The sequence below is a fragment of the Pongo pygmaeus genome, chromosome 1 (assembly GCF_028885625.2).
Source record: "Pongo pygmaeus isolate AG05252 chromosome 1, NHGRI_mPonPyg2-v2.0_pri, whole genome shotgun sequence".
Classification (NCBI taxonomy): Eukaryota; Metazoa; Chordata; class Mammalia; order Primates; family Hominidae; genus Pongo; species Pongo pygmaeus.
Window position 1 is genome coordinate 195665246 of NC_072373.2, and position 125580 is coordinate 195790825.

General features: G+C 40.9%; 2 protein-coding genes, 1 long non-coding RNA gene and 1 pseudogene across 9 annotated transcripts; 2 read left to right on the top strand and 2 right to left on the bottom strand.

Moving 5' to 3' along the window:
• Positions 1 to 32687: 32687 nt before the first annotated feature.
• Positions 32688 to 33439, bottom strand: LOC129007228 (H/ACA ribonucleoprotein complex subunit 2-like; annotated as a pseudogene).
• Positions 33440 to 36090: 2651 nt separating this feature from the next.
• On the top strand, positions 36091 to 87784 carry ZMYM6 (zinc finger MYM-type containing 6). 7 transcript variants are annotated; one of them, XM_054496807.2, is made up of 18 exons: positions 36091 to 36311; positions 36612 to 36668; positions 41112 to 41350; positions 42453 to 42619; positions 52633 to 52717; positions 53502 to 53751; positions 59094 to 59268; positions 59367 to 59558; positions 61681 to 61831; positions 62257 to 62372; positions 63226 to 63504; positions 63664 to 63814; positions 65334 to 65506; positions 67158 to 67305; positions 68974 to 69114; positions 70250 to 70287; positions 81572 to 81725; positions 85525 to 87784. In XM_054496807.2, exons 4-18 carry the CDS (start codon positions 42527 to 42529, stop codon positions 85560 to 85562), a joined length of 2184 nt encoding a protein of 727 aa, XP_054352782.1. In that variant the 5' UTR covers positions 36091 to 36311; positions 36612 to 36668; positions 41112 to 41350; positions 42453 to 42526; the 3' UTR covers positions 85563 to 87784. The 7 variants fall into 7 exon arrangements, with proteins under 7 accessions (XP_054352782.1, XP_063522181.1, XP_054352760.1 ...); XM_063666111.1 differs by lacking the exons at positions 36091 to 36311; positions 36612 to 36668; positions 41112 to 41350 and adding an exon at positions 41412 to 41534 and having other exon boundaries at positions 83641 to 87784; XM_054496785.2 differs by lacking the exons at positions 36091 to 36311; positions 36612 to 36668; positions 41112 to 41350 and adding an exon at positions 41412 to 41534 and having other exon boundaries at positions 85014 to 87784.
• Positions 39151 to 41899, bottom strand: LOC134739714 (uncharacterized). Its single transcript, XR_010126693.1, has 2 exons — positions 41054 to 41899; positions 39151 to 40041 (listed from the first exon to the last, which is right to left on the bottom strand). It is a non-coding gene; the product is annotated as an uncharacterized LOC134739714 (long non-coding RNA).
• An 811-nt stretch (positions 87785 to 88595) lies between the features above and the next one.
• Positions 88596 to 97884, top strand: TMEM35B (transmembrane protein 35B). Its single transcript, XM_054496816.2, has 3 exons — positions 88596 to 88762; positions 89991 to 90171; positions 91798 to 97884. Exons 1-3 carry the CDS (start codon positions 88655 to 88657, stop codon positions 91971 to 91973), a joined length of 465 nt encoding a protein of 154 aa, XP_054352791.1. The 5' UTR covers positions 88596 to 88654; the 3' UTR covers positions 91974 to 97884.
• Positions 97885 to 125580: the final 27696 nt, after the last annotated feature.

Sequence of the window (125580 nt, forward strand, 5' to 3'; positions counted from 1 at the left end):
GGCACAAACACACACACAGAGACCAATAGAACAGAATAGAAAGCCCAGAAATAAAGTCATGCACCTACAGCTAACTGATTTTCAACAAAGGTGCCAAGAGCACACATTGGGTAAAAGACAGTTTCTTCAATAAACAATGCTGGGAAAATTGGATATGCATATGCACAAGAATGAAGCTAGACTCCTACCTCTCACCATATACAAAATTCAATTCAAAATGAATTAAAGACTTAAATGTAAAACCTGAAACCATTAAATTACTAGAAGAAAACACAGGGAAAATGCTTAATAACATTGGACTGGGCAATTTTTTAAAAAAAATAAGTCCTCAAAAGCACAGGCAACAAAAACAAAAATAGACAAATGGAACTACATCAAACTAAAAAGTTTTTGTGCAGCAAAGGAAACAATAGAGTGAAGAAAGACAATCTATAGAATGGGAGAAAATATTTGCAAACTATACATCTGACAAAAGGTTAATATCCAGAATATATAAGGAAGTTAACAACAAAAAACCAGATAATCTGATTTTAAAATGGACAAGATAACTTAAGAGACATTTCTCAAAAGAATTAATTCAAATGGCCAACAGGTACATGAAAAAATACTCAACATCACATGTCAGGGAAATGCAAATCAAAATCACAATGAGATAACACCCCACTTCAGTTAGAATGACTATAATCAAAAAGACAAAAAGACAAGTGTCAATGAGGATATGGAGAAAAGGGAATATTTACACACTGTGGTGAAATTATAAACTAGTACAGCCACTATAGAAAAATGGATAGAAGTTCCTCAAAATATTAAAAATAAAACTTCCAGGCCAGGTGCGGTGGCTCATGCCTGTAATCCCAGCACTTTGGGAGGCTGAGGCAGGCAGATCACCTGAGGTCAGGAGTTTGAGATCAGCCTGGCCTACATGGTGAAACCCCATCTCTACTAAAAAACCCTGTCTCTAAAATTAGCCGGGTGCACCTGTAGTCCAAGCTACTTGGGAGGCTGAGGCAAGAGAATCGCTGGAACCTAGGAGGCGGAGATTGCAGTGAGCCAAGATCACGCCATTGCCCTCTAGCATGGGCGACAGAGCAAGACTCCATCTCAAAAAAAAAAAAGAAAAGAAAAAAGGACTTCCATTTGATGTCATGTCTAAGAATTCTTTGCTTAATTCCATGTTATGAAGATTTTTCTCATACTCTTTATTCCAAAAATTTTATAGTTTTATATTTTACATTTAGATCTAGGATCCATTTTGAGCTAATTTTTGTGTGAGATGAGAGGTGTAGTTTTTTATATATATATATATATATATATTTTTTTTTGCATATGGATTTCCAGTTGTTCCAACACCATATGTTGAAAAGTCTGCTGTCTCTTCATGGAGTTTCCCTTTTACCTTTGTCAAAAATCAATTGGCCATATTCGTCTGCATTTCTCCTTGACTATCTACCCTCTGTTACATGAATCTATGTGTCTATCCCTTTGCAAATACCACAGTTTCTTTTCTTCTTCTTCTTCTTTTTTCTTTTCTTTTCTTTTTTTTTTTTTTTGAGGCAGAGTTTCACTCTGTTGCCCAGGCTGGAGTGCAACGGTGTGATCTTGGCTCACTGCAACCTCTGCCTCCTGGGTTCAAGCAATTCTTGTGTCTCAGCCTCCTGAGTAGCTGGGACTACAGGCGCCTGACACCACACCCGGATAATTTTTGTATTTTTAGTAGAGACGGAGTTTTGCCATGTTTGCCAGGCTGCTCTTGAACTCCTGGCCTCAAATGATCCTCCCATCTTGGCCTCTCAAAGTGCTTGGATTACAGGCATGAGCCACTGCACCTGGCCAACACAATTTCTTGATTACAGTAGTTATGCAGTAAGTCTTAAAAATTTTAGGCTAAGTGCTGTGGCTCACGCCTGTAATCCCAGCACTTTGGGAGGCCAAGCAGGGAGGATCACTTGAGACCATGAGTTCAAGACCAGCCTAGCAAAATAGTGAGACCCTGTCTCTACAATTTAAAAAATTTTTAAATTTTTCCATAGGTTATCAGGGGTACAGGTGGTGTTTGGTTACAGGAATAAGGTTTTTTGTTTTTTTGTTTTTTTTTGGACAGAACTTTGCTCTTGTTGCCTAGGCTGGGGTGCAATGGTGCAACCTCAGCTCACCGCAACCTCCGCCTTCTGGATCCAAGTTACTCTCCCGCCCTAGCCTCCCAAGCAGCCGGGACCACAGGCGCACACCACCATGCCTGGCTAATTTCTGCATCCCTAGCAGAAATGGGATTTCACCATATTGGCCAGGCTGCTCTCAAATTCCTGACTTCAGGTGATCCACCCACCTCGGCCTCCCAAAGTGCCAGGACCACAGGGGTAAGCCACTGTACCCGGCCATGAGTAAGTTCTTTAGTGGTGATTTGTGAGATTTTGGTGAACCCATCACCTGAGCAGTATACACTGCAACCCTATTTGTAGTCCTTTATCCCTCACCCCCACTGCCAACCTTCCCCTCTACAAAATTAAAAACAAAATTAGCCAGGCATGGTGGTGCATGCCTGTAGTCCCAGCTACTTGGGAGGCTGCAGTGGAAGGATTGCTTGAGCACAGGAGTTAGAGGTTGCAGTGAGCTGTGATCACACCACTGCATTCCAGCCTGGGCAACAGAAGGAGACCTTGAGTTTTATTTTTATTTATTTATTTTTTATTATTATTATACTTTAAGTTTTACGGTACATGTGCACAATGTGCAGATTAGTTACATATGTATACATGTGCCATGCTGGTGTGCTGCACCCATTAACTTGTCATTTAACATTAGGTATATCTCCTAATGCTATCCCTCCCCCCTCCCCCCACCCCACAACAGTCCCCAGAGTGTGATGTTCCCCTTCCTGTGTCCATGTGTTCTCATTGTTCAATTCCCATCTATGAGTGAGAACATGCGGTGTTTGGTTTTTTGTCCTTGCGATAGTTTACTGAGAATGATGATTTCCAATTTTATCCATGTCCCTACAAAGGACATGAACTCATCATTTTTTATGGCTGCATAGTATTCCATGGTGTATATGTGCCACATTTTCTTAATCCAGTCTATCATTGTTGGACATTTGGGTTGGTTCCAAGTCTTTGCTATTGTGAATAGTGCCACAATAAACATACGTGTGCATGTGTCTTTATAGCAGCATGATTTATAGTCCTTTGGGTATATACCCAGTAATGGGATGGCTGGGTCAAATGGTATTTCTAGTTCTAGATCCCTGAGGAATCGCCACACTGACTTCCACAATGGTTGAACTAGTTTACAGTCCCACCAACAGTGTAAAAGTGTTCCTGTTTCTCCAAATCCTCTCCAGCACCTGTTGTTTCCTGACTTTTTAATGATTGCCATTCTAACTGGTGTGAGATGGTATCTCATTGTGGTTTTGATTTGCATTTCTCTGATGGCCAGTGATGATGAGTATTTTTTCATGTATCTTTTGGCTGCATAAATGTCTTCTTTTGAGAAGTGTCTGTTCATATCCTTTGCCCACTTTTTGATGGGGTTGTTTGTTTTTTTCTTGTAAATTTGTTTGAGTTCATTGTAGATTCTGGATATTAGCCCTTTTTCAGATGAGTAGGTTGCGAAAATTTTCTCCCATTCTGTAGGTTGCCTGTTCACTCTGATGGTAGTTTCTTTTGCTGTGCAGAAGCTCTTTAGTTTAATTAGATCCCATTTGTCAATTTTGGCTTTTGTTGCCATTGCTTTTGGTGTTTTAGACATGAAGTCCTTGCCCATGCCTATGTCCTGAATGGTAATGCCTAGGTTTTCTTCTAGGGTTTTTATGGTTTTTGGTCTAACGTTTAAGTCTTTAATCCATCTTTAATTAATTTTTGTATAAGGTGTAAGGAAGGGATCCAGTTTCAGCTTTCTACATATGGCTAGCCAGTTTTCCCAGCACCATTTATTAAATGGGGAATTTAGGCTGAGCGCAGTGGCTCATGCCTGTAATCCCAGCACTTTGAGAGGCCAAGGTGGACAGATCATTTGAGGTCAGGAGTTCAAGACCAGCCTGGTCAACATGGTGAACTCTCATCTCTACTAAAAATACAAAAATTAGCCAGGCATAGTGGCGCGTGCCTGTAATCCCAGCTACTCAGGAGGCTGAGGCAAGAGAATCACCTGAACCCGGGAGGCAGAGGTTGCAGTGAGTGGAGATTGCACCACCGCACTCCAGCATGGGTGACAGAGTGAGCCCCTGTCTCAAAATAATTAAATAAGTAAATAAAAATATTTAAATACTTTGATCTTTTTCAAAATTGTTTTGACTATTTTAGTTCCCTTGATTTTACATAACATTTTAGAATCACCTTGTCTATATTTACAAAAAAATTCTGCTGAGATTTTTTTTTTGAGATGGGGTCTTGCTATGTTGCCCAGGCTGGCCTTGAACTCCTGGGCTCCAGTGATCCTCCTACCTTAGCTTCCTCAGTCGTTGGAACTACAGGTGCAACAGGTGCAATTACCACCTTTGCTGAGATTTTGATTGTGTGAAATTTATAGATCAATTTGGGAAGAATCAGTGTCTTTACTACATTAAGTCTTTCAATCACGAACACCTATAGCTCACCATTTATTTAAATCTTCTTTTAATTTCTTTCATTATTCTTTTCAGCCTACAACACAGAACATGTTTTATTAGATTTATATCTAATTATTTCATATTTTGAGCTATTGTAAATGCCATTTAAAACTTTTTATTTTTGGCCAGGCGCAGTGGCTCATGCCTGTAATCCCAGCACTTTGGGATGCCTAAGCAGGTGGATCACCTGAGATCAGGAGTTCAAGACCAGCCTGGCTAACATGGTGAAACCCCATCTCTACTAAAAATGCAAAAATTAGCTGGGCGTGGTGGCGTGTGCTTGTAATCCCAGCTACTTGGGAGGCTGAGGCAGAAGAATTGCTTGAACCCAGGAGGTGGAGGTTGCAGTGAGTCCAGATCAGGCCACTGCACTCCAGCCTGGGCAACAAGAGAGAGACTTCGTCTCAAAAAAACAAAAAATTATTTTCTAATTGTTCATTGCCAGTATATAAAAATATAATTGGTTTTTGTGTGTTAACCTTGCAACCTTACTAAACATATTTATTAGTTGTAGGTTTTTTTTATAGATTCCTTGGGATTATGTGCATATAAAATCATGTCACGTGGGAGTCTCTCTGTGCCTATTATGGCTCAGGAGGCTGCTTGATTTGAAAAAAAGAAAAGAAAAGAAAAGTGGCGGGGTGTGGTGGCTCACACCTGTAATCTCAGCGCTTTGGGAGGTTGAGGCAGGCAGATCACAAGGTCAGGAGTTCGAGACCAATCTGGCCAACATGGTGAAACCCCGTCTCTACTAAAAATACAAAAATTAGCTGGGTGCGGTGGCAGGTGCCTATAATCCCAGCTACTCAGGAGGCTGAGGCAGGAGAATTGCTTGAACGTGGGAGGCAGAGGTTGCAGTTAGCCGAGATCGCGCCACTGCACTCCAGCCTGGGCAACAGCAAGACTCCATCTCAAAAAAAAAAAAAAAAAAAAGGAAAGAAAAGTTGTATTTATTTCTTTCCAATCTGTATGCCTTTTATATTGGCTAGGACTTGCAGTACAATGTTGAATTGGAGTGGTGAGAGTAGACAATCTTGGCTTATTGACGTTAGGGGGAAAAGCATTCAGCCTTTTGCCACTAGGCATCATGTTAGCTATAGGTTTTTGCAGATCTCTATTATGAGGCTGAGGAAGTGCCTCTTTATCCTGATATTCTCAGAATTATTTTTCTTTTTTAAAATTATGGATGCTGAGTTTTGTCAGATACCTAGAAAGGTATCTGATGCAGAATATCAACTGTGGAAATGGATATGATCATGTGGTTTGCCTTTAGATTATTAATATGTGATTATGCTGATTGATTTTCAAATACTGAACCACATTAGGTGCGATGGCTCACACCTATAATCCCGAGGCTGACATAGAGGATGGCTTGAGCGCAGGAGTTCAAAGCTGCAGTGAGCTAGCTATGGTTGCACCACTTTACTCCAGTCCAGATGACAGAGTGAGATCCTCTCTCTTTAAAAAAAAATTTAAAAAAAATACACACAGACATACATTAATATATAATTATATAAATTACATAAAATTATATAAAACCAGACTTCCTGGAGTAAACCCCACTTAGTCATGGTGACTTAGTCATGGTGTGTTATTCTTTTTATATATTATATTTAATAATATTTTAAAGACTTACTACTATTAGATTATTGGTAAATCTCATATTTTTGTTGAGGATTTTTGTGTCTATATTGATGACAGATATTGGCTTGTAGTTTCTTTTTTTTTTTTTCTTTTCTTTGAGACGGAGTCTCGCTCTGTCGCTCAGGCTGGAGTGCAGTGGCATGATCTCGGCTCACTGCAACCTCCGCCTCCCGGGTTCAAGCAATTCTCTGCCTCAGCCTCCCGAGTAGCTGGGATTACAAGCGCCCACCACCGTGCCAGGCTAATTTTTTTTGGTATTTTTAGTAGAGACGGGTTTTCATTATGTTGCCCAGGCTGGTCTTGAACTCCTGAGCTCAGGCAATCCGACCACCTTGGCCTCCCAAAGTGCTAGGATTACAGGTGTGAGCTACTGCACCTGGCTGGCTTGTAGTTTCTTATCTGTCTTTGTCTTGCTTCAGAATCAGGATAATTCTGCTATATAAAATGAGATGAGAACTGTATCCTTTTCTTCCGTCTTCTGGAGGCTACTCTGAAGATTTAATGTCATTTTTTTCATTAAATATTTGGTAAGATTTACCAGTGAAATCATCTGGGCCTGGAAATTTCTATTTTAGCAAATTTTAAACTACAAATTCAATTTATTTAATTTATGTAGAACAGCTTATCTGGTTTATCTTGGATGGGTTTTGCTAGTTTTTGTTTTCTGAACTCTTGGTCCATTTCACCTAAATTGTTGAATTTTTATGGGTAGAGTTGTTCGTGGTATTTTTGTCCTTTTAATGTTTGTGTGCCCTGTAGCAATATCCCCTCTTTCATTCCTGATATTAATAAGTTGTGGTTACTCTAATTTTTCTTTATCAGTCTTGCTAGAGGTTTATCCATCTTACTGATCTTTCCAAAGAGCCAAGTTTTGGTTTTATCAGTTTTCCCTATTTTAATTTCATTGATTTCTGCTCTTTATTTCCTTCCTTCTGCTTGCTTTGGAATTATTTTCCTTTTCTTTTTCTAACTTCTTAAGATGGAAGCTTAGATTATTTATTTGAGATCATTCTTCTTTTCTAACGAATTAATGCCATAAATTTCCCTTTAAATACAGTTGACTCTTGGCCAACCACCTTGCACAGTCGAAAATCCACGTGTAACTTTTGAATCCCCCAAAACCTAATTACTAATAGCCTACTGTTGACCAGAAGCCTTACCAATAACATAAACGTAAATTAACTATATTTTCTATATGTATTATATACTATATTCTTACAATAAAGTAAGCTAGAGAAAAGAAGATGGTATTAAAAAAATCAAAAGGGAATATATATTTATTATTCATTATGTGTAAATGGGTCATAAAAGTCTTTTTTTTTTTTTTTTTTGGTGCCGAAAGCTGAGAATGAACCAGTCATAAATGTCTTCATCCTCCTCATCTTCAGGCAGAGTAGGTTGTGGAGGAAGAGGAAGGTAAGACAATGGTCTAGCTATCTCAGGGGTGGCAGTGGGGAGAAAACCTACGTATAAAAGTGGACCCATGCAGTTTGCAGTTCAAACTCATATTGTTGAAGGGTCAACTGTACTGCTTTAGTTGTATCCCACAAATTTCGATAAATTGTATTTTTTTGTTCAATTAAAATATTCTAATTTTATTTGAGTCTTCTTTAATCCATGGTCAGTGTGTTTAGAAGTTTTAGAAATATGTTGTTTAGGCCGGGCGCGGTGGCTCACGCTTGTAATCCCAGCACTTTGGGAGGCCGAGGCGGGCGGATCACGAGGTCAGGAGATCGAGACCACGGTGAAACCCTGTCTCTACTAAAAATACAAAAAATTAGCCAGGCGTGGTGGTGGGCGCCTGTAGTCCCAGCTACTCGGAGAGGCTGAGGCAGGAGAATGGCCTGAACCCGGGAGGCGGAGCTTGCAGTGAGCCGAGATCACGCCACTGTACTCTAGCCTGGGCGACAGAGACTCTGTCTCAAAAAAAAAAAAGAAATATAGTGTTTAATTTCCATGTGTTTGGAGATTTCCTGTTATCTTTCTGTTATTGATTTCTAATTTAATTTCTTTATGACCAGGGAAAATGTTTATTATCTTAATTATTTTAAATTTGTTATGGTTTGTTTTATAACCCAGGATATTGTCTATTTTGGTAAATGTTCCTCATGTACTTGAAAGAATGTATGTTCTACTGTTGTTGGGTGGAGTGTCCTATAAATGTAAATTAGATCCAATTGTTTGATGTTATTCAATTTTTCTATTTCCTTGCTCATTTTCTACTGTTTCTATCAACTACTTTGAGAGGAGTGTTGAAGTTTCCAACTATAATTGTGGATTTGTCTATTTCTCCTTTCAGTTCTTTTTTTTTTTTTTTTTTTTCTGAGACAGGATCTCACCATGTTTCCCAGGCTGGCCTTGAACTCCTTGGGTCAAGCAATTCTCCCGCCTCAGCCTCCTGAGTAGCCGGGATTACAGATGTGCACAACCACACCTGGCTGATTTTTATATTTTTAGGAGAGACGGGGTTTCACCATGTTGGTCAGGCTGGTCTCGAACTCCTGACCTCGTGATCCACCTGCCTTGGCCTCCCAAAGTGCTGGGATTACAGGCGTGAGCCACCGCGCCCGGCTGAAACTTTCTTTTTTTAAATCCATGCAGATTACAGATGTACTGGATATCTGTCATTTCGGGCTATCTAGCATCCATCTCTCCACCTATCTGTAAACACCTTGATCTCCCTTTTAGGGAAATTCTCCATTATGAGTGAGGGCAATTCTGCCTTCCCTCTTAGTGCCACCTCTCACAGTGGAAGTAAAGAGGGACAGATCCTTCCTATATTTCTTTCCTGATACAACTAGTAGGTTAGCATGTGACCTAAACTTGTCCAATCAGGTGATCCTTCTCTTGTTCACGTAATACTGTACTTTGAACCTTGTTCACGTAATATTGTGACAGAGACCGTCAAATGTTCAGCAAACCCTATTTCCTTATCTTCTTGGGCATACCAATGGACTACATTTTTTTTGTTGTTGTTGTTAGCTGTGGCCTTCTGTCTTGAGTTCCGGACAATAGAGTTTAGATAGAAGCTAGGTTCAGTGGCTTGTGCCTGTAATCCCAGTTACTCAGGAGGCTGTGATGGAAGGATTGCTTGAGGCCAGGAGTTCTAGAACCAGCCTGGGCAACATGGTGAGACCCCATCTCTAAAAAAATATTTAAAAATTAGCCATTGGTTTGTGCTCATGGTTCCAGATACTCAGGAGGCTAAAGTGGGAGGATTGCTTGAACTCAGGAGTCTGAGGCTGTGGTGAGCCAGGATCACGCCACCGCACTCTAGCCTGGGTGACAGAGCAAGACCCTGTCTCTTAAAACAAAACAAAAGAAAACACAACAAAACTTAGCTGAATGTGGTGGCACATTCCTGTAGTCCCAGCTACTCTAGAGGCTGAGGCTGAAGAACCACTGGAGCCCAGGAATCTGAGGCTGCAGTGAGCTATGATGGCACCACTGCACTCCAACCTGGGTGATAAAGTGAGGCCCTGTCTCTTAAAAAAAAAAAAAAAAGGCCTGACCTATTAAAACCTCCCACATTTGATCTTTGCCCTCTCTTTTCCTCTCCAAGAGAAGATGGAAGGAGTCTGGGTCCCTGAGTCACTGCCTGGAGGAGAGCTGCCAAGAAAGCCGCTAGACCAGAAGCACCCATGCTGGACTATTGTGTGAGGCAGAAATAAACTTCCATTGTGTAAAACCTCTGTGATTTGGAAGGTTATTTTAGCATTTGTTCTTACCCAGATTAAAAGACAGGATGTTTGGCATAAGGTTTATTTTAGCATTAGCAGTGATGTGGATCAAGCTGTTCTTACTGACAGATCTTGGGAGGTCCCTGGTTCTGTCTATTGTCTAAACCTTTTATCTTAGCTTCTCATCGTTTTGCAAGCCATTAGTATCCTTATTATACATTTCCCCTTTTTGGCTTAAAGTAACCAGACCCAGTTTCTGTTGCTATAACCAATAATTTAGATGTATTTATTAGATAAGAATTTAAGGCCTTAAATGGCAAGTGATTTGCTCAAGGGCACAACTGGTTAAGTGGCAGATTTAGGATTACAAACCTGTGCCTGGTAGCTCCTGCTTCAGTGTACTTTCTACTGTACTACTGGGAGTTCAAAGGGAGCCCAATAATTAACACTCCTCTTCCCTACTCACTTCTAAACCAATTGAGAAATAAGAGTCAATAGAAATGGCAAATAAAAGATAGTATCACCTTCATTACTGGAAAAAGCTAGGTTGGAGGGTAGAACCTCCTTACATGACAGGTCTGCTCCTGTGAGATTTAAGGCAGAAAAGAGCAAAGAATAACTAATGTCCTCTGTTGACAACTTGCTTCTAAGTAGAAAGAAAAGAGGAAGAGGCTGGACTGCACACAATGAGTTTCTCCTTCCAAAGTTTCCATTTAGAGAAGTCACTACCTCAACTGGGTAAAAATGAGAGGGTGGACAGGAGTCAAGACTAGAATGCGAATAATTGACGCTTTACATAAAAAAAAATGAGAAATAAGTCTGGGCGCAGTGGCTCATTCCTGTAATCCCAGCACTTTGGGAGGCCGAGACGGGCAGATCACGAGGTCAAGACTTCGAGGCCAGCCTGGCCAACATGGTGAAACCCTATCTCTATTAAAAATACAAAAAAATTAGCCAGGCATGGTGACGCGTGCTTGTAGTCCCAGCTACTCGGGAGGCTAAGGCAGGAGGATCACTTGAACCTGGGAGGTGGAGGTTGCAGTGAGCTGAGATCGTGCCACTGCACTCCAGCCTGGGTGACAGAGTGAGACTCCATCTCAAAATAAATAAATAAATAAATAAATAAATATAAAAAGGAAATAAGATGTCTATATTTCTTTTCTTTTCTTTTTTTGGTTTTTTTTTATTTTGACATGGAGTCTTGCTCTGTCACCCAGGCTGGAGTGCAGTGGTGCAATCTCGGCTCACTGCAAGCTCTGCCTCCTGGGTTCACGCCATTCTCCTGCCTCAGCCTCCCAAGTAGCTGGGACTACAGGCACCCGCCACCACGCCCGGCTAATATTTTGTATTTTTACTGGAGACGGGGTTTCACCGTGTTAGCCAGGATGGTCTCGATCTCCTGACCTCGTGATCCGCCCGCCTCGGCCTTCCAAAGTTCTGGGATTACAGATGTGAGCCACTGCGCCCGGCTAAGATATCTATATTTCTATCTCTCTATGTATCTATCTATCTATATCTATCTATCTTGATTGACAGATATTTGGCTGCTAGAAATACTTTATTTTATTTCTGATGATACATGATTGGGTGAAACATTAAAACAAAATCCCCTAATATTCTCCCCATCACATTTAAATGTTATTAACAGTTTAGTAGTATGTGTCCTTCTTTATGAACATGCTGAAGTTGAGTTATGGTGAGGATTAAAAGATTAATCTGTGTGAAGCACCCAGCGTGGTGCCTGGTACAGGAGGAACTCACTTGCTTCCTTTCTTCCTTTCTAGTGTCCCAGAGCCTTCTGTAGTCTAAGAATCCATGACTGGTGTTAGACTAGGCTGATGTGACCATAGAATCCAAGGTGTGCCCTGGCTTTTGGGGGTGCTGACAGACTTAGGCCTGGCAGGACTGCCAGAGAACAGTAGTTAGGGGCTCAAGGCCGTGGCAGGTGTCCATTGGGCAGGAGCTGTTAAGCCTAGCCAGGCCCATGGCCTTTCCTACCCTCTGTTCCAGGTGGGCCCAGAGCTTGGGACTGCCTCCTGGGTTAGCACACTGTCCCGTAAGCTCTCTGTGTGAGCTAGGACAGGAGTTTCAAGCACCAGGGCCAGTCTTCTTCTGGGCCTCTCTCATAGGACGGTCAGGCATAGGGCTGGGCCCTATGAGGTCCCACAAAGGCTGGCTGGTTGGCTGACTGCTGGGTTCACGTGGTGCCACCTCAGCTCTGCCTGAAACTCTGCCTGATCTTGCTCCAGCCTCAGGGATGTCCAAGCCCCTGCCCTCCTTTGTAGATTTCTGGACTTAGCAGGAGAAAAGAGATGTGGGAGCTGAGGACACAGCAGGAGAGGAGGGGCGAAGGAGGCAGCACAGACTGAGAGCTACCTCTGCCTGCCTTTGCCCTCTGACTTAGTTCAGAGGTCTTCCTTCCTCCAGGAATTTCTCCTGAAAGCCACCTCTCTTTCCCCTAGGCCAAGTTAATCAATCCCTCCTCTATTCTTGTTAATAGTATTTTTTCCAGCTGGGCACGGTGGCTCATGCCTGTAATCCCAGCACTTTGGGAGGCTGAGGTGGGTGGATCACTGGAGGTCAGGAGTTCAAGACCAGCCTGACCAACATGGAGAAACCCCATCTCTACTAAAAATAGAAAATTAGCCGGGCATGGTGGTGCATGCATGTAATCCCAGCTGCTCGGGAGACTGAGGCAGGAGAACTGGGGAGACAGAGGTTGCAGTGAGCCGAGATTGCGCTATTGCATTCCAGCCTGGGCAACAAGAGCAAAACTCCGTCTCAAAAAAGAAAAATAATAATAATAATAACAAATAGTATTTCCCCCATGTTTGTCTCTCTACTAGGGTGTAACCTTTAAAGGCTAACATTTATTTCATCCATCTATATGTATCTAGTGCTCAGCACTGGCTCTGGCTCAATGATACTCAATGACTTGAGACTCAGTGATCTAGAAAAGGAAAGGTGGCACCCTACAACTGAATTATATAAGTAAGGGTGAGGGCAAGAGAGAGAAAGGAAATACCTTTTTGTGGCTGGACCAGGTTTTGTAATCAGAACCTCTCTGACAGCCAAGTTGTTCACTGTGGAAGGAGCTGCAAGGAAGAAGTCAACTTCCTGTCTTGAAAACTGCAAAGAGAGGCTGGAGACTCCTATAAGAATGCTGCCGTGGGGATTCAAGTACGACACAAACCTGAGATCATGTAACCACCAAGGTGCATTGCAACTCTGAAATCTAAGAGTTTGGAAGAATACAAGACTAGTCCCAGAGATGCAAAGACTCAGAAGATTACATATCTGTCTTGTCAAGGTTAAGGTTGTCGGGAGGACACTCAGGATAATGTCACAGGCTAATCAGCCTCTACTCCTTCTATCCCTTGCATGCAAATACATATTCACAACAATTTAAATAACAAAAAACTGGCTGGGTATAGTGGCTCATGCTTGTAATTCCAGTACTTTGGGAGGCCAAGGTGTGAGGATTGCTTGAGGCCAGGAGTTCAAGACCAGCCTGGGCAACATAGTAGGACTCTAAAGTCTCTAAAGTCTTTAAGTCTCTAAAAAAAAAAAAAAAAAGTCATGTAAAACTTACATAATCACCTGCCTGTACATACATGTTGCAGTAAATTTTTTGGGCTGTCAAATTATCTTATATTGAACATCTTTTTTGTACATTTTAACTAGTGGAACATTCTGCTGCACCATTGTTGATGTCATCTATGATGTCGTGAGGGCGGGTGACAATCAACATTGCAGCCCACAGACTGGGCAATCCCCAAGATCTCTTTAATGGTTCTGGCCAAAGACTGGTGCCACACCTGTTGGGCAATGTTGATTATCTCATCAAAAGTGACATTTCCACTGTGTTTAGTATTTTTGTTTCTATCTCTTGGAGGTTCCTTGAGAGCTTAGAGGATCAGTGTTACTGGTGGCAGGTATCCGAGTTATGCCGGCAGCAAATCCATACAGGTCTGCAGCAATTTCAGTCCTTGCCTCCTCAGAAGAAAGAATTCAACTGAGGGGCATAAGGCAGAAGGAGAGACTGAGACAAGGTTTCAGAGCAGGAGTGAAACTTTCTTAGAAAGCTTTGGAACAGCAATGAAAGGAAGAAAAGTGTTATAAAGTTTTGGTGCTGCAAAAGAAATAGCACTCGAATATAAAAATTTCTTTTTAATTCTCAGCAAGTCAAGTTACTTCTATATAGAAGGGTGCGCCCTTACAGATGGAACAATGGTGAGTGCACACCTGGACAACGGAGCGGAAGGGGTTCTCATCCCTGACACATGTGGCCCCTGCTGCTGTATCATTCCCCTATTGGCTAGGGTTAGACTGCACAGGCTAACCTAATTCCGATTGGCTAATTTAAAGAGAATGACGCTGTGAGTGCTTTGGCAGGAGTCAGGGCAGAGCAGGTAGCAGGTAATGAGTGCGGGTGGAGCAGGTGATTGGAATGCACGGAGGAGCAGGTGATCGGAATGAGTCAGGGTGGAGTAGGTAATCAAAAAAGGTTGCTTTACAAGGAAGTTAAGTTTAAAAGTAGAAGGCAGGGGGGTGGCGCCAAGATGGCCGAATAGGAACAGCTCCAGTCTGTGGCTCCCAGCGTGAACGACGCAGAAGACGGGTGATTTCTGCATTTCTAACTGAGGTACCGGGTTCATCTCAGTGCGGCTTGCCAGACAAGTGGGTGCAGCCCACGGAGCAGGGCAGGGCATCGACTCACCCGGGAAGCGCAAGGGGTTGGGGAATTCCCTTTCCTAGCAAAGGGAAGCCGTGACAGACGTCACCTGGAAAATCGGGACACTGCCACCCTAATACTGCGCTTTTCCAATGGCCTTAGCAAATGGCACACCAGGAGATTATATCCTGCGCCTGGCTCAGAGGGTCACGTTTAAAGCAGTGTGTAGAGGGAAATTTATAGCACTAAATGCCCACAAGAGAAAGCAGGAGAGATCTAAAATTGACACCCTAACATCACAGTTAAAAGAACTAGAGACGCAAGAGCAAACACATTCAAAAGCTAGCAGAAGGCAAGAAATAACTAAGATCAGAGCAGAAATGAAGGAGATAGAGACATAAAAAACCCTTCAAAAAATCAATGAATCCGGGAGCTGGTTTTTTGAAAAGATCAACAAATTGATAGACCGCTAGCAAGACTAATAAAGAAGAAAAGAGAGAAGAATCAAATAGATGCAATAAAAAATGATAAAGGGGATGTCACCACCAATCCCACAGAAATACAAACTACCATCAGAGAATACTATAAACACCTCTATGCAAATAAACTAGAAAATCTAGAAGAAATGGATAAATTCCCGGACACATACACCCTCCCAAGACTAAACAAGGAAGAAGTTGAATCCCTGAATAGACCAATAACAGGTTCTGAAATTGAGGCAATAATTAATAGCCTACCAACCAAAAAAAGTCTAGGACCAGACGGATTCATAGCCGAATTCTACCAGAGGTACAAAGAGGAGCTGGTTCCATTCCTTCTGAAACTATTCCAATCAATAGAAAAAGAGGGAATCCTCCCTAATTCATTTTATGAGGCCAACATCATCCTGATACCAAAGCCTGGCAGAGACACAACCAAAAAAAGATAATTTTAGACCAATATCCCTGATGAACATTGATGCAAAAATCCTCAATAATATACTGGCAAACCGAATCCAGCAGCACATCAAAAAGCTTATCCACCACAATCAAGTTGGCTTCATCCCTGGGATGCAAGGCTGGTTCAACATACACAAATCAATAAACATAATCCATCATATAAACAGAACCAAAGACAAAAACCACATGATTATCTCAATAGGTGCAGAAAAGACCTTTGACAAAATTCAACAGCCCTTCATGCTAAAAACTCTCAATACACTAGGTATTGATGGGACGTATCTCAAAATAATAAGAGCTATTTATGACAAACCCACAGCCAATATCATACTGAATGGGCAAAAACTGGAAGCATTCCCTTTGAAAACTGGCACAAGACAGGGATGCCCTCTCTCACCACTCCTATTCAACATAGTGTTGGAAGTTCTGGCCAGGGCAATCAGGCAGGAGAAAGAAATAAAGGGTATTCAATTAGGAAAAGAGGAAGTCAAATTGTCCCTGTTTGCAGATGACATGATTGTATATTTAGAAAACCCCATCGTCTCAGCCCAAAAATCTCCTTAAGCTGATAAGCAACTTCAGCAAAGTCTCAGGATACAAAATCAATATGCAAAAATCAGAAGCATTCCTATACACCAATAACAGACAAACAGAGAGCCAAATCATGAGTGAACTCCCATTCACAATTGCTTCAAAGAGGATAAAATACCTAGGAATCCAACTTACAAGGGACGTGAAGGACCTCTTTAAGGAGAACTACAAACCACTGTTCAGCAAAATAAAAGAGGACACAAACAAATGGAAGAACATTCCATGCTCATGGATAGGAAGAATCAATATTGTGAAAATGGCCATACTGCTCAAGGTAATTTATAGATTCAATGCCATCCCCATCAAGCTACCAATGACTTTCTTCACAGAATAGGAAAAAACTACTTTAAAGTTCATATGGAACCAAAAAAGAGCCCGCATGGCCAAGTCAATCCTAAGCCAAAAGAACAAAGCTGGAGGCATCGTGCTACCTGACTTCAAACTATACTACAAGGCTACAGTAACCAAAACAGCATGGTACTGGTACCAAAACAGAGATATAGACCAATGGAACAGAATAGAGCCCTTGGAAATAATACCACATATCTACAACCACCTGATCTTTGACAAACCTGACAAAAACAAAAAATGGGGAAAGGATTCCCTATTTAATAAATGGTGCTGGGAAAACTGGCCAGCCAAATGTAGAAAGCTGAAACTGGATCCCTTCCTTATACCTTATACAAAAATTAATTCAAGATGGATTAAAGACTTAAACGTTAGACCTAAAACCATAAAAACCCTAGAAGAAAACCTAGGCAATATCACTCAGGCCACAGGCATGGGCAAGGACTTCATGACTAAAACACCAAAAGCAATAGCAACAAAAACCAAAATTGACAAATGGGATCTAATTAAACTAAAGAGCTTCTGCACAGCAAAAGAAACTACCATCAGAGTGAACAGGCAACCTACAGAATGGGAGAAAATTTTTACAATCTACCCATCTGACAAAGGGCTAATCTCCAGAATCTACAAAGAACAAACAAATTTACAAGAAAAAATCAACCCCATCAAAAAGTGGGTGAAGGATATGAACAGACACTTCTCAAAAGAAGACATTTATGCAGCCAACAGACACATGAAAAAATGCTCATCATCACTGGCCATCAGAGAAATGCAAATCAAAACCACAACGAGATACCATCTCACACCAGTTAGAATGGCGATCATTAAAAAGCCAGGAAACAACAGGTGCTGGAGAGGATGTGGAGAAATAGGAATGCTTTTACACTGTTGGTGGGACTGTAAACTAGTTCAACCATTGTGGAAGACAGTGTGGCGATTCCTCAAGGATCTAGAACTAGAAATACCGTTTGACCCAGCCATCCCATTACTGGGCATATACCCAAAGGACTATAAATCATGCTGCTATAAAGACACATGCACACATATATTTATTGTGGCACTATTCACAATAGCAGACTTGGAACCAACCTAAATGTCCATCAATAATAGACTGGATTAAGAAAATGTGTCACATATACACCATGGAATACTATGCAGCCATAAAAAAATGATGAGTTCATGTCCTTTATAGGGACATGGATGAAGCTGGAAACCATCATTCTGAGCAAACTATCTCAAGGACAGAAAACCAAACACCGCATGTTCTCACTCATAGGTGGGAATTGAACAATGAGAACACATGGACACAGGGTGGGGAACATCACACACTGGAGCCTGCTGGGGGGTGGGGGGAGGGGAGAGGGATAGCATTAGGAGATATACCTAATGTAAATGACGAGTTAACGGGTGCAGCACACCAACATGGCACATGTATACATATGTAACAAACCTGCACGTTGTGCACATGTACCCTAGAACTTAAAGTAAAATAAGTAAATAAATAAATAAAAAGAAAAAAATAAAAGTAGAAGGCAAAGAATTGAACATACTGACATATTAATTCTTTGAAAAGAAATTTAGAACTCATATCTAACAAAAGGAAAGGAAAGAAGGAAAGTACAACTTGGAATAGGGCAAACAGGTGACTTGAGAAATCAAGTGTGCAGATTGACTTCTTGACTTGGGGTTTTATACATTGGCATGCTTCTGGGATCGTGCCTTACTTCTCCCCACCCCTGAGATCTTATTGGGAAGCTGATGATCAATTTTCAGGCGTTTTCTATCTATTAGGAGACTGCCTTTCCCTGGCGCTGGCTGTGACCAATTATTTAGAGAAACAGTTAACAACTGCCTGACCATCACCTGATAGTTGCCCAGCACTCCTGGTGTGTGTGTGAGCCCTTTCTTGCTCTGCTCATACCAGACTAGCTACCTACTGTAACATCAGGACAGAGGCAAAAGGTCCCAGTTCAACCTGAGTCTGTCTATTCCGAAGGGTCAATGTCACTGTAATCCTGAAACCCTTCTAGTCACCCATTAACTTGGTGATGTCATTGCCAACCACTTTTGGAGATGGACCCAGGGGCTTGATCTTAGGAGCCGGGGCAGAAATGGCACTGACTTCCCCATCGGTGCACCTCAGGTTTGCGACATTAATCTTGTTGGGGTTGAACTTAGGCAGTACGGTGGAGGTGGCTGGTGTCAGATGTACCCAGATGTGAGATGACGGAAGAAAGTTGCAACTTAGGCCAGGCATGGTGGCTCATGCCTGTAATCTCAGCACTTTGGGAGGCTGAGGCGGGTGGATCAGAAGGTCAGGAGTTCAAGACCAGCCTGACTAACATGGTGAAACCCTGTCTCTACTAAAACAAAAAATTAGCCAGGCGTGGTGGCACATGCCTGTAAGCCCAGCTACTCAGGAGGTAGAGGGAGGAGAATCGCTTGAACTCAGGAAGCGGAGGTTGCAGTGAGCCAAGATTGTGCCACTGCACTCCAGCCCGGGCAATAGAGTGAGACTCCGTCTCAAAAAAAAAAAAAAAAAAAAAAAAAAAAGCAAGTTGCACCTTGGCCTCCTCTGAGCAGAAAACCAAAAGGCTTGAATGTCTTCACAGGCAAACATGTTAAAACCTATACTCAACACTAAATAAATACTCACTTGTCTACATTGATACACACCCCCTCACCCTAACTAAAACTTCATCCGTTGTTTCTAGACCTAGAGAGCCATGGAGTTTCTTCCTCTTGGAATTGGCTAGGTAGCCCTGAGAGAGGAACAAGAGGAGAAGGCATGGCCTGCCTGTGATGGATAGGATTAATCTTCTAAGATGAAGAAACAAAATAATTAAATTCTTAATCACCCCTAAGCCAGTACGGCTGATATAGCTGAGGGAGGGAGGGGGTTCTGAGGCCCAGACCAATATCCTAGAAATGGAGAGGGACTTAGGAAGAGAGGCACAGACAGAACCTTTCAGGCCAGAAGGAAAACCAGTAGGCAGGTAGGCAGGAAGGCAGATACACCTCGCTAGTGCCACAGAATCTTTCTTTCCAAGAGGAAATGGAGAAGCCTTGGAAAGAAAGCCTCCCATCATCCACTAAAACAGGGTGTTAGGAGGGTCTGGGCCCTCTTCAGCCCTCCCCAGAGCCCTTCCTGCCCCTCCATGGGAGGCATCCTGGGAGTAGAAATAGTATACAGGACTCACAAATTGCCTGGAACCTTGAGTTTCATCAGGCATAGGGTCAACATTCCTCCTGGGATCCCCAGCTCTCAGTAGTGACAGGCCTATTTTCTGGTTTGGCAGAATGGCAGGAGATGATGTCTTCTACATAGATTCCTTGGCTCCCTTCAGAAAGTAAAATAGTCTGGGTGTGATAGTTCACACCTGTAATCCCAGCACTTTAGGCGACTGAAGCAGGAGGACTGTTTGAGCCCAGGAGTTCAAGACCAGCCTGGGTAGCACAGTGAGACCCCACAAAAAATAAAAGTTAGCTGGATATGGTGGCACACGCCTGTGGTCCCAGATATTTGGGAGACTGAGGTGGGAGGATCATTTGAGCCAGGAATGTTGAGGATGCAGTGAGCTGTGATAGCACCACTGCACTCCAGCTTGAGTGACAGAGTGGGACTTTGTCTCAAAACAAACAAAAAAACAAAAGAAAAACAAAAAGTAAAATAAAAATAGTGATAAGTATTTGATAGTAGAATTGACAAGAACTAAATTCTGATTTAAAATGTCTTCCTGGCTGGGTGAGGTGGCTCAAGCCTGTAATCCCAGCACTTTGGGAGGCCAAGGTGGGTGGATCACCTGAGGTCAGGAGTTCCAGACCAGCCTGGCCAACATGATGAAACCCCGTCTCTACTAAAAATACAAAAAGTAGCCAGGCGTGGTGGCATGCTGTAGTCCCAGCTACTAGGGAGGCTGAGGCAAAAGAATCACTTGAACTCAGGAAATGAGGCTGCAGTGAGCCGAGATTGCGCTACTCCAGCCTGGACGACAGAGCGAGACTCCATTTAAGAAAAAGCAAAACAAAAACAAAATGTCTTCCTCCTGAAACCTGAGTAAAATGACATTAAAGGAATTTTCTTTAAAGATACAGAAGGGCAAGAAGAATGGGAAAGAAGATACCAAAGAATGAAAGAGTTCAACACATTTTTGAAGACTGAAAACTTACAGAAGGTGAAAACTACTATGTACCTGCAGAGGTAGGGTATCCTTAGAAGGAAGTCAATCCATTCCACAGAACTCCAGAAAGGCTCAAGGTGCAGAGGCATTTGGCATCTCAGAAGGTGAGTGGTGACATCAGGATGAAAACATAGGAATTGGTAGAAACTCTTAATGTGGATCAGCTAGATCCCCCAGTAATCTCTCCAGCATCCATTACAGCCAGACAACAATCCAGACCAGACTCCTTCATTTTGGAGAAACAACCAGAGAGACTTCATGTTTGGGGATATCTGGCATGATGGAGAGTAGAGACAGTGAGTAGGGATGGAAATGGGGGGAATAGGGAATGAAAAGAGTGGAAGTCTACAGAGTGATAGGGCTTGCAGCCCTCTGCCTCCATGTTGTTCCCAGATCCGTGGTCATAAGGCAAGAACTTGAAAGATTTTTCTCTGGAGAAACCAAATGACTCTAGAGTAAAGATCTTTAGATGGGCCATTTGATGATCCCTCAATGAAAAAGCCAGTGGAGCCCACTTCTCCATGTGCTTTCCTAACAAATGAATAAAGCAGCAGGGATCATAGACATTTGAGGAAACTTTAAAGGTGAAAGAGAGACTATAATTATTAATAAGAAGTAGGAAAAAGAAACCTGGAGTAAGTAAGGACAATACAAGAAACAGAAAATTATTTAAGAAAATTACTTAAGCCGGGCGCAGTGGCTCACGCCTGTAATCCCAGCACTTTGGGAGGCTGAGGCAGGCGGATCACAAGGTCAGGAGGTCGAGACCATCCTGGCTAACACAGTGAAACCCTGTCTCTACTAAAAATACAAAAAAAATCAGCCGGGCGTGGTGGCAGGCGCCTGTAGTCCCAGCTACTTGGGAGGCTGAGACAGGAGAATGGTGTGAACCCGGGAGCAGAGGTTGCAGTGAGCCAAGATCGTGCCACTGCACTCCAGCCTGGGAGACAGAGTGAGACTCCGTCTCAAAAAAAAAAAAAAAAAAAAAAAAAAAGAAAATTACTTAAAAAAGCTCACCAACATTAGTTAATATACCTGAAGAGTTGCTATACTTTTCATATGGATAAAACAAGAAGCAATGCTATGAAAAAAAAAAAAAAACAGAATAAGGGAGTAAGAAAGAGCTCTTGGAAATTAAAAATACAGTAGTTAACATTAGAAATTTAATAGAATAGGCTGGTTGCAGTGGCTCACACTTGTAATCCTAGCACTTTGGGAGGCGGAGGTTAGGGGATTGCCCAGCCAACTTTTGTGCTTTAATAAAGGACACCATTAAGAAAGCAAAAAGGCACCCCAAAGAATGGGATAAAAGTTTTGCAAATTCTATATCTGATACGGGACTTGTATACAGAATATACAAAGAACTCTTACATCTCCACTGGGGCGGTGGTTCACACCTGTAATCTCAGCACTTTGGGAGGCCAAGGTGGGAGGATCACTTGAGGTCATGAGTTTGTGACCAGCCTGGTCAACATGATGAAACCTGTCTCCACGAAATATACAAAAATTAGCCAGGCATGGTGGCACGTCCCTGTAATCCCAGCTACTTGGGAGGCTGAGGCAAGAGAATGGTTTGAACCCAGGAGGCGGAGGTTGCAGTGAGCCGAGATGGCATTATTGCACTCCAGCCTGGGTGACAGAGTGAGACTCCATCTCAAAAAAAAAAAAAAAAAAGAAGAAGTCTTACATCTCAATAATAAAAGGACAAATAAACCAATAAAAATGGACAAAGAATCTAAATAGACATTTCCTCAAAGAACATACACAGTTGGCCAATGAGCACATGAAAAGATGCTCAACATCGGCCAGGCGCAGTGGCTCATGCCTGTAATCCCAGCACTTTGGGAGGCTGAGGCGGGCTGATCAAGAGGTCAGGAGATCGAGACCATCCTGGGTAACATGGTGAAACCCTGTCTCTACTAAAAATACAAAAAAATTAGCCGGGCGTGGTGGTGGGCGCCTGTAGTCCCAGCTACTCGGGAGGCTGAGGCAGGAGAATGGCGTGAACCCGGGAGGCGGAGCTTGCAGTGAGCCGAGGTCGCGCCACTGCACTCCAGCCTGGGTGACAGAGCAAGACTCCACCTCAAAAAAAAGAAAAGAAAAGATGCTCAACGTCATTAGTTACAAAGAAATGCAAATCAAAACCGCAGAGAGAGAGATACCTCTTTGTGCCAAAATAGCTATAATAAAAAACAGAGATAACAACAAATGTTTTTGAGGGCAAGGAGAAAATGGAACTCTCATACACTGCTAGAGGGAATATCAAATGGGTGCATCCACTTTGGAAAACAGTATGGCAGTTTCTCAAATGGTTAAACATAGAGTTACCATATAACCCAGCAATGCCACTCATGGGTATATAGCTAAGAGAAATGAAAACATGTCCACAAAAAAGCCTGTACATGACTGTTCATAGCAGCATTTTTCATAATAGCCAGAAGGTAGACACAACCCAAATGTCCATCAATTGGTGAATGGATAAATAAAATGTGGCATATCCATACAAGGGATAAATAAAATATGGTAATCCATCCATATTATTTGGCAATAAAAAGAGGCTTGGCATGGTGGCTCATGCCTGTAATCCCAGCACTTTGGGAGGCTGAGGCGGGTGAATCACTGGAGGTCAGGAGTTCTGGACCAGCCTGGCCACCATGGCGAAACTGCATCTCTACTAAAAATACAAAAATTAATCGGGCATGGTGGCATGCTCCTGTAATCTCAGCTACTCTGGAGGCTGAGGCAGGAGAATTGCTTGAACCTGGGAGGCAGAGGTTGCAGTGAGCCAAGATTGCACCATTGCACTCCAGCCTGGGTGACAGAGCAAGACTCTGTCTCAAAAAAAAACAAAAAAGGAAAAAAAAGGAATAGTAATATTTGCTACAACATGGATGCACCTTGAAAGCATTATACTAAGTGAAAAAAGCTAGTCGCAAAGAACCACATATTGTATGAATCCACTCATACAAAATGTTCAGAACAAACAATTCCATTGAGACAGAAAGTGGATTGATAGTTGCCTAGGGGTCAGTGGGAAATGGGGAGTGACAGCTAATGGGCAGGTTTTTTTTGTTTTTTTGTTTTTTTCTGAGATGGAGTCTTGCTCTGTTGCCAGGCTGGAGTGCAGTGGTGCGATCTCGGCTCACTGCAACCTCCACCTCCTGGGTTCAAGTGATTCTCCTGCCTCAGCCTCCCAAGTAGCTGGGACTACAGGTGCATGCCACCATGCCCAGCTAATTTTTGTATTTTTAGTAGAGACAGGGTTTCACCATGTTGGCCAGGATGGTCTCGATCTCTTGACCTCGTGATCTGCCCGCCTCGGCCTCCCAAAGTGCTGGGATTACAGGCATGAGGCACCATGCCTGGCCTTTTTTTTTTTTTTTTTAGCAATGAAAATGTTGTAATATCAATTGTGGTAATGGTTGCACAATTCTGTGAATAAACAAAAATCCATTGAATTGTACCCTTTAAATGGGTGAATTGTATGGTATGTGAAATGTATCTCAAAAAAGCTGTTATAAACTTATTTTTCAAAGAAGAAAACCATTCCATGAGAGCCGTTTACAGGACATGCTCAATTTAGAGGCAGGTAAAGCACCAGAGTACCAGAAGGGGAAGTCCCAGAGAGAGCCTCCTGAGACCCTTTCTGGCCAGCAGAGTTACAAAAAACAAGTTCCATTCCTAGAGGTCAGATAACAGAGGCAATCTGGTGGTTTCTGAGTCACATAAGGACAATTTAATCCCACAAAGGAATTCTGGGACCCATGGGAGAAACCGTCTTCCTCCTCCTATAACCAGAGAAAAAGGAAATGCCAAGTGCAGAGAAGCCCAGCAGACAGAGTGCGTCAAGCCTTGATGTGAAGGAAGAAAAATGAAAGAGACCTCACTTCTGAGGCCTGTGAAGCAACAGCTGGAGGTGAGGGAGAGAATCGAGGCCAGAGTGGGTCCAGTCAGAGGATGCAGGGCCAATGTGTGCAGGTGTGTGCAGAGCTAAGGAGCTGGGCCAGCTCTAGCCATGGGTGGGAGACCTATGATCAAGGCTGAGGGAGAGTGAGAGAGTGAGAATATCGCTATGGTCCCTGGGAAGCAGCAGTTTCTGGATTAGACCCTGAACCAGTTCTGGCCCCACAGAATTAGGGCATAACCAGAGTGTTTGTGGGTGGGGGCAGTGATTGGGTATTGTTCTCTCTGCTGGAGAGAGGGGGAGCCCAAGGCAGTCAGATGGTAGCTATTGAGAAGGTGTAGCAAGCAAGTTTTTCTCAGGACTGGGACCAGCATGTGGTCAAGGCCAAACCAGGGCTTTAGTCCAGGTAATTCCATGGATACATTTGTCCTCATTCTGGGTTGAGGAAGAGACTTTGCATCAAATCTCTGAAGGCTGAAATAAACCTAGAGCGGAGGCATGCTGACAATATTGGCTGAACACTATTCCTGTGTGGGCTCACGTTCCTGGGATAGTTCATATTCACTGTCTGACTCTTCTCCGGATGCCTCTGGGTACAGCCCTTGCATTGACTTGTTTTTCTGCCCTGAACCCAGAAGCTTGGTGTTGGAGTTGGTTTTGCCACGATGCAAAGCTGGGCCCTTTTACCTCTATTTGCAGGTTCTTGTTTGGTCTTGCTATGGGTCATGTGACTTCATGTTGGCACCATTGTTCCCCCAATATTCCCCTAAGTCCACCCCCTCATCTGGTTGCCAGAAGACTATTTATCCTCTCAATTTAAAATCTATCATTACCAGCCTGGAAAAGATTGTGAGTCCCTATCTCTACAAAATTTTTTAAAAAAATTAGCCGGTCATGGTAGGGTGTCCCTATAGTTCCAGCTGCTCAGGAGGCTGGGGTGGGAGGATTGCTTGAGCCCAGGAGCTCAAGGCTTCAGTGAGCTATGACTGCACCACTGCACTCCAGCCTGGGTGACAGAGCAAGACCCTGTCTCAAATAAAATAAAATAAAATAAAATAAAATAAGGCACTCACAGAAGGATTCCAAAGTTCATTTCCTCAGAAGTAGGCCTTCTGGAGGGCTAGTAATGTCCTATATCTTGGTCTGGTTAATGGTTAAAATACTATATTTGCTTTGTAATAATTCATGGAGCTGGCCAGGTATGGTGGCTCACACCTGTAATCCCAGCACTTTGGGAGACTGAGGCAGATGGATCGCTTGAGCTCAGGAGTTCAAGACCAGCCTGAGCAACATAGTGAGACCCTGTCTCTATAAAAATACAAAAATTAGCTAGGCATGGTGGTGCATGTTTGTAGTCCCAGCTACTCAGGAGGCAGAGGCAGGAGGATCACTTGAGCCCGGGAGGCAGAGGTTGCAGTGAGCTGAGATTGTGCCACTGCATTCCAGCCTGGGTGGCAGAGCCAGACCTTGTCTCAATAATAACAATAATAATGATAATAATAAAATCCATGGAGTTTTACACTTATAATTTGTACTTTTTTATGTTTATGGATCTGCCATACCAACAACCTGTGAACTTCTATGTATGTAAGAGAGAAATAAATTCCATCTTGTTTAAGCCACATATGCAGACCAAAGTAGTGCTCCCAAATCGCCAGAAAAGGGGTGATATAAAGTGCATATTAACAAAAACCTCACGCCTGTAATGCCAGCACTTTGGGAGGCCAAGGCAGGTGGATCACCTGAGGTCGGGAGTTCAAGACCAGCCTGACCAACATGGAGAAACCCCGACTCTACTAAAAATACAAAATTAGCCGGGCGTGGTAGCGCATGCCTGTAATCCCAGCTACTTGGGAGGTTGAGGCAGGATAATCACTTGAACCTGGGAAGTGGAGGTTGCAGTGAGCTGAGATCGCACCATTGCACTCCAGCCTGGGCAACAAGAGTGAAATTCTGTCTCAAAAAACAAAAACAAAAACAAAACAAAACCTTTTCCTTGATTCTTACCATCATAAACAGAAACTTCATGAGAAAGTAGGAAAAGTTTAAACTTAAATTTACAGGTCCACAGTCTCTTACTTAACAATCTTGAAATTTGAAAGGCTCAAAAAATGAAAGTTTTTCATAATTCAGTTGGTGGCATAATATGACTAGACCTGAACTCTTTTAGCAGCAAAGCCTGACCAGAACTTTGGCTACGTTTAGTTTTATTTACTCTATTTAGGAGAAATAATCACTAAGTTTTGCTGAAAAAATAATATACTGGGTTATGAAGTGCTTTTAAAAAGTTGCTGGAGGCCAAGTGCCGTGGCTCACGCCTGTAATCCCAGCACTTTGGGAAGCCAAGGCAGGTGGATCATTTAAGGTCAGGAGTTCAAGACCAGCCTGACCAATATGGTGAAACCCCGTCTCTGCTAAAAATACAAAACTTGGCTGAGCGTGGTGGCATGTACCTGTAGTCCCAGCTACTTGGGAGGCTGAGGCAGGAGAATTGCTTGAACCCGGGAGGCGGAGGTTGCAGTGAGCCAAGATAGTGCCACTGCACTTCAGCCTGGGTGACAGAGCGAGACTCCGTCTCAAAAAAAAAAAAAAAAAAGAGTTGCTGGAAAGTGATAGGCAGCTCTCCAGTTCCTGAGCATAGTGCAGGGTGGGTGAGTAGTAACTGGGGAAAATCCTAACTGAAACAAGGATAAAGAAAAAAGGCTTATATGATTCCAGGCATTAAAAAGATCATTTTACTTATAAAGGAAAGAGAATTAGACTAGCTTTGCATTTCTCTTCTACAGTACTATGATAGAAACTAAAATCCAAGAATCTTATGCATAGCTATCATTCTTGGGCAAATTGATGACAGTTTTGGAAATACTGTACAAGATGTTAGGGAGATTGCTAGACTTCCAGCAAAATTCAATCTTCTCCTTTCCTGTGGGATTATAATTGTAGCCTCAAACATGACATTCTATTTCCCAGCCCCCACTGTAGTTAGATGTGGCTACGTGGACTAAGCTGTCTCTAATAGAATGTGATCAGAAGTGTTATGTGCCATTTCTGAGCCCAGTGACTTAAGACCAGTGTGTGCCCTCTTCACACTCTCAGGAAGATGTGCCTGTGACTCAGTTTCAATGATAAAGAAACAAGATGGGGGAATACTATGTCCATAAATGATTGTGTAGTAGCATAAGTGCGAATGTCCTAAAGCAATGCTCTGAAATGCAACATGAGAGAAAAATAAACTTCGATTTTGCTCAAGCTATTGCATTTTGGGGTTTCTTTGTTATAGAAATTTAGTCGTTAACTAATAATCAGGGATTCAGGCAGTATATCATCCATAACTTTATCTGATAAAAGTAATTGAAAGAGTACTCTAACTAGTTTTCAAGGTAGGAGAAAATAAAAAGAAAGAGTAATAATAAATCTGTAATCTATACAGTGAAATCTAAATAGAACATAACATTGCAACTGGGAATTTTTCATAGAAGGACAAAGAAAACATTCTTGAAACTGAACAAGCATACTGAGAGGAAATTGTTAATAACATCAGACTAAAAGCTGCAAACTATTTTAGTGTGTCAGTTTTCTATTGTTATATAGCAAAGTACCCCAAAACTTTGTGACTTAAGATGATAATTTGTTATTTCTCATGATTCTGTGATTGGCTGGGCTCGACGTGGGAGTTCTGTTCCACTTCATGTTGACTGGGGTTATTTCTGTGGCTACATTCTTCTAGGAGCTTGGCTGGAACATCCAGAATGGCTTCACTCATGAGCCTGGGACATTGGCAGGGAGGTTCTGGGACTTTTTTTTCCCTCTCTCTCCATGCGGTCTCTCCAGCAGTTTGGCCAGACCTATTTATGTGGTGGCAGAAGTTGCCAATCTTCTTAAAACCTACACCTGTAACTGTCACAGGGTCACTTCCCTTGCAATTGATTGGTCAAGGTAAGTCACAGTCCAGCCCAGATTCAAGTGGTGGGAAACTAATTCCACTTTCTTTTTTCTTTCCTTTTTTTTTTTTGAGACAGGGTCTCACTCTGTTGCCCAGGATGGAGTGTAGCAGTGTGACCTCGGTTCACTGCAACCTCCACCTCCTGGGGCTCAAGCAATCCTCCCACCTCAGCCTCCCATCCTCCTAAGTAGCTGGGACCACAGGCATGTACTACCAGGCCGGGCTAATTTTTGAGGTATCTTGCCCAGGCTGGTCTTGAACTCCTGGGCTCAGGCAATCCACCTGCCTCAGCCTCCCAAAGTGCTAGGATTACAGGTGTGAGCCGCTAGGCCTGGCCTTCCCACCTCTTTTAAAAATTATTTTTATTTTTAATTTTTGTGGGTACATAGCAAGTATATATACTTATGAGATACATGAGATGTTTTGAGACAGGCATGCAATGTGTAGTAATCATATCATGGAAAATGGAGTATCTATTGCCTGAAGCATTTATCCTTTGCATTACAAACAATCCAATTATACTCTTTTAGTTATTGTAAAATGTACGATTATTATTGACTATAGTCACCCTGTTGTGTTACCAAATGTTAGGTCTTATTTATTCTTTCTATTTTTTTGGTACCCATTAACCATCCCTACCTTCCCACCCAACTATCCTTCCCATCCTCTGGTAACCATTACTCTCTATCTCCAAGAAGTCAATTGTTTTGATTTTTAGATCTCACAAATAAGTGAGAACATCTGATGTTTGTCTTTCAGTGCCTGGCTTATTTCATTTAACATAATAACCTCTATTCCATCCAGGTTGTTGCAAATGACAGGATCTCGTTCTTTTTTTATGACTGAATAGTACTCCATTGTGTATAAATATCACATTTTCTTTATCCATTCATCTGTTGATGGGTGCTTAGGTTGCTTCCAAATCTCGGCTGTTGTAAACAGTGCTGCAACAGACATGGGAGTGCAGATATCTCTTCGATATACTTATTTCCTTTCTTTTGGGTATAAACCCAGCAGTGGGATTGCTAGATCATATGGTGGCTCTAGTTGCAGTTTTTTGATGGACCTCCAAACTGTTCTCCACCGTGGTTGTACTAATTTACATTCCCACCAATAGTGTATGAGGGATCCCTTTTCTTCACATTTTCACCAGCATTTGTTATTGCCTGTCTTTTGGATAAAAGCCATTTTAACTGGGGTGAGATGATATCTCATTGTAGTTTTTACTTGCATTTCTCTGATGATCAATGATGTTAATCTTTTCGCCTTTTCATGTCCACCTTTTCATGTGACTGCCATTTGTATGCCTTCTTTTGAGAAATGTCTATTCAAATCTTTTGACTTTTTTGTTGTTTTTGAGATAAAGTATGGTTCTGTTGCCCAAGCTGGAGGGCAGTGGCACGACCTTAGCTCACTGCAACGTCTGACTCCTGGGCTCAAGCCATCCTCTCATCTCAGCCTCTCAAGTAGCTGGGACCACAGGTGAGCACCACCACACCCGGCTAATTTTTGTATTTTTTGTACAGATGAGGTTTTGCCATGTTGCCCATGCTGGTCTTGAACTCCTGGGCTCAAGTGGGCTCTTCCTGCCCTGGCCTCTTAAAGTGCTGGGATTATGATTTGATTTCTGTATATGGCGAGAGAAGGGGGTCAAGTTTCAAGTTTCATTCTTCGGGGTTTGGATGTCCAGTTTTCCCTGAACCATTTATTGAAGTGACTGTCTTTTCCCTAGTGTATGTTATCGGCCCCTTTGTGGAAAATGAGATCACTGTAGGTGTGTGGATTTCTTTCTGGTTTCTCTATTCTGTTGTATTGATTTATGTGTTTGTTTTTATGCCAATTTCATGTTGTTTTGGTTACTATAGCTCTGTAGTATAATTTGAAGTCAGGTAATGTGATTCCTCCAGTTTTGTTCTTTTTGCTTAAGATAGCTTTGGCTATTCTGGGTCTTTCGTAGTTCTATGTAAAAAGAAAATTTTTTTTTTTTTGAGGCTTGCAGTGCATTGTCTTACTGCAACCTCTGCCTCCTGGGTTCAAGTGGTTCTTGTGCCTCAGCCTCCAAGTAGCTGGGACTACAGGCAGGTACCACCACATCCAGCTAATTTTTGTGTGTATTTAGTAGAGACGAGGTTTCACCATGTTGGCCAGGCTGGTCTCGAATTCCTGACCTCAAGCAATCCTCCCATCTCTGCCTCCCAAAGTGCTGGGATTACAGGTGTGAGCCATTCTGCCTGGCCGGTTCTGTATAAATTTTAGGATTGTTTTTTCTTTTTTTTTTTGAGACAGAGTCTTGCTGTCGCCCAGGCTGGAGTGCAGTGGTGTGATCTCGGCTCACTGCAGGCTCCGCCCCCTGGGGTTCACGCCATTCTTTTGCCTCAGTCTCCCGAGTAGCTGGGACTACAGGCGACCGCCACCTCGCCTGGCTAATTTTTTGTATTTTTAGTAGAGACGGGGTTTCACCGTATTAGCCAGGATGGTCTCGATCTCCTGACCTCGTGATCCGCCCACCTCGGCCTCCCAAAGTGCTGGGATTACAGGCGTGAGCCACCACGCCCGGCCAGGATTGTTTTTTCTATTTCTATGAAGAATATCATTGGTATTTTGATAGAAATTGCATTGAATCTGTAGATTGCCCTGGGTAGTATGAACATTTTAACAATATTGAGTTTTCCAATCCATGAACGTGGAATAGCTTACCATTTTTTGATGTCCTCTTCAATTTCTTTCATCTGTATTTTATAGTTTTCATTACGGAGATCTTTCACTTCTTTGATTAATTCCTAGGTATTTAATTTTATTTGTTGTTACTGTAAGTGAGATTACTTTTTAAAATTTCTTTTTCAGATTATTCACTGTTGGCATATAGAAATCCTGCTGATTTTTGTATGTTGATTTTGTATTCTACAACTTTACTGAATTTATCAGTTTTTTTTTTTTTTGAGATGGGGGCTCACTCTGTCACCCAGGGTGGAGTGCAGTGGCATGATCTTGGCTCACTGCAAGCTCCACCTCCCAGGCCCAAGCAATCCTCTTACTGCAGCCTCCCAAGTAGCCGGGACCACAGGTGCACACCACCACACCTGGCTAATTTTTTGTCTTTTTGGTAGAGATGGGGTTTCACCCTGTTGCCCAGGCTGGTCTTGAACTCCTGAGCTCAAGCAATCTGCCCACCTTGGCTTCCCAAAGTGCTGGGACTACAGGTGAGTCACCACAGCTGGCAATTTATCACTTTTTTTTTTTTTGAGACAGTCTTGCTTTGTTGCCCAGGCTAGAGTGCAGTGGTGTGATCTCGGCTTACTGCAACCTCTGCCTCCTGTGTTCAAGTGATTCTCCTGCCTCAGCTTCCCGAGTAGCTGGGATTACAGGTGCGTGCCACAATGCCTAGCTAATTTTTGTATTTTTAGTAGAGATGGAGTTTTGCCATGTTGGCCAGGCTGGTGTCGAACTCCTGATCTCAGGTGATCCATCTGCCTTGGCCTCCCAAAGTGCTGGGATTACAGGTGTGAGCCACCACGCCCAGAGGAATTTATCACTTCTAAAAATTTTTTGGTGGACTCTTTAGTTTTTTTCAAATATAAGATCCTATCATCTGCAAGCAAAGATAATTGGGCTTCTTCCTTTCCAATTTGGATACCCTTTTTATTTTTATTTTTATTTTTTTGAGACGGAGTCTCACTGTGTCACCCAGGCTGGAGTGCAGTGGCATGATCTTGGTTCACTGCAACCTCCACCTCCTGGGTTCAAGCAATTCTCCTGCCTCAGCCTCCTGAATAGCTGGGACTACAGGCGTGTGCCACCATGCCCAGCTAATTTTTGTATTTTTAGTAGAGATGGGGTTTCACCATGTTGGCCAGGCTGGCCTCGAACTCCTGACTGCAGGTGATCCACCCACCTCGGCCTCCCAAAGTGCTGGGATTACAGGCATGAGACACTGTGCCCAGTGATACCCTTTATTTTTTTCTCTTGTCTGACTGCTCTAGCTAGGACTTCATTACTGTGGTGAATAACAGTGGTGAAAATGGGCATCCTTGTCATGTTCCAGATCTTGGAGGAAAGTCTTTCAGTTTTTCTCCATTCAATATGATACTAGCTGTGGGTCTGTTGGATACAGCTTTCATTATGCTCAGTTATGTTCCTTCTATACTGCTTTTTAAGGGTTTTCATCTTGAAGGCTGTTGAATTTTTTTTTTTTTTTTTTTTTAGTCTTAGCATTTACTTTCCCCACCCCACATTCTTGGAACAGCCTTTAGTTCTACAGGAAATGGCACTGATGGACAGAAGACTGGCATTACCTTCATGAAAGGGCTGTTAGAGCTGCCTGGGAAGAAGGCGTGCCTTGGGGAACTGGGAAGACGCCGTCAGTGTGGGTGGGCAGGAGGACAGCCAGTCGTCCTGCCGCCAGCCCAGTAGCTTCCAGCGGCAGGTGCCCAGGTGCTACCGGAGCCCCTCATAGGGGTAGGGGCAGGGACTGCACCTCCTCTAGGCACTCGTCGTAAGCCTCCTGGTACTCCTCGTGGGGCTTGACCATTATCACACAGGTGGGGCGCTTGGAGCCTGCGGCTGCACCCAGGTCCGTCTTAGAGGGGATATAGACATAGGGCAGACTTCGGTCCTCGCACATGACTGGGAGATGGCAGTATACCTCAATGGGCAGTGTGTCTCCTGCCAAAACCATGATCCCTTTTTCTCATTTGTTGACAAATTTCTGAACCTCTTTCACCCCGCGCCGAATCTGCTTCTGCTTCACCGCTTTCCTGATGCATTTGTAGAGCTTCCGCGTGAGGCGGCGAGAAGCCAGGGGCTGCGCGATGGGGTTCTGGTTGACCAGCAGCTCCCGGTAGGTGCGCTCCCCGGAGCACGCCTCCGCCTGAGCCTCGGGCCCGTCGGGATCTGCCTTTATTTTGGTCATCGCAGCGGCCGCTGAAACCTAGCCCCAGGATGTTGAATTTTATCAAATGCTTTTTCAGCGTCAATTGAAATGATTATATGGTTTTTGTCCTTCATTCTGTTGATATATCACAATGATTGATTTACACATGTTGAACCATCCTTGGATCCCAGAGATAAATCCCACTTGGTCATAGTAAATGTTCTTTTTAATGTATTGTTGAATTCTTTTTGCTAGTATTTTATTGAGGACTTTTGAATCAATATTCATTAGAGTATTTATGCCTGTAGTTAATTCCACCTCTTGATGGGAGAAGCATCCTGCACATCAAAGATGGGATTATTGACAGCATCTTTGGAAATAATCTTTCCTTTCTTTATTTTCTTTCTCTTTCTTTCTTTTTTTTTCTCTCTCTCTCTTTCTTCTCTCTTTCAGTGTCTCACTCTGTCACCCAGGCTGGAGTGCAATGGCACAATCATAGCTCACTGCAGCCTTGACTCACTGCAGCCTCAACCTCCTGGGCTCAAAGGATCCTCCTGCCTCCATTTGCTGAGTAGCTGGGACCACAGGCACATGCCACCATGCCCGGTTAAATTTTGTATTTTTTGTAGAGATGGGGTCTTACTATTTGCCCAAGCTGGTCTGAAACTCCTGAGCTCAAATGATCCTCCTGCCTCGGCCTCCCAAAGTGCTGGGATTATAGGTGTAAGCCACCACACCCAGCCCAGAAACAATCTTTCATAGTTCACCTTCTGGCCATAGCAATCCATATCCTTTCCCAATCAAAACACACTCATCCACTCCACCAAAATCTCAAACCATTATGGCCTTGGATCAAAGTCCAGCATTTCACTATCTAAATAAGGCCCATGAAGAAGAAGTTCCTGTGGTATAGTTTATTGGGTGTACAGGTACAACTTCTTCAACCCAGAGACCTGTGAACTAAATAGATGACTTACCTGCTCCCCTTATTCCTCACTCCCCACACCCACACACCAACACACTTGATAATATAGAGACATAATGACTCCACCGAATACTCCTATTCAAAAAGGGGAAGAATAGAAGGCACATTAATAGTTATCGATTCATAATAATTCTGAAATTTACCTGGGCAACTGTTCTCCTACTCTGAGGACAGGAATTGTTCTTTGAATGTTTTATTGAATGGCTTTTTTTTTTTTGAGACCGAGTCTCACTTTGTTGCCCAGGCTGGAGTGCAGTGGCATGATCTTGGCCACTGGGCTCAGGTGATCCTCCCACCTCAGTCTCCTGAGCAGCTGGGACTGTAGGCACGTGCCACCACGCCCAGCTAGTTTTTGTATTTTTTTTTGTAGAGACAGGGTCTCACCATGTTTCCAGGCTGGTCTCGAACTCCTGGACTCATGTGATCTGCCCACCTCGGCCTCCCAAACTGCTAGGATTACTGGTGTGAGCCACTGCCCCTAGAAGGAATGGTTTCACAATCCATTTTATTTTCAGAAGCTTTTAATTCTGCCCTTTGCACTCTGGGATCTTGGCTTCACACCCCGAGAAAGCATTTTCCATAAGAAACGGTCCATATTTGTAGCTGAGTAGCTTTTTCAGTTTCTTTCCACCCACAGAAAGTTGAGGGCCCAGGGATCCTTTTTGTTTCAAACTGTCTTTGCCCCTTATAATCTATAGTTTCACTTTTGCCAATATACTTCTCTTTAAAACTTTGTGGGTATTTTATGAATATTACTTGGATTCACACCATACCCCCCAAACCACATCCATACTTCTTTCTGAGACAGAAGTCTCTCTAATTTGGATGTGTCTGATTGCTGTAGTGCAATGCCCTTATGTTTCTCAGAAGCCCTTCTGTCTAGGTGAGATGGTCTACAAGGCACTGCCTTAATTCCTTATGAAGTCTTACAGCTGCACTCTTGATTTGATCTGAGGCCACATTTAACTTGCAATTTCCTAGATTTGATCTTTGCTCTGAAGCCATTTCTTATTTTGGTGATCTTTTGCTAAGTCCTTAGTCCTTTACTCACTAAGTCCTTTACATTTTGTCTCGTTTCTGCTTGAAAATTGAATAATTTCTTCTTTGGCTTATTTCTCTTTTGCAATACAACATCCTATGTGGTTAAAAGAAATCAGCAAACGCTTTTAACATTCTGCATGGGAATCTCCTAAGGCAGATCCAGAAGGTCATTAAGTATGTCTCCTAGCTTCTAAGTTGTCACAGATGACAGTGCTGCCAAACATTTTGCCAGTGCATCACACTGGTTGTTCTCTCTCCAGGTTTTAATAAGTTTCCTCACTGCTCTTCTAACTTCCACTCAAAGCCTCCTTGCTGTCTTTCCAGGCTCTGCCTGCTGCCTGGTCCCCACATCAATGCCACATGTTTTATGTTTTAGTTATGGCAGTATCCCATTTCTAGATATCAATTCTCTAACAGTTATCTACAAAGGGGTGTTTTGTTATGTAACAACAGATGCTGTAATCATCTAGTAATCTGGAGGATATAAGATGGCTTCCCTCATATGTATGGGGCCTTGGTGCTGGCCATGGGGTCACTCTCCATATGTGATTTCTCATCGGTCAGCAGTTATCCCATTTAACTCTGACATGGTGGTAGGAGTGTTCTATGACAGCGTAAGCAGAAGCCCCAAGGACAATAGAGGCCTATGCTTAGGAACTCATATGATGTCACTTCTATAACATTTTGTCAGTCAAAATAATTCACAAGCCCAGTCAAGAAACAACAGGTAGGAAAAAAGACTATGTATTAGTCAGCGTTTTCCAGAAAAACAGAATTAATAGGATACGAAGATTTATTATTATGAAGAATTGGCTCACATGATATGGAGGTGAAGAAGTCCCACAATCTGCTGTCTGCAAGCTGGAGACCCAGGGAAACCAGTGGTGTAATTCAATTTGAGTCTAAAGGTCTGAGAAACAGGGGAGCTGATGGTATAAATCCTAGTACGAGGGCAGGAGGAGATGAGAGGGGATGTTTCAGCTCAGACAGTGAGGCAGGAAAAAAAAAAAGAGTGAGAGAGAGGGCAAATTCCTCCTTCCACCATCTTTTGTTCTATTCTGGCCTTCAATGGATTGGATAACGCCTTTCTATATTGGGAGGACATTCTATTTTACTGAGCCTACAGATTCAAGTTGACACATGAAATTAACTATCACGGACTCTCTCTCTCTCTCTTTGTTTTTAAATCCGCCATCTGCACACTAAAGACTCCGCTTGATGGGAAAAGTTGTAACAACTTTATGGCCATATTTAACCTCCCACAGGTAACTACAAACTCTTAAAGTAAATATAATATTCAATAATTTTATGTTGAAAGCAACATAACAGGAACAAGATACAGATGCCCAATATCACCATTTCCATTCAACACATTACTACAGGTTTTAGCCACTGCAATAGGCAAGAAAAAGAAATAAGTTATATAATTAGAAAGAAATAAAATGGTCATTATTCTCTACATAGCTGGAAACAGAAAGTAAGAAAAATGGCTAGACTACTAGAATTAATTAGTTTAATTAATAATTCAGCATGGGTGCTAGCTTCAAGACCAACATACAAAAATAATTGTATTTCTATATTTACACTGAAAACAATTAGAAAATAAAAATTTACATTTAAAATGACATGAAATATTAAATGCCTAGAATAAATCTAACAAAGAGGTGTGCAATCTCTACACTTAAAAACTATAAAGCATCAAGAGAAATTACAGACACCAAAATAAATGGAGAAATATATCATTTTTATGGATTGAAAGATTCAACCCCACAGAATGCTGTTATTAGTCTCCTAAGGCTGCTTTAATAAAGTACCACAAACTAGGTTTTAAAAAAACAAACAAACAGAATTTATCTCACCATTCTTGGGGCTAGAAGGCTAAAATTAAAGATCGGTAGGGTCATGCTTTCTCTGAAACCTATATGGGAGAATCTTTCCTTGCCTCTCTTAGCTTTTGGTGTTATCAACAATCCTTAGCATTCCTTGGCTTGCAACTGCAGTACTTCAATCTCTGCTTCCATCATCACATGGGGTTCTCCTCCCACGTGTATGTCTTCATATCTTCTCCTTTCTTAAGGACACCAGTCATAATGGATGAAGCGCCCACCTTCCTTCAGTATGGCCTCATCTTAACTAATTACATCTGCAACAATCCTACATGACTAAATAAGGTCCCATTCTAAGGGTTAGGACTTCAACATATCTTTTTAGGTGACACAATTCAACATAATGAATAACTAATAACAATTCTCCAAAACAGGCATACCACTTCAGTATAATACTAAACAAAATCCCAATGGATTCTAAAATTTGTAAGGAAAGTTTTGTCACAACTGACAAGCTGATTCAAAAATTTACATGAAGATGCAAAGGACCAAAGAAAGCCAAGATAATCTTGAAGGACATAATAGGAGGGAGGACTTTTTCTATCATATACTAAGATTTACTATAAAGCTATTACAGAAATTAAGACAGTATGGTATTTCCACAAGGAGAAACAAAAGGAACAGCCTTCACAGTCCTGAAACAAACCCACATATATATAGACAACTGATACATGACAAAGGTGTCAATGCAGAACAGTGGGGAAAAGGACAGTCTTTTTAAAAAATAGTGCTTAATCCATGCAAAATTCACATGGAAAGGTTGAAATCTGACTTACTTTACACTATACACATAACCCAACCTCAGATGGATTATAAAACTAAATGTGAAAGACTAATAACACTTCTAGAAATTTTCTTCATTTGGTAGGAAAATATTTCTTAAGAGAATACAATAAGCACTAAGCACAAAGGGTTTTTGTTGTTGTTGTTTGTTTGTTTTTTGGATGGAGTCTTGCTCTGTCACCCAGGCTGGAGTGCAGTGGCATGACCTCAGCTCATTGCAACCTTCGCTTCCCGGTTCACGTGATTCTCCTGCTTCAGCCTCCCGAGCAGCTGGGACTATACGTGCACACCACCATACCCGGCTAATTTTTTTTTTTCCTGAGGCAGAGTCTTGCTCTGTCACCCAGGCTGCAGCGCAGTGGTGCGATCTTGGCTCACTGCAACCCCTGCCTCCAGGGTTCAAGTGATTCCCCTGCCTCAGCCTCCCTAGTAGCTGGGATTACAGGTGCCCACCATGCCCAGCTAATTTTTGTATTTTTAGTAGAGACAGGGTTTCACCATGTTGGCCAGGCTGGTCTCAAACCCCTGGCCTCAAGAGTTCCGCCCACCTCAGCCTCCCATAGTGCTGCTATTATAGGCATGAGCCACCATACCCAGCCACAAAGGTCTTTTAAGTTCATCAAAAGACACCAATAACAGAGTGAAAAGCTGTTACTCCAAGCTACTGAGTGGGAGAAGATATTTGCAATATATACAGTAGTTCTCCTTTATCCATGGGGATACGTTCGAAGATGTTCCACAGATGCCTGAAACCTCCAGTAGTATCAAACCCTATATATACTATGTTTTTTCCTATACATACATACCTATGATAAAGTTTAATTTATAAATCAGGCACAGAAAGAGACTAACAACGAACAATAGAACAATTATAACGATAGACTTTAATGAAAGTTGTTTAAAACTTATGAATTATTTGTTACTGGAATTTTCCATTAAATATTTTCAGACCGTGGTTGAGTGTGGGTAACTAAGACTTCAGAAAGCAAAACCGTGGATGAGGGTGGCTAGTGTATATTCAAAAAAGACTTATCTTAGTGTATTCCTGATTGCCAAAAGAAAATGCCACAGACTGTGTAATTTATAAATGGTAGAAATTTATTTCTCACAGTTCTGGAGGTTGGCAAGTCCAAGATCAAGGCACTGGCAGATTTGTTGTCTTGGAATTACTCTCTAATTCCAAGATGAAACTTTGTTGTTGTCCTCCTGCTGGGAGGAACATTGTTATCATACAGTGAGGGGTTAAAAGGGCAAAAGGAATGAACCTTTGTGAAGGGCATGAATGCCCTCTTTTGTAAGGGCATGAATCCCATTCATGAGGATGGAGTCCTCATAGCCTAACCCCTCCCAAAGGCTCCACTTTTTATACTATCGCCTTAATGTTTAAGTTCCAATATATGAATTTTGAAGGGACACATACATTCAAACCATAGCAGGATTCATATCTAAAATATATGCCCATAAGAAAATGTCAATCCAATACAAAAATGAGCAAGAGACTTGAACAGGCACTTATGGGGGATATCCAGATACCCAAGAAACAAGAAAATGGGCTCAGCCTCATTAATAATCTGGGAAATGCAAATTAAAACCACAGTGAGATACCACTATACCCCCATCAGAATGATTATAATTAAAAAGATATGCAGTAGTAATTATTGGCAAGGATGTTGGGAAACTGAAACTCTCATACATGGCTGAAGGGAGTATAAACTGAAACCACCATTTTCTAAAATTGCTTGAGATTATCTACCTAAATTTTACATATACATAACAAGCAATTTCACTTTTAGGTATGAACCCAACAGGAATGTGGGCATATGTATCACTGTTAAATAAAAATTGTAGGCCATTGTTTCAGGCTAAGCTCCTGCAGTAGGTCTCAATGAACCAGACTAAAAATCAAAACGGAGTCACTCACACTGAGGTTCCATGTCATCAGATGGAAACTACGTTGTTATTTGAAGTTCTGAAAAGTCAGGAAAAAGAGATAATAAGAGTCTAATTTCCCCTGAGTGCCAGTTTCAATTAGCATAATAACGAAATTTCTTCTGCTTTAATCCTTACCAAGAAAAGGTAAACTGAAGTTACCTGATGTTAACCAATCAGTTATTTCTCTATTGTTTTGTTTCTTGGTTCCGCTTTACAAGGAAATTAACTTATTTATTTATTTTTTGGCAAGTTACTTTGAAATGGACCAATCTGTTTTTTGTTCTTTATTTCTGCTTTCTCCAACCCTTCTCTGTCTATAAAACCTACCTCTCCTGCTCAGCTCATTGGAACACTTGTTCTATTTTATGGAATGAAGTGTTGCCAGATTCTAGAATCACAAATAAAGCTAATTGAGATATTTAAATTAAATTTGTTGTAATTTTGTCTTTTAACACCACCAATGACAAGAATGTTCACAGAAGCGTTATTCCTAATAGCCACAAATTGGAAACAACTCAAATGTCCATCAATAGTAGATGATTAAAATTGTATCATATTCATAAAATAGAATACTATACAACAGTCAAAATGAATGAACAGTCACAAATCACACATCTATCTGTGAAACAAGGTTGAATAAAAAAAACCAAATCTCAATTTTGAGCAAGTTAATTTTTTCATTTATATCTCAAGAGATTAAAAAATTATACCTCTTAGGGTTAAATGGTGAGGATTAAGTGGGATGGTGCATGTGAAGTGCTCAGCAAGCCAAGTATTATTTAATATCATGCTCTCTCAGTAGTCCACCTTTCAGGAAATGGGCACTAAAGGATGCTACAGGTTAGCTAGGTGTGGTGGCACGTGCCTGTAAGCCCAGTTACTCGCGAGGCTGAGGCAGGAGAATCGCTTCAACCCAGGAGGCGGAGGTTGCAGTTAGCCGAGATTGCGCCACTGCACCCCAGCCTGGGCAACAGAGTGATACTCTGTCTCCAAAAAAAAAAAAAAAAAAAAAAAAAAAAAAAAAAAAAAAAATTCTATAGAGCACTTACAGCGCCTTCTAATGCCATCTCCACCTTTTCACAATTGAGCCTCGGTCTCTTTAAGAAGTGAACCATAACTGAGGAAAGAGGAATGCTGGGAAGTTCTACTCAGCTCAGGTCCGGAGCCTGACGGGAAAAGAGGGCGGAGACCAAGGCTGCGCACGCGTGGTTGGCCGGCTGGTGCGTTGGGATGGATCAGGCGGAATTCCAGAAGAGAAAATAATCCCTGTCTAGACGCAGAGGACTTGGTTCCTATTCGCAAATTCCCCGTCCAGTGCTCCTCTGGTAGCAGAGAGGCGACAGAAGGTGGGTGCGGCCACAGTGGTAGTGGGCGGGACGGCGGGGCGGAGGCCACGCCACGTGACGAGGCGTTGCGGCGGGGGCGGTGCCAGGTGGGCTACGCGGCTGGGGCGGCTGCGAATTTCGCCTTAGGGATGCGTTGATACTCACTGGCTAGTCCACCGCTCTCAGTCGGAGACCACATTGCCTCGTTAGTCCTCAATGATGGGAGTGGGAATTCTTGGTGGGAAGGAGAATTTCGGAACGCGTGCGGTTCTCAGAGGAGGGATGAGCGCCCGTAGATGTTTGTGGCGAGTGCGCAAAAGTTCTCATCTCTTCTTTGGAACAGGCTTTTCAACCAGTTGTCCGTTTCCATCCCTGACTATTCGGATAAAGACAACTTTGAAGAGCTTTTTGTTTTAGGTTTAATTCGTCCCGTTTAGTTTTTTGACTTTTAGGGGAAGGGAATTTACTGAATGGCCAATTGAGTTTCTTTTCTAAAGGAAGGCGATCGTGAAGCGGGGCTCGGAGGGGCTTGATGCCCCCCACCCCTCACACGGAGACCTTGAAAGAGGCAGGTGACTCACTTTCAGTAAGGGCGTTCCTGTTGTTCGCCTGCGATGGATGGCATTTTGAGCTCACATCTAGCGTTAGGCCAAGAAATGGGGCCCTTAGGGAGGCTTCCAGTGAAGGTTGAGTTATAGGTCAGGGCAGGGAGGTTGTTGTGCTCCTCTTTGAGAAATAAAAGCCGACGTGGGCCTCTAAGTACTGATTCTTATGGGGTCAGAAACTATTTCTTGAGTCAGTTCTCAGAGTTTGGTAACTTCCTCCCACGTCTTGGTCTGCTGGTCTAATTCCCTTCAATAACCTTCAACATAGGAAAGACCGGAGTGTGTTGTGTGTCTTTAAAGATATTAGAGAAGTGGGAGCTGTTGCCCCAAAACTGTTTTCTTATGTAGCTACTGAAGGAACAGAAAGCAGGAAGAAAGAAAAAAGTTAGTTGTGGCCCCAGAAGAGTTGTTTTTCAAATGCTGAGCCGTGAAGCCTCATGCACTCAACACAAAGTTTTTCTTTCATATAGATAAGCCTGAAGAAAAAAAGAGAGAATAAGCCTGAGTATGTATTTTAGGTGTCCAGCTATCCATTACCAAGAAGAAATCCATTCGTTTGAGCCTGAGGAACTCTTTGAGGTAAAAAATTAGAATGAAAGAACCTTTGGATGGTGAATGTGGCAAAGCAGTGGTACCGCAGCAGGAGCTTCTGGACAAAATTAAGGAAGAACCAGACAATGCTCAAGTAAGCATTTCATCTTGATTTAAAAATTTAAAAAAATTCCTTCTTTTCCATCTGGTCAACTGAAAAATTTTAGTTAAACGGTTTCCGGTTTGTAAGTTTAAAATAACCCAAACTGAGACAGGCTGTCGCTGTCACTGAGGGTGTAGTGCAGTGGTGCGATCTTCTTAGCTCACTGCAGCCTCCACCTCCCAGGCTCAAGTGATCTTCCCACCTCAGCCTCCTGTGTAGCTGGAACCACAGGGCACACACCAACATGCTCAACTATTTTTTTGTATTTTTGGTAGAGACGGAGTTTGGCCACGTTTCCTAGGCTAATCTCAAACTCCTGAGCTCAAGCAGTCCACCCACCTTGGCCTCCCGAAGTTCTGGGATTACAGGCATGAGCCACCATGCCTGGCTGGTTTTTTGCTCTTTGAATGAAAGCTATAACGACGTGATTTTTTTGTGTGTGGAAGGAAAGTAAGATATTTACCATTTTTCCATACTTGTCACTTAAAAAAAATTCTCTTGTATCTGGTAGTACTTTCCTTTATTCTGTTAAGAATTTGTGGTCTGTGCTAGTCTCTGGGCATCTAGGATTGAGCAAAGTCAGCTTAGTCCCTTCCCTTGTAGAGCTTATATGTTAGTAGAGGAGGCAGAGATTACAAAAGTATTGGTCAAGTAATATATATAATTACAAACTATGACAAGTACTCTGGAAGAAAAGCCTAAAATGGGGAATCTGACCTAGTTTTGGTTGTGGTCTGAGGCCTGGGGATGGCTAGGGAAGGCCTCTCTAAGGGAAGGATGTGTAAGCTGAATTATGAAGAATGAATTCATTAGGCAAAGGGCATGGAGAAGAGTATTACAGACAGAGGGAACTGTGAATAGGAAAGCCCTGAGTTGGAAAGATGCATGGTTCTTTTTAAGACCTGCAGGAACAGCGAGCCTGGAACAGAAAAGGTGTGAAAATGGTGATGATGATAATGATTAAAACAACAACAATAAAAATAGATGGCATTAGTATATCGGTATGTAGTATATATTATATCATAATCATATGTGACATTATTAACTTAATACTTATATATGCTTAAGAGTGTATCAGGCACCATTCTTACCACCATATTATTATCCCCATTTTACAGATGAGGAGACCAAAGCTCAAAAAAGCCAAATAGTTTACCACAGATCACAGTTAGTAGTAAATGACAAAGACTGGATTCAAATCCAGGTGGTCAGACTCCAGAACCTGTGCTATTCTGCTTCTCTATGATAAGGCTGTATATATAGTTTAAGGCTGGATTATGTAGGACCTAGCGGACCTTGTTATAAATTTTGGTTTTTATCCTAAGAGCAGTCGATAGCCATTATAGGGTTTTTTGTTTTTGTTTTTTGAGATGGAGTTTTGCTGCAATGTTATAATCTTGGTGGCTCACTGCAACTTCCACATCCCGGGTTCAGGTGATTCACCTGCCTCAGCCTCCCCAGTAGCTGGGATTACAGGCGCCTGCCACCATGCCTGGCTAATTTTTTGTATTTTTAGTAGAGACGGGGTTTCACCATGTTGGCCAGGCTGGTTTCAAACTCCTGACCTCAGGTGATCCACCCACCTCAGCCTCCCAAAGTGCTAGGATTACAGGTGTGAGCCACCACACCTGGCCAATTGTAGGGTTTTAAGTGAGAAAGTAAGATGAAACAGATTTGTGTTTGGAAAGATCATTCTGGCTACCCCATAGGGACCCAGAATGGAGAGCACAGAAATCAATGTGGAGGCTGGGCACGGTGGCTCACGCCTGTAATCCTAGCACTTTGGGAGGCCGAGGCAGGCAGATCACGAGGTCAGGAGATCGAGACCATCTGGCTAACACGGTGAAACCCCATCACTACAAAAAATACAAAAAATTAGCCGGGCGTGGTGGTGGGCGCCTGTAGTCCCAGCTACTCGGGAGGCTGAGGCAGGAGAATGGCGTGAACCCAGGAGGCGGAGCTTGCAGTGAGCCAAGATAGTGCCACTGCACTCTAGCCTGGGCGACAGAGCGAGACTCTGTCTCAAAAAAATAAAATAAAATCAATGGGAGAGATGAGTTAGTTGTTTTGGCAAGGAATTTTTCTTCTGAGACAGTTCTTTTGCTTTACACTCATAGTTATTGACTTTATTGAATAAGCAAAGCAATTATATTTTAAAATAATAAAAAACAATTTTATTTTTCACACCATATCACAAGCAGTATCATTTCTTTTTTTTTTTTGAGATGGAGTCTTGCTCTGTCACTCCCAGGCTGGAGTGCAGTGGTGCGATCTTGGCTCACTGCAACCTCCACCTCCTAGGTTCAAGCGATTCTTCTGCCTCAGCCTCCTGAGTAGCTGGGATTACAGGTGTGCGCCACCATGCCTGGCTAATTTTTTATATTTTTGTTAGAGACTGGGTTTCACCATGTTGGCCAGATTGATCTCAAAACTCCTGACCTCAAGTGCTCTGCCCACCTTGGCTTCTCAAAGTGCTGGGATTATAGTTGTGAGCCACCATGCCCAGCCACAGGCAGTATCATAAGAAGACAGGGATGTCAGGTAGGTTTTGTTTCACTCATGAACTCTATGCCTTCCTAGAGTGCTGGGCTAAGAAGAGTTCTGAGGTAGTGTCTGTAAGATGTGGAGTGGGGCATGGTGGCATCCATGCTACTTGTTTTCCCTCCAGATGGTAAATTCTTACTCTTTCTCTGCCTAAAGTAACCATTTCTTTGCCAGGTTTTGTGGATTTTAGCTTTTAAATATTTTTTGCATCTGACCCATGATGTTCTTCTGTATTTCATTATTTCTCTCTCTCTTTTTTTTGTTTCCTTTTTTTGAGACAGGGTCTCACTTTGTTGCTCATACTGGAGTGCAGTGGTGTGAGTATGGCCACTGCACTCTAAACGATCCTCCCATCTCAGCCTCCCAGGTAGCTGACCACAAACATGCTCCACCACACCCAGCTAGTTTTTGTAGAGATGGGGTCTCCTTATGTTGCCCAGGCTGGTCCTGAACTCCTGACCTCAAGCAATCCTCCTGCCTTGGCCTCCCAAAGTGCTGGGATTACAGGCATGAGCCATCATGCCTGAACTATTTCATTATTTTTCATTTGGACTTTTATAATAGTTTCCTACCTATTCTCCTTCCTTCAGTCACATATCCCATCAAAACACTCTACAGTGATGCCATTGTACTGTATAGATCGAGTGATATTTCTCCCTTTAAAGGCCCTGTTTCCTCCAGTGTGATAAAGCAAAGATCTTTCAATGTGACATCCAAATCATCCATGTTTAGGCCTTTGTTTCCCTCTCCAGTGTCATCATTCATTGTTCCCACCTTTTCTAATCTATGCTGCTGCCAACTATTTGCAGTTCACTCAAAACTGTCTTCTAAAACTCGGTTGCATTTTATTTCCTTGCCTTTGCACTTGCCATTTCTTGTGCCAGTGGAAGAAGAAATAAGCTAGGTAGGCTGGCAAAATTTTGTCCTTTTTTAAGATGAAGTTTCTCACAAGTAGAATGAGCTGTTCTCTCTCTTTAATTGTATAGTATAGTCACTTTTATTATGGTATCTACAGGTCAATGAATTTTGTCTTCATGCTGATTATACTAATCTGGCCATCTCCTCATCTTTCATTGACACACTAGACTGCAGTCTCTCTGAAGTCAGAAATTGGTCTTATTGACCTGAATCTCCAATTCCTAGCACAGGATTTGGCACAAAGTACATGTTCAATAATTGGAATAAAAGAGCCTCTTTCACATATAAGGAAACTGAACCTGAAGGAATAAGTGACTTCACCAATATCTCATGGTAAAACTGGGATACAAACCAGTTTGTTGTTACTCCAGATGCAATATTTCTTTCATTATACCTTGCCTATACACTTAACAAATAATGTGCTTTAAGTTAATTAAATGTTCTTTCTGAATATAAAAATTGTGATAATGGAAATCTCCCTAGCAGCTTAGATTGTAAATTTAAGAGGGTAGGAACTGCTCAGTTGTCTTTGGTTTATATTAATGTTTTCAGGTGAATAGGCTATATTTTTTCATGATTGAGGTTGTAGACTATGATTGAAAAGCCAATTGAACAAATTGTGTATTATTTTCTATGTTGCATTGATGAATCTCCTTTGAATATTGGAAAATAAGAGATAAATAGAAATGTTTTTTATTTTCTGATTTTCTAAGAGTTTGTTCTGGATATTAAAATTATAGTTGAAGGCCAGGCGCGGTGGCTTGTGCCTATAACCCCAGCAGTTTGGGAGGCTGAGGTGGGCGGATCACTTGAGGTCAGGAGTTCAAGACCAGCCTGGCCAACCTGGTGAAACCCTGTCTCTACTAAAAATACAACAATTAGCTGGGCATGGTGGTGGGCGCCTGTCATCCCAGCTATTCAGGAGGCTGAGGCATGAGAATCACTTGAACCTGGGAGGCGGAGGTTGCAGTGAACTGAGATTGCACCACTGCACTCCAATCTGGACGACAAAGGGAGACTCCATCTAAAAAAAATAAGTTACAGTTTAGTCCTTATATTCATATATGTTGAGTATTCATATTCATTCAGTGAGTTTTTATTCTTGCCTACTGTAATCCATAATACTTGAACATCGTTTTGAGCAGTTTACATACCTTAATCCATTCGATGCTCACAACCCTGAGTTAAGTACTGTTTCTCTTCCCACTTTACCCATAAGGAAGCTGAGTCCTAGATAGTAACCTGTTAAAAGTCACATAATTAATAAATGGTTGAGTCAGGATTTGGACTCCAGCAGTCTGATTCAAGAGTCCAAACCCTTAACCAGGGTGGTAAACTGTATTAGTTACTTTGTTTTCAGAAAGGCTACAGAGATGAAAAGATAGGACTTCTGCTCTCAAGGTAATTGATAGTGTAATGGAGAGAAAAGTTATGAGAATGAGAGAAGTAATATTTGTTGAGTGACTGTGCCTTGTGAGAAGCTATGCTAAGCATATCTTATGCATTCTCATTTAAACCTAATTGTCTTCAAACTTGTATGCTTTCTGTTGCTTTGTGCCACCTTTTTTTTTTTCTTTTTTTTTTTTTTTGGGGTGGGGGGGATAGAGTCTTGCTTTGTAGCCCAGGCTGAAGTGCAGTGGCGCCATCTCGGCTCACTGCAACCTCCACCTCCTGGGTTCATGCAGTTCTCCTGCCTCAGCCTGCCGAGTACCTGGGATTACAGGCGCCCACCACCACACCTGGCTAATTTTTGTATTTTTAATAGAGACGGGGTTTCACCATGTTGGCCGGCTGGTCTCGAACTCTACCTGCCTTGGCCTCCCAAAGTGCTGGGATTACAGGCGTGAGCCACCGTGCCTGGCCTGTGCCACCTTTTGTGCAAATACAAAATCAAGGCCATGAGTGGTGGCTCATACCTGTAATCCCAGCACTTTGGGAGGCCGAGGTAGATGGCTCACTTGAGGTCAGGAGTTCAAGACCAGCCTGGCCAACATGGTGAAACCACATCTCTACTAAAAATACAAAAAAATTAGCCAGGCTTCGTGCCGCATGCCTGTGATCTCAGCTACTGGGGAGGCTGAGGCAGGAGAATCACTTGAACCCAGGAGGCAGAGGCTGCAGTGAACAGAGGTTGCTCCACTGCACTCCAGCCTGGGCAACAGAGCAATATTCCATCTGAAAAAAAAAAACAACAAAATCACAGTCTTATGTAAGTACTTTAAAATTGTGTGAGGTGCATTGGGAGCATAGGGGAAGGAGCCCTAAATCTATATGGGAAGGAGAGGAAGGTTTCACATAGCAGGTAGCAATTGAATTATAACAATTGACTAAGAGTTTCAGACAGAGAAAATATAGCAGAGAAAATAGCCACGTCATGGAGGGGTGAGAGAATGTGGTGTGTTTAATAGTTGAGTATCAATAATAAAGTGGGAAAAGATAATAGATTTAAAAATGGTTAGGTAGGATTGATCAAATTTAGAGATTGTTTATGAGGTGTGAAGGTCAAAGAGGAGTCCAAGGATACTTACAGGTTTTGGGGTTTATGGTGATACCATTTACTGAGGGATTAGAACAGGATTTTGGAGGAAGTACTAAGTGCATTTTGAGGTCTGTTGTGTTTAAAGGGCTTGTGGGACATTCAAGTGGTAAATTGTACAAGGAGGCATTTGCACATAAAAATCTGGGATTTGGAGATTGGAAAGTTATCTACTTGGAGATGTAGGGCTTCCAGATAAAATACAGGATGCCACGTTAAATTTGGCTATCAAATAAACAATGGTAATTTTTACTATAAGTATATTGCTTGCAATACTTGGAACACAATTATTCTAAAATAGCATTATTTCAGCTATAGCTAAAAAGAAGGTTTCCTTTTCCTGTAAGATAGCAGGACAGTTTGCTGAGCAATTTGTAGGTAAGGTGGAGGGGGTTGAGGGATGTTGAGGGAGTTCTTAGTTACTTGTTTTTACCTGGTGAAATTGAAACATCAATGAGCAGGAAAGATGTGGAGTTGGGACTTGTGAGCTATGAAGGTTTAGAAAAATTACTTTGTGAGATAAAAGAAACTGGTCAGGGAAATAGAACAGAAATACTAGAAACATTTTAGAAATTGAGTTGATAAGGCAAAGTAATTTGTATTGAATCTGGCTGGGCGCGGTGGCTCATGCCTGTAATCCCAGCACTTTGGGAGGCCGAGATGGGCAGATCACGAGGTCAGGAGATCGAGACCATGCCGGCTAACATGGTGAAACCCCGTCTCTACTAAAAATACATAAAAATTAGCCAGGCTTGTTGGTGGGCGCCTGTAGTCCCAGCTACTCCGGAGGCTGAGGCAGGAGAATGGCGTGAACCTGGGAGGCGGAGCTTGTAGTGAGCTGAGATCGCGCCACTGCATTCCAGCGTGGGTGACAGAGCAAGACTCCGTCTCCAAAAAAAAAAAAAATTTTATTGAATCTTAAACACTCATTTTGGTAATTTGAAGATGTATATAATACTTTTAATGTCCTCTTCATTTTGCAAGTGTCAATAAATATTGTTATTTAAGTATAGTGTTTAAGAACATGCACTTTGGATTGAATAGACTTAGATTCCTTCATTTAGCAAGTATTTATTAAATGCCAGTTATGAAACTAATAAATAAGTATGAGAACTAGCATTTTGGCCAGATGCAGTGGCTCACGCCTGTACTCCCAGCACTCTGGGAGGCCAAGGCGGGCGGATCACCTGAGGTCAGGAGTTCAAGACCAGCCTGACCAACATGGAAAAACCCCGTCTTTACTAAAAATACAAAATTAGCCAGGCGTGGTGGTGCATGCCTGTAATCCCAGCTACTCGGGAGGCCAAGGGAGGAGAATCGATTGAACCCTGGAGACGGAGGTTGTGGTGAGCTGAGATCCGCCATTGCACGCCAGCCTGGGCAACAAGAGCAAAACTCCGTCTCAAAAGAAAAAAAAAAAGAACTAGCATTTTGTGTACATATCGTGCTTGCTTTTGACTAACTGTAAGATGTCATTCTGTATACCTTATTTATATTGTCATTTACCCCCTCTCTCCCCGTTGGCCCTATGGGTTATGTAATATTATCTTTATTTTACAGATAAAGAAATTGAAACTAAGGAAGATTAAATAGCTTGTTTAGGAGTCAAGATCATATCTGTTTCTGTCTGCTGTTAGAACCTATAGTCATTACTGTTATGTTGACTGTGTTGGGTGATTGGGTATACAGGGGTGAAAAAAACAGATATTGTCCATAATGGATGTGATCTAATGTGTGTGTAAGGGGAAGGATGAATGTTAGGCGTTAATCAAATTTTCCAAATAAGTGATGAAATGATTTATTATGGTAACTGCTGTTACCATAGCAGACTACTACAACAGGGGAACTTAATTTCAATTGGACCAGAGTTTGAATTCATTGTAGTAATTACTTTATATTTTCACATCTATGACAGTGCTATCTTGGGTTTTAGAACAGAGAGACTGGCTGGGTGCGGTAGCTCATACCTGTAATCCCAGCACTTTGGAAGGTGGAGGTGGGTGGGTCACCTGAGGTCAGGAGTTCAAGACCAGCCTGACCAACATGGTGAAACTCTGTCTCTACTAAAAATACAAAAATTAGCTGGGCATGGTGGTGAGTGCCTGTAATCCCAGCTACTCAGGAGGCTGAGGATCACTTGAACCTGGGAGGCAGAGGTTGCAGTGAGCCGAGATGGCACCATTGCACTCCAGCCTGGGCAACAGAGCGAGACTCCATCTCGAAAAGAAAAAAAGAGAGACTGGATTTGATTCCCATATGTGCACGTAGTCTTTTTGTGACTTTGGGCAAGTTGCTGAACATCTCTTAGCTTCACTTTCCTCATCTATAAAGAAGGTATATCTTACAGAGAGCACCTCTTTGGGTGCTCATAATACATATCATGGGAAGTGGTGAATTAATGCAATGGTTCCTAGTTTTTGGCATTTAATAGTCTAAAGAAATTTCTAAAGTAACTTTGGAACTAACATAGCTACTCATTTATTTTGCTACGTGTGGGGAGATTAAAAATACAACTGCCATTTATTACCATCATTGATTCAGAAAAGTAAGACTTTTTAAAAAACTTCCTGTTTTGAAATATGTAAGGGTATTTTAACATTAAAAAAAAAAAGGATGGTTGTAATTTCAGAATAAGGATAGTCATTTACATTTTAAAAATGTTTCATGATTACATTTTGTTTTAAAACGTTTTAAAGAATGTGGTAAGAATAAATAGGATTTTGTCTGTGATGATTTTATGTATAATGAGCAGATTGCATTGACACTTTTGTATCTTTTCTGCCATTAACAGAAAAGGCAGCTTGTAAGTCTAAAATGATTGAAATCCAAACCCTAAATCATTCAGATTTAACTTTTCTTTTTTTCTTTTTCTTTTTTTTTTTTTTTGAGACAGAGGCTCGCTCTGTTGCCCAGGCTGGAGTGCAGTGGCACAATCTCGGCTTACTGCAGCCTCCTGCTCCCGGGTTCAAGTGATTCTCCTGCCTCAGCCTCCTGGGTAGCTGGGACTATAGGTGTAAGCCACCACGCCTAGCCAGATTTAATTACATTTATTGCTCCTTTTTGCCAGGTGCAGTGGCTCACACCTTTAATCCCAGCACTTTGGGAGGCCAAAGTGGGCGGATCACCTGAGGTCAGGAGTTCGAGACCAGCCTGGCTAACATAGCAAAACCCCGTCTCTACTGGAAAAAAACACAAAAATTCGCCTGGTGTGGTAGCGCAAGCCTGTATTCCCAGCTACTTGGGAGGCTGAGGCAGGAGAATTGCTTGAACCTGAGTGTTGGAGGTTGCAGTAAGCCAAGATCACGCCATTGCACTCCAGCCTGGGTGACAGAATGAGACTCCATGTCAAAAAAAAAAAAAATTTTTTTTTTTCATTTATTACCCCCTTTTAAACGCGCTACCTAAAAAATAGGTAGTGCTCAGCATTTGGAATAGCTATGTGTTACTCCCATATATCAAAATTCCATTTGAAAAGTAGATAAAAGTATTTTAAAAGATTCTCTAATTCTGAAAGATTGTCTTTGTAAAGATTAGTGTAATAACTTGTAAATTTTGACTTTTGAGGTGTTTGTGAAGGTACTTATGATTAGACTGTTTAAGAGATGAATAGGGCCGGCTGTGGTGGCTCACGCCTGTAATCCCAGCACTTTGGGAGGCTGAGGTGGGTGGATCACGAGGTCAGGAGTTCGAGACCAGCCTGGCCAATATGGTGAAACCCTGTCTCTACTAAAAATACAAAAAATAGTTGGGTGTGGTAGCATATACCTGTAGTCCCAGCTACTCGGGTGGCTGAGGCAGAAGAATCACTTGAACCTGGGAGGCAGAGGTTGCAATGAGCTGAGATCATGCCACTGCACTTCAGCCTGGGCGCCTGAGTGAGACTCCGTCTCAAAAAAAAAAAAGAGATGAATAGGATAGAATAATTTTTTTTTTTGCTTGAATTTCTAGTTTACTTACATACACTGTATTCATTGCTCTTTTTTCTTTTCTTTTTTTTTTTTTAAAGGAGTATGGATGTGTCCAACAGCCAAAAACTCAAGAAAGTAAATTGAAAATTGGTGGTGTGTCTTCAGTGAATGAGAGACCTATTGGTAAGAAATGGAACTGTATAGGTTAATTACAATTAGTATTTGCTTATTCTGACTTATAAAATTGAGGGAAAGCATCTTTTCATGTATGTCTTTCTCTTTCTTTAGAGCTGTGGTTTTTCAAACTGTGAGTAGCTGGTTTTCTTCAGCGTTTTAAAAAATAGAATAAGATTATATCAGAATATGATATGTGTAGTAAGGAAACATATTGTTTCATAAAACTTCTGTTTCAGTGATTAAATTGTACGTACATCCCCACATTTACAGACATATGTATGTGAGAACTGGATTATAATATTAAATGTATTTCCTGCGTTGAGTAATGGTTAAAAAAAAAATTGAAACCTCTGTTTTGGAGCGCTTATTGCCTCATTAACTGGATTTCAAGATTGGGAATTTGTCCTAAAAAAGAGAGACTGGGCCGGGTTTAGTGGCTAACACCTGTAATCTCAGCAACTTGGGAGGCTGAGGCAGGAGGATTGCTTGAGCTCAGAAGTTTGAGACCAGTCTGGGCAACATACCTTATCTTTGCTAAAAATTAAAAAAAAATTAGCTGGGTGTGGTGGCATGTGCCTGTATTCCTAGCTACTCAAGAGGCTGAGGCGGGAGGATTGGTTAATCCTGGGAGTTTGAGGCTTCAGTGAGCCTTGATTGCACCACTGCACTCCAGCCTGGGTGACAGTGAGACCCTGTCTCAGAAAAAGAAAAAGAGAGAGAGAGAGAGAGAGACTGAGACTGTATATGCATTAGTATTGATACTAAAACTTTTTTTATTTTGTTTTGATAGCCCAGCAGTTGAACCCAGGCTTTCAGCTTTCTTTTGCATCATCTGGCCCAAGTGTATTGCTTCCTTCAGTTCCAGCTGTTGCTATTAAGGTTTTTTGTTCTGGTTGTAAAAAAATGCTTTATAAGGGCCAAACTGCATATCATAAGACAGGATCTACTCAGCTCTTCTGCTCCACACGATGCATCACCAGACATTCTTCACCTGCCTGCCTGCCACCTCCTCCCAAGAAAACCTGCACAAACTGCTCGAAGTATAAAATTCTTAACATCCCTTTTTACTTTACCTTTTTTTTAGTGTGTATATTGTTTAGTTCAAACATGCTGTTGATACTTTAAATCTCTTTAGCATGTATCTGTAGAAATAACTTTTTAGTTAATGGAAGAATTCGCCAATTTTAAAGTTTTGCAACATTAAATAAGTGACTTGCTGTTAGAATATTGCCTAAACCAGTTTTCTATCACTTTAAATTTTACTATGGAAAGAAATAACAAATGACATGTGGGAATTGCAGGACTATCCTGTAATTGTAGACATCCACCATTTAAATTTATTTAACAGTTGTCTTGAAAGTTACTTGGTATAGCATAAAATAATATCACTCTTTTAATAGTATACGAAAGCTATTTAATTCTTTAAAAAGTAAAAACTCTACATGGTCACAAAAATGTGTTTATTTCTAATGTCCTTGTGGGGTCATTGTTGCTTTACAATAATGCTTAGATGCAGAGAGAGGAAAAAACAGCAACAAAGTCACATAAATCTTTCCCTGCCTTAGTACATTTGAAGGATTTGGCATATTTTGCCTATTTCTGTGGTAGTGTAATTTGAGGAATACAGTGTGTTGTTAATAGTCACTACAGGCAAAAAACAGTAAGAGATTGCTTTTAAATTGTGGCTCTGTCATTTATCTCTGTGACTTCGGGCTAGATATTTAACTTTCTAAGCCTCTGTTTCTCATCAGTAAATAATAGTTGCTTCCTAGGACTTTAATGAGACAGTGTTAGCAAATGGCCTAGCACATAGCGGGTACTTAAAAAATGGAATCCTGTTATTATTAATAATAAAAATTATATCGTGTGTTACTATTTATAATTAATATTATAAATATATTAAATATAATATATGTGTATATAATACATATTACTATGTATACTTAACATATCACTTGTAGGCCCCTATTTTGTCTTTGGCCATGTTTATCTGCTTTGTGTCTTGACTTAAACTATCTAAAAGTAGATCCTGCTATGTGGAAATTTCCAACTAAAGAGGAGAGAGGATTTTTTTTTTCTTTTGTTGCCCATGCTGGAGTGCGGTGGCGTGATCACAGCTCACTGCAGCCTTGAACTCCCCGGGCTCAGATGATCCTCCCACCTCAGCCTTTCAAGTAGCTGGGACCACAGGCGCACACCACCATGCCCGACTAATTTTTGTATTTTTTGTAGAGATGGTTTTGCTGTGTTGCCCAGGGTAGTCTCAAACTGCTGGGCTCAAGCAATTAGCCTGCCTCAGCCTCCCAAAGTGCTGGGACTATTGGTGTGAGCCATCACATGTGGCCAGGAGAGAGGAATTTTAAAATATTTATATACTCTAAATTAGTTTGTTGCAAGATACCCTTCTAATTAACGCTTTTATGTCATTCTCATGAAACTAATCTGAAAGAGTAAACTTAGTTTTCTATTTTTAGATATCGTTTCAACATACCAAATACCAAAATAAAATTAAATAATTTTAAAGAACATAACACAACTTATACATCCAAATGCCTGTTGTTTTCTTAAAAGTAGTCACCCTGTCAGTGACTTTTTAGCATAAGGTTAGGAGACAGATTCTTATCTTTCCAGCATGCGTTTGATTTTTACAAATTTTCAAAGGCTGCTTGATACCTTAATCAGGCCAATATAGTAGCTAATTAAATTAAGTCATACTGTTAAAACATGATATTTATAAAATTAAAAGTTAAAAAATAGTCTAAGGGTTTATCTTAAGTTTTATCTTAAAAAAATTAGGAAAATGTTTTGAGCTATGTTATTGTTGGAAGGTGTGGTTTTTCTACGGTAAATGTTATGGTATAACACTCATTTGCATGTGTAAGGTTCAGAGTACGTTTATAATTTATGTGCACAGATTTTCATTATAAAGTCATTCTCTTTGATTTACATATTTTTACTTGCTATTTTTGTACTTATTATGCCACTGGCAGATTCACCTTATTAAGTGAAACTCTTTATTGCTCTGTTTTCAGTAGAAAAATCACTTTTCAAAATTAATACTTCATCTGTGTATAAGCATATTCTTTTGGTTTCTAAGATTTGCTGTCACATTTTTACAGTTGAGTTTTAAAGAATTAAAATAATTTTTGTTGTTGTTATTTTCTCATGGTTTACCATTGAACACACCTGTATAATAAAGGTGCAGGATGGGAGGCAGGATAGTGGAATAATTAATTCCATAGACTAGAATCAGATTGCCTGGATTAGTATTTCAGCTTTACTGCCTACTAGCAATATGACTTAGACCTCTCATTCAGTTTCCTCATCTGTAAAGTGGCAGTTACAGTAATACTTAACCTCATAGTGGTTTGGGGATTTTTTTTTTTTTTGAGACAGGGTCTCACTCTGTCACCCAGGCTGGAGTGCAGTGGCGTGATCCCAGCTCACTGCAGCCTCTACCTCCCGGGCTCAAGCAATCCTCCCACCTCAGCATCCTGAGTAACTGAGACCATGGGCATGAGCCAGCATGCCCTGCTAATTAAAAAATTTTTTTTTGTAGAGGTTGGGTCTTGCTCTGTTGCCCAGGCTGGAGTGCAGTGGCGTGATCATGGCTCATTGGAGTCTTGAACTCCCTGGGCTCAAGCAATCCTTCTGCCTTGGCCTTCCAAAGTGCTAGGATTATGGGGGTGAGCCACTGCACTCCACCATTTTTGTGGTATTTGGGTAATTTGAGTAAAGAGAATAATGCTTGGCACATAGTAATTACTCAACACACTTATTGTAGTATATATTATTGCCATTATTATTTACTTTGTGGCCTGCACTAGTGTTTATAATTAGTGACTATTTCCTTTGGTTTTTATACTTGTCAGAAGAATGGCAATACTTAGCCTCTGTTTTACCAGGGTATTGCTATTTGTGCTTATTGCAATAATTAGCTCTTACAAATTGGCTCTAGGAATCTCACAGAACCACCCAATTATTTTTGTTCTTCCTGTCTCGTTCTTGTTTCCATCTGTCCTCTGATACAAAGCCTTAACAGCCCTTTTGTCATATATCATGCTTATTTTTTGTCTTCTGTTAGCTCATTTGTTTCTCAAAATCTTGCACTTTTAATTTTTAAACATTTCATTTATTGTCTTGGCTGGACATGGTGGCTTATGCCTGTAATCCCAACACTTTGGAAGGCCGACGCAGGCGGATCGCGAGGTCAGGAATTTGAGACCAGCCTGGCCAATATGGCGAAACCCCGTCTGTACTAAAAATACAAAAATTAGCCTGGCATGGTAGCACGTGCCTGTGTCCCAGCTACTCGGGCGGGAGGCTGAGACAGGAGGATCGCTTGAACCCGAGAGGTGGAGGTTGCAGTGAGCTGAGATTGTGACACTGCACTCCAGCCCTGGCAGCAGAACGAGACTCCGTCTCACAAAAAAAAAAAAAAAAAGAAAAGAAAAAATTCATTTATTGTCTCATTTCAGTTCTACTTTGGGCAGCCTCTGGCTAGTAACAGAACTAGTGTCTTGTGGTCTGGAGTTGTGGGGTGGACACTGACTGGTCCCATTGGCTATAGCAGATGAAACTTGGTTGGGGCTGGAAGCCTTCCTATTTTTGTTTTCAGCATCTGGCTGGCTATATATATATTTTTTATATATATATAATATATATATTTTATATATATAATATATATATTTTATATATATAATATATATATTTTATATATATAATATATATATTTTATATATATAATATATATTTTATATATATAATATATATTATATATATATTTTATATATATTATATATATATTTTATATATATATTATATATTTTATATATATTATATATATTTTATATATATATTATATATATTTTATATATATAATATATATATTTTATATATATAATATATATATTTTATATATATAATATATATATTTTATATATATAATATATATATTTTATATATATAATATATATATTTTATATATATAATATATATTTTATATATATATAATATATATTTTTTATATATATAAATATATATTTTATATATATAATATATATTATATATATAATATATATTTATATATATAATATATATTATATATATAATATATATTTATATATAATATATATTATATATATAATATATATTTATATATATAATATATATTTATATATATAATATATATATTATATATATAATATATATAATATATATATTTTATATATATAATATATATTTTATATATATTTTATATATTTATTATATATTATATATTTTATATATATATTATATATATTTTATATATATTATATATATTTTTTATATATATTATATATATTTTTTATATATATTATATATATAATATATATTATATATATTTTATATATATTTATTATATATATTTTATATATATTATATATATATTATATATATATAATATATATTATATTATATATTTTATATATTTTATGTATATATTATATATATTATATATTTTACATATATTTTATATATAGTATATATATATTTTATATATGTTATATATATGTTATATATATTTTATATATTTTATATATATGTTATATATATTATATATTTTATATATATGTTATATATATTATATATTTTATATATGTAATATATATAGTATATACTATATACTATATATATTATATATATAATATATAGTATATACTATATATTTTATATATATAAAATATATATAGTATATACTATATATTATATATATATAAAATATATATAGTATATACTATATATTATATATGTATATATATATATTTTTTTTTTTTTTGAGACGGAGTCTAGCTCTGTTGCCAAGGCTGGGGTGCAGTGGCACAATCTCGGCTCACTGCAACCTCCATCTCCCAGGTTCAAGCAATTCTCCTGCCTCAGCCTCCCGAGTAGCTGGGATTACAGGCGCCCACCACCACGCCCATCTAGTTTTTGTATTTTTAGTAGAGACGAGGTTTCACCATGTTGGCCAGGCTGGTCTCGAACTCCTGACCTCATGATCCGCCCACCTCGGCCTCCCCAAGTGCTGGGATTACAAGCGTGAGCCACTGCACCTGGCCCTGGCTGGCTATATTTTAAATATAATTCACTCTTGACAAATTCATGAATTAGGTATTATGAGCCCCATTTTATACATGAAGAAATTGAGATAGTAATTACATCATTCATTGTCACTCACCTGATAAATAGCAGAACTCATTGTCAAACCCAGGTTTGCAGATGCCTTATCCTTTTTCTACCATACAATACCTGCCCTTAGTAAGTGTTATTTCAGCTCACAAAGAGGAGGAAGTTACAGTTGTGAAGAATACATTTCATTTTTACCTTTGTTATTTATTTTTAGAGACATTTTAAATCCTAAGGATGTGATCACAACTCGCTTTGAGAATTCCTATCCTAGCAAAGATTTCTGCAGCCAATCATGCTTGTCATCTTATGAGCTAAAGAAAAAACCTGTTGTTACCATATATACCAAAAGCATTTCAACTAAGTGCAGTATGTGTCAGAAGAATGCTGATGTAAGTTACATTTTACTTTTATTGGGATTCTGCTCAAAGAGATTTTTTTTAACTGGCTCTGCTTATTTTGTGTGTGTATGTGTGTGTTTATTTCCTAGACTCGATTTGAAGTTAAATATCAAAATGTGGTACATGGTCTTTGTAGTGATGCCTGTTTTTCAAAATTTCACTCTACAAACAACCTCACCATGAACTGTTGTGAGAACTGTGGGAGCTATTGCTATAGTAGCTCTGGTCCTTGCCAATCCCAGAAGGTTTTTAGTTCAACAAGTGTCACAGCATACAAGCAGGTATGAATATCTATTTGTTGCATGTACTTAGGCCCACTCCTTCTGATTGGGCTGCACAGGGATGAACTACAAAATGAGAGTGAGCTCCTCCCATTAGTCCATCCTGATATGTGATTTCCCTTCCAGAAAATGGGATAGATTCTGATGGTGTGAGGGATGATTGTGGTGGTAAGTTGATATAGGTAAAATAGGTCCCTTTTTTAAGGCTCCCTTCATAGCTAAGAATTTACAAATGTGATTTCTTTTCTTTTTTTTAAATCGAGGTGGGGTTTTGCCATGTTGCTCAGGCCGGTCTTGAACTCCTGAGCTCAAGCCATCCACTCGCCTCAGCCTCCCAAAGTGCCGGGATTACAGGCGTGAGCAACCACGCCTCAGCCTCATAAATGTAATTTCATGATTTTCTGTGAGCATGAAATATTTTGTGATGTATTGATAGCAAGAAAACCATATTATAAATAAACCATAAAGCAAGAGAGTTAAGATGATAAAATCAGTGAATCTAAACAAAGCTTGTCTTTTTCATTTCAAAATGTGTTTGGGAATGAATTGTAATTATTTGGTCAACACTGTCTCATGAGAATACTTCAAGTAATTTTATTTATTGTAATGAATAATGGATTAAGCTGGTTACTAAATATATCACCTTGTGTCAGTTTAATTATTACTGATTTGTGGTTTTAAAAAGTTTTTCTTAAAGATGTATCTTGTAAGGCTGGCACGGTGGCTCACGCCTGTAATCCCAGCACTTTGGGAGGCCAAGGCAGGTGGATCACAAGGTCAGGGGTTCGAGACCAGCCTGACCAACATGGTGAAACCCCATCTCTACTAAAAATACAAAAATTAGCTGGGCGTGGTGGCGGACACCTATAATCCCAGCTACTCAGGAGGCTGAGGCAGGAGAATTGCTTGAACCTGGGAGGCGGAGGTTGCAGAGAGCTGAGATTGTGCCACTGCACTCCAGCCTGGGTGACAGAGCAAGACTCTGTCTCAAAAACAAACAAACAAAAAAACAAAGATGTATCTTGTAAATGATAATTAAATGTTTTTTTCAGTTAGCAAGTTTGATTTGTTGCTTCCTTTGAGCAGTTGGTAATGGACATATGGACATTCATCACTGAAAAGAATCTCTTTTTTTAAGAATTGCCATTTTTGGCAGTCTGGTTCTACTTTCACAGGAAAAGAATCCATGTTATTTTATATATGATCCCAAAATCAGTTCCATTTCTAATTTTGTTACTAGTATTGTACTCTGTCTTTTTACTAGGAAAATTATGTAGTGAAACCTCACAATTTATATTTTCCTACGATTTCTTTTCATATTGAGAGACCTTATAATGTATCACTGACAGCATAGTGTAGTGGTTAGGAGTCTGAACTTTGGAGCCTGATGAAATGAGTTTAATTTCCTACTTCTTCTGCTCATCTGTTAATTTAAGTTAATTTAAACTTTTCGTTAATGTAATTTTTGAGAGCGCCTCACTCTGTCATTGAAAGGATTCTGTGATACACTATATATAAATTGCTTAGCCTGGGGCCTGGCTCATGGTAAGCATTCAGTAAGTTATAATATTGGTTATATAAATGGTAGCTATTTTTATTATTTCTTAAAACATGAATAAACTTATAAGCAGATTTTATTATGAAACTCAGCTTGAAAAATAGGTAGTTGTGTAGGATCTCTATTAATATACATTAAGTATCATTTCTATCTCCTGCTGAAGAATCTCACAAAATTAAGTAACCTTAAAGGTGGTAGACTCTTCTAGATTGATGTACAAGACTATACCAAGAATGGCCCTTTGGTTCATGGGTTAGCTGGTCTTCTCTGGTTATTGGTGATTAAAAAGTATGTAATGACTACTTAGTTCATTACTTGTGTTTGAATTCATGTGTTTTGTTTGCTAAGATCTCTATCTGCGTAGTTACTAATTTTCTTCAGTTTCTATTTTATTATCGTCTGGAAGAACTTATTTTCCCACCTCCCAATAGTGTGGTTTCATCATCATGTTCAAATATTTCAACCAAGGGCCGTGGTTGTAGGTAGCTTTTCTTTTTACTTTTTTGAACAATATGTAAATATGTATGCTTGTACTAGGTATCTAATGTTATTTTATTTTAATAGAATTCTGCCCAAATTCCTCCATATGCCCTGGGGAAGTCATTGAGGCCCTCAGCTGAAATGATTGAGACTACAAATGATTCAGGAAAAACAGAGCTTTTCTGCTCTATTAATTGCTTATCTGCTTACAGAGTTAAGACTGTTACTTCTTCAGGTAATGTTTAAATTTGATAAATTTATAGATTTAATAACTATTGAAGAAAAATGAAACTGCTTTTCTCTGATTTTGTTACAAGCTAAATTTATCTATTTAGTTAAATAAAAACCCAAGATTGACTTTTACATAACTGACTTTTATGTGAAAATAGTTTTTCCCTGATTTTCTTGGTTGCAATATATACAGTATTTTGTAATTTCATATGTGAGAAGAAAGAAAAAACACTTAAAATTTCCAAGTTAGTTTTTGTGTAAGTGGGACTTAATAGAGGTTAGTTGTAGTTAGATTTCAGATTTTTGTAAAGTTCCTTGATTTTTTTGGTATATTGTTGATTATTTAATTTTTTCATTCTCCCAATACATTTTTGTATTGTTTGTTCATTGGTATAACTTAATCATTGTTTTTAATTTTTTGTCACCAAGGTGTCCAGGTTTCATGTCATAGTTGTAAAACCTCAGCAATCCCTCAGTATCACCTAGCCATGTCAAATGGAACTATATACAGCTTCTGCAGCTCCAGTTGCGTGGTCGCTTTCCAGGTATGATCTAAGGTAGCACATCATGCATGTGGTTCTCTTAGGCATCGATCTGTGGCACAGTGTTAACTGCTGAAGGCCTGTTCTTATGAAAGTTTAAATTTGAATTAAAAAGAAAAAAATTTGTTTCATCCAGGGTCCCAACCAGGTCATTTCTACAAAATATCTGAACCCAGATATTGGGTCTCAGCAGTTTCTTCTTTATTTAGGATCCTAGCCTAAACTGTCATTCCCTTCCACTTTCTCCCTTGGGTCTCTCCCCTTCAAAAAGATGGAAGCTAGGATTGTGGTTTGGGTAGGTGGTATGGTGAAGAACAGTAGCCTGATGGGATTCACATACCCCTTCCTGTCATCCTGTGTCAGAAACGTAGTGACTCCTGGCATAGAATTGTAAGCATCCACTTGTCCCATTTTCTCCTCCCTCTCTGCAATACACACACAAAGAGTAGAGTTTAGTAATCTCCGGGGTAGGAACATGCCTGATGCAGTATCCCTGGCATTAGGGAGAAAGAGACTGCTGGTGGCTATTGTGTCTTAATAGCCATCAGAAGCTGGTTGATGATGGGAATGCAGGTAGGGGGAGGTTTTAGGGGGAAGGAGAGGCCTGCTCTAATTTATTAGAGGCATATACTGGAGGTCTTTGTCAGGAAAGCCTGAATTCCACTTCTTGACCTTTTAATGTTGTATTTCTCAGTCCTTTTATTCTGGAAGTATGCCATTTAAACTCTTTCTGTGAGATAGAAAATTTTAAAAAATGTTTGTGGGGGACTTGATTTATTAAAATGAGGAAATGAAAAGTACCAAGTTATCTTATTTCTCAGTTGATAAAATCTTTACCTTATTTGTTTTCATTCAGAATGTATTTAGCAAGCCAAAAGGAACAAACTCTTCGGCGGTGCCCCTGTCTCAGGGCCAAGTGGTTGTAAGCCCGCCCTCCTCCAGGTCAGCAGTGTCAATAGGAGGAGGTAACACCTCTGCCGTTTCCCCCAGCTCCATCCGTGGCTCTGCTGCAGCCAGCCTCCAACCTCTTGCTGAAAAATCCCAGCAAGTTGCTTTAACCCATACAGTTGTTAAACTCAAGTGTCAGCACTGTAACCATCTGTTTGCCACAAAACCAGAACTTCTTTTCTACAAGGTAAAGAGAGATCATGAAAGGGATTGTATATAAACTCATCCAGTAGAAACACTTTCGTGTTTTCAATTTTGATCACTCAATTTGCTTTGACATGAAAAGGACTTCTTAAAGATAAAGCAACTGTTTAGTTGGCTCTTAATGACTGTTTTTTCTCTGCAGGGTAAAATGTTTCTGTTTTGTGGCAAGAATTGCTCTGATGAATACAAGAAGAAAAATAAAGTTGTGGCAATGTGTGACTACTGTAAACTGCAGAAAATTATAAAGGAGACTGTGCGATTCTCAGGGGTTGATAAGCCATTCTGTAGTGAAGGTAAAGACAAAGTTGTTTTATCCACAGAGCATGGGTTGTTATAATTCATGACGACTTGGGCAGTTAAGCCACGATTAGTTTTCACATTCTTTTTGTCTTATGAGGTGTAATTAGAAGTATTTTGGAGGCCGGGCATGGCGGCTCACGCCTGTAATCCCAGCACTTTGGGAGGCCGAGGTGGGTGGATCACTTGAGGTTGGGAGTTCAAGACCAGCCTGACCAACATGGTGAAACCCCATCTCTGTTAAAAAACACCGTCCCTATACAAAATTAGCCGGGCATGGTGGCACACGCCTGTAATCCCAGCTACTTGGGAGCCTGAGGCAGGAGAATTGCATGAACCTTGGAGGCAGAGATTGCAGTGATCTGAGATCACGCCATTGCACTCCAGCCTGGGCGATGAGCGAAACTCTGTCTCAAAAAAAAAAAAAAAGTTTTTTTGAATTGTGTTTATAGTTAATTCACTTTAAAGTCAATCTTTTTATTTATTATTTTTGTTTATTTTTTTGAGACGAGGTCTTGCCCTGTCACTCAGGCTGGAGTGTGGTGGCATGATCTTGGCTTATTGCAGTCTCTGCCTCCCCAGTTTAAGGGATCCTCCCACTTCAGCCTCCCAAGTAGCTGAAGCTACAGGAGCGTGCCACCATGCCTGGCTAATTTTTTTTATTTTTTGTAGAGACGGGGGGGTTTCACCATGTTTCCCAGGCTGGTCTTGAACTCCTGAGCTCAGGTGATACTCCTGCCTCGGCCTCCCAAAGTGCTGGGATTATAGGCATGAGCGACCGTGCCTGGCTGAAAGTCAGTCTTTTTAAATGTTGTAGTGATTGCAATAAAAAACTGTAAAAATGATTACATCAGTGGTATTAATAAAGAAAATCTCTTCATAAGTTTTGCTATGACATCAGAGATCTTTTTGTTCTTGCACTCATTTGTAAAGAGGAACTTAAACAGTTGCTGCTTCTTGGCTTAAAAAACTTTTATACCTCTAATGTTTCTGAATATAAATGGCCTAATATTTAGAGTATATTTAAAAGGTGGTGGCAGGGCGCAGTGGCTCACGCCTGTAATCCCAGCACTTTGGGAGGCCAAGGCGAGCCAGATCACCTGAGGTCAGGAGTTTGAGACCAGCCTGGCCAACATGGCAAAATGCCATCTCTACTAAAAATACAAAAATTAGCTGGGTGTGGTGGCAGGTGCCTGTAATCCCAGCTACTCTACTCGGGTGGCTGAGGCAGGAGAATCGTTTGAACTTGGGAGGCAGAGGTTGCAGTGAGCTGAGATCGTGCCACTGCACTCCAGCCTGGGCAAAACGAGCGAGACTCTGTCTCAAAAAATAAAATAAAATAAAAGGTGGTATAAGTTTGGTTTGTGAATATAGAGACTGTCCTGTAATCTAGAGGCAAATAATTGTGTATTCGAAATTAGCTTAAAGTTTTATATCTAAGACCACAGAAACTTATTATACCTCCTCAGTTAATGTAAATTTGATTTTTCTTCCTTTCATCCCTCTGATCCTCAGTTTGCAAATTCCTCTCTGCCCGTGACTTTGGAGAACGATGGGGAAACTACTGTAAGATGTGCAGCTACTGTTCACAGACATCCCCAAATTTGGTAGAAAATCGATTGGAGGGCAAGTTAGAAGAGTTTTGTTGTGAAGATTGTATGTCCAGATTTACAGTTCTGTTTTATCAGGTGAATGTGATAATATACTTTTTTTGGCTTTCTGAAATCAGTGCAAATTGTTTTTATTTAAAATGTATTCAAATTATGTGAAGAAAAATTTGGTGTTTAGCACTGGATAAAATAAGTTATGGGGTATAATAGAAAAATTCAATTGAATATAAACATGAAATCTTCGGGATAAAAAGAGTATAGGATTTCTGCAGACTTTGTTGTTGGTTGGATATGTTCCTTTTATTTTTGCCTTCTTATGAGGCATATTGCCCTTATTTGACTTCTTTCAGGTTAGAACTTCACATAATGTTGCCTGAAGTGGCTCTCTCATTCAGGTTACTCTGAGGAATTTGAAGTTAGACCTTGTCTCACTTCATAGGTCAAAGGACAATAGCTGGCAACCATTCCTACCTCATTTTTAAAAAGATTAACTTTTTGAAAGGCTGACAATGGTAGCTGCAGTTAATTGAACCACTAATACATGTCTGGTGCTCTGTAAGTGTCATTTCATTTAATCCTTACCATAGTCCCAAGAGGTAAGTATATTACTGCCATTTTATAAATAAGGAAAAGGAGAGAGGTCCAGGGAAGTTAAGTAATATGCTCTTGAGGAAGCTGGTAGGTGACAGCAAGACAGCATCTATAACACTCTGGTGAAATCACTGTTTTTCTACCTCACCCCCAAAATAGAATTTTATTGTCGGGGGAGGGTAATATATTTTTCATGATTATATAATTAGGGCCAATCACAGTGCTTAAGACAAAGGATGTCTAATTAAATATTTGCTGAATGAATCAAAATCTTTATGACTCCAAAGTCCATATTATATCAACTACTGTAAGCTGCTTCTTAATTTTTCAAAAGTTGAACCTATCTTTTTTTTTTTTTACTTATTTTTTTCATTGTGTATCTTTTCTTCCCCCATCCCACCCGCCCACCCCCCATCCCCCAGCCAGACAGAATCTTGTTCTGTTGCTCAGGCTGGTGTGCAGTGGCGTGATCAGTGGGCGATGTTGGCTCCCTGTAGCCTCCGCCTCCTGGGTTCAAGTGATTCTCCTGCCTCAGCCTCCCGAGTAACCAGGAGAGGTGCGCACCACCACCCCCAGTTATGAACCTATCTTTAGATAGATTCCCTTACTGGTAATTTTGAAAACAGAAGAGCATTTTTTTTGTTGTTGTTGAGACAGAGTCTTACTCTGTCGCGCAGGCTGGAGTGCAGTGACGTGATCTCGGCTCACTGCAACCTCTGCCTCCCGGGTTCAAGCGATTCTCTTACCTCAGCCTTCTGAGTAGCTGGGATTACAGGCGTGTGCCACCACACCTGGCTAATTTTTGTACTTTAGTAGATACAGGGTTTCACCATGTTGGTCAGGCTGGTCTTGAACTCCTGACCTCATGATCCGCCCACCTTGGCCTCCTAAAATGCTGGGATTACAGGCGTGATCCCACAATTACCGTGCCCGGCCACAATTTTTATATTATCTTGATTTAGGGCATCTATATAAAACAAATAATTAAATAAAATCAGTATTTTAAGGTAAGAACCTTACATTTTGTAGTCTCAACTGACTCATATATCTGTTTTTGTAGTGCCTCTTTTTATGATTAATGTTATCTTTTCATTATTTTATAGTTTTAAGCCCATCTTGTCTAACATTTCTTTCTCAGATGGCCAAGTGTGATGGTTGTAAACGACAGGGTAAACTAAGCGAGTCCATAAAGTGGCGAGGCAACATTAAACATTTCTGTAACCTATTTTGTGTCTTGGAGTTTTGTCATCAGCAAATTATGAATGACTCTCTTCCACAAAATAAAGGTAAAATTAAACTTAGCTAATGGGATTTTTATGTCAGTGCTAGGACACTATCAGCACATACAGTTATAAATAATATAATAAAAACAAAATTTCATTGGATTCAAATAGCCTGAATTTCCTTAAATTTTTCTTTAAGAAGTCTTTAAGATTTCCCCTTGAGGGAAAAGTAATTCTAATACTTTTTGCTCTGATAGTCAGGCACACCAAAAGGCCAATAATGTATATGCACTAATTTTTATAGGAAACTTAGATTTGATTGCTTTTGATTGAGTGTATCTGTACATAAATAACTTAAACTAGGGATATATACTATTTAGTTAATAAACCAGAAATAAAAACAGAAAATCAGGGCAAACAAAGGGAGAGTATAGTTAATATAGTTGCTGTGACTAGTGTAAAATTTGATTCAGAACTTGCTTATAGGCAAGGAGAAAAGAACAGCACATTAATTATCTCAGAAAATATAAAATAGAACAGTTCTTCATGGGTAGCAAAGTTTATCCTAGCTAAGAATAAAATAATTTTGCAAGTAGGACAGCTAATGTGGTCAGAATATCCAGGTGAGTAGATAGATTTATGATATATTCATAAAGTAGCTCTCCTAAATATTTCTTTCTCAGTATTAGATTAAAAACATTTGGTAGCTGGGCGCGGTAGCTCGTACCTGTAATCCCAGCACTTTGGAAGGCTGAGATGGGCAAATTACTTGAGGCCAGGAGTTCGAGACCAGACTGGTAAACATGGTGAAACTCCGTCTCTACTAAAAATACAAAAATTAGCCAGGTGTGGTGGTGTGTGCCTGTAAGCTCAGCTACTCAGGAGGCTGAGGCACGAGAGTTACTAGAACCCGAGAGACGGAGGTTACAGTGAGCCGAGATCATGCCATGGCACTCCAGCCTGGGCAACAGAACAATATTCTCTCTCTCAGAAAAAAAAGCCACTTGCTATTATGTTCTCTGATCAAAGCCTGGAGTGCTATCTGATTGACAGAGCTTTGGCTTTTTGCAGTCTGGCCATTGCCTACCTTTGCAGTCTTATTAATGATTACCTTAATCATAAATGCCTTGTGCTAATCTTTTGTGTTAGCCCTCCATTCCCAGAACCAGTCAGGCTGGTAGTAGAATATTCATTTTATAATATGGGTTAAGAAAACCAGTGTTATGGGGTTGGACAGCTCCCTCATTAACTTATTTATAAAAATTGTCATGTTAAGTTTTCATTTGATGCATGCTTAGGTCTAGGAGTTTTAATAGTCACTGATAGAACAGTCCAGTGAATCCTGAAGCTAATACCTGTCTTTTTTTTTTTTTTTTAGACTAGGTTTTGCTATGTTGCCCAGGTTGGTCTTGAACTCCTGGGCTCAAGTGATCCCCCGTTTCAGCCTCCCAAGTAGCTGAGATTACAGGCTGGTGCCACTGTATCCAACACCTGTATTTTTACCTGTTAAATGTCATTTGAGGTTTATAACTTTATAGAATTGGACTCTCTTTAAGTCGTAATGAACACTAATCTGACCAGAGTCACCCAACCTAACATGATACAGAATCAGATATTTATACTGCTTCTTGAAAACCTAGTTACTAAACAGGGTTTTGTGTGTGAGTTTGAGTGTGTATGAGAGAGAGACCCTTTTGCTTATTCCAGATCTTAACTTTTTATTTTAATCAGTAAATATTTCTAAAGTGAAAACTGCTGTGACGGAGCTCCCTTCTGCAAGGACAGATACAACACCAGTTATAACCAATGTGGTGTCATTGGCAAAAATACCTGCTACCTTATCTACAGGGAACGCTAACAGTGTTTTAAAAGGTATGACTTGATATAATGGCATTTGGCTAAGCCATAGAAGTGAATGTTGTCTAGCCTAAGTAGTTCTCTTTTTTTTGAGACAGAGTTTCACTCTTGTTGGCCAGGCTGGAGTGCACTGGTGTGATCTCAGCTCACTACAACCACCGCCTCCTGGGTTCAAGCAATTCTCCTGCCTCAGCCTCCCGAGTAGCTGGGATTACAGGTGCCTGCCACCACGCCCAGCTAATTTTGGTATTTTTAGTAGAGACGGGATTTCACCATGTTGGCTAGGGTGATCTCAAACTCCTGACCTCAGGTGATCCACCTGCCTCGGCCTGCCAAAGTGCTGGGATTACAGGTGTGAGCTACTGTGCCTGGCCAGTAGTTCTTACTGGTAATATCTTTCTTTACGTGATGTAGGGGAACATGCACCCCCTCCCACCGCCTCCCCACCCCCGCCTCAGGGGAGTGGGTAGCAAGCAAGGTGGTGTGGATGGGAAAGGAAGTGTTTTTATTTTTGTTTTTTCAATTTTTAATTTTTTTTTTGAGACGGAGTCTCACTGTGTCACCCAGGCTGGAGTGCAGTGGTGCAATCTGGGCTCACTGCAACCTCCGCCTCCCGAGTTCAAGCGATTCTTCTGTCTCAGCCTCTTGAATAGCTGGGTTTACAAGTGCCTGCCACCACACCCAGCTAATTTTATATTTTTGGTAGAGATGGGGTTTCACCATGTTGGCCAGGCTGGTCTAGAACTCCTGGCCTCCCGCCTTGGCCTCCCAAAGTGCTGGGATTACACGCCACCACACTGGGCTAATTTGTTTTTTTTGTTTTTTAATCAGGCAGGCTCTTGAGCCATAGAAGGCTCAGAGATACTCCCTGGGAAGTGATATTTTTTTAGGAGCCCAAATGATTTTAATATACCTACTCCTTTACTGCCAGAGATTCTAATACAGTTGGATGGGGTTGGGGCCCAGGAATCCTTACCGTTATTAAGCACCCTGGGTGATACTGATGCAGTTTCCTTGTACCATTTTCATTTTTCTGAGAAACTCTGGTTTAGACTCTAGCCCAGCTTAATGGGAGGAAAGTAACTTCTTGATTTCAGTGTTTACTTCTGTATATTCTAAGGATAATAATGTTTGTTTTAATTTACAACAGGTGCAGTTACTAAAGAGGCAGCAAAGATCATTCAAGATGTGAGTTTAATTGTTAATACTTTTCTTGATAATGCCACTTGGGCTTATTTTCACTTTGGATATGGCATTCTAATATATCTGAATACTTTTCTTTTTGCTGGAAGAGGGTCCTAGTCATTAATCTAGGTCTTGGGCACAACTAAACAGTAAAGTGACTGGCATAGGCTTTTGACCATATTTCAGCAGCAATTACTGTTTTTGAAGATGATGTAAATGTGGATTGCTGTTCATAGTGGCAAGCTTAGTCTTTAAAAAAGTGGAGTAATAGATTGTGCGCTTTTGTTTTGAATCTTACAGTTTAATCTTAGATCATTAGTAAGAATGCATTCTTGATTTATTTTATTATTTGTATTCAGGTTCTTTAATTTATTTAAATTCTTGTTAATTCCACCTGGTTGGAAATAACAAAACTACATTATTTTTCTCTTTTACTATATTCAAGTATTTTCCTTTAAGTTTTGAAAGTTCAGTGTAGTCCTGTTTTATGCAACTTTGAATTATGTGAGACTGAAAATAGTGCAAAGTAAAAATATATTTAGACTTTCACTTTATGTCTCAAATTTGAAATATCGTGAGACTTCTCAAAATTAAAAGAAATGTTCAAGAAATGCATACTTTCAAGTCTGGCAGGCTGATTGCAAATTATGGCATTGTTACCCTGTATCAGCATCACTTTAGCAGGAAAACAAAATTCCCATCATCCTTTATTAGTATCACATGATACTGTATCAGGTCCTGGGTTAATGTTTTTGATGACTGCTATGCTTTTTTTTTTTTTTTTTTTTTTTTTGAGACAGGGTCTTGCTCTGTTGCCCAGGCTGGAGTGCGGTGGCATGATCATAGCTCACTGCAACCTCGAAATCCTGGGCTCAAGCAATCCCCTACCTCAGCCTCCTGAGGAGCTAGGACCACAGGTGTCTGCCACCACACACAGCTTATTTTGTTTTTTTCTTTTGTTGAGATAGGGTCTCAGTCTTGCTATGTTGCCCAGGCTAGTCTCAAACTCCTAGCCTCAAGTGATCCTCCCGCCTTAACTTCCCAAGCTGTTGTGATTACAGGCATGAGCCGATGGCGCCCAGCTTGTGCTGCTGTCCTAACATTTGCTCTTGATATAATTAAAACTCTTTTTCATATCGTAGAACAATGCCATTTAAGTGTTATATTAAGTGGTGGTGCTAGTGCTAAAAAATGTGCTCCAAATTTAATAACTTTAGAACAAAAGTTAGATGTGATAAAAAAATCTATGAAGATAACCAAACCACTGCTGTGATATCTCATGCTATTAATTTAGGAGAGTGTACCCTGCAGAATATTAGCAGTAGTGCTCAAAAAACTGAAAGCAGTATTAAAGCAGGTATGCCTCTTAGTTCACAAAAATTATAACCAGGCAATGATAATGGAATAAATGGAAAAAATTCTGGTAACAGAAGTTGCAAGATCAATGCTGCCATAATGCACCCCTGAGGTCAATCTATCATCTATGCTAAGGCATCAGTATTTTGATTTTGATTTGAAAAGAGGTGACAGTGAGACAAAAGGTTTACTACAAGTCATGGCTGGTTCTCCAATTTTAAAGCCCACCAAGGTTTTAGGAATATAAAAATGATCTGGCAAGCTATATCTGCTAACTCCAAAGCTATCAAAACATTTCAGCTTTACCATAATTTAAAGAGGCTTTAACTTGGACAACATAACATCTGCTAATAAGGAATCTGTGTAAGTAGAACAGAAGGTAGATTTGCACAGAGTTCCTGAAGAGGATATTGAATATTTGCTTGGGTTGTCCCCCATGGATTAATAAAGGAAGTCTTGCTAGAATTAGAAAAACAAAAGCAACTGGAAGAGGGTCCTAGCAGTCAATCCGGGCCTTGGGCACAACTAACAGTAAAGTGACTGCCATAGGCTTTCGACCATATTTTAGCAGCAATTACTATTTTTGAAGGTGATCTAAATGTGGATTGCTGTTCGTGGTGGCAAGTCTAAAGATGAAAAATGTGTCTGCATACCAAGAAATCCTCAGTGATAAAAAAAAGAAAGAAAAAACTCTCAAACCACATTAGAGTCATTCTTTAGCAAAAGTCTTCCAAGGAATCAGACCAGCCTTCACTGTAATGTGGAGAGGTAGCTTGTCCTAATTTAGTGTCTCGTAACTCTCTCATTATTTGTGTTATTGCAAGATGATAGTAATTTCTCCTTAATTATTTTCAAGCAGTATACCACATTAGATAATTAACTGTCATTAAGTTAACTTGGTATTTATTTGAATATTATGTATTGTGCATTAAATTATATTTTTAAATTACATAATAAATCACTGTGTTGTACATTAATTATTAACCACACAATTGTATAATCAAGGTATTAATGTATTATTATATATTAGTAAGTATTAACATGTATTCATAAAAACATTCTATATTAGTTATAGATTTATGGACTCTGAGAATGCTTCTTTCCTCTGTATATATGAGATAATTAGTCTTGAATTATGTTAGTTTTGAATTATTTAGTTTTTTAGGAACATATACCTCATATTTCATGTAGCTGCCCTATATATGTTTTCCCTATGTGGAGTATTTCTATAATTCACCAGTCATTTAAACTATGTTACAGAATAGTTTTAATTAATATTTTTACTTTAGTCTATAAAAAGTATAATAATAAATAATGTAGTGCTCTTACAATATGAAAAAAAAAAACTTGACAGTTTTAGAATCTTTTCTTGGTTTCTCTGAGAACTTTGTTGTGAATCTCCCTCAAGTTACTTAAATGATTTTAAATTTTTGGGAAAGGTGAAAAATACAGAAAATTACAAAGAGGAAAATCTGTAAAACTCAGCAAACTTTTTCTATAAAAGTCTAGATAGTAAATATTTTAGACTTTGCAGGCTCTATGGTTGCAACTGTAGACTCTGTCACCTCTGCCATTGTAGTGAAAAGCTGCCATAAATAATACAGGAAAGAGTGAGTGTGGCTGTGTTCCAGTAAAATTTTATTTACAAAAAAAGATGGTGGGCTGGACGTGGTGCACAGGCCATAGTTTGGCAACCCCTGCTCTATGATATTCCCACCATCCAGAATTAACCATTGTTAGATTTGGTTTATTTGCTCAGTTTCTTTCCCCTACCTTTTTCTTCTTTTTTGAAACATTAATCACTACTACCAGTTAGTCTCCCTTTTACATCCCTGGAAGCAACTGCTATTATGAGTTTAGCGTGTGTTCTTTTAGACAATCTTTAATATTTAATATTAAATGGAAAATATTTAATATTGTTTTAAAAATTATCTATCCATGTTGATACTGAGTAGGTTTGGTACATTCCTGTTGATTATAGTAATATTTTGCCTGTAGGTACCACATTTTATTTATCCATTGTCCTATTGATGAACATTAGATCGTTTCCAGGTTTTTGCTATTAAAAATCTTTGCAGCTAGGCGCAGTGGCTCACGTATGTAATCCCAGCACTTTGGGAGGCCAAGGTAGGCAGATTTCTTGAGCTCAGGAGTTTGAGACCAGCCTAGACAACATGGCAAAACCCCATCTCTACTGAAAATACAAAAAATTAGCTAGGTGGTGGCAAGTGCCTCTAGTCCTAGCTACTTGGGAGGCTAAGATGGGAGAATCACCTGAATCCAGGAGTTCAAGGCTGTAGTGAGCCTTGATTGCACCACTGCACTCCAGCTTGGGTGAAAGAGACCCTGTCTCAAAAAAAAAAAAAGAAAAAAATCTCTGGGGCGAAGTGTGGTGGCTCACGCCTGTAATCCCAGCACTTTGGGACACCAAGGATCACTTGAGTCCAGGAGTTTGAGACCAGCCTGGGCAACATGATGAAACCTCATCTCTATAAAAAATACCACAAAATTAGCTGGGTATGGTGGTGCATGCCTATAGTCTCAGCTACTTGGGAGGCTGAGGTGGGAGGGTTGCTTGAGCCTAGAAGGTAGGTCAAGGCTGCGGTGAGCTGAGATCATACCATTGTACTCCAACCTGGGTGACAGAGTGAGACCCTGTCTCTAAATAAATAAAGAAATAAAAATATCCGCTACAGTGAATATCCTTGTATATGTCTCCTTCTGTGTGTGTAGATGTGTAGAAATGGAAGAGTAGAATTGTTAGGTCAAAGAGCATTTTCATTTTTAGGGCTGTTCCAACTTTTATCCCTACCAACAGTTATGACTGTACCCATATATTACAGCCTCACCATCATTTAATGTTGTCAAATTTAAACTTTTTTTGCCAATCTGTTTGGTGATATCTTATTGTTATCTTATTTTATGTGTCACTGATTACCAGTAGGTTTGCTTATATTTCTGTTTTTTGGTCATTTGAATTTTCTTTGAATTTCCTGTTTTTAATTTTTCCCTATTTTTGTGTTGAATTATCTTTTTCTTAATGATTTTTAGGTGGTCTCTCTATAATCTGGATTTTCCCCCTTTTCAACTCATTATTTTCATCAACACAAAAATATGCAGTCCTACATCTTATCTGAGAATAATCCTTTTTTAACACCATGGCCCTCCAGCAACTATCCCTTTGCTCTGCTCTCTTTATGGAAAAACTCCTCTAAAGGTAGCCTGTTCTTACCGCCTCTGCCTCCTTATCTGTAATCTCTCCTTAGGTCATTCCAGTCAGGCTTTTGTCTGCACCACTGCATTGAAACTGTTCTTGTCAATATTGCTATCAGTCTTTATATTGCCAAATCTGGTAGTCAATTTACTGTATTTAACACAGTCACTTTCCTCCTTTCTTGAAATACTTTCTTCATTCAACTTCCAGGACATCATACTTGGCCCTTTTCTCAGTCTACATTACTTTTAGTGAACTCATGCAGTCCTGTGGTTTCATTTATTTACTGATTGATTGAGACAGGGTCTTGAGTGCAGTGGCATGATCTCAGCTCACTGCAACCTCCACCTTCTGAGATTGAGAGACCCTCCCACCTCAGCCTTCTGGTAGTTGGGACCACAGCAGCGTGCCACTATGTCTGGCTAACTTTGTACATTTTTAGTAGAGATGAGGTCTCACTATGTTGCCCAGGCTGGTCTCAAACGTCTGGACTCAAGCCATCCTCCCTCCTCAGCCTCCCAAAATGCTAGGATACAGGTGTGAGCCATTTCTCTTGGCCCAGTCCTGTGGTTTTAAATACCACCTAGATGGTGATTGATTCCTTCTAGATTTATTTAGATTTATTTCTCTTACCCTGACCTTTGAGCTCCAGATTCCTGTATCCAGCTGCCAACTTGACATTTACACTTAGATGATTAACAGCCATCTCAAATAATATATCTAAAACAGAACGCTTTTATCCCTCCAGACTTCTCTTCAGTGATCCCTACTTCTTACCACTTCCATTACCACCTCCTTAGTCTGAGCATCATCATTCTTTTGGATTATTGCAGTGACCTATCTGTCTTCCTGCTTCCATTTTTGTCCTTTGCAGTTTTTTCTCTACACTGTTATCAGAATGATCTTTTAAAAAAACCCAAATCAGATCGTGTCATTCCTCTGCTCAAAAACCTTCAATGACGTTCTGAAAAGAATAAAGGAGGCAAAGAGCTAGTTTCCACATATTGAAATTATAGGAAAACTACAGATATAAAGCTACGTAGTTAAAACAATTGGTACTGGTGCACAAATAGACAGACAACCCAGTAGAAAAGAAATCCAGAAATAGGTACAAACATTTTTTTTTTTTTTGAGATGGAGTCTCGCCCAGACTGGAGTGCAGTGGCACAATCTCAGCTCATTTCAACCTCTGCCTCCTGGGTTCAAGCAGTTCTCTGCCTCAGCCTCCTAAGTAGCTGGGATTACAGGCACGCGCCACCATGCCTGGCTAATTTTTGTATTTTTAGTAGAGACAGGGTTTCACCATCTTAGCCAGGTTGGTCTTGAACTCCTGACCTTGTGATCCACCTGCCTTGGCTTCCCAAAGTGCTGGGATTACAGGCATGAGCCACAGCACCTGGCCCAAACATATATTTAATATATGGGAATTTAGTAATGATAGAGGTGGCATTTCAGATCAGTAGGAAAAATATGTATTATTTAATAAATAATGCTGTGACAACTGAGTAGACACATGGAAGAAAATATAGATTTGCACCTCACAATTTAGACCAAAATAAAGTTCAGATGGAGAAAGACTTAAGAAATTGTAAGTATGTACTCAGAAAAATATAGGAAAAAATTTTAACAGTGTAGAGGTCTTTCTAAATATGTCACAAAACCCAGAAGCCATAAAAGAATCAATGGGGAAATTCAACCATATTTCAAAATCAAAAGACAAATGACAAAATGAAAAGGTTACATACAACTCATGTTACAAAAATCTAGTGTTTTTTAATATGTAAAGAGCTTCTGTGGGCCAGGTGCGGTGGCTCATGCCTGTAATCCCAACACTTTGGGAGGCCGAGGTGGGCAAATGTCTTAAGGGCAGGAGTTCAAGACCAGCCTGGCCAACATGGCAAAACCCTCTCTCTACTAAAAATACAAAAATTAGCTGAATGTGTTGGTACATGCCTGTAATCCCAGCTACTCAGGTGGCTAAGGCACGAGTAATTGCTTGATCCCAGGAGGCGGAGGTTGCAGTGGGCCGAGATCACGCCACTGCACTCTAGTCTGGGTGACGGAGTGAGACTGTCTCAAAAAACAAAACAAAAACAAAAAAATCCCCAAGGAGCTTCTATGAATCATTTTAAATGCCAGTAGGAAAATGGGCAAAAGTAACATATGCAAAGATATTTAACTTCAAAATGAGAGAAATGCTGGTTAGAACTATGGCTTAATCAGATTGGCAAAGAAAAATGATGGATAATATTGCTAAGGTATTCTTATTGCCAATAGGAGTGTAAATTGATAAAAGTGCTCCAGAGGGCAATTTAGTAGAACCTGTTAAAATTTTAACTTCCATTTACCCAGGAACTCCATTTTTAGAAATTTATCTTCCAGATACATTTTGTACATTTATGAAATGAAGCAGGTACAAGGATTTTAATCATAGCATTGTTTATAGTAGCAGAAGCTTGAAAACAACCTAATTTAAGTTTCACCAGTGGTCAGGGCCATGGTGCATTCACTCTGAGTTATTGTGTGAATTAGAAAAAAATAGCTCTACATGGGCAGGGTCTGAAATGTACCCTTTTTGAATTTCACACCTATTTATATGGCCTGGCAAGTAGAGTTGCTGTGCAGGCATACACAGTGGCCTTGTTCAGGCTGTAGTTAAAACTGAACAAGGTATATATCCATAACAATGGAATATTATGCAGTTGTTAAAAAAGAATATGGCAGCTCAGTATATACAGACATAGAGCAGTCTCAAATATCGTAAGTGAAAAAAGACACAAAATTGTGTAACATGGTGCCATTTGTGCTACACACACACACACACACACACGCACACACACTTGTGTATATGTATAGACTATCCCTGGAAGACAACTAATAAATGGGTAATAGTGGTTGCCTCTAAGGATAATTGAATGACTAGGGGAGAATTTTAAAAGGGAAAATTATTTTTTCATTGTGTATTATGTGAATCTTTGAATTTTTTGGCACATCTGTTAAAGAAACATTCATAGAATTTTTTTTTCAAAAGATAAAGGAAAGTGGTAATGAATATGAAGAGAGTTCACAGAAGAGGGACTACAAATAATGCTTACATGTGAAAAATATCTAACTACACTAAAGTAAAATAATTTTTCACTCATTGAGAAATAACAAAATGTTTGGTAATACTCTATTGACTAGGATACTGGGAAGGGCCCACATCTATTGATAATGGTCACATAATTTGATATAACGTCTATCAGTATCATCAGAATTGAAATTATACATTTGGGACCCACCAAGAACACTTCTAAGACTTTATTCTGTAGATAAACTAGCACATGTAGAATTAATTTATGTCTAAAGATACTCATTGTAGCGTTGTTTATAATAGTAAAATATTTATAACATCCTAGATATGTTCATCAGGTATTCTTCAGATTACTTATGGTACATTTAATAATGGAATACTATACAAGCTGTTATTAGGCAGCTTTATACAATGTTATGTAAATGGACCTCCAAGATAGTTTGCTAAGTGACAAGAGCAAGGTTCTGAATCTTGGTAATAATAGGCTACACTTTGTAGTCAGAAGCAACTTTGTTTAATTACATACACCATCTCTAGAAGGATATATAGTAGTACCACTTATCTGTGGCTTGAAAATATTAAATGGAAAATTCCAGAAATAAACAATTCATAAGCTTTAAATTGTGTGCCATTCTGAGTAGCACGATGAAATCTCATGCCATTCTGCCTGGGATGTAAATCATCTCTGTCTAGCATATCCACACTGTGTATACTACCCATCACTAGTCAGTAGCCATCTCAGTTATCAGGTCACAAGAAGAAGGATGAGTACAGCACATTAAGATATTTCGAGAGAGAGTACCTTCACATAACTTTTATTACAGTATATTGTTATAATTGTTCTATTTAGTAGTTACTGTTAACCTCTTATTATGCCTAATTTATAAATAAAACTTTATCATAGGTATATATGTATAGAAAAAAACAGTGTGTGTGTGTATATATATATAGAACCCTATATACATATAGGCAACATATATACATATATGTATATACATATACAACATATATACCTATATTGTATATGTGTATACAATCCTGTAGACATATTTCAGGCAACATAGTGGTTGCCTGAAACCATGAATCATACCAAACCCTATGTACATATATACATATGTATATATATAGAGAGAGAGCACTTAGCATTTACCACTACCTGGAATTATATATATATATACACACACACATACATATATGTGTGTGTGTGTGTGTATATGTATATACGTATATACGTATACATATATGTATACATATATACATATAGATATGTATATATCCATATTATGATATATTATGGATATATGTATACATATATATGTATATATGTGTATATATCTATATGTATATATGTGTATATATACACACATATATACATGTGTATATAGGGTTCAGTATGATCCATGGTTTCAGGCAACCACTGGGGGTCTTGGAACATATTCCTGGCAGATAAGGGGGAACAACTGTATAAGAAACTGGGAACAGTGGTTGTGTTCAAGGTTGAGTCTGGGTGGATGGCAGTCATTCATGTATATATTACTTTAATTGCAGAAACCACAATTATTTTTGTACCAACGCAATACTTCTATACATTTTGAATTTTGCACTGAGTTCATGTATTACTTTTGTTTAAATTAAATTTAAATATAACCTCCAGTGGCTTCCCATCACATTTAAAATACAATCTTAATTTTGTTTTTAACTGAGACCTTCCAGATCCTATACAATTTAGTTTCTGCCTACCTCTCCAAATGTATCATTCTCCCCTTGCTTACTGTCTTTCAGCCTTGTTCTTGCTGATGTTCCTAAAGTATGCCAAGCTTTCTCCCACTTCAGGGTTTTTGCACCTATAGTCTGCCTGCCTGGACTCTTCAGACCTTAGACCTTTGCATGGCTTACTCTTTTGAATAATTCAAAAGGTCTCTGCTCAGATGTTTACTTCAGAATTGCCCCTCCTCCATGCCATCACTCTCCATTCCTGTACGCTGCTTTATTTTCTTCATCGCACTTATCACTACCTAGAATTATATATTATTTGTTTTACTTGTTTATTTTTTGTGTCTTCCTCTAGAATGTAAGGCTCATACGAGCAGAACTTTGTCTTGTTTTCTGCTGTATCTCCAGGGCTTAGAACAGTGCCTGGCTTGTAGTAAACATTCAGGAAATAAATATTGAGTGAATACACATGTTTTAAGTACATTCCTCCACTCTGTTGTTTGCCCTATAACTTTGTTTTATAAAGACCTTTGTTTACAGAAGTTTTTTTTTTTTTTTTTTGGATTAAAAAACTTTACTTTTTGGCCGGGCGCGGTGGCTTACGCCTGTAGTCCCAGCGCTTTGGGAGGCCAAGGCGGGCGGATCACGAGGTCAGGAGACCATCCTGGCTAACACGGTGAAACCCCATCTCTACTAAAAATGCAAAAAAAATTAGCCGGGCCTGGTGGCGGGTCTTGTAGTCCCAGCTACTCGGGAGGCTGAGGCAGGAGAATGGCGTGAACCCAGGAGGCAGAGGTTGCAGTGAGCTGGGATCACGCCGCTGCACTCCAGCCTGGGCGACAGAGCGAGACTCCGTCTCAAAAAAAAAAAAAAAAAAAAAATTTACTTTTTAAGAGCTTTATTATGATAGGCAGAATAGTAGCCCCCCCAGAGATGTCCATGTCCTTGTCCACAGAATCTGTGAATATGTTACATTACATGGCAAAGGTGAATTAAGGTAGCAAGTGGCATTAGGGTTCCTAATCAGCTAACCTTAAAATAGGGAGATTATCCTGGATCATCTGAGCAGTTTTAAATTTTGAGGTAGTCAAATGTATCAGTCTTTTCTACTTTGATTTACTCTTTTGTGTTTTATTTAAGAATACTTTGTGATCCCAGCCGGGAGTGGTGGCTCATGCCTGTAATCCCAGCACTTTGGGAGGCTGAGGTGGGCGGATCACGAGGTCAGGAGTTTGAGACCAGCCTGGCCAACATGGTGAAACACCGTCTCTACTAAAAATATAAAAAATTAGCCAGGTGTGGTGGCGTATGCCTGTGGTCCCAGCTACTCAGGAGGCTGAGGCACAAGAATTGCTTGAACCCGGGAGACGAAGGTTGCAGTGAGCCGAGATTGTGTCACTGTACTCCAGCCTGGGTGACAGAGTGAGACTCCGTCTCAAAAAAAAAAAAAAGAATACTTAGTGATCTGGTTATTTGAAAGTTCTCTAGTGACTTTAGTTTTTTTTGTTTTTTTTTTCCTGAGATCTTTAATTGATGTGGAATATATTTTTGTGTATGGTCTGAGGTTGGATCTAATTTTTCTGAGTAGCCAATTGTCCTAATCAGCAAGATTAACAATTGTTTTCATTGTTTTGATCATACTTATTTTAAAAATATATATTATATTTATAATTTTTATATTTATAGTTTATAAATATATTTTTATATTTACATTTATAAATGTTTTTTAAAATCAGTAAATTAAACTAATACTGATTGGGAGAAGTAGGAATCTATGTGTATTTTCCAAGGTGACTTTTTTATTGCAACCACTCTTTCAGAGGAATTATATTTCTCTCTATGTATATGAACTTTCAATTGATAGCAATTACAGTCAGTGATAAGGTACTAAAAAAAATCTTTCTTTGGTTTCTGAATTTGCTTTTAACTAGGAAAGTATACAGGCAGATGCTATGAAATTTCCATCTTCCCAATCTTCCCAGCCTTCCAGGCTTTTAAAGAACAAAGGCATATCATGCAAACCCGTCACACAGACCAAGGCCACTTCTTGCAAACCACATACACAGCACAAAGAATGTCAGACAGGTATGTATCCTTGTGCGTTCCCCATGTACAAAGCTTGTTTTCTGGCTTGTTTATTTTTGTTTTTTAAGAAAGGAAAAGAAAATAATTGACAGATTCTTAAATGTGAAAACATTCCTTTTCTTGGATCGCATACTTCGAATACTTAATTTATTGCTTTCATAATTATTAACACTAATAACCAGCTATCATAACAAGCTATTATAATTACTAACATACAGTTTTAGTTAAAAGCATTAATGATTTAACCTGTTTTTTTTTTAAATACTGCGAATTCAGTTGTCAGTTGCTAACGGTACAATTAATTTATCTGAGGTATTGGTGACCATGAAAATTGTTTGAGCTTTACTGGAAAAAGTTGTAAAGTATTACCTTTAATCCCACTACCCTTAGATTTTCAATTGCTTTAATAGTCTACTGTGCCTAAAGCATTGATTACTATTTTTTTTTTTGATATGGAGTTTCACTCTTGTTGCCCAGGCTGGAGTGCAATAGCGCAATCTTGGCTTCCTATAACCTCTGCCTCCTGGGTTCAAGCGATTCTCCTGTCTCAGCTTCCTGAGCAGCTGGGATTACAGGTGCCTGCCACCATGCCCGGCTAATTTTTGTATTTTTAGTAGAGACGGGGTTTCTTCACTTTGACCAGGCTGGTTTTGAACTCCTGACCTCAGGTGATCTGCCTGCCTCGGCCTCCCAAAGTGCTGGGATTACAGGCATGAGCCACCGCCCCTGGCCTGATTTTTGTTTTTAATAATAATTTTACTTCATAGAATACACTATATTTAAAAGCTTAGTCTGTCAACAAGTAGTAAGTTTTTATGTAGGGTACCTTTATTTTGGTAGAAGTCAAGCAGAATCCTGTTTTCCTTCCTCAGGAAATTTATTTTATATTCCTATTAAAACAATATATTCTTTGTACCTGAATTTATATTATATACACATTCACACATGGAGAGTACTAAAGGATCTGTGGGCATCTATATGTGTGTATGTGTGTGTGTATGTTTGTGTGTGTGTGTGCGCTTATGTTTTGAGTTCTAGATTAAATATTGAATTGTTGGTTGGACGCGGTGGCTCATGCCTATAATCCCAGCACTTTGGCAAGCCAACATGGGCGGATCACCTGAGATCAGGAGTTTGAGACCAGCCTGACCATCATGGTGAAATCCCATCTCTACTAAAAATACAAAATTAGCTGGGCATGGTGGCACATGACTGTAATCCCAGCTACTCAGGAGGCTGAGGAAGGAGAATCGCTTGAACCTGGGAGGTAGAGGTTGCGGTGAGCTGAGATTGCACCATTGTGCTCCAACCTGGGCAACAAGAGTGAAACTCCGTCTCCTTTAAAAGAATAAATCTCGAATTGTTTTCTAACAATTGAAATTACTTTTTCATTTGACATTGCATTGGAAACGTTATTCCACAACAATATAAATTTAAATATACATTGAGATTCTTTTTTTCCAATTTTTATTTTATTATGTTTATTTTATTTTATTTTATCTTATTTTATTTTATTCAGGGGGTACATGTGCAGATTTGTTACCTGGGTATGAGATTCTTAACATAGATTTCAGTGTATATAACATAACCAACTCCGTAAGATTGGAAATTTAGATATTTGTATTATAAGCAATGTTGGGTTAAGCTATGTTAATGGATCTTTGTCCACTTGCCTAATTATGTCCTTAGGATAAATCCTAATCAGTGGAATTATTGATTCAAAGACTATCATCGTTTTTTTTTTTTTGAGACAGAGTCTATCTCTGTCGCCCAGGCTGGAGTGTAGTGGCGCGAACTCTGCTCACTGCAGCCTCCACCTACCAGGTTCAAGCGATTCTCCTACCTCAGCCTCCTGAGTAGCTGGGATTACAGGCACCCATTACCATGCCCAGCTAATTTTTTTTTGTATTTTTAGTAGAGACGGGATTTCACAGTGTTGGCCACGCTGGTCTTGAACTCCTGACCTCATGATCCGCCCGCCTCAGCCTCCCAAAGTGCTGGGATTACAAGCGTGAGCCACCGCGCCTGGCCTATCATCTATTCTTAAGGCTTTTGATACCTGTTGCCTAAATTGCCCTCCTGAAAAGTTACATCAACGTATGCTCCAACCAGCAGTGTTGAGGAGGATCCATTTCTGTACAACCTCACTGACACTGAGTATCAAAATTCAGAAAGGTTGAATATACAGTACAGTCAACACTAGTATACTCTTCATGTAGATTAATGAAATGTTAACTTTTTGCAATATTTGTTTTCTTTTTTTTCTGGATTGTTTGAAAGTAAAACATTATTTTTCTTTCTCTTTTTCTTCCTTTTCTTTCTTTTTTTTTGAGATGGAGTTACACTCTCGTCTCCCAGGCCGGAGTGCAATGACATGATCTCGGCACATTGCAACCTCCGCCTCCCGGGTTCAAGCGATTCTCCTGCCTCAGCCTCTCAAGTAGCTGGGATTATAGGCATGTACCACCATGCCTGGCTAATTTTGTGTTTTTAGTAGAGACGGGGTTTCACCATGTTGGCCTGGCTGGTCTCAAACTCCTGACCTCAGGTGATCTGCCCGCCTTGGCCTCCCAAAGTGCTGGGATTACAGGTGTGAGCCCCATGCCTGGCCTTTTTTTTCTTTTTCTTTAAAAAAATTTTTTGACACCAGTGTCACTCACCAATAAAAAATTTATTCTTTTTGTTTTTTTTTGAGACGTAGTCTCAAGAGTGCAGTGGTGTGATCATGGCTCTCTGCAGTCTCAACCTCCTGGGCTCAGGCAATGCTCTTGCTTTAGCTACCCAAGTAGCTGGGACTATAGGTGTGTGCCATTGCATCCAGTCAATTTTTTTTCTTTTTTTTTTTTAATGTAGAGATGGAGTTTCACCATGTTGCCCAGGCTGGTCTCTAACTCCAGGGCTCAAGTGACCCACCCACCTTGGCATCCCAAAGCGCTGGGATTATAGGTGTGAGCCACCCTGCTCAGCCAAAAAGTTTATTGTTAATTTGATGTGTACCATGGTCTTCAGCCCTAATTTCAATAAACTATTGGGTGCTTGGGATTACTTGTACATGTACCACATCCTACAGTTTTATTATACCTAGTGATCAAGCTTTGGGCAAAGGAGAAATTCAGTTTTCAGTAGCATCATTGGAAGTATTATGATTTGTGCTTAAACTTTTACCAGTGCATTCTTTTGAGAAATAGAAATAGTAACAAAATATGAATTTTAAATATGTGGGGAGATACATAAAGAACATTGCTTATTTGTTCTTGAAAATAACAGTGATTCAAATATTTCATTCAGATTTACCTATGCCTAATGAAAAAAATGATGCAGAACTTGATTCTCCACCTTCAAAGAAAAAAAGATTAGGTTTTTTCCAGACTTACGATACAGAATATTTAAAAGTTGGTTTTATTATCTGTCCTGGATCAAAAGAAAGTTCACCAAGGCCACAGTGTGTCATTTGTGGAGAGATCTTATCCAGTGAAAACATGAAGCTAGCAAATCTTTCTCATCATTTGAAGACAAAACATTCAGAATTAGAAAACAAACCAGTAGATTTTTTTGAACAAAAATCTCTAGAAATGGAATGTCAAAATAGTTCTTTAAAAAAGTGTTTACTAGTTGAAAAGTCACTTGTGAAAGCTTCTTATTTAATTGCTTTCCAAACTGCTGCAAGCAAGAAGCCATTCTCCATTGCTGAAGAATTAATTAAACCATATTTAGTAGAAATGTGTTCAGAAGTTTTGGGTTCAAGTGCTGGAGACAAAATGAAAACTATTCCACTTTCTAATGTTACAATTCAACACAGGATTGATGAACTATCTGCAGACATTGAAGACCAGCTGATTCAAAAGGTCAGAGAGTCAAAGTGGTTTGCCCTTCAGATAGATGAGTCATCAGAAATCTCAAATATCACACTTCTTTTGTGCTATATTCGTTTCATTGATTATGATTGTTGTGATGTAAAAGAAGAATTATTATTTTGCATTGAAATGCCTACTCAAATAACTGGTTTTGAAATATTTGAACTAATAAATAAATATATTGATAGCAAATCTCTGAATTGGAAACATTGTGTTGGTCTCTGTACCGATGGGGCTGCAAGCATGACTGGCAGGTATTCTGGTTTAAAAGCAAAAATTCAAGAAGTTGCCATGAATACAGCGGCATTTACACATTGTTTTATTCACCGTGAACGTTTAGTGGCAGAAAAGTTGTCTCCATGTTTACATAAAATTCTTTTGCAGTCAGCACAAATTTTAAGTTTTATAAAGAGCAATGCATTAAATTCACGTATGTTAACAATTTTGTGTGAAGAGATGGGATCTGAGCATGTGAGTTTACCGCTTCATGCTGAAGTACGTTGGATATCAAGAGGGAGAATGTTAAAAAGATTATTTGAATTACGACATGAGATTGAAATATTTTTAAGTCAAAAGCATTCAGATTTGGCCAAGTATTTTCATGATGAGGAATGGGTTGCAAAGCTGGCCTACTTATCAGATATATTTTCACTTATAAATGAATTAAATTTAAGTCTCCAAGGAACTTTGACTACTTTCTTCAATTTGTGTAATAAAATTGATGTATTTAAGAGAAAGTTAAAAATGTGGTTGAAGCGCACACAAGAGAATGATTATGACATGTTCCCTTCATTTTCTGAATTCTCAAATTCATCAGGCTTAAATATGACAGAGATCACAAGGATTATTTTTGAGCACCTGGAAGGACTTTCTCAAGTGTTCAGTGACTGTTTTCCACCAGAACAAGACTTGCGTTCAGGAAATTTGTGGATAATTCACCCTTTTATGAATCACCAAAATAATAATCTCACCGACTTCGAAGAAGAAAAGCTAACACAGCTATCTTCAGATTTAGGATTACAATCACTATTTAAATCAGTGTCTGTAACTCAGTTTTGGATAAATGCAAAGACAAGTTACCCAGAACTCCATGAAAGGGCAATGCAATTTTTATTACCCTTTTCAACTGTTTATTTATGTGATGCTGCCTTTTCAGCTTTGACTGAGTCAAAACAAAAAAATCTGTTGGGTTCTGGCCCTGCCCTAAGACTTGCAGTCACATCTTTAATTCCAAGGATAGAAAAATTAGTGAAGGAGAAAGAGTAGCAATATGCACATTGCTTAACAGTGAAGTCAATAATCTTGTGTTAAGTTTTGTATAAGTAACCTAAAAGATAATTTCCTAATGTGGATTTGTGTTTTCAGTGATTAAATGTTTTAATAATTTTTCCCTTTTTGTTGAGGAATTTAATAATTATGATTGTTATAAATAATTATGTATAATTGTAATCCAGGGTAGAAAATTTAGTTATTTCATTAAATTTGGATTAGTGACAAAGACTGCAGGTAATGAGAAGCCCAGTTTATAATGTAACAGCACAACCTGGATGTTGAAACAGCTTGGCCTTTAGAAGCAAGTGGAACATTTCAGTCTTCCAGCCAACCGGCTACTTACCCCTGCAAGGTTGTGAGTAGGTGGAAAAGATAGATCTTTTTTATTGAGATGGAGTTTTGCTCTTGTTGCCCAGGCTGGAGTGCAATGGCGTGATCTCGGCTCACTGGAACCTCTGCCTCCTGGGTTCAAACAATTCTCCTGCCTCAGCCTTCCAAGTAGCTGGGGTTACAGGCATGTGCCACCATGCCCGTCTATTGTATTTTTTTAGTAGAGACGGGGTTTCACCATATTGGTCAGGCTGGTCTCGATCTCCTGACCTCAAGTGATCCACCTGCCTCGGCCTCCCAAAGTGCTGGGATTACAAGTTTGAGCCACCGTGCCCAGCTGGAAAAAGATAGATCTAGGCAGCTTGGGTAACTATAAATGGAAGCAGCAGGGGGGTTTGAGACCCCTCCTTGGGGCCTTTCTGGCCCAATATACCAGGGCTTAGCAAACTTTTTAAATAAAGAGCCAGATAGTAAATATTTTCAGCTTTGCAGGCCATACTGTCACAACTACTCAATTCTGCAGTTGCAGTGCAAAAGCAGCCATAGACAATATGCAGATGAGTGTGGCTGTTTTTAAATAAAACTTACTCGTGAACACTGAAATATGAATTTCATAATTTTCCTATGTCACACAAGCTTCTTTAAAAAATGTTTTTATCATAAAAAATGTAAACAAACATTATTAGCTTGGGGGAAGGGGAGAAGCATGGAAAAAAATCAGACATCTGGCCAAATTTGGCCCATGGTTTGCCCATCCCAGCTTTAGACAGATTTCCAGGTAAGAGCAAATGGGCCAGGAGTGGACTGTAGGGCTTGGTTCAGTGAAAGCCTCTATCCATGGCTGCAAGTATCTGAATTTTCAAACACCTTTCACATTTCACTGTCAGCCGAGATAAATTAGAGGGAAAAGATATCTCAGGCAAAGATAGAAAAGAGACTTATTTAATAATTAATGGTTATTGATTTATTACAATTTTATAAATTAATTTACTAATTTACTAATAACTTTCTGAGCTCTTACATGTGCAGGCACTGTGCTAGGCCTGTTACAAACTCTGGAGAACTGAGTTATCCCCATATACAGATGCAGATACTGAGGCCCTTTGGGGTTGGGTGACAGCTCAGATCCCAACAGCTAGTGTGGCACAGCCAGGAACGAAGGCCGGGGTCTTTTGATGGTAGCTGAACCGCACTCAGACACCCACCCGTGTCTGCCAGCACTCCGGATTGGCTGGGAAACACTCCCTGAATCCAAAGGTGCTGGTTTAGTCAGTTATCAGCCAGTGGTCCTCAAGTGTCCCCACCTGTAAGATGGGGGCGCCCTGCCCCAGTGCTGCAGCCTCGCGACCCCCTGGAGGGCGGGGGACGGTAGCTCAGGCGAGAGTCTTCCGGCTGCCCCGGGGAGGGAGGAAATGAGCCGGCGGCAGGGGCGGGTTTTCGGCGGGGCCAACCCACGGTGGGGGGAGCGCGGCCATGGCGCTCCTGCTCTCGGTGCTGCGTGTACTGCTGGGCGGCTTCTTCGCGCTCGTGGGGTTGGCCAAGCTCTCGGAGGAGATCTCGGCTCCAGTTTCGGAGCGGATGGTGAGCGGCGCGGGCGGGCGGCCGGGGATCGGGCGTGTGCTCTCCCCTGCCGCTCCTCGCCCCCGGCCCGGCAGGCCGCCTTCGGGCTTCCGAGGCTCAGCTGGAGCTGGGGGAAAGTGCCTGGCTTTCGACTGAGGCGGAGGTCCTGCCTGGGGAGTTCCTCGAGTTCTCTGGATCTTCCCTAGACGGAAGGGGACAGAACCTCCCCTTCGTGCTGAACATTGGTGGCCCCAGGCAAATCTAGAGCCTTAGGAGTTCCCTCCCACCCACCCCGGACCCTGGGGGAGGATGATGCGGTGGGAAAATGAGCTCACTCTCCGCTCTCTCCCCTCTTTTCGCCGTTTGCTTCAGTTTTGGGGAGGTTCATGGGGTTGGGGTGTAGTAATCCTGGCTTTGCAGGGAAGGAAGCCCGCCCTGAAGGGCAAGTATATCAGCTAAAGGTTGCACATCTAGTCAGGAAGCAGGACACAAGCTAGACACTCCTAACTCGGAACCCAGAGAGGGAAGCCCTGAAGTCGTATTTCAGCCTTCTGTCTAGTTCCAGACTCATGGGAAAGCTTTCATATCCTGTTCACCAATCTCCCCAGTCCCTCAAAGGAGCCAGACTTGTAGACCACTGCTGGCATCTCTCTCCAAGGCCTGGATAAATCCCCAGAGACAGACAGCTTAGAGCTGCTTCCCAGCAGAGCTGAGGAGGGGAGGTAGAGCTGAGGAGTGGGAACAGGAAAAAGTAACCCCGAAAGTAAGGATGAGGGAGGACCTGCCTTGAGCTTGTCAAGCTCAGGGGAGGACCTGCCTTGACAAGAAGAGTCACTTTGAGCCCACCTAACTCTGCCCCACCTCCAAATATTCCCTGTACATCAGCCTTAAGAGAAACCAGGCCAGGCACAAAGAAGGAAACTGTGGAATTCCCCAGGCCTTGGCACTAGGGAGCCAAGCCCAGCCCCCTCCTCCTGGGATTTGGGGCTGGGTTGTAATCTCTTGAGAGGTCTAGTGAGAAAATCAGTCTCTGTACCACTTGGAGCATGGAGCCTGTTTCCTGATTCCAAAGCTCAGCGCCACAGGGCAGCCCTCTCCTCTTCAGGCTGACCTCAGCCCTGGACCTGACCTAGAGTAGTAGTTCTTTTCTCTGGGGAGTTGAGGGCACAGGCATAGATATGCCATGGAGCATCTGGGGAGCTCATCCTTGTTGAACATGAGGCTGACAGGCATTCCTTGCCACCCCTAGAACGCCCTGTTCGTGCAGTTTGCTGAGGTGTTCCCGCTGAAGGTATTTGGTTACCAGCCAGATCCCCTGAACTACCAAATAGCTGTGGGCTTTCTGGAACTGCTGGCTGGGTTGCTGCTGGTCATGGGCCCACCGATGCTGCAAGAGATCAGTAACTTGTTCTTGATTCTGCTCATGATGGGTAAGGGGGCCAACTGGCCTGAGAAAATGGGGTCTTCTGGGGGAGGATGATGGAAAGACCTGGCTGTTCCCCCTTACTGTTGCCACCCTTCTTTTTTCTCTGGGATCAAGAGCACTTCCTGCTCTACCACAGTTTCCATGGTCTTCAAACTAGCACAGGTATTTTTTTTTTTTTTTTGAGATGGAGTCTCGCTCTTTCCCCCAGGCCGGACTGCAGTGGCGCTATCTCTGCTCACTGCAACCTCTGCCTCCCGGGTTCACACCATTCTCCTGCCTCAGCCTCCCGAGTAGCTGGGACTACAGGCGCCTGCCACGGCGCCCGACTAATTTTTTTGTATTTTTAGTAGAGACAGGGTTTCACCGTGTTAGCCAGGATGGTCTCGATCTCCTAACCTCATGATCTGCCCGCCTTGGCCTCCCAAAGTGCTAGGATTACAGGCGTGAGCCACCACGCCCGGCCTAGCACAGGTACTTTTTGAACTTAATATGCTAGAACATTATCACATGTTAAGTGTACCTTCTACCTCCTCAATTCTAATGGCTGCATAGTATTCCCTTGTGAAGATGTATTGCAAGCTCAGCGCCTCTGCTCCTTCCTCCACACATCCACTCCTGGGATAAGGGGATGGAGGAGCAGCTGCCATTTGATGCATGTGTCTGGCACATTGGTGTAGAGAGCAGGGAAGCTGGAGAACCTTGAACAGGAAGGCAGAGAATTTCCCTAGGGAGTCCCCCTCAAGTAGCTCTGCCCACAGGAACTGCTGATGTACAAAGACAGCTGTTGCTTCAAAGGCCAGATATCTTCAGGCTCTTCTATATGCCCTGGCATCTGTTACCATTGCTGCCACTGCTACCAGGCTTGCTTCCATCTCTGGAGCTTCTCCCATTTTCAGATCTGTCCCGTACCTCCAACCAACAGCCCCTGGGCTAGTCCTTCCCTCCATCTTAATCTTAGTAGATGTAGGATTAAGAAAGGAGAAGGGGCCAGACACGGTGGCTCACGCCTGTAATCCCAGCACTTTGGGAGGCCGAGGCAGGCGGATCACAAGGTCAGGAGTTCGAGATCAGCCTGACCAACATGATGAAACCCCGTCTCTACTAAAAATACAAACATTAGCCGGGCGTGGTGGTGTGCGCCTGTAATCCCAGCTACTCAGGAGGCTGAGGCAGGAGAATCGCTTGAAGCCAGTACGCAGAACCCAGTAGCCCAGCTACTCAGAAGGCTGGCAGGAGATCACGCCATTGCACTCCAGCCTGGGTGACAGAGCAAGACTCTGCCTCAAAAAAAAAAAAAAAAAGAAGGATCAGGGAGATTTTTTTTCTAAAATCTATCCACTCTAGCCACTGCCCTATTTGGCTGGATCATTCCTGTTTCTTTCTTGTCCTCTGAGAGGGGCAACTGTTGCCACTGCTACTGTTGTTCAAGAGGCTTCTAATTTCCTAGTCCTGCTTTCTCCAGGAGGCTAGAGATGAATGCCGCTAGTTTTGGGAATGTGCGTTAGGAGTGGTGGGGGTGTTTAATGGGAGGGCTTGGGCTGGAGTGGGTCAGCCTAAACTGGAGAACCCTGAGCTCCTGGATCTCCTGGGTTCTCCCAAGGAGACTCAGGGACCTCACTTTCCATTCCAGGGGCTATCTTCACCTTGGCAGCTCTGAAAGAGTCACTAAGCACCTGTATCCCGGCCATTGTCTGCCTGGGGTTCCTGCTGCTGCTGAATGTCGGCCAGCTCTTAGCCCAGACTAAGAAGGTGGTCAGACCCACTAGAAAGAAGACTCTAAGTACATTCAAGGAATCCTGGAAGTAGAGCATCTCTGCCTCTTTATGCCATGCAGCTGTCACAGCAGGAACATGGTAGAACACAGAGTCTATCATCTTGTTACCAGTATAATATCCAGGGTCAGCCAGTGTTGAAAGAGACATTTTGTCTACCTGGCCCTGCTTTCTCTTTTTAGCTATACTACTCTTTTGTGAGGAGTTTATGTTATACATATTAACATTCCTCATGTCATATGAAAATACAAAATAAGCAGAAAAGAAATTTAAATCAACCAAAAGTCTGATGCCCCAAATAACCACTTTTAATGCCTTGGTGTAAGTATACCTCTGAACTTTTTTCTGTGCCTTTAAACAGATACATATTTTTTTAAATGAAAATAAAACCATATATCCTATTTTATTCCCTCCTTTTAAAACCTTATAAACTATAACACTGTTTCATGTCTCTTTTGCCTCATTGCTGTTAATGGCTGCATAGTATTCCATTGCAAGGATGTACTATAATGTATTTAATCCCCCATGAGGAACATTTGGGTTATTCTCAATTTTTTGCTATCGTAAGCCGCACAGTAAATCACTTTTGCATGCTTATTTTCTTCCCCTAGAAGTGAGGGTGCTGGTTCAAAACACATGCATGTTTTTAAGGTTTTTAATACATATTTAAAACGTACAGGTTCTGTATGCAGAGCTTAAGTACTTGCTTCTGCCTATGCCTTTTGAGACACATTAGAGATTCCCTCCCACTCCTTTTTTTCTCTGACATATTAGATGTGCAGAGCTAACAGGTAGGCATTGAGTCATTTGACAGGACCTGAAATCAAGCTCTGGTGGTGATCTGTGGCACCCAGCCCAGTACTCCTTGACACCTATGTGGAGGTGAGGGACAGCCAACTCCATGAAATGCTGAATGGTACAGCAGGGCCCAAAGCCTGGGAGGAATCCCAGAGGTCCTTGGGGGAGGAAGGGTGCATATGTGTGACAGTTCTCGGGGGAAAAGTGGACAACACGTTAGGGCACTTGCTATTTTGTCACCACCATCTTTATCTTAGGTTGGCAGGGCTGTGGGCTTTTGGGAAGTGATGTACCTCCCATGAGGGACTATAGTGAGAAACAGTTCACTTATTTATGCAAATATTCTAGCTATCAGCCTACAGATTGCTTTGAGGGTGGAAAAGAAGTCTCTATTACTCCATTTCATGTTCACTACAAAATGCTAATTCCCATTCTGACTAGTGTGAACCTCAGGCAAGGTGACACTCTCAGTTGGATTTTTTCTTCTTGAATCTGAAAGCATAGTGGTGTAGTCTGCCTATAGTACGGGTAGATAGATTACACTAAATAAATGGTAGTGTCAAAACAATAAGGAAACCTTTTCTCTCATGTAAGAGGCCCAGAGATAACCACTTCAGTTTCAATGTTGGTCAGTTTGCCTAATGATGGCATCAAGAATCAACATTCTTTAAACTTTCTGCTCTGCTGCTTTCAGTGTATTGGCTGTTGCCCTCAGACTTGCGAAATAGCTGCAGCAGCTCCAGACAGTGCATTTACTATAATACTGAAAGGTGAAAACAGAGGAAGGGTGCCTTAGAAGACCCTAGATTTTCTCGTAGATCTCACTGGGCAGAGCTATGTCCCATTTCCATTCATAGACTAATGACTGGCAGGAGAATGGAATTCCCATAATGGACTTAGACTAAGATTTACCCACACTGGTCAGCAAGGAACGAGAGGGGGCAGACAATGATTTCTGTCACTTACTAGCTTATTTGAAAACTATGGGTAATGATAGTAACTATTTCATAGCCTGGCACATAGTAAATGTTCAGTAAATGCTAGTCATTATTAAATATTGATTTGTTTTACAGACGAGAAAATGCATTTGGAAAGTTTAAGTGCCTATATATCAGACCTGGAACTAGAACTAAGTCCTAATTGATTCCAGAACCCAAACTTTTCACTGCACCAGCTGCCAAAGCTGAAAATGGACAGGCATGGCACCCCTGCTCTCTTCAATCTGAGGGTAGATGGGATGACCTGTCTGGGGTGATGAAATCTGCCCTGCTTTCCCAGCATTTCCCCTCTGATTGGAATTTTTTTTTTTTTTTTTTTTTTTTTTTTTTTTTTGAGATGGGTTTTCACCATGTTGGCCAGGCTGGTCTCGAACTCCTGACCTCAGGTGATCTGCCCGCCTCGGCCTCCCAAAGTGCTGGGGTTACAGGCCTTAGCCACTGTGCCCATCTTGCTTGGAAATTTTGAAGCCCATGAAAGTAGAGCCTGGAGCCCCGAGGATCCTGGCCTTATACTTTCTCCACCCCTTCCAGGATGCCACCGCCAGCCCGTCTCCTGCCAGGATGGACTTTGAGTAAAACCTCTCGCAGCTAGCATTAGGTTGAGGGCTCCTGTTTACCAAGTCTGGATCTGTAGGCTGATAAGCAGCTACTGGGCCCCCCAAGCTTGGCTGTAGGACTGCCCAGCAGCTGCAGGAAAGTCAGGGTGCTAGAGGAGTAGGCTGGGCAGCTTGTGTGTACAAGCAGTTGGGATTGACAGCAGCAGGAGGGTCTTGAGCCCAAGCAGTGCCTCCATAGCAGCCCAAGGAGAAGCCAGGCCTCAGGAAATGTGCCCCTCAAACTACAGCCTAAATCTAGATCAGCTCAGCACGATGACGTTCAGCTGCCTGCCCTTCCTAATACATTTTTATCTCCCTCCCTGTGCTGAAGGTTCTCTTGTCCTCCGATGACACTCCCTTCCCTTGGGGCCCTACTGCAGCCCCAAAAACCCAGCTCGTAGCTGCCACAGGTGGGCTCCAGCCCTTCCAGCTGTCGGACCCATTCTTCATGTCGTTTCTTGGGATTAGCTGGCGATGGGAGGGTCTGGGATGTGTGGGTGGGAGGGGATTCTCCCCTGTCTCAGATCCTTAAAGTCAGGACCCCAGAGAGAACTCCAGCAGCCATTATAGCAAGAGGTAAGAAAGGAACAGTCTGGTAGGATGGCAGGGGATGGGTCAGGGTGGGGCTACAGGCATGGAGAACAGAATAGAGGAAGGTGGGAAAGGAAATACAGTTACCCAGGTTCTCAGAAAGGATTGGAGCCTGAGATGCTCAAAGGCAAAAATCCAGATTTTGGAAGAACTGAGTTTTAGGACACCCTAGGGGTGTGTAAGTGTGTCACAAATAGTAACAGGACATTGGTTTGTGCACTTACTCCCTTGGGAAGAGGGTAGGAATATGCCCAGATGTTTTTGTGTTGTTTTGTTTGCCTGGGGTGTCTGTGTCTCTGCCACACTGTGTGTGCCTGTGTGAGTGTACACATTTATCTATGTGCTGCCTAGAAGGGAAGGGAACTAACAGTAATGAAGTATCTCCCCAGTGTCAGCCACAGGGCTCAGTTTTACTTATGTTTTCTCATAATCCTCCCAACAACCCTGTGAGGTAGGTATTTTAATCACCATTTTACTGCAGCAAAGACAGGCTCAGTGAAGCTGAGTAATTTGCCCAAGGTCACATGGCAAATAGATGTGTGTTATCTAGAATCTGCCTGATTGCTGGGTCTGTGCACTTTTTGCTTTTCTGTCCAGAGGTTTGAGTCTGACCCAGGACCTCTTTGTGGTCAAAAAGTGAGGGGGCAGGAAACAGGATGGAAGGCTCGAGAGTGGCAAAAGCTTTTCAGCCCAGCCAAGAGTGCTCCAGGCAAGCGCTGGGGCACCTCTCTGGGAGAGGACCTTCACCAAGGCAAGTCCGAGGTCAGTGTGCATAGGCCTGTCCTGTGTATCACTGCACCACAAGCCCATTCCTCCATCCATGCTTCTCATCTGGGTGGCACAGGGATGGGGGTGAGGGGGGGGTTGGGGCTTTTTCTGGAAAGGGCTCTTCTTTATAGTTCAGCCTGTTTCTCCAGAACTCCCTGTTGGCTCAGCCCTATGTGGCTTTACTGCACAGGTCTGTGCCCCAACATGTATGAACCATAATCCATCTGTGAGGGGCACCTCTACCCTCTCAGTCACTAAGGTTGGAAATTTCCAAGTTATCTAGGACTCCTGCCTCTTCCTCGCTTCCCACAGCTTGTCACCAAAAACTCTGGAGTCCATCCCCTCCTCTCAGCAGCTGCTGGCCAGGTTCGGTCTTCATTCCCTCTCACATGGACTCTGCCTCTAGTGTCGCCTTCCAGCAAGGGCTGAAGAAGAGGAGACTGGGGTGGGAGAAGGTGGAATGGGGGCTGCCTTTCTGGCTAGCCTCCGCAGTAGCCTTTCTTCTGCCACTTCAAGGTCAGAGATGAACAGCAGTGTTGGGGACCTGGGTGTTGGCGGCTGCAGCCTCTGGGATGACCCTGCTCGCTTCATCGTGGTGCCCGCGGCCTATGCCTTGGCACTGGGCCTGGGGCTGCCAGCCAACGTGGCGGCCCTGGCAATGTTCATCCGCAGCGGCGGGCGCCTGGGCCAGGCCCTGCTTCTCTACCTGTTCAACCTGGCTCTGGTTGATGAGCTCTTCACGCTCACGCTGCAGCTGTGGCTCACCTACTACCTGGGCCTGGCCCGGAGGCCGCCTGCCACGCGGCCGGGGCTACCTATTACGTGTCCACCTATGCGGCGGTGGTCTTCGCCGCGCTTATCAGCGTGTGCCGCTGCGGCTTCGTACGCGGCCCCGGGCCCAGGGCGGCTGCCCGCCTGGCCCTGTGCCGCCGGCGCCCCGCACGCGCTGCCTGCGCGTTCGCCTGGCTGGCGGGCCTGGCCCCTCCCTGCCTGGAGCACCGCTGGGCAAGCTCGGGGCTGGCCTCCGCCACGGTGGCCTTCTTCGCGGCCGCCTTCCTGCTGGTGCTCGCGGCCTACGTGAGCCTGGCGCGGGCCCTCAAGGCACCCTCAGGCTCGGGCCCGGGCCCTGCTACCGCCGGCGCGCGGCCAAGACCATGGTCCTGGGGTTCCTGCTGGTCTTCGCCCTCAGTCTGGCGCCCTACCACCTGCTGCTGGCGCCCTGGGTGGCCGGGCGGGACGACAAGGGAGACCGGTGTCGCGCCGCCTCCACGCTCGACATCCTGCATACCCTCAGCCTGGCGCTGCTGAGCCTCAACAGCTGCCTGGACCCACTCATCTGCTGCTGCTTCGTGCGCCGCTTCCACCAGGACTGCTGCTGGGCACTGAGCTGCCGCCCGGTGAAGGGGGCGCCCAGGGCGCATGGGGCCTCCTTGGCCTCCTCCTGGAGAGTCTCCTGGCCTCCCCTCCTGTCTCACCCCCCTGTCACCCTCCCAGTGGCATCCAGGGTGGAGAAAGCTCTTTGGAAAGACCTAGATTCTAATCCTGACGCAACCACATGCTACCCCTGTAGCTGTGAACCTCTGGGCTCATCTGTACCAAGGACATAGAACATTCTTTGTAACCGGAATGTTCCCTGGATGTTGCCAGCTTTTGGATACAAATTATATACCACTGTGTTTTTTTAAACCTCTTGGGATAAAACCCAAAGTCCTTATCATGACCTACAAGGCCCTGTCTGATTTGGCTTCCCTTTCTCTCCAGACCTTATCCCACCACCCCTGCGTCACCCTGCAGGCAGTCACCTTCTTAGGCCCGGGAAAATGCCAATCTCCTACCCTTGTACCTGACTTGGCCAGGAATGATCTCTGTTCCTCTCTTTCACTAAGTTAGTTCTTCTTCACCCTCACTTCCTCTAAAGTAACTCCTTATAGGGAAGCATTTCTTGGCTGGCAGCACACACACACACATACACACACGACTGAATCAGATCGGATTGCTCTTTGATAGCTCTTTTCATAATTGTAATCAAGAATTAATTGAGTAATGCGTTGTTGTTGTTTTCTTTCTCTCTTGCCAGAATGTATTCATGTTGACCCATAAGAAATGATCATTTTTATAAGTCCCCAAAAGTTGAATATTGGAAATTTTATTTCCACCCAATTCAACTTAATAAATTCCGTGTTTACCTTGCTCACTGCTGTATCTTCTGTGGTTGGTACTGTGCCTTGCATATAATAAGAGCTCAGTGTATTAGATGAGTGAGTGAAAACTGAATATCATTAATTTAAATTGCTTAAGTACTCACTCAGACATTCCAGTCTCTGATAGCTTTTCCTCAAGTGTTTCTGAGATTCTCCAAGCTTGTCTCACCCACCCCCCACCATGCATTCCTAGCCCAGTCCTGATGACTGCCTCTTTCTGCTGTTGCTGGATACTTGCAGTTCTGCCATCACCTCCACTCTACCAAGACTTGGTGGTAAGTAAGCTGGAGATCCAGGCTGCTGGAGATCCAATGCCTGCTGCCTCCAGACTCTTTCATGAGAGCCAATCTCTGCCAGGGGCTCCGGCTACCAGTGCTTCCCCTTCTGTGCTTTGACAACTCTGCAGTCTGCTTCTAATGGGAAAGGGCACCACTCTCCTCAGCCACATTATTGGGGCCACACAGCAAGACTGCTTGGGTCTCAAGGAAATCGAGCTTAATGAGTGAGAGCAAACCCTCTTCATTTGGCCATGTCAGCCTGTCAGGAAGGGTCCATCAATCAGCCACCATGTCTTACCTGCCTTTAGGTCCTATTGCTGAGTTTGACTTCTAAGGATACATTTGGTAAATTCCTTTTTTTCTTGATGAATTACCTCTTATTGGTCCCTAATTCCTTCTTTAACTTTTTCCTTTTCCGTTTTAAAAGTAATATAGGTTCATAAAAGTAAATTCAAAGCAGTAGAGAAAAATGTAAGATAGGAAGTACTAGCCTGGGCAACATGGCGAAACCCTGTCTCTACAAAAAATACAAAAATTAGCCGGGCATGGTCCTAGCTACTCGGGAGACTGAAGTGGAAGGCTTGCTTGAGCCCAGGAGGTCAAGGCTGCCGTGAGCCGTGATGACGCCACTGTACTTCAGCCTTGGAGACAGGGGAGACCCTATCTCAAAAAAGAAATAAAAAGAAAGTAAAAGTCCCCTAGTGATAGCCACTATTCACAGCTTCTCATTTGTGTATCTTTCCAGATATTTTTGATTCCACTGTAAGTCCACATGTCATCAGTTTTCTTTAAAAACCTACAAATGGGATAGTATTGCAAGGTTCTTCTGCAATTTACTTTTCTCATTGTTTCCTATATATTGTTCCATATTAGCACAGATAGATCCATCTCGTTTTTTCAATAGATGCAGAGTATTTATTTTACTCAATTGGTCCTCTACCGATGGGCATTTGTTGCCATTATTTTACTGTTATAAACAATGCTTCAGTGAATGCTCTTGTCCACAAATGTTTGCGTACTTATAAATCTGTAGAATAAATTCCTGGCAATGAAACTGCTGTCAAAGAGTATCTGTGTGCAAATGTTTAATGACAGCAAATTGCCTTCAAGAACGCTGCACCAGGCCGGGCGCGGTGGCTCATGCCTGTAATCCCAGCACTTTGGGAGGCCGAGGTGGGTAGATTACGAGGACAGGAGTTCAAGACCAGCCTGGCCAAGATGGTGAAACCCCATCTCTACTAAAAACACAAAAAACTACCCGGGCACGGTGGCAGGCACCTGTAATCTCAGCTACTCGGGAGGCTGGGGTCGCTTGAACCCAGGAGGCAGAGGTTGCAGTGAGCCGAGATCGTGCCACTGCACTCTAGCCTGGGCGACAGAGCAAGACTCCGTCTCAAAACAAACAAACAAACAACAACAATAGCAAAAAAAAAAAAAAAAAAAAACACTGCACCAAATTATACACATCAAAAGCATGTAATGGTCCCTCATCAGCACTGGGCATTATCACCTGCCCCTTCTTGAGTCTGGACTTCTGTTGGTGCCCTAGTTCCTCTAGATGTACCTGAATATATCTGCATTCTAATTGTGAGCATGGTCAATTTGTTCTTTTTCCTAGAAGACTTCTCAGTTTCCTCCATAGCTATTTGAAACCTGACTGGGTCAAACTAAGATATCATACCAGCCAAATCTTAGCTGTCTTGCTTGTTGAAGGGATTAAATGAAAACCCAAATGCAAACTGGTAGGTCCTTAATAATTAATTCCCTCCCCTTCACTGGGAATTAGGCTGGCTCATGCCATGCAGCACTGACCAGCATCTCAGCCCAAGGCCAGGAGGCAGCCTGGGCCCACATCATGAATGCATTTGCTGTGGTGGAATGAGTCGCTCAGCCCCAGGGGCCATGCAAGGTTGGATCTTTGAGAAATAACCTGGCATCCACACTAGAGCCGGCTGAATCTCCTGAGGCAGAATTTGGTTCTACCCAAATAAAAAAATAATTCCTTATGGCCACATCCGTCCCTGCAGTCTTGTACTATCATGCTTTTAATGTGACTTTTCCCCTAGTAGTCAGTTTCCTTTGGGAAATGTCTAACTTAGTCTTTTGTGTCTGACCTGGGGAAAAAGAGCCTGAGAGTCGATTGCTTCTGGCAGGTCAGACACGATGGAAAGAAGCCTCTGTCTAGAGTGACAGTGTGTGGGGGTCCCCTCCTCCCTCTGCGTTGACTCAGGGAAGGAGGAACCTTGGGTGAGGACCTAAAGGTGAAGAACCCGAGGAATGAGAGAGAACAGACGGCCTTGCACTGGCAGTCCTTTTGGACTCTCAGTCTTTATACTTACTTCAAACCATCACGAATTTGACCTAAGATCCTTCCTCAATCTAGAAAGGAAGAGAATGGAGTCCAGGTTGTTCAGGTTGGTTGGAGAAGGGAGCTCCCTTCCTCTAGGAAAGAAAAGAAAGGGGCTTGACTAGATAGATGCTGGACACCCACTTTCTCCAAGGATTCAGGGAAACCTTATCTGCAGCTGTTCTCAGTAGCTACGAATTAGTCTGCCCCAGACTCCCCCACAGTCTTGCAGGGCCAGAAATACCCAATCCGTGCTCCTACCCACCCAGGCCGCACCTTGTGGCCGTGAAGTGCAGACATGGTCCAGGGAAGCTGCTCCTGGCACACAAAGAACAAAATTCCCTTTCTCTACTGGACTCTACTCTTTCCCTCAGCTCAATCACAGTCCAGGTCTCTGAACCCAGCCCAACCCAGTTCTTGACCTTGGCCAGGACTGGCCCAGGTCCTTGGCTGTGCACACACCCACCTGGGCCTTTCCACCAGCCATGCACCCTCTGCGACCCTGCCTGCTCCTGCTGGGACCTTCACTTCCAGCCCCCATGCCACCTGCTCCCCAGGCCTCTGTAGGGAAGCCTATCAGAGTCAAGCTTGATCTCTGTCTTGGGGCCTCAAGGCATTCTCTGCAGCTGATTCTTTGCCTTGACATCTGTCTCCCTCTCCTCTGGCCGTAGGAGGAGGTTAGTGTTTGCCCCTCTGGGTGCTGCAGATCTCCCTTGGGCTGCAGTTGTCCTTTGCTGACCTTGAAACCACCTCCTTGAACTATATTCCAGCTTCAGGGACAGCAGCCTCCTTTCTTGATCAACCATTCCTAGGCCTCTCTTAGGCCTGCCCTTTCTTGCCTTTGGTATGGCACATGCCAGTCACCTAGCCCTGACAGGGAACTATTGTCATTAAATCAGGCTTCCTCACCCCTTATTCTCAGTGCTCACCAGCCTAGTTCTGAAATGTATTTGTGGTTGGGATGCTGAGCTCATGTTGGCCCGTAGCATCTGTGGCAGGAGTATGAATGGTGGCGCACATACTCTATGTCTATATATTTAAAAATTATAAGTCAAGCTGACACATTGCTGAATAAAATGCATTTCATCCTTCTGCATTGACAAATCTACCTTTGTGATGACAAAATAGAAAAATATGTGGGAAGCTGTGGTTTTCAGGACTGAAAGTAAGCAAATTATCCAAGATGACTGCCTTCAATTTTACATATTGTGTTTAAACATTGTATTTGGGTCATGTATGATACATGATTATCACAGAAAATATAAAATATTTGAATTTCATCATATAAATTACTATCATCCATAATGTGATTTTTTTTTATTATTTCTTCAAACCATATTTATATTCATACAGTATTTCTTATTTTTTTCAAAATCTTCAATGATGGTCTATTAATTTAAAAAACAGAAATTCACTGTTGTATAATGACAGTTTGTTGTTAAACTTGTTCAAATTTCTCTTCAATCAATTAATACCTTAATCTGTAACAGTCAAAAAATAGTCTCTGCAGAAATTAGTTTTGAGACTATTTGACTGTGAACTTAGTCACTGTCTTGCAAACATTTTCCTTTCATTGCCCTAATTGCCTTATATTTCATTGAAATTTCACTTTGGTTGTATATTTCATATGCACTTTTCTTCCAAACTAGAAAAACCATGTTCTAATACCTACAGAAATATTTTTTAGTTTTAAAAGTAAAGTAGTTAAACTTAGTTGTCTAAGTCTGTTTGTGTTGCTATAAAGGAATATCTGAGACTGAGTGATTTATAAAGAAAAAAGGCTTATTTGGGTTATGATTCTGCTGCCTAGAAGGTTCAAGATAGGGCATCTGGTGAAAGCCTCAGGCTGCTTCCACTCATGGTGGCAGGTGAAGGGGAGCTGGCTGTGCAGATATCCTGTGGTGAGAGGAGAAGCAAGAGAGAGAAGCAGGGAGGTGCCAAGCTCATTGTAACGAGCAGTTGCAGGAGCTAACAGAGTGAGAACTCACTTGTAATTGCAAGGTCAGCACCAAGCCTTTCATGAGGGATTTGCCCCCGTGATCCAGATACCTTCCATTAGGCCCCACCTCCAACACTGGGGATCGAATTTCAACAGGAGGCTTGGGGGACAAACATCCAAATGACAGCATTGGTCAATTGTTTACATAAGCTTTTACTAACATTTTAAATAGCAAACAATAGTGCAAATCAACTAACAATAATACATCTCTAAAATTAATATATTTTTCCACCAAAACCCATCATTTGTTATTTGAGAATGTTGGTTGTCTCATTTAACTTTTTCAGTACATCTCATATCTTAAATACATTCAATTTAATTTATTTAGCAGCATTTAGTTGGGATTGCCATAATGTGTCTGAGAGTAGCTCCGAGGTCAGATTTGATGTGTTTCATCAATATGTTCCATCTTTGGGTATATCCAGAAAATATCGTGTATAATCTGAACAACACCCAAAAATGTCATTGGTATCAGCACAGTTGAAACTATGTCTTCATGGCCAAAGAATACTTCTAGAATTTTGGCCGGAATTTTGCCCTGTATACCTTTCATTGTTCGTCATATTAGCATCGTGACTGTAGGCTTGTCATTGGCAATCCTTTAAATCATTGCTGACAATTGAAAGATGGGTTTTTTTTTTTTCAGTTCCTCATTCAAATCGAATTTGTACTTTGAGATTCTGATTTGTATAGGAGGTAGCACCCTAACGCTGCACTCTTGTTTGCAATAACGAGAAAAAGCCAAATAAATGACAAAAATCATATGTTTAAGATACTGGAGAGCTGTGGAAGCAACAATGACTAGAATTGGAATTCAGACAGGGAGTATCCCTTCTGAGTTGAGCTGATGGTCATGGGATGTTTTCTTCCTGGGAACATTTGCTTGTTCTGTGTGTGAACTGAGTATTGGGCTTAATTCGTACAGAGGGCTTCTACAATTGCAAGACTTTTGGTAGTTAAGTAGGGCTGTTGTGAAAAGTTGGGATCTCAAAAAACACAGCTGGCTGGGCATGGTGGTTCATGCCTGTAATTCCAGCACTTCTGAGAGGCCGAGGCAGGCAGATCAATTGATGTCAGGAGTTCAAGACCAGCCTGGGCAACATGGCGAAACCCCATCTCTACTAAAAATACAAAAATTAGCCAGACGTGGTGGCACATGCCTGTAATCCCAGCTACTTGGGAGGCTGAGGCAGGAGAATTGCTTGAACCTGGGAGACGGAGGTTGCAGTGAGCTGAGATCGTACCATTGTACTCCAGCCTGGGAGACAAGAGCAAAACTCCATCTCAAACAACAACAACAACAACAACAACACAGCTGGTTGTAGCGTATGACATTTTCCAAGTCCTGGGATTGAGTGTGGAAGGCTGGGAAGCTAGGTTGAGGGCTTCTAAAAGCCAGGGTGATATCCCCCCCTAATCTTGAAATGCTTAGAACACAAAGTCCCACTAGAGGAATGAGGCCTGATACAAAAACATGATGGTATCCCCTTCAAAAAATTAGCCAGTTTATAGCTCCGAGGGTGAAGAGGAGCTTGGGAAAAAGGCTAAAGTGCTAAGCTCAGAACCTTCCAAGGGAATCTCCTGTGTCTAACAGGGCTGAGGAGACAGAGAGCCACAAGACTTTCAATCAAAAGCCTAGGAATCCCTCACATGAAAACAGGAATGCATTGCAGGTGGACTGCATCTGTATATCTATCTATCTATCTATCTATCTATCTATCTATCTATCTATCTATCCATCACCTATCTATATTTTTTTGAGACAGAGTCTCGTTCTGTTGCCCAGGCTGGAATGCAGTGGTGTGATCTTGACTCTGCAACCTCTGTCTCCTGAGTTCAAGCAATTCAAGCAATTCTCCTGCCTCAGCCTCTCAAGTTGGGACTGCAGGCGTGCGCCACCATGCCTGGCTAATTTTTGTATTTTTTGTAGAGACAGGGCTTCACCATGTTGGCCAGGCTGGTCTTGAACTCCTGGCTTCAAGATATCCTCCCACCTCGGCCTCCCAAAGTGCTGGGATTACAGGCATGAGCCACCACACCCAGCCATGGACTGCATCATATTAAAACTGCAGCCCAGCTCTGCCTCAGTTAACGCCTGATTGGATTGACGTGATCAGTCCCTCATCCTATCTGCCTAACAGAGGAAAGGTGGAACTTGGTGGGAGATACCATGCAGAACCTCTACAGGTTTTTCATATACAGTTCTCTGCAGCTCTTTTTAAATAAAAAGCCACTAAATATCCAAAGAAGCAGGAAAATGTGGCTGATAATCAAGAGAATAGAGAGACGATAGAAACAGACCCATAAATAATCCAGATGTTGAAGTAATAAGACAAGGACTTTAAGTAACTGTAATTAAATAATTTTAGGCTGGGCGTGGTGGCTCACACCTATAATCCCAGCACTTTAGGAGGCCAAGGTGGGAGGATCACTTGAACCCAGGAGTTTGAGACCAGCCTGGGTGATATGGTGAGATCCCTGTCTCTACGAAAAACATCTAAAAATTAGCTGGGCATGGTAGTGGTGCACGCCTGTGGTCCCAGCCACTCAGGAAGCTGAGGCGGGAGGATCACTTGAGCTGTGGTTGCACCACGGCACTCCAGCCTGGGCAACAGAGAGAGACAGTCTCCAAAATAAAAACAAAAAGCCCAAACTATTTTAAAAAAACCCCAAACTATAATTAAATAATTATAATAATGTAATGATATAATGATAATTAAAGTGATTTTAAAATAGAGGAAAATATTAACAAATGAGTGAAAAATGGATATTTTTTAACAATTGGAATTCATAAAAAGGAATACAATTATTGATTTGACAACTATAGATAACATTAGCAGGATGTGGGATTCTTTTACAATAGAATAACAGCTAATAAGCAGAATTCGATATTGTATAATTTCTCTCAGTCCAAACCCTATAAAGTACAACAAATTAATTGACCTCTTGCCAGAAGCAAATCTATCAATAAACATTAGTAATTTAGTTACATGGTAAAATTTCACCAGAGATATCTGGGAAGAAGGAATCACTAGCATTTCAACACTGATGGAAACAAAGTAAGAAAAGTCTGCTATCAAATATTTTATTGGCTTCAGCCATTCAGGAGGATGAGTGTTCCAGGACCTCCCAACATCCTGCAAGCTGCCAGGGCTTTTATCCCGGGGCATTAGAGGAAGTTAGAGGTGGGGTAGGTTACCCTTGAACACTCTAAGTACAGCAGCAGTTTTCAGAGGCAAGGGGGAACCACAGGAGAAAACTGTCTTTGTAAAAATGTTAGCTGAGAAAAAATTAGATATCATTTTGGTTTGAAAGAAAATGCAAAGTCTAATATTCCAATTAATTAAAATCATTTTGCTTGGATTGTCAAATTCTGCTTGGAAATTAAGGCATGATGAAAGTCTGGAATACAGATGGGAAAAAGCATGGGATCTGGAGTTAGAGAGACCTAGGATAAAATCTCAGCTCCATCATGCTCCAACTGTAGACTCTTAGCAAAATGTTGCCCTTCCACATGCCCAGTTTTTCCCAGGTGTAAAGGAGGAGGCAGCATCCATAAGACATTTCATATAGCGCTTGGATATATCAGGAGTCAATTGGTAGTGGTGGTAATTCTTACAAATGGGATGCAACTGATATTTGGAGATAAAATGCTCATTATTTTGAAGTTTTTTTTTAACCTCCAGTTCCATGCTGGAATTTTTTTTTTTTTTTGTCTCGCTCTGTTGCCCAGGCCGGAGTGCAGTGGTGTGTGTGATCATGGCTCACTGCAGCCTCGACCTCCTGAGCTCAAGCAATCCTCCCACCTCAGCCTCCCAAGTAAGATTTTGTTTTTAATTGGGCTTTGTTTGAGCAGATTTGTTTCTATGGTGCTGTATAAATAAAATGCAATTTGATTGAATATGAAATGTGGCATCTAAACACTTGTCACATGCTCAGGACAGACACTGAAACTATACATCTACTTCTGAATATTGAAATGGAAATTTGAATATGTGAAAATGTATTTACATTTATGTATTTTTTTCCAAAGTAAAACAGAGAAGATGGAATGTAACAATGAGCAGAAACTAATTAGCAGCACAAATGTCAGAAGCGGAGACGTTTGAGATTCTGTGCTATAATTTATCTTCTGCATTGTGAATTTTAACTAAAACAAGAGGCTGTGCTGAAAAAATAGATTCCTTTGGCTAATTCACAGGAATGACCATTCTGAAAAGCCTGTTGTTATCACAAGGTGGGACAAACTTGAGCAAATGGGAGCAGCAGCTTATACCCCCTGCTAAAAGAAATGCTTACAGATTTCCACTGCAAATGGAACAGAGAATGTGTTTGCCAGAAGGGTCCCCTTCTAACACTACTTCTTAGCAAAGACTGTGATTGGCAATGACTGGTCAGAGTTGGGCTTCCAAACTGAGCCTACAGCCCAACTCTGATTAAACTCCCCAGGTATCACCATTTGCCAAGAAAACAAAAAATAAGACTGAGTTTCTCCTTTTTCCAAAAAAAAAAAAAAAAAAAGGACCAAATGGACATTTCGAACTAAAAAATACAATATCTGAAATTAGGAATTCTTTGAATGGACTTAAGAGCGGACTCAATGTAGATAATAATAAAATTAGCCAACTTGAAGACAGGTCATTAGAAAATATCCAAACAGAATGTAAAGAAAATAATTAAGAATAAATTTATTTATTTGTTTGTTTATTTTATATTTATTGATTTAATTTATTGAGACAGGGTCTCACTCTGGTCCCCTAGCTGGAGTGCAGTGGTGCGATCACAGCTCACTGCAGCTTTGACCTCCTTGCTCAGGTGATTCTCCCACTTCAGCCTCCTGAGCAGCTGGGACTACAGGTGTGAGCTACCATGCTAATTTCTTTTTTTAACTTTTATTTTAGGTTTGGGGGTACATGTGAAGGTTTGTTATATAGGTAAACTCATGTCACGGGATTTTGTTGTACAGATTATTTCATCATTCAGGTATTAAGCCTAGTACCCAATACTGGTTAATTGTTTGTATAGATGAGTTTGGCCATGTTTTTCAGGCTGGTCTCCAACTCCTGGCCTCAAGTGATCTGCCTGTTGTGGCCTCCCAAAGTGCTGGGATTACAGGCGTGAGCCACCATGCCAGGCCAAGCATCATTTTTTTTTTAAAAAAAAGAATAGGTCATAAAAGACATGTGGGATCAATCAAAATGCCATTATGCTTGTAAATGTAGTGCCAGAAGAGAGGAGAGATGGGGCAGAGGATATATTTAAAGAAATGAAAGCCAAGAACTTTTCAAAACTGATAAAAGGCATTGCTGTGGTTTAATATGATTTGTCTCTCAAAATGTGTGTATTGAAGACCTAGTTCCCAGTGTAACAGTGTTGAGAAGTGGTGGGACCTTTAAGAGGTGTTTCGGTCCTGGGGACTCTGCAGCTCTCTCAGGACTGGATCCATTACCACGAGAGTGGCTTGTTTGTTGTTTTTGTTTTGAGACGGAGTCTGTCGCCCAGGCTGGACTGCAGTGGTGCGATCTTAGCTCACTGCAACCTCTGCCTCCCTGGTTCAAGCAATTCTCCTGCCTCCGCCTCCCGAGTCGTGGAGATTATGTGTGAGCCACCACGCCCGACTAATTTTTGTATTTTTAGTAGAGACTGGGGTTTCACCATGTTGGCCAGGCTGGTCTCGAACCCCTGACCTCAAGTGATCCGCCTGCCTCAGCCTCCCAAAATGCTGGGATTACAGGCGTGAGCCACCGCGCCTGGCAAAGAGTGGCTGGTTACAGAGTGAGGCTGCCCCTCATGTTTGGTCTCTTGTGCATGTGTTCGCTTCCCATTCTGATTTTCTGCCATGTTATGAAAAAGCAGTATGAAAGCCCTTGCCGGAAGCAATATACTTTATAATGTAGATCCTTTCCATGGTTTATTTTCAATCTTTCTGCCTCATTTCATGTAAAGTGAATCTCATAAAAACCAAATAGTTGGTTTTTGTTTTTTATCTAATTAGATCAACATTATCTCTTAATTTGATTGTTCAGTTCATTTATACTTAGTGTAATTACTAATATGCTTTGGTTTAAATCTACCATCTTGCTATTTGTTTTCTCTTCGTCTCACCTTTTTGTTGTTGTTTTATGTATTTTTCTTGCCTTCTTTTGAATTAATCAGATATTCTTAATTTTTTTCACTTCTATTGACTCTTTTGTTATGTATTCTTTTATAATTCCTTTAATGTTTACCCTAGAGATTACAATATTGACTTATTATGGTCTACCTTAGTTTTTATTGTATTACAGATCTATTAATGAAGACTATTCTTAGCTCTGAAATTTTTTTTTTTGAGATAGAGTCTTGCTCTGTCACCGAGTCTTGCTCTGTCACCCAGGCTGGAGTGCAGTGCACAATCTTGGCTCACTACAACCTCCGCCTCCCAGGTTCAAGCGATTCTTCTGCCTCAACCTCCCAAGTAGCTGGGACTACAGGTGTGCGCTACCACGCCCAGCTAATTTTTGTATTTTTAGTAGAGACAGGGTTTCACCATATTGGCCAGGCTGGTCTCGAATTCCTGACCTTGTGATCCGCCTGCCTTAGCCTCCCAAAGTGCTGGGATTACAGGCGTGAGCCACAGCACCCAGCCTAGCTCTGAAAAATTTTTTATTTCACCTTAATTATTTATTTATTTAGAGACAGAGTCTCACTTATTGTGTTACCCAGGCTGGAGTGCAGTGGTGTGATCATTGCCCAATCCCACCCAAATTCCTGGGCAGGAGCAATCCTTCTGCCTCAGCCTCCTGAGCAGCTGGGACTACAGGTATGTGTTATCCCCCTGGCTAATTTTTAAATTTTCTATAGAGATGAGGTCTCGTTATGTTTCCCAGATTGATCTTGAACTCCTGGCCTCAAGCAGTCCTCCTGCCTCAGCCTCCCAGAGTGTTGGAATTACAAGCATGAACCATCTCACCTGACCTTTTTACCTTTATTTTTGAAGAATTTTTTCTAGGTTTCCAGTTTTTTCCCCCCTCAATACTTTAAAGATGTCATTATATTGTCTTCTAGCTTGCATATTTCCTTGGGAAAAATATTTATCAATCTTATTGCTCCTTTGATTGAAATGTGTCTTTTCTTCTGTATGATTTTAAGACTTCCTACTGTCTTTGGATTTCGGCTGTTTGACTATTATGTGCCTATGAGGGTTTAGTTTCGTTGCTTGGTGCGATAAAGAAAGAAAAAGAAATAATATTAAAAAGATGGGAAAGGAGGAAATAAAACTATCAATACTTGTAGATAATTGTGTACAAATTCAAATAATTGACTATTAGAATTTAAAAATGAATTTACCAAGGCCACTGGATATAAAATCAGTGTGCAAAAACAATGGTATTGAAGCATGTAATTAGGAAATAAAATAAAATAGTATCAGTCACTATAGTGTATGCACTCATATGCACAGACAAACACACACACACACAAATCCTATGAACAAAGCCAATGAAAGATGTTCTTGACTTATAAACTGCAAACTACAAAATGTTTAAGATATTCTTAAAGAAGATTTATATAAATGAAGGGACATACCATGCTCATGAATTGGAAGTCTCAATGTTTTTAAAATGCCAGTGCCCCTCAAATTGATCCATAGATTTAATACAATCCAGTAACAATCCAAACAGAGTTATTTTTGTGGAAATTGACAAGCCGATTCGAAAATTCATATTAGAAATATAAAAGACCTAGAATAGCCAAGGCAGTCTTGACATAAGAACTAATTTGGAATACTTACACTTCAGGTATCAAGACATATTTTTAAATTTCATGCTTGATTCAGTTTGCTAATATTTGTTGTAGACTTTTTGTATTTATATTCATGAGGTATATTGACCAATAGCTTTCTGTTCTTGAGAGGTTTTTGTATGACCTTGGGAATACAGTAATGCTGATCTTATAAACAAGTTGGGAAGTGTTTTTATCTATTTTCTGAAAACGTTTTGTGTAGAAGGTATTATTTCTTATTTGATGCTTCTGGGGTCCCTCTGTTCTTCCCATTTTTCCTCTTGTTCAGACAGAGAAACACAGAGTGCCTTGACTGCTCTGTGCCCTGGCCAGCTGCATGTTTTATTATATGCAGGCTTGAACCCAAACCTGGGCCTTGAATATTCCCAGACACTGATAAACTGTTTAGGTTGTTGCCTGAAATACACATTGCTAAACATGTAGAAAAAACTAGCCCTTACTCTGAGCCAAATTCCTTAAACCCTCATATCAACTCCATAACCTGATCCCCCTCCTTGCAGGCATACTTAGGCAGAACCTCTCTTTCACTCACTGTTCAATGCAATGATCACTGCATCAGGCTATAAATTGCCCTAATACATGTTTTGGACTGATCACCCTGGTGTTTATTGCCTCTTTCTTTGGAATTCCAACCAGCCCCATATCCAGAAGGTCTGGAGTAGGCCCTTGAAGGAATTCCCCTGCCATTGCTTTTGGGGAAACTCTAGCTATGGGTTCAGCTGGATGGAACAATGATAGAATTCACCAGAATTCATTTGGGTTGAGAGGTTTCTTTGTGGGAAGGTTTTTAATTAGAAAATCAATATTTTTAAAAAAATGAGATCTCATTTTGTTGCCCAAGCTGGAATGCAGTGTTGCGATCATGGCTCACTGCAGCCTCAACCCCCCAGGCTCAAGCGATGCTCCCACCTCAGCCTCCTGAGTAGCTGGGACCACAGGCATGTGTCACCACACCTGGCTAGTTTTTTTAATTTTTATTTTTTGTAGCGATGAGGTCTCCCTGTGTTGCCCAGGCTGGTCTCAAACTCAAGTGAATCTCCCACCTCGGCCTCCCAAAGTGCTGGGATTACAGGTGTGAGCCACCGTGCCTGGCCCAATGTCTTCAAGAATATAGAGCTATTACCTAGGAATCCAACTTACAAGGGATGTGAAAGACCTCTTCAAGGAGAACTACAAACCACTGCTCAAGGAAATAAAAGAGGATACAAACAAATGGAAGAACATTCCATGCTCATGGGTAGGAAGAATCAATATCGTGAAAATGGCCATCCTTCCCAAGGTAATTTACAGATTCAATGCCATCCCCATCAAGCTACCAATGACTTTCTTCACAGAATTGGAAAAAACTACTTTAAAGTTCATATGGAACCAAAAAAAAGCCCGCATCGCCAAGTCAATCCTAAGCCAAAAGAACAAAGCTGGAGGCATCACACTACCTGACTTCAAACTATACTACAAGGCTACAGTAACCAAAACAGCATGGTACTGGTACCAAAACAGAGATATAGATCAATGGAACAGAACAGAGCCGTCAGAAATAATGCCACATATCTACAACTATCTGATCTTTGACAAACCTGACAAAAACAAGAAATGGGGAAAGGATTCCCTATTTAATAAATGGTGCTGGGAAAACTGGCTAGCCATATGTAGAAAGCTGAAACTGGATCCCTTCCTTACACCTTATACAAAAATCAATTCAAGATGGATTAAAGACTTAAATGTTAGACCTAAAACCATAAAAACCCTAGAAGAAAACCTAGGCATTACCATTCAGGACATAGGCATGGGCAAGGACTTCATGTCTAAAACACCAAAAGCAATGGCAACAAAAGCCAAAATTGACAAATGGGATCTAATTAAACTCAAGAGCTTCTGCACAGCAAAAGAAACTACCATCAGAGTGAACAGGCAACCTACAAAATGGGAGAAAATTTTCGCAACCTACTCATCTGACAAAGGGCTAATATCCAGAATCTACAATGAACTCCAACAAATTTACAAGAAAAAAACAAACAACCCCATCAAAAAGTGGGCAAAGGACATGAACAGACACTTCTCAAAAGAAGACATTTATGCAGCCAAAAAACACATGAAAAAATGCTCACCATCACTGGCCATCAGAGAAATGCAAATCAAAACCACAATGAGATACCATCTCACACCAGTTAGAATGGCAATCATTACAAAGTCAGGAAACAACAGGTGCTGGAGAGGATGTGGAGAAACAGGAACACTTTTACACTGTTGGTGGGACTGTAAACTAGTTCAGCCCTTGTGGAAGTCAGTGTGGCGATTCCTCAGGGATCTAGAACTAGAAATTCCATTCGACCCAGCCATCCCATTACTGGGTATATACCCAAAGGACTATAAATCATGCTGCTATAAAGACACATGCACACGTATGTTTATTGCGGCATTATTCACAATAGCAAAGACTTGGAACCAACCCAAATGTCCAACAATGATAGACTGGATTAAGAAAATGTGGCACATATACACCATGGAATACTATGCAGCCATAAAAAATGATGAGTTCACGTCCTTTGTAGGGACATGGATGAAATTGGAAATCATCATTCTCAGTAAACTATCGCAAGAACAAAAAACCAAACACCGCATATTCTCACTCATAGGTGGGAATTGAACAATGAGAACACATGGACACAGGAAGGGGAACATCACACTCTGGGGACTGTTGTGGGGTGGGGGGAGGGGGGAGGGATAGCATTGGGAGATATACCTAATGCTAGATGACGAGTTGGTGGGTGCAGCGCACCAGCATGGCACATGTATACATATGTAACTTACCTGCACATTGCGCACATGTACCATAAAACCTAAAGTATAATAATAATAATAATAATAATAATAAAAAAAAAAAAAAAAAAGAATATAGAGCTATTGAAGTTTTCCATTTTTTCTCCAGTCAGTATTAACTATTTGTTTCTTCCATGGAATTTGTCAATTACGTCCAAATTGTTGAATTTATTAGATAAAATCGCCATAAGATTATCTTGTTACCATTTTAATCCCTGTAGGATCATGATGTTTCCCCTTTCATATTTGACATCAATAAATCGTGTCTTCTTTTTGAAATTAAAGGTTTATAAATTTTATTGACCTTTTAAAGAACAGCTTTAAGTTTCATTGATTTTTTCTTTTTCCTTTTTTTGAGACAGAGTCTTGCTCTGTCACCCAGGCTGGAGTGGCTGGCCTCAGCTCACTGCAACCTCTGCCTCCCGAGTTCAAGTACTTCTCCTGCCTCAGCCTCCCGAGTAGCTGGGATTACAGGCACATGCCACAGCGCCCGGCGATTTTTTCTATGATTTGTTTTCTACTTTTTTTATTTTGCTCTTATCTTCATTCTTTCTTTCTTTCTACTAATAAGTAGAAGGAAACTCTCTTTGCGTTTAATATATGCTTCTTTTTTTTCTGAAGGTGGAGTCTTAGATTATTGATTTTTGACCTTTATTCTTTTCTAATATAAGCGTTTAGAAGTATACCTTGGCCGGGCTCGGTGGCTCACGCCTGTAATCCCAGCACTTTGGGAGGCCGAGGCGGGCGGATCGCCTGAGGTCGGGAGCTTGATAGCAGCCTGGCCAGCATGGTGAAACCCTGTCTGTATTAAAAATACAAAAATTAGCCAAGCGTGGTGGCAGGTGCCTATAATCCCAGGCACTGAAGCTGGAGAATTGCTTGAACCCAGGAGGTGGAAGTTGGCAGTGAGCTGAGATCACGCCATTGCACTCCAGCCTGGGCAGCAGAGCAAGACTCTGTCTCAAAAAAAAAAAAAAAAAAAAGTACACATTCTTTGCTAAGCACTACTTTAGCCATACCCTTACACATTTTGATATGTTGTGCTTTCATTTTTATTCAGTTTTAAATATTTTCTAATTTCTCTTGTGATGTTTTCTTTGACCATGAATTATTTAAAACTATGTTAATTCCTAGACACGAGTTATTTTCATATATGGCTGTTTTTTACTTTTAATGTAATTTTGTTATGGCCAGAGAACACATTCTGTATGATTGAAATCCTTTTGAATTTATTGAGATTTATTTTGTGGCTCAGTGTATGGTCTTATTTTGGTGTACGTTCCCTGTGCATTTGAGAAAAATATTTTTTCTTCTGTGTTGGTAGAGTGTTTTATTAATGTCAATTAGGTCAGGTTGGTTGATAATTTTCAAGTCTTCTACGTGTTTACTATTTTTTGTCTCCTTGTTCTACCAATTACTGAGAGAGAAATATTGAAATTTCTAACTATAACTGCAGATATGTCTATTGTTTTTCTCTTCTCTCAGTTTTTGCTTTATGCTGCTTAAAGCTCTTTTATTAGATGAATGTAAATTTAGAGTTATTATGCCCTCTTGTTTAATCGACTCCTTACTATTATGAAATGTAGCTCTTTATCGCTGGTAATAGTCCTTGTTTTGAAGTCTACTTTGTTAGATACTAATATAGTCACTTCACTTTATTTTGTTGCATGCTGTATCTTTTCAATCCTTTTACTTTTAGCCTGTCTTTTTTTTTTTTTGAGACAGGATCTTGCTTTCTGGAGTATAGTGGTGCGATCTCGGCTCACTGCAACCTCCGACTCCCAGGTTCAAGCGATTCTTGTGCCTCAGCCTCCCAAGTAGCTGAGACTACAGGTGCCACCACCATGTCTGGCTAATTTTTGTATTTTTAGTAGAGATGGGGTTTTGCCATGTTGGCCAGGCTGGTCCCAAACTTCTAGCCTTAGATGATCTGCCCACCTGGGCCTCCCAAAGTGTTGGAATTAACAGGTGTGAGCCACTGTGCCAGGCATGGACAATTGGCTGGGCTCAGTGGCTCACATCTGTAATCCCCACACTTTGGGAGGCCGAGGTGGGAGGATCACTTGAGGCCAGGGGTTCAAGACCAGGCTAAGCAACATGGCAAAACTCATCTCTGCAAAAAATACAAAAATTAGCTAGGTGTGGTGGCGTGTGCCTGTAGTCCCAGCTACTCAGGAGGCTGAGGTGGGAGGATCACTTGAGCCTCGGGAAGTTGAGGCTGCAGTGAGCCATGATTGTGCCACTGCACTCCAGCTTGGATGACAAAGCTCCAATAAATAAATAAATATGGCTCACGCCTGTAATCCTAGCACTTTGGGAGGCTGAGGCGGGCAGATTGCCTGAGTTCAGGAGTTCAAGACCACCCTGGGCAATGTGGGAAAATCCCATCTCTACTAAAAATACAATAAATAAATAAATAAATAAATAAATAAATAAATATAAATAGCAGGGAGTGGTGGTGCCTGCCTGTAGCTCCAGCTACTCAAGAGGCTGAGACACAAGAATCACATGAACCCAGGAGATGGAGGTTGCAGTGAACCGAGATCACACCACTGCACTCCAGCCTGGGTGACAGAGCAAGACTCTCTCCAAAAATAAATAAATAAAGAATAAATAAAATAAAAATAAAGTGGACAATCTCTGCCACTTTACTGGAGAGTTTTGACTATTTACAATTAATGTAATTATTGACATGGTTGATTTTAAATTTACCATATTGCTTTTTTTTTTTCTATTTCTCCCATCTCTTCTTTGTTTCCTTTATCCTCTTCTCCCATTTTCTTTTGGAGTTAGTATTTTCAAATTCTTAGTTAATCTCCATGCACTACTGGCTTATTAGCTACATTCTTTGTTTTGTTTGTTTAGTGGTGGTTCTAGGATTTACTATATATATATATATATATATATATATATATATACTTATTTCTATTAACTTCCAACTAATATTATTCTACTTCACATTTCACCTATTATATGAGAACTTCACAAGGGTATACTTCTGTGTCCTCCCTCCCATCCTTTGTACTAGTGTTGCCGTGCGTTTTATTTCTACGTATGTTATAAACTCCAATCACAAATTATTACTACTTTTTCTTTAAACATCAGTTATTTTTTTTTATCGTGGCAGAAAAAACCACATAGCATACAATTCACCCTCCCAACAATTTCCAAGTATAAACTACAATATTATAAACTACATGCACTTTGTTGTGCGACAAATCCCCAGAACCTCCCTATTCTGCGTGACTGAAACTCTACATCCACTGAATAACTCCCCACGTCCCCTCTGTTAATTATGGTTTACAGACTTTAAAAAGTAATAAAAATGTTTTCATAGGCACTGTTTCCAGCACTTTTTATTCCTTTGTGTAGATCCATGTTTTCATCTAGGATCATTTTTCTTCTACCTTAAGAATTTCCTTTAATATCTCTGCAAGTGCAGGCCTGGTGACTATGAATTATCTCAGTTTATTTTGGTCTGAAACAAACTTCAGCTTCTCTTGGTTTTCAAAACAGCATTATTGAAGTGTAATTTACATACCATCAATTCGCTCATTTTCTTCATTTTAGAAGAATATCTTCTCTGCATATAGAGTTCTAGGTTGATGGAGTTTTTTTGCTTTTGTTTTCTGTTCAGTACTTTCAAGTTGTTATTCCTTGTCTTCTGGAGCTTGCTGTGTTTCTGATAAGAAATTTGCTTCCATCCTTATCTGTGTTTCTCTTATTCGTATTTTGTGTTTTGTCCTGATTGCTGTTAATATTTTCCCTTTATCACCACTTTTTAGAAATTTAAGTATGATGTTCCTTTATGTGCTTTTTTTGGTGTTTATGCTGCTCTGGGTTCTTTGGGCTTTGTGGATCAACAGCTGTAGAGGTTTTACCATATTTGGACAAGTTTTGGATTGTTTCTTAAAATAGTATTTTGTCTTCCTCCTCCTGTTTTTCTGTGACTCCAATTACAAATATATTCAACCACTTGAAATTGTTCCATTGAGTCTCTGTTTATTTTTCCCACCCTTTTTTCCTCTCTCTATTCTTCATTTTAAGTAGTTTTTATTGTGTCACTGATATTTTTTTCTCCAGTTTCTAATTTGCTAATAATTCCATCCAGTGATTTTTTTCATGTTGTATTTTTCATACCTAGAAGTTCCATTTAGCTATTTATTTATTTTGAAACGAGTCTCATTCTGTTGCCTAGGCTGGAGTACAGTGGCGTGATCCTAGCTCACGGCAACCTCCGCCTCCCAAGTTCAAGTGATTCTCCTGTCTCAGCCTCCCAAGTAGCTGGGATTACAAGTACCCACCACCACACCTGGCTAATTTTTGTATTTTTAGTAGAGATGGGGTTTCAACATGTTGGCCAGCCTGGTCTTGAACTCCTGACCTCAGGTGATCCACCTGCTTTGGCCTCCCAAAGTGCTGGGATTACAGGTGTGAGCCACCACGCCTGGCTTAGTTATTTTTAAGTCTTCCATTTCTCTTTTCATTATATTCATATTTTTCTTCAAATTCCTGAATATATTAAACATATCTATGATAGCTATTTTGTTTTCTAATTCCATAATCTTTCTCATTTCTGATGTTTGTTTTTATTGACTATTTTTTCTTTTGTTTATGGATCACATTTTGCTGTTTCTTGGTGTATTGGTTATTTTTGGATTGGATGTTAGGCATTGTGAAATGTATGTTACAGAATTTTAGTGTCTTTCTCTAAAGAAATTTGGCCTTTGTCCCGTGAGGCAGCTAAGTTACTTTAAGATCATATTGATCCTCTTGATACTGAGGGTTGAGTCTTGTTTTTAAGTTTTATGAGAGCTGGTCTGGAATAGTCTCTACTCTACAGATTTTTGTTTGATCGTTTGTTTTGAGGCAGAATCTCCCTCTGTTGCCCAGACAGGCTGGAGCACAGTGGCACCATCTTGGCTCACTGCAACCTCCAACGCCCAGGTTCAAGTGATTCTCATGCCTCAGCCTTCTGAGTAGCTGGAACTACAGGCATGCACCAGCACACCCAGCTAAGCTTTGTATTTTTAGTAGAGATGGGGTTTTTGTCGTATTGGCCAGGTTGGTCTCAAACTCCTGGCCTCAAGTGATCCACCCATCTTGGCCTCCCAAAATGCTGTGATTACAGGCTTGAGCCACTGTGCTCAGCCAGATCTACAGATAATTTTGCTCTACTACTAATACATGACCCTTCTGTTCTTTACTAAATGCCAAGGGTGTTTAATGAAGACTCTTCACTCTGGCTGGTCAGAGCTTGAATGTCTCCTAACCTTGTGTGAGCTCTGATAAATTTCCACGTTACAACTCTCTACATGTTCTTTATCTAGCTTTGTGGTGTTCACCCTTTTGTGCATAGCTTAGACTTTGGCATAAACTCAAGGGGACCCTAAACAGATTTCTGAAGCTCCTTTTCTATAGAGTTCTTCTTATGTATAACTTTGCCCTGCTACTTGCAACTACTGTAGGCTCCATGAGTGCCAGTTTCTGTTCACCTCAACTAAACAAGACTTCCATACTCTCCTGGGATCTGTTATCCTGCACCATGGTCCAGAATGTATCCTCAAGCAGAAAGTGTAGGATTCATAGGGCTTACTATGCTTATTTTCCTTTTCTCAAGTTCACAGTTCTGTACCATTTGTCTGATGTATGAAAAAAATAGTTTCTTATATTTTTGTCATGTTTCCTAGTTATTTTGGTAGAAGCATAAGCATGGGCCCTATTACTCCATCATTGCTCAAAGCGGAAGTCAAGACGTGTATTGCTTTAAGAGTGTGTAATTAGGCTGGGCGTGGTGGCTCACGCCTGTAATCCCAGCACTTTGGGAGGCCAAGGCAGGCGGATCACAAGGTCATGAGTTCAAGACCAGCCACGCAAACATGCTGAAACCCCGTCTCTACTAAAAAAATACAAAAATTAACCAGGCATAGTGGCATGGGCCTGTAATCCCAGCTACTCAGAAGGCTGAGGCAGGAGAATGGCTTGAACCCGGGAGGCGGAGGTTGCAGTGAACTGAGATTGTGCCATTGCACTCCAGCCTGGTTGACAAGAGCAAGACTTCATCTCAAAAAAAAAAAGAAAAAAACCCAAAAACAAGATAGTCCACGGAACAGAATAGAGAGGAAGAGACAGGCCCCCACATGTACTGTCCTCTGATTTATTACTAAAGTCCTACTGCAATTTAGTGGGAGGAGGAAGATCTTTTAAATAAATGATAGAGAAAAAAATGAACTATATCCCTACCTTACATCATCCATATAAATTAATTGGGGATGGAGCATAGATGTATGTGTAAAAGGATAAAGCTTTCAAAACAAACCATGGGAGAATATCTTCATAACCTTCAGGTAGGCAAAGATTTCTTTTTTTTTTTTTTTTTTTGAGTTGGAGTTTTGCTCTCCAGGCCACCATGCCTGGCTAGTTTTGTATTTTTTAGTAGAGATGAGGTTTCTCCATGTTGGTCAGGCTGGTCTCAAACTCCTGACCTCAGGTGATCTGCCCACCTCGGCCTCCGAAAATGCTAGGATTACAGGCGTGAGCCACCGTACCCGGCAAGGCAAAGATTTCTTAAACAGGACATAAGAATAACTGAAAGAAAGACTAGTAATTGACTTCATTAAAATAAACTCCTCAACAAATCACAAACTTAAGACAGTATAAAGGCAAACTGCAACTGGGGAGAGAATGTTTGCAATACATATTTTGGAAAAAGAACTCATAACTGGACTAGATCATGAACCTTTTCAGAGCAATTTTTTAAAAAGACTGACAACACAAGTTTCAAAAAGATCAAAAGACTTGGATAGGCATTTCGCAAAAGAAGATATCCAAATGGCTAATACACATTTCTAAAAGTGTTCAACGTCATTATCTATCAAGTATAGGCAAATTAAAACTACCATAAGGTACCACCTCATATCCATCTAATTTTAGAATGACTAAAGTGAATAGGCTGACAAATCTAAGAGTTGGTGAAGATATAGAGAAACTAGGAGTCTCATATATTGCTTATGTGAGTATAAATTTCCATAAACATTTTAGAAAACTACTAGGCAGTATCTACTAAAGCTAAGCAAACATATAATGCATGACTGGGCAACTCAGCTCCTGGGCTGAGTATATACCCAAGAGAAATGAATGCATATGTCCACTAAAAGACATGTATATAGCATACTCATAGCAGCATTAATAGTAATAGCCCCGAATTTGAAGTGAACCAAATGTTAATCAACAGTAGAATGAATACATTATGGTATAGTTGTATCTGGAATACTACACAGCGATGACAAAGAATTAACTGGATGCAATAACATGGGTGAACCTCCCAGACATAAAGTTGAGCAAAAGAAGACATGAAAAATTACCCTCTTTGGGTTCTCTTTTTATATAAAGTTCAGGTAAAATATTGTATGATGATAGAGTTCAGAATAGTGATAATATTTCTTGAGGGGTATTAGCTGATATAGTACATAAGGAGACATTATGGGGTTCTGAAAATTCCTATCTTTATCTGATGGAAATTACATATGTAACAGTGGATCTGTACACTCAAGATTTGTGCACTTTGTTGCCTATAAATTACATCCCAATTTTAAAAAATCTTGTACTTCTTACAGCAAGCATAAAGCTAATGATGTGCTAATTATTTTTGACTTCCATATTTTCTTCTGGTAGTTCACATTATGTATATTAAAGTTAGTTGCTCAACATGACCCTGGTTCCTGCACAATCTAGTTGAATGGAGTAATAGTTACATTTTGAAATTTTACGTATGCAGTGGTTCCTTGGTATCCATGGGAGGCTGGCTCCAGAACCCTCTTGGATACCAAAACCTGCAAATGCAAAAGTCCCTGATATTAAATGGCATAGTATTTGCATATAACCTATGCACATCCTCCTGTGTACTTTAAATCATCTCCAGATTACTTATAATATCTAATGCAAGGTAAATGTTATATAAATAATTGTTATATTGCATTGTTTAGGTAATAATGGCAAGGAAAAAACTCTGTGTATGTTCAGTGCAGACACAACCATTCATTTTTTTCCTGAATATTTTCGATCCCTGGTTGGTTCAATCCTTGGACGCAGAAATGTAGATACAGAGGGCCGACTGTTATTTCTTCTCTCACTATGTTGCCCGTTAAATTATTAATTTCAGTTTGAACTCACCATCTCAGACAGTGATTGTTTATCATTACTTTTTTTAATCTATTTTACATGTTTGTCCATTCTATCATCAAATTTCAAAATCTTTTCTACTAAACCTAGAAAATAGATATTTTTCTTTCCTGGAAATAATGTGCTTCTGTTGGCGAAATATCAAAACATAACATTATTCTTTTAAGAATATCATGCCAACGTTTTATATCAAAGTTTATATTCATTTAATACTCTCAATTGTTGCTATTTTTAAGCCGTTTTTTAGATATAATTATTAAATACAATTTCAACAACTCTGGATTCAGAGAGACAGATATCGATGTGTTCTTTAATAAATTGTGGTGTGTGTGTATGTGTGTGTGATGTAAGGCCCTCTAAAGCACAGGGACCAGAGATAGACTCCTTTTGCCTCAATTCAAAGAGGCTACTGGCTGGGTTCATCTGTTTTTTTTCCCTAACACCTGTTTGTAGTAAGCAGTTGTTAATATCCCGATAGTGAGAGCACTTCTCATTTCAAATATTTAGTTCTGTTGTCCCCATAGGAAAGAGTGGCTAACATTTACTGAGTGTTTCCTATGTGCCAGACATTGTTCTAAGCATTTTACATTTATTTGCTCATTAAATACTCAGTATTTACTCATAAGAATTCTGTAAGTCTGGACGCAGTGACTCAGTCTGTAATCTCAGCACTTTGAGAGGCCGAGGTGGGTGGATCACCTGAGGTCAGAAGTTCGGGACCAGCCTGACCAACATGGCGAAACCCCATCACTAATAAAAATACAAAAATTAGCCAGGCGCGGTGGCTCACACCTGTTACCCCAGCACTTTAGGAGGCTGAGGCGGGTGGATCACTTGAGGTCAGGAGTTTGAGACCAGCCTGGCCAACATGGTAAAACCCCGTCTCTACTAAAAATATAAAAATTAGCTGGGTGTGATGGTGCATGCCTGTAATCCCAGCTACTTGGGAGGCTGAGGCAGGAGAATTGCTTGAACTCAGGAGGTGGAGGTTGCAGTGAGCTGAGATTGTGCCATTGCACTCCAGCCTGGGCGACAAGAGCGAAACCCTGTCTCAAAAAAAAAAAAAAAAAGAATTTCATAAAGTAGATAGGTACCATGATTATCCCAACTTTACAGATGAGGAGACTGGATAGAGAGGTTAAGTAAATTTCCTAAAGCATTGAAACATCCCAAGAATGTCAAGACTTTGGTATTAAAAACTTCTCTCTTAAGTCTGGGAGAAGCACAAAAACGTGTTTGTCATCAAATCTACCTATCCAGCCCCAACATTCCCCTGGAGTTCTAATCCCATAATTCCAACCGAGTACTAGAGATATTATTTTGTGTGTTCCATAGGCATCTTCAACTCATGTTCAAAATCAAACTTATAATTTTCTCCTCCATACCTCCTTTCCCTCCTGTGTTTCTTATTTTAGTGAATGGCACCACAATCCGCTCAGTCATCCAAGCCAAACTCTGGGATGATCTTGGGCTCTTTTTTCTCCTACCACCGAGTCCTTCTTATTTGAACATATACATGCATACTGATAATGTTCTGTTTCTTGATCAGGGTTGGTGACAGGCATACGTTTACTTTGTGACATAGCTATCAAACTGTACACTTCTAATTTATGCACTATATGTAGATATATACACATCTATATACATATGCAATGCAATTACAATTTAATAAAACTATTTAAATTTTAAAAATTTAATTCATTAAAAATGAAAAATGTACTTTAAAAATGTATCTCTAAAACTGCTTTAAATTATATAAATGTAACAGAATGCCATGGTTAGGTACAAATTAGGACCCAGGTCTTTCGGAGAAAAGTTAGGCAAGTCTCTTCCCTTTGTATCCATTTGTGTTTACGATTTACATAAGGCCTGAGTAATCTCTGAAGAGAAGTCCTGACCTATTTCAGACATATACAAATATGACTATGGACTGCGGGTAACCCCAACAGAAGCCGGAGGGCAGGGAAGCAGATCAGAAGTCAGTGAGGGAGACTCACTATAAATAGAAGGAGTTGGCACATGAACCAACTCTAGCAATAGATCCTAAGTAATGGAATGGAGTACTGGTTCCAGGTTATCAGACAGAGGCTGATACTGGAGATAATTTAAATTTGGTCACTCCAGTGGTAGATGTGCACCCTGGGAGACATGGGTTATGAGTTTGAGTTGAAAGAATGAAACCACTGATCTCTAAAACTTAATGAGGTTCAGTCAAACTTACTATGAACCCCTCCTCTCTTCCACTGAGTACTCCTCAAAGGGAGCATCTCTTTCTTACTTCCAAGGAGCAAAAACACAAACCTTCTCCCTTGAATGCAATGGAGCCTCCAAGTTCCATGGCCTTCAGGCTACGGCCGAATTCCTGCTCCACCTGCATGTGGCATGGCTGCATTCCTACTTCATTGGTTCCTAGTGGTGGTGGTGGTGATAACATCAGCAGGGATGGAGTTGCAGCAGGAGTTTGACTCTTGTGAAATCATTAGGGCCTGAGGTTATGGAGTCCCTGCCTGGATGTCTGTGGCAATGAGAAAAAGAGCCATATAACTAACAGCTCAGGCAATTTCACTGCAGGACTTCTCCAACTGAGCATAACACAGAAAAATCATTCTCTCCATTTCACAAGAGATAACTTTAATCTCAGGCATCAAGCCAAAGCAGCAGCATTTCAATTCCACTAACAATGGCACATGGCAATGATTGGAGTCAACTGCCACTGTGGAGAGGCCCTTCCCTGAATGGTTGGGTTCTGAGTATGCAGATTTATGGCTTGGCTAGCCATGGCCTAAAACCTCCACATTTTGCTTGCTTGCAAAAATTCTAGGTTAGCCAGGCATGGTGGCTCATGCCTGTAATCCCAGCACTTTGGGAGACTGAGGTGGGGGGATCACTTGAGCTCAGGAGTTTGAGACCAGCCTGGGCAACATGGTAAAACCATGTCTCTACAAAAAATACAAAGATTAGCTGGCCATGGTGGTGTGTGCCTGTTGTCTCAGCTACTTGGGAAGTTGAGGCAGAATTGCTTGAGCCTCGGAGGAGGAGGTTGCAGTAAGCCAAGATTGTGCCATTGCACTTCAGCCTGGGCGACAGAGCAAGACCTTGTATCAAAAAAAAAAAAAAGAAGAAGAAGAAGAAAAGAAACATCTCAGAAAGTTTGAGATTTCTGCTTACCTTTATGAAATTTGTATTTTTTATAGTTTTAGATGAGGTCTCACTATGTTGTCCAGTCTGGAGTTCAGTGGCTATTGACAGGCATGATCATATCACACTGAAGCCTCGAATCCTGGGCTCAAGCTGTCTTCCTGCTTCAACCTTCCGAGTAGCTGGGACAACTCAGAAGTAGCCCCTGCACCCAAACCTTTGTGAGATTTTATAATACCTCAGAATGAAAGTCTAGGATGCAAGAAATAATAAAAAAGCAAATGGTAAATATGTGGATTAATAGGGCCGGGCATGGTGGGTCACACCTATAATCCCAGCATTTTAGGAGGCCAAGGCAGGAGGATTGCTTGAGTCCAGGAGTTTGACACCAACCTGGGCAGCACAGTGAGACCTCATCTCTACAAAAAATAAACAAAAATTAACTGGGCATGGTGGTGTGTGCCTGTAGTCCCAGCCACCTGGGAGGCTGAGGTGGGGATCGCTTTAGCCTGGGTGGAAGAGGCTGCAATGAGCTGAGATTGTGTCACTGCACTCCAGCCTGGGTAACAGAGCAAGACACTCTGTCTCAAAAAAATAAAAAAAATAAAAAAATAAATATAAGTAGATCTTGAGTGTATAAAACTGTAATAATAAGGTCTAGTGGGTTTTTCAAAGATAGAATTAAAACATGACAATTGTGTGTGTGTGTGTGTGTGTGTAGGTATACACATATATAGAGAGAGGAAAGAATGGAGTTACAGTGTGTCTAAGTTTCTTGTATTTTGAAGTCTGATTAACTTCAGACTTTGATAAGTATATATGCTAAAATTTCTAGAGCAATCATTAAAAGAATAGAAACAATGTATAAATTCCAAAAGAATAGAAACAATGTATAAATTCCAAAATAGTTGTAGGAAATTTGAAATAAGAGACATTCAAGGGAAGTGGAAAGCCAAGTACCATTTCAGAATGATTAAACTGTGTGGGGATAGTGGTAAGAGATGAGGTTAATGATATGGGAATTGACCTCATAGGTTGTGAGATATATATATATATATATATATATATAATCTAAGCTTTGTGTGTGTGTGTGTGTAATTTTTTTCCAGACATGATCTCACTCTGTCACCCAGGCTGGAGTACAGTG

What these genes read in the sequence shown, in the direction of transcription:
- TMEM35B (XM_054496816.2), top strand. Translation starts at nt 88,655, where the DNA reads ATGGCGCTCCTGCTCTCGGTGCTGCGTGTACTGCTGGGCGGCTTCTTC. An exon ending in CTCCAGTTTCGGAGCGGATG is followed by an intron (nt 88,763 to 89,990) that starts GTGAGCGGCGCG and finishes TGCCACCCCTAG; the next exon opens with AACGCCCTGTTCGTGCAGTT. An exon ending in CTTGATTCTGCTCATGATGG is followed by an intron (nt 90,172 to 91,797) that starts GTAAGGGGGCCA and finishes TTTCCATTCCAG; the next exon opens with GGGCTATCTTCACCTTGGCA.
- ZMYM6 (XM_054496785.2), top strand. Translation starts at nt 42,527, where the DNA reads ATGAAAGAACCTTTGGATGGTGAATGTGGCAAAGCAGTGGTACCGCAG. An exon ending in CAGAACTTCTTTTCTACAAG is followed by an intron (nt 63,505 to 63,663) that starts GTAAAGAGAGAT and finishes TTTTCTCTGCAG; the next exon opens with GGTAAAATGTTTCTGTTTTG. An exon ending in TAAGCCATTCTGTAGTGAAG is followed by an intron (nt 63,815 to 65,333) that starts GTAAAGACAAAG and finishes TCTGATCCTCAG; the next exon opens with TTTGCAAATTCCTCTCTGCC.